Below are 135,881 nucleotides of genomic sequence, written 5' to 3'. Positions count from 1 at the left end.
CACTTCTGCCAACTCCCTGATTAACCACCACATTTCCAGCCCTTCCTCCCCAATTTATTCCTCCCAATCTTCTAATTATTCGGTGCTCCCTAATTTGACGACGTTCTAGGTAATACTTTGCCCAGGTTTGAAATGCAGGTGCAGAAGGGCTGGAAGAAGGGGGAGCCTGAACTCCCCACCCCAAGACACAAGGCCCAGGTAGCCCCAAGCTCATCAGCCTTTCCTCTTCCTTTGGCTGCCACGGATCATTTACAAGTCTGGGTGTGTTTCCCTGTTTTCCATCCCTGAGTCTCTTCACAGCTGAGGCTTTCAGCCCTCGTGGCTCTGAGCAGACACAAACAAGGTGCTACACATCCAGCCACACATCCAAGGCTCCCTGTTCCCTCCTGCTGCATCACCTGGACGTTGAGGGGGACAAAGGACACCAGGCTGTAGTCCTCAACCACCTCCACCAGCTTCTCGTTGAGGCGGCGGTAATTCCTGAAGAAGGGATCGGAGGCCAAATGATCAACCAGGTAAGAGAGATCCAGGACCTCGGTGTAATAATCCAGGTTGAAAGCTGCAGGGAAACAAGGCAATTTTTAAGTGGAAGAGCACAAGTTTCCCCACCATCACTGAGGTTTACACCAGTTTCCTCAGCCACTCCCATTCCCAAACAGACAATCTGCACCTGGTCAATCCACATCCCTCAAATTCCTGGAAGTGTCCAAGGCCAGGTTGGATGGAGCTCTGAGCAACCTGGTCTAGTGGAAGGTGTCCCTGACCATGGCTTTAAGGGTATGAGCTCTAAGGTCCCTTCCAACCCCAAACCATCCCGTGATTCCATGGAATTCTCTTACCCAGCTTCCCGTACTGCTCGATCAGGTCCATCTTGGAGAGGATGTTGACGTGGGGCAGCTCCACGTGCAGCATGGTGGAGAGGGAGGTGCAGAGCACAGAGATGAACTTCCCAGGGTCTGTGCAGTAGTGGGAATCCACCAGATGCACTGCAGCCAGCTGGGAAGCAAAGGCACAAAGGGGCACAAAGGTCAGACCCGTGACAAAACCATCCACTTGCTTTAGGGACGGTCAGGGAGTGGCAACAGGACAATCTGTTCAGACCTGACTGCACCACGTAGGGAAAGCTACCACCTACTTTCTACCTCCTGCACAGGAAAACCAGAATCAGAGAACCATGGAAGGGTTTGGGTTGGAAGGAACCTTAAAGCTCCTCTCATTCCAATGCAGGGACATCTTCCACCAGCCCAGGTTGCTCCAAGCCCCGTCCAAACTGGCCTTGGACATTTCCAGGGATGGGGCAGCCACAGTTTCTCTGGGCAACCATCTCCCTCACAGCCAAGAATTCCTCCCCAATATCCCATCTAACCCTGCCCTCTGGCACTGGGAAGTCATTCCCACTTTTCCTGTCACTCCAGGCCCTTGTCCGAAGTCCCTCTTCAGCTCTCCTGGAGCCCCTTTAGGCACTGGAAGGGGCTCCAAGGTCTCCCCAGAGCCTTCTCTTCTCCAGGCTGAACATATTCATAAATCCACATATATAAAAGTGTATATTGTCCCATTCCCACCCAAGGACCACCACGGATTCAGGACCCAGGGAAGGGTTGTCAGGAGGCTTTATGGGGTGCTGAGCTCCACCACCAACACCCAAACCTGCAGCTGCTTTCCCTTTCCCCAGGGTTTCTCTCTTTGCAGTTGAAGTTTCCCCACTTGCCTGAACTCTGCAGAATTTTTGGGGTAACAGCTGGGTTTAATTCTCCTACTGAACAGCACAACTGCCTCCAGATTTCCACCTTCCCCACAGGACTGCTCAGGCCATGGCACACTCAGGAGCAGTAACTGTAGCATGCCACGTTCTGCTGGGAGAGCCAACTGCGGTCTGCACTAATAATTAATAATTACACTAATGAACAGTTCGATTCCCTGTGTTTTGTGCTGCTGTAACAATGTGGTCCCAGACCTCTGGAAGTCACTCCAAGCCAGGGCTCTGAGGCTGAGCGTGGCTGAGTCACAGCAGAGCTTCTGCAGCAAAAACCAGGTGTGAGCACCCGGGAGAGCAGCAAAACAGCAGCACAAATGTCTTATTTTAGCAACCCCAATTTCACATCCATTTATTCCAATGAAAATAACCTCTAATGTGCAGATTCCCAGTGACATTCTCAGGCAAATGAACCTGCCCTTCTTGCTCTCACACTGCACAGGGTTTGCACATTCATGGTTTGGCCCCGATGCAAAGCAAACGCCGCGTCAGCAGGTTCCCTGGGCTGTGGGACTGTTCTCACCTGCACGGCCTCATCTGCATCTCCCATTGTGCAAGGAGGCCCAGAGCACGTCCCACGGGGTGCAGGCAGGGCAGGCAGGACCTGGGATGTCACCTGGGTTCCTCACAGGGCAGGGCAAAAAGGGTCCCAGCACACATCGACCTCCCTGCCTGGATAAAACACATACACTGTGGGGATGACCCTGGAGCACAGCAAGTGCTTGTCCCATCCCTGGAAGGGTCCAAGGCCAGGTTGGATGGGGCTTGGAGCAACCTGGGCTAGTGGAAGGTGTCCCTGCCCATGGCAGAGGGTGGAACTGGATGAGCTTTAAGGTCCCTTCCAACCCAAACCATTCTGTGATTCTGTAATAAGTGTGAGGAAAGAATCCATATTTCTGTCCATAATCCCACTGCATTAAAAGCCCTGACAAGCCACTGTTTTGCCAATCCTTTGGAGAATAAAATATGACAAAATTAGGACAAAATTCCCCTCCTTCCCTAATAAAGCCATTTCACAGGAAAGGCCAAAAAATTCCTGAAGAAAACAGCCATTAGTCCCCACGATGCCCATGGGATGTGAAGCCTCACATGGGCGCCAATCACCCACCCCAAACCCCCTGCAGAGCCCCGGAATTCCAAAAATACCCTGAAATTCCACTTGGTCAGGTGGGCGAAGACGTTCTTCAGGGAGTTGTGGTGCGTGTAGAGCTCCACCTGCCCGGGGCAGTCAAAGAGGACATAGTGTCCCTTGAGCCCTTCCAGCTTCTCCTGCAGCCAGTCCACGTTGGTCTCCAGGTACTCCATGCAGTAGAGGAGGCCCCCGTTGGGGCCCAGCCCGAGGCTGCCCATGACGTCGGGCAGGGTGATGAGCTGGCCGATGTCCAGCTCGCAGGGGCAGGGCAGCGCCTCGTTGGCAGGGTCCAGGTTCACCACGGACACCCTGCGCCCGATCTGCGTCAGGAATTCCCTCATGGCGTGGCAGTAGGTGGTTTTCCCGGAGCCTGGTGGCCCGATGACCACCTGGCCGAAGGCCACCGAGTGGCCCCTGCTGCCCTCAGACATGGTGGGTCATGTCCTTCTCCTGCTGCTGCTGCTGGCTGGGAGAGGGGAAAAAAATCCCATTTACTGCTTAATCTGCGTTTGTAGGGATGGGATCCGCTGGGATTCCCACCCAGGCAGAGGGTGGATGTTACAGCTGCCTTCTGTCACTTGCTCTGAGCCCCACACTGGGGTGGATGACACCCTGGTGCCCCCCACTCTGAAAACGACACTGGCCCTTTATCCCCACATCCCCCTTTATCCTCTTCACCCCCTGTGCCCCCGTGTTTCCCTTTCCCCCACGGGGCCCCTCTTCCCCCCTACGCCCCTCCCTCCCCTCACACCCCCTCTTCTCCCCCTCACCCCCGCTCCTTGCCCAGGCCCTTTCGCCCCTCATAACCCCTCCCCAACCCCGGTATCCCCCCCTCAATCCCGTTATTCCCTCCCCAACCCCGGTTTTTCCCGGTAGGCCGCTCACCGCCCGCCGGTGCCCCCCGCGCCGGGTCCGGGTGGCCGCGGCCCCAGAGCGCCGCGTTCCGGGTGCGGAGCGGCCGCCGCCCCCACAGCGCCCCCTGGCGGCCGGACGGACTCGAAGCCGGGACCCCGAATCGGGGTTTGGGGGTCGCGGGTTCGAGTCCCGGTCCCGGCAAAACCCCACCCCCGTGGTTTTTTTTTTCCCGAGAGAATCACAGAATCAGCTCGGTTGGAAAAGACCTCTGGGATCACCGAGTCAGACCTGTGACCAAACCTCACCATGGCACTAAGAGCCACGTCCAGTCTTTCCTTGAACACCTCCAGGGAATGGTGACTCCACCAGCTCCCTAAACAGCCCATTCCAAGATCTAATCACCCTTTCTGCAAGGAAATTCTTCTTAATGTCCAACCAAAACCTCCCCTGGTGCAGCTTAAGACTGCGTCCTCTCATCCTATCACTAGGTGCTGGGAGAAGAGGCCAACCCTCACCTGGCTACAACAGAAGGTAAAGGTGAAATTCCTCCCTGACACAGCAATATCCTTAAGGAAAGCACACGAGGCCTGGCCTTCACCCATTCCCACTTAACCCTGCAGCCCTGGGTCACTGTGCCGAAGGCTCTCCCCTCTCCAGAGTGCCTGTGTCAGGAAAACAGGGCAGAGCAGGTTGGGAAGCCGTGGAAGGAGCGCCCGCTACGCCCGCCCGGCCACGGGGGAAACGCCTCCCGCAGAATTCCTTGGAGGCTGCCAGGACAAGCCTTTCATCCCGGCGAGTTTCTCCCGGGAGTGTGGGATTGCCACGCCCAGGCAACGCGGAGCTGGGGCCAGCAGGGAGCTGTTGGCAGGACAGTTACGGTGCCACGGCCGGCCCTGCCTGTACTTGTCCTTCCCCGGGTCTCAGGCAGCCCTGGACTACGAGTTCTGGCTTTTTAGGCTCCCTGAGCACTCAGGTTTGCTTGATCTCAGCACTAATATCAGTTTTAAACCCCCACCCAGAAACGCAACCCCCGATTCCCACTGAACAAACAACACTATTTCCTCTCATCTGAACGGTTCAATTAGGAGGGAAGAAAAAACCCCTTGCTGAGGCAATTTTTATTACAAAATCTTTCTAAAATAAAACAAAAAATTTTCTAAAAATAAATTAAAAAAATATAAACACTCTGCTCCACCCCCGAGACCAGGAGCCAGCCTGGATTGGGGAGCAGATCCCAAGGCTGTGGCAGTCCCTGCTCAGTGGGACTGGGACCTGAGGCTGCCCAGGGCAGGGTGGCATGCCCGGACAAAGGCCATGTCCTGCCTGTACTTCATGGCAGTGGGGGGCTGGCGCCGGAGCAGCTGGTCCCCCATGTCCTGGGGCTCAGGGTCGTCGTAGATGGTGGAGATGAGGATGGGATTGTCCCTCCGGGGCTTCTTCCCCTTGAGGAAGGTTGGCAGCTTCTCCCCGTGGTACCTGGAGGGAAGCAGGAAAGGTTTGGTTGGGGGTTGGTGAGGCAGTCAGGCATCCCTGTGCTTCCCTGATCATTTCCTTCACATGATCATGGAATCAGGGAATGGTTTGGGTTGGAAGGGACATCTTCCACTAGACCAGGTTGCTCCAACCTGGTCTTGGACTCTTCCAGGGATGGGGCAGCCACAGCTTCTCTGAGCAACCTGTGACAGTGATGCAGGGAAGATATGGACCAATATGGATTCCTGTGCTATTCCTGGCTGCTCTAGAACAAGAGCCAGCCCTCATGGTCAAACACAGCACCCCACAAAGCCTCCAGAAACCCCACAGGGCAGGTAGGGGTGGGGACCCTCAATCCTTCCTCTGTGTCTCTGCTGCAGGACCCTGCACATGGTTCCAGTCCTGCTCTAACTCCACAGTCTCCACTAAGGAGCCCTGGACTGTCAGGAAGAGGAGTGTATTTAGCTCTGGAGAGCTGTGGCAGCCCCAGCTGTGCAGGGAAAGGCAGATTCCTGGGACAGCCTTCCAGTTCTGGTTCCCACTCTGCTCCAGCCACTCAGCTGGGAGTGCTGAGAGCCCAGGCAGAGCTCTGAGCACAGGCTGGCACTTGGGTACTTACCCCAGCCCCCTCTTGCATCTGGGGTTCTGACCCTCGTTATCCAGAGCTTCAGCCATCCCAGAGTTGCTGCTCCCCAGGCCCAGCCCCTCCGTCCAGCCCTGCTGCTCCAGCACCTTCCTGCCAAAGCCCTGGGAGGAGGGGAAAACATCACAGAGTTGCTGGACAAAGCCCAACCTCATCTTCCCAGAGCTTTCTGCCCCCTCCCCACATCCAAGGCCTCTCGTCCCCCTAATCCACATCCTCTGGGCACCATCACCACCCCAGCCCTTCCTGCCCTGCCCCTGAGCAGGTGTTCAGAGCTCACCTTGGTGTATCTCTCGAAGGTTCCAATCTGCTGCCCTGACACAGACCCCTCCTCCAACCCATCCCGGAGCCGCTGCTCCAGCCACATCTGCACCGAGTCCCGAGCATCCTTATCACCTCCATCTAGGGAGAAAGAAGCCAGAGTCAGGGCAGCACAGCTCAGGGGAGCTGTACAGCTCTGTCACTTCCCCCAGAGCACCAGGCAGAGGAGGCAGAACCTGTTCTTTTTGGCAACTCTCGCCGCCAGACCAGAAAAACACTGTTTCAAGTTCACTGACGTCTTGGACGCTTTCAAAGGATGACAGAGGCAAAGAGCTCCCCAGATTCTGCAGGGTCAGAATTTCCCAGCCTCCCTGGTCTCCCCAGGATGGGGGGGGGGAGGTTCAGCTCTGATACCTTTGTCATAGTAGATGCTCATGTCCACATCCCAGTCGTCCGCTGTCTGCTCGTCAAAGTCTGCCAAGAGAAGGAAAGCAGCAGTTTTGGTGAAGTCTGACACACAAGAGCTGTTTGCTGGTAGTCCAGCTCCCTATTTTCTCTAACAAAATGGGAAAGAATCACAGAATCATTAAGGTTGGAAAAGACCTCCAAAATCTTCAGGTCCACCCTGTGCCTAATTCCCACCTTGTCCCCCAGCCCAGAGCACTGAGTGCCATGTCCAGTCATTCCTTGGACACCTCCAGGGATGGGGATTCCACCACCTCCCTGGGCAGCCCCTTCCAATGTCTGACAGCCCTTTCAGTGAAGATATTTTCCCCAAAATCCAACATGAACCTCCCCTGGCACAACTGAAAGCCTTTTTCTCTCCTCCTGTCCCTCGTTCCCTGGGAGCAGAGCTTGACCCCCCCCCCCGGCTCCCCCCTCCTGTCAGGGAGTTGCAGAGCCAGAAGGTCCCCCCTGAGCCTCCTTTTCTCCAGGCTGAGCCTCCCCAGCTTCCTCAGCTGCTCCAGCCCCTTTTCCAGCTCCATTCCCTTCTCTGGACATTCTCCAGCCCTTCAATGTCTCTCTTGCAGTGAGGGCCCAGAACTGGGTGCAGCATTTGAGGTGGTGCCTCAGCAGTGCCCAGCACTGAAATGGCATTAGAGACTCCCCAAATCCCAGTGCCCACAGAAGAGGCAGAGAAAGCACCACTGGGGTCTCTGGTGACTGGATTGTGATCAAGTTGCCAGTTTTGTGACCAAGGGAAGATTAAAAAGTGATGGCAAGATGCCAGTGGCTGCAGCTGAGCCAGACTTTGCAGGGGGTTAAACCTGCTCCTGGGGGTTGGTGGGGGCTCATTGACACAAACACCAACATTACCTCCATTCTCCTCCTGCCAGAACTGGGCATCTGTGTAGAACACGAGGCCAGAGCCTCCTTTCTCCCACTTGAGCTCGATCTCCTCCTCGAAGAGCCGCTCCTCCACACGGCCCTGCTTGGTCACGTCCTCGTGCAGGGCCTCGTGCCGCTCCCACTCCTCACAGGTGTCATTGTCCTGCAGGGGAGGTGGCACAGGGTGGGTGACACCGGCACAGCCCCCTCCCTGCCCCCTGACCCCATCCCAACACCCTCCCTGCGGAACAGCCCCGCTGACAGAGCTGGTCCCAGCCTGCAGCTCTCAGGCCCCGACACGACGGGTGCGGATGAGCTCATTCCTTGACTAATGCCACTTCCAGAGTCAGCACTGAGAAATCCCACACCTCACACCCACTGCAGGGATGCCCATTTAAGGAGCAGGTGTGCTGGACCTGGAGTCAGCACTAAGCAACGAATTAATTCCACTCCAGTTGATTCCTAAGGAGATTGTGTGGGTTTCCCGGGAAGCAGCTCGCTGGCACAGGCACAGGGCAGGCTGACAGCTCCACTGCTGCCTGCCCAGCTCTGGGCACAGCCCTCCCAGGGCAGGAACAGCCAAAAGAACGGCTGGAGATCCAGGAAACAGCCTGTGAGAAACAGCTGGAGGAGTCTGTTTAGTCTGGAGAAGGAAAAGCTGAATAAAAGGAGGGAACAAAGCGCCCTCTGTGCCCGCTGTTGCCAGGAAAAACTAATGGGGTGGAACTGCAGCAAAGATTTGGCATCTGAGTTAGTTCTGGTGGAGGAGAGAACGGGAATGGCTTGCCTGGGGATCTGTAATGACAGAGGTTTGGGAGAACAGGCCAGACAGGCGTCTGCCAGGCAGGGATGGCTCCACAGAGCCTGCCCTGCCCAGGGCTCCAGGAGCCTTTGTCACAAAGGCCATTTTCCTCACAGTGACTAAACTTCAGTCCCAGGAGCATTCGAGGTCAGCCATTTGTGCAGCTCTGCATGTCCTTTTCCAGCACACAAACATGGCCCTGAGCCTCTGGTCACCTCATTTGTAGGCAAAGCAGAGCTGGGCCAATCTGCCAGGGTCTGCTCTGCAGCATCAGCTCCTTGGGCCAAACCCCTTGGGCTCAACCCCCACCAGAGCCTTTGGGATAAATCTTGACCAAACCCTTTATGCTCAACCCTTACAACCACCTTGCTCTGGACAAGCAGTTTTTGGGGGGTTCATGCCCCCACTGCCCATGCAGTGAACAATTCTATTTTAACATCATTTTTTTAGACATGTAACTTATACAATACAGTTAAAGATTAAAATTGAGCTCTACATGCCCTCCCAGCTCTGCTGGGCTTGGACGGTGCTGGAATATTCCACTTACATCATCTGAGTGAGACTCCTCTTCCTCCTGCTGCCTCTCCTCCTCCTCCTCGGGCCCGGCTGGGTGAGTCACCCCCGGGGTTGGCTCGGGCCCCTCTCCCTCGGTGATCTCATCCCCTGCAGCCGTGTAAACTCCTCCTTCCTCCACCACTGTCTCAGTGTCCTGGTATTCAAAGGGCACATTCCCATACCTCCGGGATGAGCCAGTCTTTGGGAAATCCAGCTGCAGCTTCTTGATAATCCGGGGAGGCAGCCGGCAGGCCCGGATCAGCTCCAGGAACACGCTCAGGGGGGTGCCCACGTTCCCAAAAGGCATGAAGGAGGGGGGGTTGAACTCGGGCAGGCGCTTCAGCTCCGCCTCTGTCACAGATTCCCCGGCAGCCGTCTGGTCCTGGCTGCTGGGAGACGCCTCTGAGCCTGGAAAAGAGAAGGAATGTTTGGGGGGAGGCCCACAAGCCACCTGAGAGGGGTAAAACAGGGCCCTCCCGAGCACTTGGGGGATAAGCAGGGCCCAAACGGGCTCTTCTCGCCTCATAGTAAATTTAAAGCACTAAGGAAGCTCCATAAGGGGTGTTAACCCTTCAAGCTTGGCTGCAGAGTGTCGGTCCGAGTCCCCCCCAGGCCCGCTACCGGCCCTCCCCGGTACCCGCCCGTACCTGTCGCGGGACTCAGGCGGACCCTGCGGATGAGGCAGCGGCCGGGCAGCGCGGCCCCGCCGGGCCCGACCCAGCGCTTCCCCGAGTACATGCGGACGAAGCGGCGGGCGCGGCCGGGCCTCACCGACACCAGGCACGAGCAAGTGCGCGGCGCCGCCGCCGCCGGCGGGCGCTCGGGACGGTGGCGGTAGTGGAAGCAGAGGAAGCCGCCGGCCTCCAGGAACTGACTGAAGTAGGCGCGGAGGTGCGCGGAGCGGAGCGCGGCGGGGATGCCGCTGACCAGGCAGTACCGGGCCGGGCCGCCATCGCCGCCGCTGTCGCTGGGCGCCGCCATCTTGGGGCGACGGCGCGGGCGCAGGGGGATGACGTCAGGGGTGGGGAGGGAGAGAGGGCGCCGCCTGGTGGACGGAGAGCGCGGTGCGGGCGGGGGGGCCGGGGGGGCCGGGGGGGGCGTCGCAGGTTCTGGGGACACAGAGAGACCCTGGGGGGGTCACAGGACATGGCGACAGAGAGAACCTGGCAGGGTTCTCAGCTCACAGGGGTCTCAGGGTGTCACAGGCCTTCAGGACACAAAGAGCCTGGGGTGGGTCACAGGCCCTGGGGGGGGGGCACAGACCCTGGGGACAGAGAGAACCCAGTGGGTGGGTGTCACAGGCCCTGGGGACAGAGAGACCCTGGGGGAGTCACAGGCCTTTGGGGTATCATGGGATCTGGGAACAGAAAGGCCCTGTGAGGGGTTCATGGGATCTGGAGAGAGAGAGAGAGAACCTGGGGGGGGTCACAGGCCCTGGGGAGGGACACAGGGCAGGGAGACAGAGAGACCCCAATGGGAGGGGGGAGTCACAGGCTCTGGGGACAGCCAGACCCCAGGGATGGCCAGACCCCAGTGCGTGTTGGGGGGTTGTTTACCAGGCCCAGGGGGTGGCAGGGGGTGGCCAGGCCCCAGGGTGGGTCACAAACCCCGGGGGTTTCAGGGCATGGGGGGCATCCAGCCCCCCATGCTGTGTAGCCCCTGAGGGGCTGGTGCCCCTGTCCCAGGGCTATTGGGTGTCCCGTGCTCAGTGACTCACCGGGACTCATCCCATGACTCACAGCCTCCCTCCCCACGGAAAAGGGCCGTCATGGGGCTGAGATCACCCCGGGAGCAGCGGTGGAGGTGGAGGCACAGGCTGACACTGCAGTTTTTCGGGCTGCTGGCGAAGATTCCAGCTGTTTCCGTGGCACAGGGAGGCTCCATGCAGCTCTACCTGACACCTCATCTGGGCCAGCCATGGAAAATGGGATAGGGTTTGTGCCTGTTGGCAGCAGAGGGGAGCGTCCAGGTGAGTCAGAGCATCCACCTCTGACACCACTGAGAGACCCTGGGAGAGGCTCAACACCTGGAGAAAGGTGCAGCTTTCCAGGGGGATTTGCCCCTGGAAATTTCTGTGTGCTGGAAGCACCGAGGGGTTTTACATCAAACAGCTCCCACTGACACCATTTGACCTGTATTTGCATTGCCAGGTGGATTTTTATGAAAAATCCTTTTCCTTCCACTGTCTTTCCATGCCAGGCCTGCAGCAGATTTTTCTTCCCCCCCCGCCCCCAAATTCAACACCACCTATAAAAAGTCACCACTGTTGTTCCAAAACGTCAAGCATTTTATTAAAAAAATAATTTATTGCATCTTATATACAAACCACATGAATGTTCACTTATAAAATACTGACACCTCACCTGTTGAAGGCAGGAGGAGCGAGTTTTCCAGGTGTGCACCTGGCTCTGACTCCAGGGAGGGATGTTTGGATCGACCACTAAACCAGCTCCGCTCGTTTCCACGGCGTTCCCAGCTCAGGGTTCACTTATCACACAAACAGGTAAGCCCAGAGCCCAAAATGAGGTGCAGCAGGTTTAGGTGCTCTTAGTCCTGTTGTATTTTGTGGAATTAGGGAGGAAAGATGTAATCTAAGGGAAAGAGGGTGAGTCTGGACGCCCTGTGGGATTTAACACTCTGGCTTTTCCCCCTGAAGGTATTCCCTGAGTGTTTCTAAGACTTCAAGCACAACAGGCAGACCCAGACCTAATTCCACAATGTTTGCACTGTGTAAGTGATCCCACTGAGGCCATCAAACAGCACGGGATCGAGCTGTCAGCTGAGGACAGCCCTCAGTCCTCGGAGTTAACAGCAAAATGCACAATGATTTCACAGGGGAAAAACTGGGATCAGGCTCTACCAGAGCTCACAGGCAGGGGGGAACAGGGAACAGGGAAGGAAACCCCTCACACTCCATGAAACCCCACACACTCCATGAAATGGAAGCCAGCAGGAGCCGCTGTAAACATCTGCTGAGCCGGAGCTGCTTCTGCACGGCTCCTCCAGCCTCAGCCCTAACGAAACACGCAGTTCCCAAAGAGTCCGGAGCGCTTCTCTCCCTAAATCCCCTCTCCTGGATCTGCTGTGGATCCTGGCAAGGTGTGGGGAGCATCCTGGTGTGCTCAGCAGGGCACACACAGCCCCGGAGCCTCGTAGAGCATCTCTACCAGCAGCTCCGCGATGTCGGCGTCGCCGATGACGGGCCGGAAGAACAGATCCGTGATGAGGGTGGGGGGGATGGATTTTAAGGAGGAGGCGACCAGTAAAATGTGGGAAAAGCGTCCCTGGTCGTCAGGGTGCAGCGGCTGCACGACCTCCTGGAGGGCTCGCTGGGCCTCCCGCTGCAGGCTCTCGATGTAGAGGGAAACCCTCAGCCCGGGGATGTCTGTGAGGGAGAGGAGGGGAAGGTGGGGATGAAGCAGGATGGAAAACAGCTCCAGGTTTCCCCCACTCCCACCCTTCCCTATTTCTCAGCAGGGCACACTAATGGGATGTACACAGCGCTGCTGAGATGTGGCTATTCCAGGGATGCTGTGTGAGGGAGGAAAAGCAGTTAACTGGGAAAATCAAGTAAAGGAACCTGGGTTTGCTGTCTGCAGGGCAGGCAAAGTCCTCTGGCTTTTACCACTACATTTGACATCCCTCCACCCTGCTTCCCAGTGCATTTGGGAATGACCAGAATTAGGAAGAAGGTGACCAGCCCTCTCTGCTCTGACACCTGCCCAGCTCTGAGCAGCTCCAAGCCAAGAGGTCTATGTTTGCCCAGGGAGCTAGTGGAGTCCCCATCCCTGGAGGTGTTCAGGGAGTGACTGGATGTGGCACTCAGTGCTCTGGTCTAGTTGACAAGGGGGTGATCACAGGTTGGACTCGATGATCTTGGAGGCCTTCTCCACCCTCAGTGATTCTGTGATTCAGTGTTCAGCTGCCAGTTCCAGCCAGCAGAGCCACGAGGGCCTGGCACTCACCTGGATTGAAGAGGATAGCTCCCTTCAGATAGGCGTATTCCTTGGGGCTCAGATCCAGGCTCCAGAAGGTGTTGAGGCAGCACTGCAGCCGCTGCACTGCAGCCAGTGTGGGCTGTGTCCTCTCAGGCTCCTGCCCTTTGCTTTGCCCGCTGAGGAGGATCTTCTTGAGCATGCTGGGGGCCGGCGCCTCCATCACCTCGAAGGTCACCATCTCCTGCACCAGCCCCAGCAGGAAGAGGGGCACCCAGCAGCTATCCAGCAGCAGGAGCTGGTCCTCCTTCGGCAGCAGGTAGAAGGAAGGGAGGTTTTTCATGAAGCTGATGGTTTTGACCAGCACGTCGGAGGCCGCCTGGCAGGTGACGTGTGGCGTGCGCAGCCGGACGGTGCGGCGCTGGTGGCACAGGCAGCGCTGCCGGGCCCGCCCGGGGTGCAGGTTCTGGCTGAGGAGGGTGTAGAGGATGGCAGTGTTCTTATCCTTGCTGTGGCACTGGCACCTCTCGCACTCCATGCCCACGCTGGTGCTCATAGCTGAGCCGGGTCCTCGGCGAAACTCCCGTAAAACCCCTCCTTAAATCTCCGTCCTCCCAGCTCTGCCAGCCCTGTGGCTGCTCCAGCCAGCTCTTATAAGGCTTGGTCACCACTGAAACACCCCTCCACAGCCTTGACCGCCCTGATTAAGCCGCCCTCATTAAAAAAAAACACCCAACCAGCCCCGCTGTCCCTGGGCTGATTGGCCGGGGGCAAATGAGTTCCCAGCGCTGCGTCAACAGCCGTTTTCTCAATGAATCGCCGGGGAGGGGGGGACGGCGGGTTGGGCCGTTATCAGGATTACCCAAACAGGATAAACAGAGTCATTACCCCAGGCTGTACCATGGCACCAAGGCCCCTGAGCTGTCGTGGGGCGGGTGTCGCTGCCAGGACCTCACAGACAAACAAAGGGCGCTCGTCTGGGCCCTGGAGTTCAATGGCCCGGCCTTGGCAGGAGCAACCTGGAAGTCGTGTTATCAGCGGCTGGTTTTGCCCGGCCTTGCTCGGGAGGCTCCTGTTGTGGTTGGGAGGAAGAGGAACCTGGTGAAGTGCCCAGGAAGGGCCACGGGTGTTGTCTCTTGGGCTGGAGAAGGGCAAATGCCCCCATTTGCAGCATGAGAGAAAAGGGAGGAAAAAAGGGCAGAATTCTTACATTCTCCCAGTGGAAAAGGACCTGGGGGAGCTGGTCAGCAGCGGCTGAACGTGAGCCCAGGTGGGCAAGAAGGCCAAGGGCACCTGGCTTGTACCAGCCATGGTGTGGCCACAGGACCAAAGCAGTGACTGTCCCTCTGTGCTGGGCACTGCTGAGGCACTTTCAGGGTGAGGATTCCTGCGGGGGACAGGGGGAACCTTTGAGGGAGGATGAGGAGGGAGAACCTCCCCCCTCAATTCTCTCGCCCAGGGATCATGTTGGACCCCAGCCCCGGCGGGACGCGGAGGAGAGGGGGGCGCACGGCGGGTGGCAGCGCTGGGGCCGCTCCCGTGACAGCAGCGGGTGCCGAAAGGTCCCGGGCCCTGCTGGGACCCCCCCGGGCACCGGGACCCCCGAGGGCCGCGGGAACCCGCCCGTCCCGTCGCCATAGCAACCGCGCCGCGCCTCGCGCCCCGCCTTCCCGGACAGCTGGACAGCTCCCTCAACCAATCCGCGAAAAGCACCGCGCGGATTGACAGTTCCCTTACCCAATCCAAGAAGAGAGCGGTGCGGCGGCGCGATGTGATTGGCGGTTTGAGAGCAGGCGCGCGCGTTTCCGCGGGCGCCGGTTCCGGTTCCGGCGGGGCCCGGTGTGGCGGCGGCGGCGGCAGGATGGGGCTGAGCGCGGAGGATGCGGCCGAGCAGGAGGATCGCTTCGACGGCATGCTGCTCGCCATGGCGCAGCAGCACCAGGGCGGCGTGCGCGAGGTAGCGCCGCCGGCACACCGGGAGAGCTGGAGGCGGGACGGCGGGGCAGGACCAGGAGGAACGGGGCGTGGGGGGGGGCGCGGCGCGGCCTTCTCAGATCCCGCCCCGGCACGTGGGGCACGGGAGGCACGTGCGGTGCTACGGGAGCGGAGATAACGGCCCTGGGCAGCCCCGCTAGTTAATTAATAGGATGTTAACGAGGGGGCCTTAAAACCCCGGCCCTGGCGCCTTCGGGATTCCCGGAGCTTTCCCGGAGGGTTCAGGATGCGCGGGCAGCGCCTGTGCCGGCTCACCACAGGGCAGGATGGAGCCCCTCAGTTGCTCTTTCACAGCACAACCACCGGCCCCGTGGGGCCTGACCGCGATCGTTCCTCCCCCTCCTCGTGCTCAGGGATCTGCTGACCCCCCTCGCGTATCCCACCGGGATCCCTCTGGCTGGGGGCTCCGCGATCCCGGGTGCTGCCCTGCAGCAGGGCTGGAGGGTGTGGGAACCTCCCACTCGCGTTCCACTCACAAATAGCTTAAAAAAACGCTCCTAAAACAGCCCCTCGTGCTGTAGTGAAACCTCAGACTGAAACACCCACAGCACAGAATTCCTGGAAAATGAAGATCAGCCAAGAATATGTGTTCCCACAGGGATTTGGGGATGCTGGTTGGTACCTGTTCACTCATCAGTGACCCCTGGCAGGCAGCTGGTGATTATTGTGTAAAAATAAAGAGTTTGCACACTTTTAGGCGTGCAAAAGAAGCAAAACGTGGTATATATGTATATGTATCCTTGCCCAAATTCCTGCCTTGGATAACAGCTTGGGGTACTGGAGCAGGACCTGAGGGTAAACTGCTGCCCTTTCTTCATGCAAAACACACAAATGCCTCTTCTGGAAGGTGGGAATCCAGGAACTGGATGTTTTGTCCAGGAAAACAGTCACAGGACTGATTCCAGGATGATTTTGACACAGCCACAGATGGAGAGGACAAAGGATAAGGGCTGATCCAGAGACAGGGGGTGGCTTGGAGTGACCTGGTCTCACTGATCCTTTTCTTTCCACCAGCTTGTGAACACCTTCTTCAGCTTCCTGAGGAGGAAGACGGATTTCTTCACTGGGGGAGAAGATGGAGTGGCAGAGAAGGTAAAAAGTAAACCCTTGAGCTTTTAACTTTTTAATTTACATCCCACCCGTGTCTGTGCCGGGCTAAGACTTCCCTGCCTGAACAACTCCCTGCATTTGGGTGCACTTGGGGCACTAGCAGCTCGTGGTGCTGCTGGAATCCATCACAGAAGGGAGGAAATAAGGAGCTGCTCCTCTCAGAGGGGAGGAAGGAAACAAGGAGCTGCCCCTCTCAGAGGTGAGGAACACACAATTGCCTGCTCAGATGTTACCAACGGTGCAGGTTTTTCTGCCAGACTCTGGCCAAAGGCTTGTTTGGAAAGCAAACCTGCCAGACACACTGACTTAACGGTGACACGCCAGGGTGCTGATAACCCCGGGTTACCTTGTTTGTTCACCTCAGAAAAAGCACAAAGTCCACGTCCCTGCACATGCAGCTGCACCTTTGGCTCAGGGCTGGATGGAGTGAGTGTTCTGGGGAGCCTCGGGCAGCCTGAGCATCACCTGTCCTGCCCTCACCCAGCTCCAAGGCTGAAAAACTAAGTTTCACCTTAAGGAAATATTTATTGAAACACAAAATGGCCAGGCTCCCTGAACATTTCCTTCTTATACTTACCAGTATACCAGCTGTTCCTCCTCCTGGACTGCTGGAACTCCACCAGTGGGATGTGTTAGGGCAGCTTTTAGGTGCTTGCACAGGGTGTGACATCCTCTGTCCAGTCCCTAAGGTGGTAAAGCTGAGGGAGGTAAGGGATGGGAAAGAGGATGTCCCATCCCTGGAAGTGTTCAAGGCCAGATTGGATGGAGCTCTGAGCAACCTGGTCTAGTGGAAGGAGTCCCTGCCCACGGCAGGGGGGTGGAACTGGGTGATTTGTAAGGTCCCTTCCAACCCAAATCATCCTGCGATTCTATCAAAGTAAGAAAGATAAACCCCACTGTCACTTATCTTAGATTAGAGAGCAAATCTCCCCAAATTCCTGGGGGCTCTGTGCTCCCAGGGAGTGAAACCCTGAGTGGCATTTCAGAGGGGAGCACTGGCTGTGCTTTGGCATGTCCTGGCCACTGTCCTTGTCAGATCTGTGCCTGTAGAAGAAAAGTGTTCATGTTCTCGGGTGGCACCTGTCAAAGTGCTTTACAACCTCCCGAGAAAGTGCTCTGCACAACAAAAATGGCAGAAGCTGCTCCCCCAGTCCTGCTCACCCTTTGGCATGGAAGAGAAAGAGGAGAGGGTGGGAAGGCCACTATGTTTTTTGGGTGCAGCCCTTGTGTGGAGTGAGGGGGATGTGGGTGACACCCACAAGCTCGGGCAGCGTAAACAGTTCCCTCACCATGGATCGTCGTGGGGTTGGGAACAGAGTCTGGGAGGCACACACACATCTTGGATCCTGTGTCCCAGGAGTCACTGGACTCGCACTGTGTAAATAAATCCTGCTTTCCTCTGTAGAACAAAGCAGAAAGACTCAGGGCTTGGTTACGAACCACGAGGCTTTTAACTGCGAGTTGCTCGAAAAAGGTGCTGAACCCCCCCAGAAGTTTCTGAAACATATATAAATCGATTTTTCCCCTCTAATTCCTTCCTCAGGCTCTGTCTGTGCTGTTTTCTGGGGCAGCCTTCGGCTCACATACGTGCTGCCCTGCACAGCACCCCTGGCTTTATCGAGGTGGGGCAATTGCTCTGGCTCCCTGCCTGTGTACTCAGCTTTCCCGCTGAGCACGTGGCCGTTGGCACCAGGGACCTTGAGATTTTGCCTCTCAATAGTCACAACAACCTTTTGGGGAGTTTGGAGGGAGGTTGAAAGAAAAGATTTATGGAGGAACTTGCCCCTCTAGTGTAAAACACGGGAGGTTTTCAAGCATTTCTCATCTCAGTCGTGGCAGCTCCGTCTGGGAGAAGCCCAGTCATAGGTAAGGTCAGAAGTAGGTAAAAAAACTTGGACCCTGTGTCCCTGTGCTTCCAGCTGGCCTAGATATGTGGAGTAGCTGTCAGGTGGCTGGGTTGGGCATCAGCTCGTCCTGCTGGAATAGCACAAAGGACAAAATACGTGGAGAATTTTTATTCCTATGTTATCTCCATGAAAATACACACCTTGTGTAGGGAAGAACTAGGAAGGGCTACATTTAAGTATTTTATAATTATTTAAATATTGAATATTTTATATTTTTTTCCCTCTTTTCTCTTTCTTCTCTCTTTTTCAATTGAAAAATCTCAGTATTTTCAGTCAAAACCCGAGTGAAAACAAAGGGAAGAGTCACAACACCCCGTGTGATTGAACGAATGAGCTCCTCACTAGACCAAGCTGGCTCCATTTGGGTTTGAAATGGGTGATTTATTTTAAAACCCTTGTATCTTTGTTCCTGTCTTTCAGCTGATCACAGATGCTTTCAACCACCACAACAAACTGGCTCAGAAGGAGCGGAAGGAGAAGAAGGCCCGTCAGGAGGCCGAGCGGCGCGAAAAGGCCGAACGTGCCGCCAAACTGGCCAAGGAAAAGCAGGAAGCCAACGAGCCAAGGATCAAGGAACTCACAGATGAGGAAGCAGAAAGGCTGCAGCTCGAAATCAACCAGGTGAGAGTGTTGTCGGGTGCTCCTGGAACGCATTAAAATGGCTCAGCCTTGTTCCTTTGCAGTCGTGGCAGTGTGAGGACAAAGGGAATCTTCCCCTTGGTAGTACCTCTTCCCTGTAATTCTTTTAAAGGATGAAAATTCCCTGTTTTCAAAGTCTTGGATGCAATTCCCAAGTCCTGCTCTTCAGCTTGAGCTGAAGAGGCTGAGGCCATCTAGTGCCTGGTCAGGAAGTGACACCAAGTGCCAGCGCTTGGCTGAGCTTATTTCCTTCTCTTTTTAAACAGAAGAAAGAGGCACAAGGACAGGTCAACAGTGTCCCAGTGAAACCCTCAGAAGATGAAGCTGAATCAGATTCTAACAAACAGGTAAAACTCACCTGGGGAATTTATTTTAGAATGACAGAGTGGTTTGGGTTAGAAGGAACCTTTGGAGCTCATCCACTTCCACCCCCTGCCACGGGCAGGGACACTTTCCACTAGACCAAGTTGCTGCAAGCCCTGTCCAGCCTGGCCTTAGGCTGAGAAATATATTTCTGGACAATCATGAGAACTCCTGTGAATGTGAGGGGATGTCCAGTCTGACTTTCTTTAAAAATACACACAGAGTTCCCAAAAATTTCAATAAAGTTTGGGTCTTTTTGGCTTTTTTTCCTGTAATCGTGTTGTAACAACAGCATCCCTTAATTTTTGGGCTAAGTTTATGTGGCTATCAAACACAAACACCTGACCTGAAATTCTTATAAACCTCAAGAACTGTTGTTACAAGTGAAAGATAAATGGAAACTTGAAAAGCTTTTTTCTTTACACCTGAATTTCTTAGGGAACAGATGATGAAGAGGAAGACGAGAAGGATAAAGGAAAACTTAAACCCAACTCTGGCAATGGAGCTGACCTTCCAAATTATAGGTGGACACAGACTCTTTCAGAATTGGATGTAAGTCCTGCTTTATTACCAGGATCTGAGGAACCTGAGATAGGGAATAAGAGCAGATGCTGGTCAGAGTGGTGGAGCTGATTCCCTGTGTCTCAGTGTCCTGTGGAAGTTTGTTAGTTGTACTTAACAGCAGCATTTCAATAGCTGGGGGAGAGCTTGGTAAACTGAATAAAATTCCCAGAAGCTGTAGTTTGCCACATTTTGGCCTTGTTTTAAAGGCCAGATTTTTTTATGTTTGAAATGAAAATCTGCTTCCCTTTGTATGGCCCCTTGTATCCTTTTACCTCCCACTTACTCAGCATCCGAAGGAAAATAGTTTGTGCTCTGTGAAACCAAGGCAGAAAGTCTTGGAACAGCAGCACAGGAGGGTAAGGAGAGAATTCACTGCCCAGCTTCTCAAAATCTGCTCTTTGTCTGCTCCAGCTGGCCATCCCTTTCAAGGTGAACTTCAGGTTGAAGGGGAAGGACGTGGTGGTCGATGTCCAGAGACGCCGCCTCAAAGTCGGCCTGAAGGGCCACTCTCCTGTCATTGATGGGGAGCTCTTCAATGAGGTGAAGGTGGAGGAGAGCTCCTGGCTCATTGAAGATGGTAAAACAGTCACTGTGCACCTGGAGAAGGTAAGGGAATGGCTTGGGGAGGATTCAGGCTTGGCTGCCTCTTCCCAGGTGGAATGAGAGTGACAGCCCTGGGCTTTATCAGGTGACCACTTGGTTATCCTTAGTGCAGTGTCATTGTTGCCATTGTAAGTGGGATATTGCAAATTCCCTGTCTTCAGCCTAAGTTCAGGCTAATCCAGGATATCCAGTGGATTTCTCAGCAGTTCAGAAAAAGCTGGAAGAAAATCAGGCATTTTAAAGTTGTTCCTTAGTGGAATAATGGCACGTTTTGACATCTGTTAGTGACATGAAAATCCAGGGACAGATCCTATTGTGTCCCTTTTTGTGTCCCTCCCTGCCTTCTTTCTGAGCCTCTCCAGGTGATTCGTTTTTAATCCCATTTATCTCATCCCAAACACAACGTGTGACGTTCTCCCAGATCTCCCAGTTGTGAAAATTCAGGCTACCCGAAATAGTTTGAAATAAAAGCAGTACCCTTTATCCCTCTTCAGATTTTACTAATATTTAGGAAACTGTCAAATAAAATTCGATTCCAGCAGCTTTTTCCTGTGACTGAAACTTAAAACTCCTAGAGCAAGTCCAAGAAAAATAAAATACTTTTGCTTCTTCGCCCTTCAGATCAACAAGATGGAATGGTGGAACAAACTGGTCTCCACAGACCCGGAGATCAACACCAAGAAAATTAATCCAGAGAACTCAAAGGTAAGAACTCCTTTGTTTTATGGAATGGAGCTTTGTCAGAAATGGGCTCACCTGAGCCAAGTGGTTCCAATTTTGATCTCGTTTTCAGTTGTCAGACCTGGACAGTGAAACTCGCAGCATGGTGGAGAAAATGATGTATGATCAACGACAGAAATCCATGGGCCTGCCCACATCTGATGAACAGAAGAAGCAAGACATTTTGAAAAAGTGGGTACACCTCATTAATCTGTGGGGTTTTGCCTTCCCAAGCCCTCCTCCTCTTCCTCTTTGGCACAAATATGTGAGGAGAAAGCAGGTTGGCCTTCAATCCCACCTGTGCTCTCATCTGCGTAGTCATTGAACTGTTGGCTGATCACTGGTGTCTATAAAAGCCTGTGGGGGTAAAAAGCCTAATGGGAAATTCTGGGAATAGCCTAGCTCTGGAATTGTCTTAATCTGCTGATTTCAAGTCCAGAAGGCATGTTTGGGACTGGAGGTGCCATCTCTGCTGAACTTTAACATGGTCTTGATTGCTGTCTAATCTCCCTTGGTAGCCCAGCTAATCACCCCTCCCTGCCACTTGCCACCAGGAGCTGTCCCTAAGACACTTTTATGGCTTTATTGCCCTGTTTGGCAGAAATGCAATTCTGGGGAAATGACTCCTGGGGCTCCCAAGGCCGTTCAGGAAGGGGTGGAGGCAATTCTGGGTCACTGAGCTTCTCCAGCAAGTGCAGATCCACATCTTATCTCTGGATGGAAGGAGCTGACCTGACTCCTTGTTTCCCTTGGCTTTATCTCTAATGCCAGAAGCTTCCCTGTGGGGTGTAACTAGAGCAGAGACCAGGCTTCCTTAGTGCCTGTTGAGTTAGTGGAATGGGAGGTAGCTCTGCTCCTGGGAAGTCCACATGCAGGGCACCTCATTGGCAAGGTCACTTGTCTGGGTGCTCTGGAAGTTTGGCTTCTCCAGAGATTGGCTGGCAGAGGATGGAGAGGAAGTTTAGACTTTGTTCAGGCCAAAGTAGACTCTGTGACACCCAGGTAGGTGCTGATATCTGCCAGTGGAGCTCTCCTGGCTGCCAAACAAGGACATTATCCTCACAGCACAGATTTCCCTGGAAATGGAAAGTGGAAATGCCGTGGTGGCATTTCAGGTGAAGCTCTGAGATGGGAACACAGAGGGGACCGAGGCCTGCCCTTACTTGCACTTTGTGTGTGGATCCTCCACGTGGGTGTGACGTGTTGTACCCCCTGGAGAACAGGTCACAGGAGGAACTGGGGAGCTTCTGCACGCACACATCACTCCTGAGCACTCCTAGGCACAGGGTGTTGGGCTCCAAACATTCTGATGTGGCAACCTAAGTCCAAACAGTCCCTGGAAGGTGTCCCTGCCCATCGCAGGAGGTTGGAACAAGATGATCTTTAAGGTCCCTCCCAGTCCAAACCATTCAGGTTGCACCTGGTATGAAACCAGATTCCTCTGGTCATGTCCTCCATGAGTTTTTACTGTCAGAGCACTGGAGATACTCCCCAGTAATGCTCAAGCTGACAAGGCTCAATCTTAAATCATAATCTGCCCTCACGATCTCCCCTCTGCCCCACAATCAGTGTTGTAGCTGCCACGTGTCTGAGAGGTAACAGTTAAAGGGTGTCTGATAATTAACTCCTGTGTGTCTGGACTTGCTGACCTGGTAGGATGGCAGGAATGCTGCTACCCCTGACCCGAGGAAGAGGTGTTTGTAGTCCAGGGAGTGTGTCCCAAGGAGCTCAGCAGAACATTCCCTGCTGTGGAGGGTGTTGGGGACAAAGCAAAAATCCTTCCCTCCCCAACCAAGGCTGTTCTGGCTCCTGCTGACTCACCCAAACTCTTGTCTTTGTTTTTCCTGCAGGTTCATGGAACAGCATCCAGAAATGGACTTTTCAAAGGCTAAATTCAACTGAACCCTCCCTTTCTCCCCCCCCTCCTTCAGTCAGCCCGTTGAGTGGGGCAGGATGTGTAGGGTTGGATAGTCCTCACCTTGGGCAAGTAAAACTTCCAGCATCCCCACCCGAGCCTGCTGTGGAGGCAGTTCCCTGGAGTCACCCCCAGTGTCCTGTGTGGAGCAGGAGGCAGGGCCACAGAGCAGCCACAGCAGCTCCAACCATCTGCCACAATTCCCAAAGGGCAGTGGGGAGAGGAGGAGGGGTTAGAGCCAAAAAAAAAAAGGGTGTTAGGGCTGAGAGAGCCAAACCTGAGAGGTTTTGGGGTATATTCTTGATGTACTGCTTTGCTTCCTCGGGCTCTTCAGAGCTGCTCATCCACTCCTTGCCAGTTCAGTTTGGCACAGGTACCTCCTGAGTTTTACTCCCTCCTGCTCTCCTGGGAAAACAAGGGTCAGTTGATTTTGTGAAATAATTCTCCTGCCTCCTTGGGAAAACAGCAGTTCAAACCCACAGCTATTGCAGCAGAGACAAACCCTGCTTCTCCTTGCTGCTGCTTCTGTTCTTGCCAGAAGTGGGACAGCTGGAGAGGTCAACCTGCTGTCCTACAGCAAGGAGAGGCTGGAGAGTCTGTGGTGTGGGCAGGAGAGGACACGTGGGGGCTCTGGGGGTGCTGTTCCTGCTGGGAGTGTGTCTCCTGCCTCTTTTCCAAGGGCCTCTCTCCCTGTTGAACGCTGACGGGCGTTGCTGCGCTCTGTGCCGAGCTCCTGCTGACGGGTGGCATCACTCTGCATGTTCATATCTGTTCAAACTGCAGTACAACATAAAGGAAAAAAAGTGGAATATTTCCAGGCAGAGTGTGTGGTTTCTCCTGCAGAAGGGATCCGGGATCCAGGCTGGGAGGAGCTGGGAGTGGGCAGTGCCTGGGTGCCAGGGGGGCTGCTGCCAGGGGCTGGGGTCGTGCTCTCTGCTGCCTGTAAATATGTCTTGGGTTCCCTGCTCTGGACTGGTGGTCTCTCCCTGCCTCAGGAAGAGGCAGTGGGAGCTGCATTTCTCTCAGGAGCGCTGCTGAACCCCATTCCCACCTTAAACCCTCGGGGCTGACCAAGGCTCATTGCTCCAGGCTCCACTCACCACTTGGCAGCACATGGCCACACCAGGAAGCCACCCTTGCCCCAGGTCTCCTTTATGCCAAGCTAAGGAGGAGAGTGTCATGAAATCCTGGGCTCTGTCAGTCCAGGCTATCCCAGATCCTGCTCCTGTGGTTCTTCCCTCTGCCTCCCTGAAACATTTCCACCTCCTACCTGAGGGGAGCAGGCACAAATCCTGCTTGGGCAAAGTCCAGCCTGGCACTGCACCTGGTGTGGTGGTGGTGGGTACTATTTTTTTGAGGAGTACAACACTTTGCCAGTTTTATAGGTTCTTGGGGTCAAAAAACAGCCCCCACCCAGCTGAGCGTGACCTTGAGGGTGAGCAAGGGCCTGGGTTGGAGCAGCTGCCTCTGGAGTTCTCCAGATCCTCCTGCCTGTTTATCTTACAAATCTCTCTACACACACCTGCCTGTCCATGGTTTGGCCCTGATAAAACAACAGGGTCTCCCCTTTCCATAAAAAAAAAGCCATCCCATGCTGGGTTTGAAGATTTTAGCCCCAGAATGAGCTCCCTGCCAGTGTCTGCACAGAACCCTGGGACGTGGGGCAGGTGAGCTGGAAGGGCTGAGCTGTCCTGGGGCGTGTGACGAGCTTCACCCCGCTCTCAGCTCCGTCAGGGCGCTGCTGCTGCTCCCTGGAGGTGCTGGAGATGGAGGAACAGGGCTGGGCTCTGCACCTGCAGCAGGATCCGCATCCAGCCGCCGGCCCCTCCTAAGGGACAAGCACAGGCAGGCACCAGGGCAGTCATAAACCAGCAGAGTCCACGGCACCACCCCCAGCCCAACCTGTAGCTTTGTTATTTCCCCGTTTCCTCCTCAGCCCTGTATCCAGCACCAGGAGCCTCAAGCCCGACCTTTTCCCGACGGTTGGCAGCTGCCTGGATCTGGCAGCACGGTGGGAGCAGCCTGTTCCAAGTCCAGAGCTCCCTCAGTGTTCCCAACCCCAAAATCCTGGGGCTGTTCTGTCCTCAGCCACTGCAGGGTTGGGAGTAACAACCGTGAAAATCCCAAATTTGCTGGTTCCAGGTGGCACTGGGATCTGGTGTCACTCGCAGGAGGCAGCTGAGAGAAGGCAAAGAGAAAAGGCAGCGACAGGAACCCCCCGGGAAGGGTTTTTTGGGGTGAAGGAGTGTCATTTGGCCTTTCAGGGAGATAAAAGGAGAAGGCAAACAGCCCTGGGAGAACGAGGCCATTGCTGCTGCTCTGAACCCCGCAGGGTGAATGGCCGGGGCCGTGTTTGTGAACCCAGCTGATCCCAGTGCTATCCCTGGACTTCAGCCCCTGGGGCCAGCGGAACAGAAGGTGTTTCTCCCGATGGCCTTGTCCTCTGCAAACACCCCGCTGCCACAGACTTCCCCCCTGGGCCAAGGTGAATCAGGAGCACCCTTTTGCTTCCAAAGGCAGTTCCCCCTGGAATAAACCAGGCTCTGACAATGCTCAACTGTCTTAAAGACTGCAAAGCCCCACCTCAGTCCGAGTTACTGGAGACCACGGAGCAGGGGAATGCTGAGCACCACGAGGGACACTGGGATCCAAACCCTACAAACACATCCTTGTCCTGGCTCCCCGCAGATGTTTCCCGAGGCTGGGAATGGCCCTGCTGGAGGCTGACAAGTGATAAAGGTCCCTTTGTCTTTCCACACCTGTGCCAGGTCACCTGGAGAAGCTGTTTTGGTGCTGCCACCCTCCGGAGCCGGAGCTGCTGGCACATCCCAAGCTCCTCACCCGCCTGCCCAGGGTCCCTCCCCTGTGCCCCTTCTCTAAAAGCAAAACCTTGCAGGCACACAAGCTCTGCAGAAGAGTTTTCCATAGGGTAGAAGTTTTCCCCAGCCTTTTTTCTTTTTTCTTTTCCAACAGCTGCTCTTGGCTCAGCTTCTATTAATGACTACTGCAGCTCAGACCATTTGGGAAATATCCCAAACTGCAGGGCTGCTTTGGGAAGAGTGATGGAACAGCAAAACCCCAAGGAGGGAAGCAGACACTATTTAATGTTACTGCTTAGTTTTAGGAGGAGCCTCAGCTCCACTGTTACTACAAGGAGCAGGCTGTGAGGAATTAGGGTCCATCCATCTGCTTTCCAAGGTCTAAGCCACACGGAAATAAATAATTCAGCAGTTCAGGGTGTGGGTGAGGAAAAGGAATTTCTTTAACACTCCTGCAGCCATTCCCTGCAGAGTTCCCAAGCTGCCTTAAGCCAATCCCAGGGAACCACTGTGGGCTGGTTTGGGCTGGGCAGTACATGGATCCCTCAGAGGGATCCATCTCCAGAAACCCTTCCCAGCTGAGAGAAGGCAGCACTTACCTGTTCATGGCTTTGAAATCCTTCCAGGAAACACATCTCTCGAGTTGGTCCTGTGCACCAGGGGGAGAACCCACCCACACCCCCCGTACTCTGCCCTGGGAGGGTGAGGGAAGGTCAGGGCGGGAGGGAATGAAGCTCTGCAGGTTATCCTGAGCTTTTGTAGTGAAATTGGGAAGCGCAGAACTGGTCCTTCAAGTCACAGGGTCGGAGGCTGAGCCAACCTCCCTCCCTGAGCTGATCCTGCCCAGACATCAGGGACAGCAGCAGCTCCCGAGCGATTCCTGCACTTCCTACCAAGGCCTGGTGACATCACAGGGACAAGATGGAAATTCTGGCCCCAGGCTCAGGTTTTCCAGAGCTCAGTTCCACCATCAACCCTCAGGGAAGGTCCAGGTTTCCCTGCATGCCAATGGGGATTTCCCCAGAGGCTCCTTCATTTGCAGCCAGGCACCACCCTGGCATTCAGCCCTCTGAACAATCCCCCTGGAGCTGCCAAATGGATGGAAAGATCTTTGTCTACCTGGCAAAGCAAGAATCAGCCACCCAGGATTCCCGAACTGATGCGAGCAGGAAGGTGAAGGACACAGCACGGGTAAAGAGCACGTCTTTTACTTTATAAAAAAGACCAAATCAGAACATTTAAGGCCAAGGAGTGCAAAAGAATCCCATAAGACACCACAGGTGAACCAGCTTCAGGAACCATCGAGTTGAAAATCTTCCTCTTAGTCAGTTTTTGGGGGGGGCTGGGGGGGAGAGGGGGTTGTTTTTTTGGCTTTTTTTGTAAGCTTAATCCCCACACATTCACTCTTCACACACAGACTATTTCACCTGCTCCAGCGGTCGCAGCTCGTTGCAAGTCCAGCTCACCCCTCGTCTCCAAAGCACAGCCCACAGAGCTGCTGTGTGTCAGCATGACCTGTGCTGAGCCCCAGTGCACAGGTTTGAGTAAACTTGTCCAAATAATAACGTCCAAATAATCCACTGGGAAGCAGAAACCAGGCGGGTCCATCCGTACGGGAGGAGGTGACCACACACGGCTCTTCTGGGAGTCCCAGCCTGGCCTTGCTTCAAGTCTTCTTGTATAAACTGGGCTTTTCACAAACCAACAGCTTTAAACACAAAGCAGGGAGGGGAAGCCAAATCTGAGGCTCAGTCTCTCCCCTCTTAAATAAGCCTGGCTGCTCAAGAGAGGAATTAAATCCTTCCCCTCTACCCAGCCTTCCAAAGAGTAATCACAGGCTGTGAAATAAAGGCACATTTCGATTCAACTAAGGCACATTTCAGTTCAATTAAGGCACCTTTCGGTCCAATTAAAGCGCATTCCAGTCAAACAAAGGCACAAAAACATGGTCCACACCAAAGCACAGGCCCTATTTTGGGTTCCCTCTCCCCCAAAACCAGTGGGTGCGTTCATTCTATGGCTGGTAAATTCAACCAAGTGTTTTCTATTCATGTCCAAGGACACCCAAAAGTAAAAACACGTCCCGTGGCTGCACGTGTTTACTTTCTGATAAACAACCAAGTGGCAACACCACAGATCCAGCTTCCTCCTGCTGCAGTGCTGCAGCCCTCAAGGTCACCTGGCACTGTGCCCTGGGGGTAGCAATGCCCCATCTCCTGCTTCCCACTGCCTGGTGGAGAGGAGCAAAGGGAAGGAGAAGGTGCTGAGGGGAAGGAAAGGACCAGCAGTGCCTCACAAACCCTCTGCAAGACTCTCAGGAGCCCTTCCTTTCAAAGCAAGCCACTTTTAAGGCATTTTCTAGCAAACACAAGAAGTTAGAGACAAACTATTTCCCTCACCTGCCACAGCCCTGGTTTCAGGCTTGCCCAGTGTGATGGGAAACGTGGAGGGTTTGGCAGAGGAGTGAGGAAGAGCTGTGACTGGCAGGGAAGTCACAGGTCAGTGTGTGCACCTGGGAACACCTCACAGCTTTAGTTCACATCAGGCTGGCAGAGCTGATGCCCATGGTCTGCTCGGGGGGGTGAAGGAAGCAGCTGAGCAGCCATCCCACCTCCCGTGTCTCAGGAGACACACCAAGAGGCCAAAAATTAAATTAACCCCTTTACCTGAACCTTCTCCTCCCAAGGCAGCAGGAGATGACACCAAGGGTCAGCAGGGAGAAGGCGGATCTGGCTATTGCAAACACCATGGGTGGAGCACACAGGTTTTTTGGGGACCAACCCAGCCACTTTAGACAGAGATCTGGGTCCCTAGAGAGGGATTTGGGTCTCTAGAGCCTCAGTATCAGCACCAACACAGAGACACCACTCAGTTATTCCCTACCCAAGTTAACTCAGGCAGTGCCAGGAAGCAAGAACTGTACAACAGATCCCCAAAGCAGGGAAAGGGCTGGGCCACTGAGGCTGTTGGAGCTCAACATGATTTACAGAAATCACGGAGGCACAAGTCATCTGATACTTCCTTGTCCATCTTCTCCTCCCTGGGCACACACTCCGCCTCCCAAGTTCATTAGCTCCACAGTTCTCCTCCTTGATGTTCTACATTGTCCAAAAAAACCCCAAAATATCCGGTGAAATTCAGGCAGCAGGAGGAATTTGGCTTCAATAAAGGATCAGGGTAGACTGAGGGGGGGGGGGGAAAAGTGGCCTAGCACATTCCATACGGAAAGAGGAGGAATGTGACTGCAGCAAAGCCCTGGAATGCCTGCCTGCTGCCTGGGTCCTTTAACAATACACCTGAAGCAGAGGTGCCCCAGACGAGTCAGTCTCTGTGTCTTGGAAAGAGGAATCTCTGCTTGTTGGAGAGCCTTGGAGAGAAGAGAGAAGAGATGGTGACATTAGCCAGGGTGAAGCACAGCAGTGGAGCACCTGGCAGGTGGGGAAGGAGCTGCCACAAAAGGCTTTGTGTATCATGAGGGAGGAGAAAGCCACAAAAAGCCCACGGGCAGGGAACAACCCTGCCTGTATTGTAGCCATCTCCTAGGACAGATCTGTTATTATGCAGGTGGAAACTTGTCCTTTAGCCCTGGGCTGCTTTTTGGGAGGATCAGAGCTCAGGGGGACAGCCCATCACTCTCCCCTGCTTCCCTTTTGCACAGTTCCTTTTGTTCCCAAGTCTCACCCAGCTGTGACCTTCGGCAGTCACACCCCAAAGACAGCCCCAAACTTTGTCAAGGCACACAGAGACTGAAAGCTCCCAGGACGAATACTGCGGAAGGACAGAGAATGCCCCATACTTGGATTTCAATCCTTTTCAGAAGGACCCACCAACCCAGGGAGTCTCCTGAGCTCCCGTCGCTCCCGAAGCCCAAGAGAACTCAGGGGAATCTAAAGGGCAGGGTCAGCTCGGCCTTTGTGGAGGGTGGAAACTGGAGGCACGTGAAATAGGGGAGGTTCAGGGCATCCCCCTCACTGCTGTGATGCCCCTGCAGCCCAGGCCCCCCTCCAGGTCCGTTACCTGCGCTGCTGTGCCGCCTCATATTCCGGGCCATCACATCTGCCGGCGTTTCTTCCGATATTTGCACGGCCAAATCTGGAACGAAAAACCAGGAGGGCCTGAGACAGGAAAGGATGACTCAGCAGCAAGGAGCCCTGTCAGGGAACACGGGGATCTCCACGAGGCACCACCCTCAGGGAACAGGAGAGGTTGAGTCTGGTTCTTCCCACTGCTTCCACCATTTCCTGGTAACCTGAGCTGTGCAGTCCTTAAACACCAGGAAGGAACAGCAGCCTCCCTCCTAACCTGGGAAGCACAACACACACTTGGTTTCCTCTGTGACTTCTGGATGTCTCCTTGCCCCCCACACCCAGCTTTCCAAGGTCTTTCTACAACAAACTCTCTTACAACCTGTCCTGGAGGTCGGGCACTTCAGGCTGCTCCAGTGAGCAGGAAGCAGCCCTGGCACAACCAGGAGGCACTGGCACTGTGGGACAGCCCTTCCCTTGTCTTTGCAGGGATATTTGCCATGTGGAGGAGGTCTCAGCTCGGAGGAGATGCTGTCACAGTAGTCTAAGGGTGGTATTAGACAGGTAGCACACGGGACAGAGCCAGCTGAGTAACTGGACATCCCCTGGCACAAGCAGCTCATCTGGTCATACCAGTTCAGTTTGACTCACGGTCTTTCTGCCTCGCTTAGAGGTGCAGAGGAAAGGCAGAATCACTGCAGCAGCAGCATAAGCCCTTCTATTGCTCAGCACAAACCTCACTGGCAGGGAAAGATATGCTCAAGAAAGGCACCACACAGCGAGGGTGAGAGGCAGAGGTCTCCATAAGGACCTCCATTCACACATCCCAGGAAAGCAAATTAACCCGTACATCTTAAGCCTTGCAAAATAATGAATTGAGAGCACAGCTGCTGCAGCAATGCAGGTACAGATGTACTTTATCAGAGGCACAGAAACCTGAAATATGTCCCATGGATCAAAATACATACACATACCTACACAGTTCTGTACTCATCTGTGCTGCTAAAGAAAATGAGCTAAAGCCTACCCTGAGGACAGACAACAGTAGCTCTCAACCCCGCTCCACAGCCACATCTCCGTGGCTTGGGTAAAACAACCCAGCAAAGCAGCAACACCCAGGGACCCCACATACCATCCTGGCTCATGACCATGGACTCCAGCATCGTCTCGTTGCCGCTGTCGGGCGCGTTGCCCCGGCTGGACTTCTCCTCGTGGCTCTGGCTGGCTGGGATGGAAATGTGGGGCCGGACCCTGCTTTTGCGGGTGCTGATGCGGATGATGCCTCGGACCAGCCTGCACTCAGCATCCTGCTCGTCCAGGTTGTAGTCCTGAGTTATGCTGTTGATGAGGTCCGAGATCTTGTTGGTCTTCTCCAGGAAGACGGTGTCCGAGGTGCACTTGGCCAGCTCGTCGATCTGGTGGACGCTGAAGAGCTCCGTCAGCTTCTTGAAGATCAGGACATCGATCTGCCTGCTGGACATGGAGCCATTCAGCTCACTGATGTCCACATCAGACTCGTGGAAGGAATAATACTCCTCCGAGCTCCGGTGGCTGCTGGGGAGCGGCGGCTTTTCTATGCTGTTCCTGAAGGGCTTCTCCAGCAGCTCCTTGCAGCAGGAATCCGATTCCAGCTGGTGGCTGGGGCTCCTGTTTTGGTAGACAGGAATGCCCTTCAGCTTCACATCCGGGTAACTGAAACTGCTGCCCACGCTGGACTTTTTTATCTGGTTCCCGTTCTTCTCAGCGGGAGAGACGTTGGTGGGGCTGTTTGGCAGCCGCCCGTTATAGTCTCCATCGTCAGTGGAGGTCTCGGTGGGCCCCGGGTAGGGGACACAGACACTGCAGTCCTGGAAGCAGCCCCCACAGGTCACTATACAACAGAAAACAGCCTTGTACGTGTTCCAGGCCTGAGACAGAGAGGAACAGCAAAAGCTCTGGTTTGGGGGAGCCTCTGCTGTGCCAGAGATAAAGGTAATTGTCTCTGCCTCTCTGCCGTTGGAGTCTTTGAGCTCAGCTTTGCGCCCTTTCCTGTCCCGCATCTGCTGGGCTCGGCTGCGGCTGGGCTTGATCTCCGGCGTGGAGCCACTGAACACCTCCAAGCTGACATCTGTGTCCTTGGCCGCCCGGGTCCGCAGGGGCACGGCCTCCTGGCAGGACTGGTTCAGCTGGCGGTGGCTGTTCAGGTCCTGGGGGAGTCGTGTTTTCCGGCCCAGCATGGCTCAGCACTCGGGCACCTGCGGAACAGGGAGGGCTCAAGTCACAGCTTTCGTCACCAGCCCCACCTCAGCGAGCTGCCCATCAGCACAGAGGGGCCTGACAGTCAAACTCAGTGACTCTCAGATTCAACATTTCAGTTTTCACAGGGATGTCTCTCCCGCTGTTCCCACTTGTGGCACAGAGGGGGAATCCAGCCCCTGTTTCGGGGCTCTCCGACTACTCAAGCTTTGCTTCCTTTTGGTAGACGCTCAAACCAGAAGATATGTACTTTAAAAGGACTATTTGAAGACATCAAAATCCTTGTAACCTTCAGAAAAGGTTTCCTCGAAGCAGCTGGGAGTCAGGCTCCGGAGCAATAAACTCACAGCACAGCTGGAGGTGGAGCTTGGAGCTGACAGGCTCCAAAGGGAAAGTATCTTTTTTTAAACAACTCCCCTTTGTCTCGCATTCCTTAGGATTAGGCTGGGCCCTGACAGCACTTATCCATTTCAAAACACATGTGTGCCCAGGAGGAGATGACAAGCAATCCATCATTATGCAAGCTGCCAATTCAGACTCCACATTATTTGGTGCTATTTAAATTCAGGGGATTTAGCAATGCTGGCATTACTAACACTAATGATTTTTGCCAGTCATGCTAAGGTTGGGTCGTGTCAAACACTTCCCTGTGAAAACCCGATGTCTTCATCTGGATCAAGGAAAAGGTCTTGTCAACAAGTTGGTCTCAAATCACTCCTCAAGGGAGCAAAACCTTTACAAGCCCTACCACAGAGATCCCACATCAGACTCTGCTCAACTGTTTCCCTTGTTACCAACACGACTGCTCCAGGTCTGCACGCAGGAGTAAACTGCTTTTACAGCATCCACTGTCACAGTTTATCTCCACAGAGCCAACAATCAGAGCTTGGCATGTTAATTCTCCCTGTTATTAATCTTTTTATTATTAAAGCTCGGCACTGGGCGATGCTGAGTCAGGTCAAGGCTGTCACTCTCCACTTCTATTGCTGCTGCCTTTATCCCAGGCTGTGGTGGGCCCCTAAATTCTCCATGGTTTCCAAGCTTCTTGGCTAACACTGCTTTCACCCCCAAGAGATCCTTTTAAACACTAATTAGGGTAATTAATAAGCAATGAGAGCCCAGCCATAGCTTAAACGTTTTAATACTGTCCTTGTTGCTCTGCTATAGACTTTCTATAGGGCACCTCAAGCATGAATAAATAAATCTGTCTGACCTTGTTAGAGCATTGCCTCTTTATCCCCTGTTTTTTTAAACAAATAGAAACATTTTCTCCACAAAGGAACAGGCCCAGACTGAAAGCCAGGCAGTTACAGCACATCGCTGCTTTCCAGGAATATTTTGGCTCTGTTACCTTATAAAAATTCATCCCAGGAGCTTCCTCTGCACATTCCTGGGCAATATGTTAAATAAAAAGCCCCAGATGCTGCAACTTCAGTGCTGAGCAGGCAGAGCTCCCTCACCTCAGCATCAGTGCAGAGTTTTGATTGCTTTCTCTTCAGAACAACAAAGTGTTTTTCCTCAGCTTCATCATTTGTTCAAAATTTAAAAACAGGCCAAAAACATTTGAGCTGCACTGAGGACAGAGCGGATTACTGGGAAGTTTCTCTTCATCCTGAGGCCTCAGGAAGAGATCCAACATCTGCACTGCTCACTTGTATCACAGCAACACAACACTCTGTGTTCTCTGTGCCAACAGCAACACTCACTTATATAACAATACACGATGTTCTGAAATTTCAGAGCATCTTGGACACAAGGAAGAGTATGAAAAAGAGCTGCAGAGACACGTGTCAGAGACAGGGACCTGTCAGAGTCCTGGGCTCGCCCCTTCCCATCACAGGTCATGTTTCTGCAACCACTGGATCACACGGAAAAGTCCCCTGGGAGCATGGACAAGACACAGCTCCTCAATCCAGCAGCTTCTCTAGCACAGGCAACAGGCTGGCCTGAAACCCACAGCCATAAACAAGAGCTCAGACCAAAATCCACATCCAAGTGATACTCACAGGGTCGTGACTCTCTCGTTGCTTCCTCTGCCGTCACGCAGGCGCCGTGTGAGACTGGAGAAGGTCCCTCCAAAGAGCCTCAGCATCTGCTCCAGAGCAGCAAGGAAGGATTCAAAAAGGGTTTGCACCTCTAAGAGTTAGCCCGGGTCTAAGATCTTCATTGTTCACAGGACAGGATTTCTTTGTGAAGTTCTAAAAAAAAAAAAAAAAAAAAGCTAAATTAAGTTGTGAACCTCCTTAATTTACACATGGGTTTGACAATAACAGTATTGCTGGTGTTGCTGGAAGCCAGGGAATGTCTCCCGAGTTCAGGAGACAGGGTTTACACAGAGATACAACTTGTCTTAACTCTGTGGAATTTTCTAAGCAGCTTTGCCAGGAGCTGAAAGCCACCCTGTAAAGCTCCTGTTCTGTCTGCTGACACCAGGCAGTGATGGAGATCCTGGCCCAGAGTAACGTGGATCCAGCATCTTCCCTGTGCTGCTGGATCCTCCCTCTCAACTATTTGGGATCTAAACAGCCCAGCTGAGGAACTGCCTCTCACCAAATGCCTCCCTGTGCCCCTGGCCCAAAACCAGCTGACAGCCAAGACTCCACCACGCCACAGGGAAACAAAATTTGGCCCTTCTTTCTCCCAGTTGAAGGAGAAGGAAGGGGGAGACCTGCCTGGGCACTAAACAGAGCTCCCTCTGCCTACCCTGGGCCACCCGACGTCCTCCAAACAGGGGATTTTTGGGGAGAGGAGAAGCTGGCAGCAGGGACAGCCCCATCCCAGCCCGGCCTGCCCTGCCCTGCGCAGGGTCCTGCCCCACTTCCCACTGAAGTTTTCCATCCCTGGAAAGCAAAGCCGACCCCAGCAGGGACCAGGGAGACCCCAAAAACCCGCGGGGAGAGCTCCCACCACCAGCAGCCCCCCGGGAGAGCCCCGACACCGTCCCCCGCGGCCAGGGCGGGGAAGGTCCGGGAGCAGCGGGAAGCGAAAGGCGAGGGAGTGCCAGGGAGAGCCGGGGGCAATGGGGGGGGATGTCCCCAAACCTTGCGGTGGGGGAACCGGGGGTCCCTGTGCCGGGGGAGCCCGGGGCGCACGGGGAGGGCGAAGCCGCCCTGGCGGGGGGACGGAGCCGAGGGGCGCGGGGGGCTCGGCGGGGTGGGTGTGTGACGGGATCCCCGGGGCGGGGGTGGGATATCCCGCTGTCCCTCCCTCCCTCCCTCCGTGCCGGTCGCGGCCTGCGCTGCCCCCGGGCCGGGAGGCGCCGGGCGGTGCCGCCGGGGTGGGCGGCGGGGCCGGGGCTGATGCCGGGGCCGGGGGTGGGGTCGGGGCCGGGGGTCGGGGCCGGGCCGGGGCCGGGCCGGGTCCCTCCGCCCGGCGTTACCTGCGAGCCGGGAGCGCCGTCCGGCCCCGCCTCACCTGCGCCAGGTGAGACACGTGACGCGGACGGGCCGCGCCGAGGGACAGCAGAGCGCGCCGGGCGAAGCGGCTCCATCCCGCCGGGAATGCCGCTCCATCCCGCCGGGAATGCCGCTCCCCCGGGGAACATCCCCCCGGCCCCCCGGGGGCCTGCGTCAAAGCAGCCGAGCAGCCTCATCCCCAGCGGGCCGCGTCCCGAAGTAGCGCTGGCTCCCCGGGGATCGGCTCCCCCGAGGGTCCCCGTCCCCACCCTTAAGGTCTCCATCCCCGAGGATCCCTGTCTTGAAGGATCCCTAACCCAGTGTATCCTCATCCTCAAGGATCCCTGTCTCGAAAGATCCCTGCCTCAATGTATCCTAATCTCCAAGGATCCCTGCCCTGAAGGATCCCCATTCCAATGTATCCTCAACCCCAAGGATCCCTGTCGTAAAGGATCCCTATTCCAATGGATCCTAATTCCCAAGGCTCCCTGACCTGAAGTGTCCCTATCCCAGTGTATCCTTATCCCCAAGAATCCATGCTCCAAGGGATTCCTATCCCAATGTCTCTGCATCTCTGAGGATCCTTGCCCTGAAGGATCCTTATCCCAAAGGATCTCTGTCCTGAAGGATCCCTATCCCAATGTATCCTCATCCCCAAGGATGCCTGTCCTGAAGGATCCCTATCCCAAAGAGTTGGGGGGTTTGGATCCTTTCCTGAAGGTTTGGAAAAAAGGATGGAAACCCATTGGGAAGGTGGCAGCAGGGCAACAGCTGTGCACTGAGGCTGCTGCCAGTTTCCAGGAGGAAAGAGAAGAGAGAAATCAGTTTAAAGGATGATGCCAAGAGTCTCCTTCCTTCTCTAAAGGGCAGAAAGACAGTGTTTATTTATTCAAGCCTCTGGCACTGAAGCCCAGCCGATGTCGTTTCCCCGTCTGGGATTTCATTTGTGGATAACTCACAGCACTGCTTGGAAATGTGTCCTCTCCTCTGCCAGCTGCCTTGAGCACAGATCCCAGCCATGAAACCTCTCCTGTCACTGTCCCATGCAGCCTGGCACTTCCAGGACGAGCTGAGCAGCACAGTGTGACCCCCTGAACCAACAACCACTCAGCTCCTGAATTTTTCCCTGTGTCCCATCACAGTATCCCACCCCTGTCCCAAACTGCTGATGCTGGGTCCGGGGTGGTGGGACAGGGAACTGGGTCAACCCAGGAGTCCTGGGGTTTAAACCCAAAATCCTGATGCAGGATTCCTTCCCTTAAACTGTGTCAAGATGAGAGACCAGCGCCTGGGCCCCCCTGTCCTGGTAACTGGGACACCTGGGGACAAACTTGCAGAGAGGCTGGGAGATATGGCAGCAACATTAATTATTTACTGCCTGTAACAAGGCTTTGTTTTTCTGGAGCACATCCCAGTGCGGGAATTTAAAGAGGCTGGAGACGAGGCCAGTGCACATCCCGTGGCTGTGTCCTCCTGCTGCCTGCATCCCTGCGGGAATACCGGGGACTGGGCTGGCGGTGGGATGCAGGGTGGGGTCCCATCCTGGTGTCCCATCCCGGTGGTTGGTGCCTTGGCAGAGGGGCGCTGCCAGGGGAGGGAGAACAAAGCTCCCACCGGGCTTTTGCATCACCGAGGTTTATTCTGAGCGCTGCTAATTGCAGCCTCCTCTGCTAAATCATTAATAGCTCGTCAGCCCGGGCAGAGATCCTGCAGTGCCAGAGGGTTCTGGGGACTCAGTCACTAACTTACTTCAGGGCAGGGGCAGTTCTTTTATTTTCCTACTGTTTGCCTTTTCCAGCTGCTGTCTGCTCACCACTGGGACGTGCTGGGACAGCCTGGGGACATGGTCACCTTCAGCCTCACTGCCCAACAAACCCAGCCCCCCTTTCCCCCCTGCTCCCTGTTTCCATGTCCTTTTCTCACCCTGGAGCAGGGCCTGGAGCTGGGAAGGTGACAAGCAGCGCAGGCGTGGGAGGTGATCCAAAAAAAGCAATTATTTTCTGAGCAGGTGACGACAAAACAGGCACCTCCTGAGATCACTCCAACCTCTGCAATTCAGAGGTTTCACTTTTGGGGGATGGGGGGAGCTCAGAGCACGGCAGATCCGAGCCCTTTTTCCCTTCAGGAGGTACCCTTGGGGATCCAAGTTCCAAGGAAGCAGAGAGAAAACGAGAGAGGAGGATGTTCTGTTAAATTCCTGCCTGTCCCCACAGATTTTTAGGCACGGGGAGCAAGGGCAGAGCTTTGATCCCACGATGGAGCAGCCCCCCTCAAATCCCACACCCCGTTTTAGAGCAGCATTTGTATCAGATACACGAAGACTTCAGCTTTCCCACAGCCTGGGATGCAGCCTGCAGGGCTTGAGGAAGTGCCGTGGCCGTGTCCCCGACCCCGGGCGGTGGGGGTGCGGTGTCTACCGGGGACGAGCCGGCAGCGGGGGCTGGAGCAGTGACGCAGCGGCCGCTGACGCCGCTCCGGTGCCTGGCAGACGTGTGGCAGCCTGGCAGGAGCAGGAATGTGATGCAAAGCACAAGAGATGGGGTTTTATTTTTCCTCCTAAGGTAAGGGAAGCAAAAATGTCACCAGCTTCGTGGGCGACATCCACTGCAGGCCTGGATGTGGCTCTGCTCGGAACAGATTTAGGCTGGGTTTTTGTTTTTAGCTTAGGCTTTTGCTCCGGTTTGGGGGTGGGATGAGAGCTCGGCACCTGGTTTCTGTCATCCCTTTTATCCTCTCTGCTGCTGCGATGTGAAACACGAGCAGGTTTTACCCCACGCACCCACATGAAGATGCAGCTACTGAGGATGGCATTCCGGCAGGAGGAACCCCAAAAACCAGGCCCTGTGGGGGAGCAAGGTGGCAGCGGCACCTCCCTCTCCAGCCTCCTCCCCGTGCCATCCCACCCCCAGGTCTATTAACACCGTACAAATGATAATGACGTTGGCAGCGATGTTGCCGTGACAGCCCTGCGACCACGGACACGCGGTCGTGGTGTCACATTCCCTGCACCCCAGGATGGGACACCCCAGCCCCAGCCCCGGTGGGCGTTGGGGGGAGAGGGGCTGCCCCCTGCTCTTCTCCTTGCCCCAGGCAGAGGCACCGGCATCCCTCAAACAGCACCAAGACCTTCTCAACTGCTTCTCTCAGGAGCTGCAGACTCAAACCAGCCGTTCCAGTAACCCCTCACAGTCCAGTCTCCCCCACTGATCCATCCCGGTAAATCTCCCCAGGAAACCTTTTCCGGTCCAGCCTTTCCCAGTGACCCCTCAGTAACCGTCTCAGCGTTTCCCAGTGATACCAGCCCTCCCCAGCTCCCTATTACCCACCGGCGTCCCCCGAGGGCACCACAAACTGGTAACGCCACCGGGACAGTGCCCTACCGGGCCATGCCGATCCCGGTGTCCTGTCAGTGCTGGCACCGAGCCCGTATCGATGCCGTCCTGGGCCATACCGAGCCCGGGGCCGGTGTTGGACAGAGGCAGGTGCCAGTACCGGGTCTGTACAGGGCCATACCGAGCCATGCCCAGCCCGGTGTCGTACCAAGGCTGAGGTCGTGCCAGTGTCGATACTGGTAATGTGCCCTACCGGGCTATGCCGAATCCCGGGCCAGTGCAGAACCAAGCCCGTACCGGTGCCGTGCCGGTCCGTACCGACCCCCGGGCTGCACCGCACCGCTCCGGGGTCGCGCGTCCCTCCCCTACCCCTCCATCCCCTTTTTGCCGGTGCGGAGCCGCTGCCGGAGCCGCCCCCGCCGGGGCCGAGCCACCCGCCGCCAGCACCGCCCCCGGGCTATATATCCCCGCCGCATCCCTCCTCTCCCGCTCCCGCTCCCCATGGCTGCATCACCGGCGGCACCGGCATCCCGGAGCCCCGCCCGCGGCGACGCGCAGCGCCCGTCCCGCGGCGGCCCCGGCGGCCCCGAGGCGGGCACGGAGAGCGGCGGCGGCGGCAGCAGCCCCGGCGCGGTGGAGCTGGCGGCGGCCCGGCGGCGGCTGGTGGCGGCGGAGGGGCGGCGGCGGGCGGCGGCGGAGCTGGAGGGGCGCGTGTGGCAAGTGCACTGCGCCCTGCGGCACGCAGAGCTCCGCCTGGCCGCCCGGGCAGAGACCCTGGGCCGGCTCGGGGCCGGCGTGGCACAGGCACAGCTGGCGCTGGCGGCCCAGAGCCAGCGGCTGCAGAAGGGGCTCCGCCGCCGCCCGCGCCCCCGGCCCGCCGCGCTCCTCGCCGCCGCCCGCGCCCTCCGCAGCTGCGTGCCCTGGGCACCGTCCCGGGCACGGGGGGCGGCCGCGGGGACCCCCGTTCGCCGGCTGCCGGCGGCGCCCCGCGGGTCCGCGTAGGGAGGGAGGGGGACGGGGAGGGGGCTGGGGTGCTTAAGGGGGTTTGATCGGGGGGGGTTTCTGAAAGTTCTTTGGTGGGTCTGGGGACCCTGCAGGATCTGGGAGGACCCAGTGCTCCGAGGAGCCCTGGGGAGTCTGATCGGTGAGGATCCGGTGGGGGGTTTGGGGAGCTGGAGGGGTTTGGGGTCCTTGAGGGGGTTTGATCGGGTGGGTTCTGGAAGTGGGGGGTGCCGTGATGGGTCTGGGGACCCTGTGGGATCTGGGGGGATCCAGTCCTTCGAGGAGTGTGATCGATGAGGATCCGGGGGCTTTGGGGGTTCTGAAAGTGGGGGACAGTTTGATGGGCCTGGGGGACTCTGCAGGATCTGGGGGACCCCGCGGCATGGGGGGATCCTCCTCCTGAGAAGTCTGACTGGTGAGGACCCAGGGGGCTTTGGGGTCTGGGGGGGGGGTCTGGGGAGCTGGAGGGGTCTGGGGTCCAGGGGGGACTGATCGGTGGGACACGGGGGTTCTGAAAGTGGGGGGTACTTTGATGGGTCTGGAGAACCCTGCAGGATCTGGGGGACCACATGGTGTGGGGGTGACCCAGCGGGGTCTTGGGTCCTTTAGAGGGTTTAGGGCAGTCTGGTGGGTTGGGAAGCAGTGCGTTTGCGGGTCCTGATTGGATTCTGCAGGGTGGGAGGGGTCTGGGGGACACTATATGGTGGGGGGATCCAGCAGGATCTGGGGAATCTGATGGGCTGGGACCCAATGGATTTGGGGGTCCCGGAGGGATCCTGCAAGGTGGGGGAGGTCTGGGGGACCCAGTGGGGTCTGGGAACCTTGGGGGTGGCCTGAGGGGTCCAATGGACTGGGAGGGCTTAAGCATCCCTGGGGGTCCCAGAGAGATCCTGCAGGGTCTAGGGGACTCTCTGGGGTGAGGGTACCCAGCAGGATCTGGGGACCCCAGCAGTGGCCTGAGGGGTCTGATGGGGGAAGACCCTGTGGGGTCTGAGTTGTTTGGGGTTCTGTAGGGGACCCTCTGGTATTGGAGAACTCCTCAGCAGGGTCTGGGGACCTTGGGGTGCTCTGAGGAATTTTTTGGCAGGGAGGGGGTGGTCCCTGGGTGTTTGGAGTGCTTGAAGGATCCTGCAGGGTCAGGGTCCAGGGTGTGCAGTGAGCTGGCAGATTGCGGGGGGCAGTGAGGTTGGGGGGCCCAGCAGGGTCTGGGAACCCCCCTGGGGTTGGGAGACCCTCCAGGGTCTGGGATCCCTGGAGGATCTTGCCAGGTTTGGGGGTGTTTATCGGGGAATCTACTGCCAGCACCTCCATTTCAGTCTGGAGTCACCTCCCTCTCTAAGGCAGCAGGTTCAGGGCAGCCACTCTGGGGCAGGGCCCCTTCCCTGTCCGAGCCCCACAGACCCCCAGGAGGGGTCCCAGAGCCCTTGGGCCAGCAGGACACTGATGGGACTGGGACTGATCCTGGGCCTCTGTGCAAGCCTCAGAGGGGAATCGAGTGGGCTCAGGGCCACCCCACTTCCACCAGCCCTGGCCAGCGATTTCAGCCCCAGTAGGGGCAGAGAGCGGGAGAGGACTGGAATTCATGAGGGCTGGAACTCGTGATGGCACCGGCACCGTTCGCCTCCCATGGAGCTGGAATTTTGGGACTGCTCTGATGACTGACCAAGCGGGTGACACTTGAAACCTCCCAGTGCTTCCAGCAAACGTCCTTGGGGACATCCAATGTCACCTGGCAGCAGAGCCTGTCGCTGCAGGCTGGCGAGAAGGCACGAGGAGGCGGAAGAGGGCTCGGGATGAAGGATCCCTCCCCGGGCAGAAGGCTCGTGCAGGGCCCTGGTGCTGCTGTCCCCATCACTGTCCCCATCGCTGCCCCACCAGCCCTGAGCCGGCCTCAGGGCGGAGGGCTCGGACCTGATGGGATCACCCCTTTGGATGGAGGACTCAGACGTGATGGGATCACCCTTTCCCCGCCGGGAATTGCAGTGGCTCAGCTGGCAAAGCCCCCCCCGTGATCCTGCTCCTCCGCCGGACACAGCGCTCGCCGCCCCCGGGATAACAGAGCCCCTCACCTGAGCCACCAGCTCTCGCTTCGCTGTGCCAAGCTTCTGCAGTGGCTTTCCCCCAGAGGCTGCATGAATCCCACTGGAAAAAATGTTATTTATTTATTTGACTCAAAAAAAAAACCACCCCCACTTGGTTTTGGGCTGGGGCGGGGGGTGGGATTTCACTGACGTATGAATGTGCCGCGACTACCTTGGTGTGACAGCAGGTCTGTTGTGTAACCCTGGCTGCTGCTGCTGCCCTCACCGTGCTCTGGAATAAACTTTGATATATATTTTATTCATTACATGCAGTGTCCTGAGGTGCTGGTTGACATATAACCGAGAGGGTGATTAGAATGGGGATTAGCAAATAAGCCCCGGTAATGGCGTGTAATTAATACCAGGGTGGATTTCTCTGATTATCGACCTCTTCCCTCCTCCAGGGGTGTGGGGACATGGAAAATGTGCTCAGAATTCCTGCAGCAGAATGTCACTGTGGGTGGCTGGGGTCTCCGGCACCACATATGTAAGTATATATTTATATATATATATATATATATACACAAAAATACAGACATAGTCTTTCCTGAAAAACTCATATAAGGTGACAAATAAGGTACAACTTGCACATAAATATGTGCAGAAAAGAGGTGGCAGAGAAATATTTAAGCTACCACCCTGCCTTTATGGTCCTGCACTGGGACACCTATGCCTTATTCCCATTAATCCCAGTTTTCAAACAATTCTCGGGTTTGTGCTGCCCTAAGTGGAGCTCTGAGTGCTCTGATACTCCTTGGTGCTCCCTAATTTCTGCCCTTTCACTAAATCAGTCCCTGGGGGAGGTTTTCCCCTCAGTGCACAGCTGTAATCCCAGCCAGGAGGTGATTCCTGGAGCCGGGTGGGGAATTTGCTGTTAATAGCAGCTTATGGGTCTCAACCAGGAGAAGGGACACATTATCTCTCTCAGGCTTTCAATTAATGGTATGAAATGCACAGCTTGGGCTTAAATCCCTCGATTTTTTTCCCCCCTTTCTCTGGTGATTATTTGCAAATCAGCTTTTGACCCGATTAGAGCAGAACCGACTCAGAGGAAACGCAGGGAAAGACCTTAAAATTGTGATAAATCAACTCCATTAAACCAGTCAGACCAAAATAATTCAAAATCCTTCGATGCAATGGTTCATGCACACCTTTTGGTCTCAGTAAGGTTATGGTCTCATCCCACTTTGTATTCCTGGAGTATCTTCAGCTGGAACATGACATCCATCACAATTCACTCTTACTCCCATTTTCCTCAGGGATGTGGTCAGCGAGGACAGGAGGAGTGTGGAAGGGCAAGAAGGAGACCCCAGGCCTCCTCACCACCCTGCAAATAGATGAAATAAAGATACCTGTCTGCTCCAGGTGCCCAGGGAACACCATGCCCAGGATTTCAAAGGATGGGGAAAGGCAGTAGGGGTCCCCTCTGTCTGCTGGGACAGGGGGACATCCCCTCATTCAGCAGTTAAACTGCACTGGGGAGGTTGGGATGGGCAGTTGTGTCCTGGTTTTTGGAGTGGAGGAATAACAGCAGCTCCCCAGGCTGATACTGGAGTGAGAAGTGATCCCTGTTTCAGGAAAAATAATTAGAAGGGAATAAAAGCTAGTCTCAGAGTCCCATTACACAGCGGCTGCTCATGGGAGCAGCATCACCTCCTGCACCTCCACAAGTCCCAGGAAGCTCCAGCTGCCACTGCCACTGCTGGAGGGTCCTGGGCCTGTTTGGGGCACAGATTAGGAGGTGGGAATCCCACAGCACCTCCAGCCAGAGGCCAGAGCAGGAGCCAGACCCCCCGGTGCCTTTGGGATCACCCCCTGCCCCAGGAGCACAGGGCTTTACATAACCCCGCTGCCTTCCTGCCCTCCTGCCAGCAATGCTGTTACATAAACAGCACCGACACTTGTTGGGTTTATGGGATTATTTTGTTACAGACTTTCTGGGAAAAATAAAATTAATGTGGCCTGTTAATACCTAAGCCTGGCTTCTCTCCTTTCCGCTGCTAATTCCTTCGGGCTAGTCCTGGTGGAGTGTGTGGGTGTGAGGGGGGTTGGCAGGGCCACAGGCACCCACGGGCAGGGGTGCCCAGAGCTGAAATGCCTCTGAGGGGCTGGTGTGAGAGCGAGGGGGGAAAGGCAGGGGCTGTGGGAAGGTGGTGGAGGGAGACAGGGACAGTGAGAGTGATGGAGAGGGGGACGAGGATAGTGGGAGGGTGATGGGGAGGGAGAGGGGATGGTACAAGAGTGATGGAGGGGTACAGAGACCAGGTGAGAGTGATGGAGGGGAGCACAGGGACAGTGGGAGGGTGATAGAAGGACGACAGGGATGGTACGAGAGTGATGGAGAGGGGACAGGGTGGGTGCAAAGTGATGAAGGGAGGTAAAGGGACGGGGCGAGGGCGATGGAGAGGGTCGGAAAGGGACGGTCCCGGAGCGATGGGGAGAAGGGGACAGGGCTACCGTCCCGAAGGTCCCAGGGACCGGGAGGCCACCGAGGCGGCCCGGAGCCTCCTGGTTCGGTCACCAGAGGGCACTGCGGGAGCCGCTGCCGCAGCCGCCGAGGCGGAGCAGCCCCGGGGCGGCGGGGACCGGGCGGGCGGGTCCGGCTCTCCCCTCCAGCCCCGGCACCGGCGAGGTGTCCCCCCACGCAGGGGTCCCCAGACAAGGCTGGGGGACAAGCCTTACCCTCACAGAGTCCCCTCACTCCCCCCCCGCAAGATTCCCCCAGCTCTCCCCTTTCCATCCCCCAAGTTTCCCTCTCCATCCCCCCAGCTCCCCCCTGTCCTCCCCTGAGCTTCTCCTCTCTCCACCCTCCCAGCTCCCTCTCCCCACAGCCCAGCATGTCCCTGCACAAACCTCTGTGTGAGCACTTAAAGAACATTCCCCCTGCTCGCCCTTAACTCCTTCCCGTTGGGCCCCCCAGTGTCCATTCCACGCCCTCTCCCTGCTCCGGTGTTTTCTTTAAGAGGTGGTTACAGCCCCAAGTAGTCGCAGGGAGTGGGAATTGCCCCCCTGGTCCTGATTTACCCCTTCCAGCATCTGAGCCCAGCCTGGGCTCCCCCAGAGCTTTTATGGGGGGGTGCAAGTCATCTTCCCCCACTCCCTCAGCCCCGGGGGGGGGTAACCCTGTGCTTCATCCCAGTTCAGATGTGCTGAGAAGTGCCCATAAGTCCCCTGTTTTCAGTTCTGTCCCCCCACTCCTGGCCAGACCCCCTCACTGACAGCCTGCACCTTTCCCCTCCCCGACCCAAGGGCCAGTGGGTCGGTGTGGGACTTGCAGCCACCCCATCCCTGGGCTGAGGAGAGCTGGAGATGGGGGGTGCTGCCTGGGGCCTGGAGGTGGGCACCCCTTGTCCCCACCACCCCATGACCCCCTGCCCCAGCGCCCCCAGGGGTATTTCCCTGGCTCTGGTGAGCTTCCAGGTCTCGGAAGCCCATTCTTGTGGCAGCTGGCTGTCCTGCACTCTCCTTACTGTGCCAAGCTCCTCTTGGTCCACTTCTCTCTTCCCCGCTAAAGCTCTTTAAGTCACTGATCTTTTTAAACCTCGGCAATCGGGTTGTTTTGCCCTGTAAGTTAATGTGCCTAATTCCTGCCCTGCTTACTCCTGATTCCCAGCCCCAGAGTCCCACGCTGGGACTCTGCCCCTGCTCCTATCCTGGGTGATTTTGACCATGGCAGCCCCACGGGGAGTACTTTTGTGCGAAAAACAGCAGGAAGTGGCTTGTTCAGCCTCCTCACAGCCCTTTTCCAAGTGTTTGGGTGTTCAGAACAGTTTTCTCCAGGCATTTGAGTCCTTTTTCAAATGAATCATGTAAGGGAAATTGGGTAATTATTGCTGCTACGTGTGGGCTTAGAGAGGTGGTTTCTCAAGGCCCTTCTCCTTCCGGGAAGGCCAGGCTGGAGCTGGGCACAGCCAGGAGCGTCCAAGCCATGATTTTCCAGGGGTCAAGTATCCCTGCCTCTCACCTCCCCTCCGGGGTTGTCTGGATCACCCTGCGAGTCTCCCCTCACGGAGCAGCGTCTCTATTTTCAGCCCTGGCTGCCCTAATCGGATCACACGCTCTGCCCGCAGCCGGCTCCTTCCCGGAGCCCACAGGTGCTCCAGGTTACAGGCTCGGGCAGGAGCCGCCGTTTCCTCCCAGGGCTGAGTCTTCAGCAGAGGGGAATTAACCTCCCGCTCCTCCCCGGGGCTGATCCCGAGCGTCCCAGGACTCGCACCGACCCCTCCCCTGAAGAACTAGGGTTTCCCTCCACCCGCAGCAGCCAAATCTGTGGATTGGCAAGCCCCGGGAAGGGTGATGGAATGAGGAATGCGCCCCCAAAATAGCTCCATGACGTGCACAGCAAAGGGCAAGGTGCTGCTCAGTGGTTTTGCCTTGCTCGCTGTCCCGTCCCGTGCACGGCAGGGGGAGGTGGGAAGAAACCCCCCCCTGCAACCCCAATATATATAGAACTATAATAAATACATAAAATTTAACATCTAGATGTTGAATCCAACCCCCCAGCCTGCAGCAGGGATGCCCAGAGCAGACACTAAGGGAGTCACCCCCTCCCCTGGCTGCTTCACTCCCTGTCCCTGCTAATCCCCGGCAATCCGACATGACGGGAGTCCTGTAACCTGATCACGGTTCATTAAGGGGTTTAACGAGATTATTTGCCAAAAGCACCAGTTACTGCCCGCAGCCCCTCCCTGGGGAGGATCCGGAGATCCCTGGGCTCTGCACGCTGGGATGTCAGCGAGGATCTCCCAAAACTCCAGCGGTGTAATCTCCAGAATTAGCAAATTTGGAGGGTTTGGGGTTCTCATTCCAGGGGTGGGGGTGCAGAGGCAGCTCCGGGTTTTCACATGTCCCAGTTCCACCGTGTGGTGTTTATCCCTCCGTGGGTGACACCCCGCCCTCAACATCCCCAAACCAGGGTTTGCACACTGCCATAACTCCAGGAGGTGGGGATTTAAGGAATAATAATAATAATAAAAAAAATCCCCAAACTTTTCCAGCCTTCTGTTGTTTGTGGGTGTGTTTGTTCAACCAGCAAATCTCGTTTGGCAGAGCTAAAAACACGATGGTTTTGGGAGGTTTGAGTGATCCCAGTGGTGCCGATCCTGCTGTGAGCTCTTGTGAGGTGCTTTGCCTTGGAAGGGAAGGAGGGAAGGAAGGAAAAAAAGGAAAGAAGGGAGGAAGGGAAGAAGAGCGTGAGGGAGGAAGGAAGGGAAACAGAGGAAAGAAAATCCACACACATCCCTTCTTTCTCTTCCCCCTCCTGCACCTGTGGGTCCGCAGCGAGCTCATCCCTGTGCCATGGGATGGGTGACACCAGGACCCCCCCCCTCAGCCTTTTTGGCTGGAAATAACCCCGGGGTAGGGCCCTGTGCCCACCACCCCACGCGGGACCCCCGGGCACCACGAGGCATCGAGCCCCAGCGATGCCCCCGGGGCACATCAGCCCGGCCCCGGCACCGCTGACGCGCGGCAGGGTTGACGCTGGGACTATATCGGTCGGTGACAGGCAGGAAAGGAATCCGTGGAGCAAAGCCAGGCACAGGCTCCTCTCGGCTCTCCCCGTCGCCTCGCCTCTTATGGAGAGGAGCAGGAGGGAAGAGGGGCCGGGAGCAGCTCCCGTTATGGAGAAGCCCTGGGGAAACCCTGGCTCACCCGGACACCAGGCAGGGCCCCAGCAGCCCCAAAGTCCCCAGCGTGCTTGGGACATGCCATAATCCGCGGGGACAGCCCAGAGACACGGCTTCGAGCCGTCCTGCCAAGGGGGTCCTGCCCTCTCCGTGGTCAGGAGAGGTGGGATTCCCTGGGAGGTGAAATAATTGCCTCCAGGTTTTAGGCAACTGCCAGACCTCTCCGTGCACAGGCAGAGGGACCTGTTGCACTGAAGAACACAGGGATACAGGGATTTAAATCCCAATGGGACCACAGGCAGGGCTGACACCTTTACCTTAGAGCTGAAGCCTCCTGGAGAAGAAGAGGAGGAGGAGGAAGAGCTCATATTGGTACCCTGGTGGGAGCAGCCAGGCCATTAACTCGGCCTCACCCCAGGGCTTTCCATGCCTCTAATTCCCAATTAGTGCTGACTCTCGATGCTCCAGGGTCAGCCACTGTCTGCCAAGGCGTGAGCAGAAGGACCTGGGGGGTGGGCAGGGGGTGCTGGGTGCCCCTGGGTGCCCCAGGGATGGTGCCTTTTGCACGGCCTCATTCCTTGATTCCTACACCATTTCCAAGCAGACTGAGTGGATGGGGAATGTGCCGCTCCCAGAGCTGGAGCTGGGAGATGGCTGAGGTGAGGGAGCAGTGTCAGGCACGTGTCCCTGCCCTGGTGGTGTCAGGGCAGGAGGGATCTTCGGTGCAGGATGGCCTTGCTTTAAAAAGCAATAAAAAGTGATGCTTTAAGCTACCATGGACATAGGGAAAAGCTTCAGGATGTGAATCCTGGAGAAATTAAATGACAGATGAGACTTTCCCCCCCCAAGCACAGCGTTGTCACTGTGGGGGTGAGGGGCTGGGGGTCGTTTGGGGGGATGATGGCACCAGTGAGGGAGGGTGTCCAGCACCCCATATGTGATGCCCCACTCCAACACCTCGGGGCTGCCACTGCACAGTGCTGCTCCCCTTCATACACAGCAGGATTTGGGGGTAGATTGGGGATCTCTGGGGACCACAGGAGCTTTGAGGATACTCAGCACAGGCCTCAGAGCAGAGCCAGGCATGCTACAGCTCCACCTCCCCCTGAACACCCCTTCCCTGGTGCCCAGTGGGTTTTTCCAGGGCCATCCAAGAGTGATTCCCCTTTTCTGGGTTGCAAATTAAAACCCATTTTGTGCAAACCTGCAGAGCATGAAGAGGCTCAAAACCCAGGCAGCTCAGCATGGTGACAGGTCAGGGCACAGCTGAACCCCCACGGCCCGAGCCTGCCTCCCCAGGAACTTCCCTCTGGAGCCAGGGAAGCAAATTCTCCTGCTCTTTCCCACGTGTTATTGTGCTGGACAAATATTTGCTTTGGAAAGCGCTGCCTTGCCTGAGCCCTGCAGCCAAGGCCGGCCCTGGCACCAAGGCTGCTCGCACCAGGCACTGGGGATGGATCCTGCTCCAACCCAAATCCGTGCCCTTTACTGAAGGGACACAACCACACTGGAGCTGGACTCTCACCGGAATGTTCTGTGGGGACTTGGGACCTTCCTCAGAGTGGGAATGTTACAGTCTGGGAAGGCTGTGGGCTCTGACAAGGGGAGCTCCCTCCTTGGCCACTTCCACAGAAAGGAAATCACCTGGAAAACAGGGCAGCAGGGTTGGAGGGAAGGTCAGCACCCCATCTTGGAGCACCCCGGGATACAGGGAGTGCAGGAGAGGCATGTGGGGTGCTCAGGGCTATTGGGTGTCCATGCTGGGCTTGGAGCCCCCCAGAATCCTAGGAGATAGGCTGGGGATACACCTGCAGAGGGAAAAGCCCTGGGAAGCTGCTCGAAAGCCTCAGAGGGAAATCCCAGCCTTTCTGTGCTGTTTTACAACCCCCCTTTGCTCCTAGAAATGCACTTTTGGCTGTGGGGAGCAGGAGAGGGGGTTGTGGTGGGAGCCGGGCGTGGCTGGGGGGGTCTCTAGGGCAGGAATTTGGGGCAGGATCCCCCGCGGCGGCGGCATTCCTGGCTCTGCCAGCGCTCCCCAGCCCTGGCCTCCGCACCGCCGGGAGCGCGACCAGCCCTCGGCGCTGGGACACTGCCCTTTGTTTCGGAGAATAAAGTTAGCGCTGTTACTCAGCCTGTCGCTATTCCAGCAATTCCTGCCTCCACTTTCGCTCGGCAGCAGCGGGAAACATTCCTGCCTGGGGGCTGCCAAGAAAAATACGCACCGGAGGGACACGCAGGGACGGGGACTGGCAGGACCGCGGTGACAGGGATGGCTGTGGGAACGCGGCTGCCCGGGATGGGCATCACACCCCGGCTGTGGGATGCTGCCTGTTTTGCATCCTATGGGACCCCATTCCCATCTGGAACACCAATAACCTGCTGCTATGGGTGGCTTTGGTCCCTTGAGTGCCCAAAACAGCAACCAGAGGATGGGGGGACAAGGTGTGTCACCTCTGTGTGTCCCAGAGGTGAAGATTTATCTCTGAGTGCCACTGAATTCCACGGAAAGTTTTGCTGATGCCAGCGGGGCTGCCACGGCCGCAGCCACATGGATCCATGGGGTTTTTTTCCCTGCTTGTTTTCTGCTCTTTGCCTTGTGATAGGCAAAGCCAACAGCCTGTCCTCGAGGTCCCTGTGCCCCCAGGAACCTCTCGTGTCCTTGTGCTGCTCCGGTGTTATCATCCCGAGTGGAAAAAGGCGGCTGCTCTGATAACCCTGCTCTGAGGGATAAAACAGCTGCCTCGAGGAAAAGCTGGGGCCTCTGCCAGATCCCACACACCAGCACCCTCCTCCTGCACACATCCCTTCCCCTGCATGGTTTGGGAGCCCTGATTTAGGTGCTTCCAACTCCCATCCTGGCCAGCACCTCCTGCCCACGCCGGGCTGGGGCTGTAGGACACGTGAAGCCTTGTGAGGGCCAAGAGAGGATCCTCCTCCATCCTTTTTCAGGGGATGGTGCTCTCCCCTCCCCTCCCTGTTACCCCAGGAAGGTGCTGGCACTGCATCCTCTGTGAAACCCTGGAGAACAGCCCCCCTGTCATGTGCATAGTCCTGAAACCCCCCGAAAACCCGTGTGGGCACCAAACCCCAACAGCTTTAATCCGACCGCCCGGGGCAGCTCACCCACGGCTGGGGCTCCGTGCTACAGTGCCCAACTCCAGGAACAAAGGCAGGACAGGAGGGAGGCCAGGAACGTCCTTTCCCAGCCCCGGGGACATTAAACAAACCCCAAGAGATCATTCTCCCTTTGTCAGCCCCGCAGGTCACCCGAGGTTTGATCTACAGCCCAGCACAGTAGATGGAAAAATTCCCGGTGAGGGTTTTGGATCAGGTCCTGAGGTTTCCCTTTGACCAGGGAGTTGCTGCTGAAGCTGCCTGGATGCTGCTTGCAGTGGTGTGAACCCCAAAAAGCCCCTCTCATCCTTTCAAAGCCCTCTGAAGCGGATCACGGGGATATATATTTTCCCCACTTCCCTTCTTCCCGAAAGCTTTTAAATCCTTCCTATGTCTGGGAGTAAAAGTTTGAAGGCTGAGCCATAGATGTGCTCAGCAGCTTGGAAACATCCTAAATTTAAGCCCCAGCTGCACCGTGGGCTCCCAGGAGCACAACCCTCCGAGCCTCCATGACCTGCTCTGCTTTCAGCCCAGGATTTTAACCCAAATCCCCACTTTGTGCCAGAATTTCAGCCAAGATGAAGCTGCATTTCCACTCGAGAAGAGCTGCTGAGGGCTTTGGGGAGAAAGGGGACAAGGGGCAATGGTTTTAAACTGAAAGAGTAGGTTTAGATTAGATTTTAGGGAGAAATTCCTCCCTGTGAAGGTGAGGAGGCCCTGGCACAGGTTGCCCAGAGAAGCTGTGGCTGCCCCATCCCTGGAAGTGTCCAAGGCCAGGTTGGACAGGGCTTGGGGCAACCTGGGCTAGTGGAAGGTGTCCCTGCCCATGGTAGGGGGGTGAAATGGTGCAGGTGATGCTGCACTGCTGGGCTGGGGCTCAGGATGAAGGGAAGGGGATTTTTTGGGCTCGCTTCATCTCACTGTGCTTTGTGGGATGGAGCTGGTACTGGCAGCAGGGTCACCAGCACTGGGGACAGGAATCATGGATGGTGTGAGGCAGGATCTGACCTCTCCACGAGCCCTGGCACCAGGCTGTGCCAGCTGTGCCACGATGGACACCCAGGATGTGACAGTCAGGACCCACATCTCCTCCCTGTCCCCTGCAGCCACTGGGCTCACATGGTCCCGGAGCAGGACACAGCCCACACGTCCATCCTGTGTCCCAGGAGCACCACGGAGCTTTGATGCAGCTGGAAAACTCATCTGCCATCCCGGGAGGGGAAAGGCTGGATTAGACCCTCCGGGCTGGGGCTGAGAGAGTAGGCTGGAGCCCAGCACAGGGCACAGGGACATCAGTGTCCTTATCTTGGCTGTCCTTATCACGGCTGGGCACACGTGTCGAGTGCCGCGCTCTGGGAAGGGAACACGGCTCCGGCGGCTCCGGCGGCTCCGGCGGCTCCGGCGGCTCCGGCAGCTCCGGCCCCAGCAGCATTGGCTGGAGCACAGGAGTCGGGCAGATGGGTATCACAAAGCACCCAGTGCCTCATCACCTCCTTTTTCCAGCCCATGTCCTACGAGGGGACAATTAAAAGGTCTTCCCAGGGTGTGACACGTGGCGTGGGGACTCCCGAAGCCGCCCTGTCCGGTTCCCCCAACACCCCACTCCAGGCTGTCCTGCTGCATGGGTGGCCCTGGTCCTGCCCTGGCTGTGACAGCAGGCTGGGGGCAGCTGTGTCCCCTGTCCCCTCTGGCCCTGGCAGTGTGGCTGAGAAGGCAATTCCCACTGGGATGATGCAAGCTCCAGGTGCAGGAGGACGAGGAGAGGGCGGCATCTCTGTCCAGATGGAGCCAGGAGTGCTGCTGGTGCGCAGCCCTGAGGGTGTGCTGGGCTCAGACAGGCTCCCTGTACCTTCCCCATGCCCAAAATCTTGTGCTGGTATTTAGGCTCTGCCATACAGCATCTCCTGACACCCCTTTATGCCAGGAAACATCCCCTAAGCTCCAGCATGACCTAGAACCACAGCCCAGGGCAGACCTGTGTGCTCCCACCTGCTAAATCCATCAATATTCCAGCTCAAAATACTTATCCAAACTGCTCCTGTCTCAACTGACCTCTTCATCCTTCCTGTTGAATATACACCCAACATATTTACATGGCCCAAGTGAGGGCATGGCTGTGTTGGGGGAGATCCAGGTGCGTGTCCCGCTGTGCTGGGAGAAATCACCCCGCTGGCCTCTCCCGTCTCCTCATCCCACAGCCAAGTCCCCCTGGAAATGGCCCCGGGAGCACTGGCCTGGCCCAGGCATGCACAGCTTAATGAGCTGGCCCAGCTCCCAGGTCCCAGCCAGGATCAGGGAGGAGCAGGCTCTGCTCCATGCAGGAAGGGCCCCCCCTGCCTGTGCACCCCACACCCAATTCCCCCCCAGCCCGATGCTCTCCCGAGCGCGGGTGCTCTCTCTGCACTGGCAGGGTCACACTGCAGCACCTCCTCTCACCCTGTTGATCCACTGGGATGCACCAAGTCAGTGGGATTTCATGCTGCCTGAGTTCCTCAGCTGCCTCAGCATCCTCATCTTCCTCAGGGGTGGCGATGGAGCCATCCCAGCCGGGGGAGCATCCCTGAGAGGTGATGTTTGCCTGATGTGGTGGGAGCTGGGACGGACCCTGGTGTGGGGCTGGGCTGGGGGGCAGAGCAATGGGGCTCTGTGGTACCCCCTGCCTGAGATGCAGGGCAGGAGGAAGGTCAGGATTCCGGGAGAGCCCAGCATGGTTTTCCTCTTAAGCAGATGTGCCACATCTGGAACTCTCTGGCAGAGCTGGATTTGGGTCTGAGTCCTGTTACAGGTGTCCCTGGACCTTGGGTAGCTGATGCTGACGGATATCCCAGCCCGGGATGTTTGTAGGGACAGGTTCAGCAGTGACCACACTCCATCCCAAAGGCTGCAGGGAGCACAGGCTCCTGCTGGCAGCTCCACCAAGGAGAAAACCTGGTGCAGAAAATTAAGCTTTACCCACAGCAGTCAGGAGGCAGCACCGACCTGCAGTGAGAGCAGAGAGGGGAAAAAAACATCCCAACCCTTTTGATGCCACAGCTCTTGGTGGCACGAGCTGGGGGCTGGGAGCAGCCCTGTGGCCACCCCCACAACTTGCTGAGTCCCAACCTCTGGGGTGTCTTTTGGGGGATTCAGGGGATGGGGAGCAGTGGGGACCCCCCACCCTGAGAAGAAAGGAGGAAAGGGAACGAGGCAGCAGCAACCGATGGGGCTAATGAGAGGGTGGATTTCCTCAATTATAGGATAATGCCAGTAATCCCAGCTTTCGAAGGTTTAGGCAAGAGACGACTGCTGTGGGATGAGCCTTCCTCCCACCCACGTGATGGTGAGGAGCCCGGTGCCTCCACTGTGAACTGGGGAGCAGAGCAGCTCCCAGCCTGCCCACAGACACAAACCCCAGCAACCCAAACCCTCTGAGCACCCTCCCCTAAAACTCACCAACTGCCCTGGGGGAGATGAACCCTCTTTAGTCCAGATCACTCCACCCACCAGCATCTGCCATCACCTGTCCTGGAGGCAGGAACCAGCTCTTCCCAGCTGCCAGTGGGTTTTGCACTTACCTAGGGCTGTGGGAGCTGCCAGGGCTGCCAGGGGACCCTCACAGGGAAGAGTTTATCCCCAGTATCCCATCTACCCCTGCCCTCTGGCAGTGGGAATCCATTCTCTTGTCCTGTCACTCCATCCCTTGTCCCAAGTCCTTCCCCAGCTCTCCTGGAGCCCCTTTAGGCACTGGAAGAGGCTCTCAAGTCTCCCCGGAGCCTTCTCCTCTCCAGGTGAACACCTCCAGCTCTCCCAGCCTGGCTCCAGAGCAGAGGAGCTCCAGCCTTTGGAGCATCTCTGTGGCCTCCACTGGATTCTCTCCAGCAGCTCCAGGTCCTCCTGGTGTTGGGGTCCCAGAGCTGGAGGCAGCACTGCAGGTGGGGTCTCACCTGAGTGAGGCAGAGGGGCAGAACCCCCTCACACCTGCTTCCCACGCTGTGGGACGAGCTCAGGACACGGTTGGATTTCTGGGCTGCAAACACACATTTCCAGGTCTTGTTGAGCTTCTCATCCACCAACACCCCCCAAGTCCTTCTCCCCAGGGCTGGTCTCCCTCCCCTCCCTGCCCAGCCTGCATTTGTGCCCATCCCTGTGGTCTCTCCTGGCTCACCTGCACACCCGGGGTGGCCTCGGGGCGGATGGGCTGAGGTCGGAGGTAACACGGCCTGCCTGGATAAAACAAATCATCGGCTGAATAACTACCAGGCAATTACTGCCATTAGCAATGCTGACCTTCTCCAGCTCCCTGGGCACTCGGGGGGGGGGTGGGGTGGGGTGTGGAGGGCACCTGGCCCCTCCCAGGGTTGGCTCACCCGTGACGTGGGGTGGTGGGGAGGATGCGCTTCCTCACGTCCCCGCGCCCTCCGTCACGGGCAGCGCACGAGCCAGAGCAGCAGCACCCAACCCCTAATGAGCAGGTTGGCTTCAAAGGCTCCCTTCTTCTTCGGAAAGACACGTTCCCAAACCCCAGAGCTGCCTGTGGTGGGAGCAACCCCGGCGCTGCGGAGGAGGCGACACGTGCTCCGCAGTCACCGTAGGGGAGGGCTGTGTCCCTCCTGCCGTCCCACCATCCTCAGTCTGGGGTTTTATAGCCTCCTGATCTCAGGTAAAACACCCCCCAGGCACACAGGTACCCTTTGAGGGGCTGATTTCCCCCTGAGCCCTGCTACAAAACCCCTCTGCAAAGGGGGATTACACCCTGGATGATCAACCTTTGTCGGGACTATCAAGGGCTGCGGGGAAGGAGGAGCAGAGGAAGGAACTGGCTAAACTCGTTACGCTGGTGACATTTGAAGAGGGTGGTTAGTAAGTTGCATGTTAACATTATGTCCAGTCTTTAAGGAATGCATCCAGGATTCAGGGGAGCAGTTGTTAGGTGAGTCACGCTGCGGACATGCGGATTTAACTGGGATTTCAAGCCCAAGCGACCTGTAATTGCACATTAGCAGAGGGATGCTTAAAGTAATCAGCTGTTCCAGCCACGCCGACTACGGGGGGGAAGGGAGGAGGGCTGGAGGGGTGTCCTGCACCCAGCCCCTCCTTGGATTACAAGGCAAAAATATAGGCCACACAAACAGCCTGGGGGACACGCTGCGCGGTGGTGGCTTTTCCTTTGAAGGCAGGGTGACACTGCTCCTGCTGAACCCTTGATAGTGGCAAGATAAGGAGGGTAAATACACCGTGGTGGTGGAGAGGGCAATGATCAACCGCCCCGGCCAGTCGGCCCCATGCAGGGCTTCATCCTCATCCATCACCAAAGGGAAACCTCCCGGTCGAGAGGGAGAGGTGGGAATGGCTACGGCACTCGGAAAGAACGACGAGAGCTGCTGGGAGGGGAAATGCGTGTTCTCGCTTGTACGGGAGGGAGAGATAACACATCACACGCCGCCCTGCGCCGCCCCGGGCGCCGCTCCAGCCTCCCGCCTGTCTCCAGAGCCACCGTCCCACCCAGAGTCCCTCGTTTCTCCTGGGAATGTCGTTATTTCCCCTTGGCATCGCTGGCGGGATGTGCAATGGGTCCGGGCAGGGGGGTGCAAGGACACCCCGTCCTTGGTTCGTGTCACAGCTCGGTTGTGCAACACCTCGAGGCTGCAGCGAGAAGACAATTGACTTCTTTTCCTCCTTCCTTAAGGAAACGCCTCTGTGACGGTTGTCAATCATTCCCCTGAATACCTCGGGATGCCAGCAGAGGATTTTAATCAAATTTGTCAGAGCCATCATGATTCTACAAGCTGAAATGGGTGTCCAGGCTCGGGGATCCACCCAGGTGAGGGAGCAGCAGCAGCTCGGCACACAGGGCTCACTCCTTCCAAAAGGAGCAGGGAAGAGCAGGCACAGGGCACACTGGGATTTTAGGGAAAGCTGGAATGCTGTGGAGCAGGCGAGAGGCTTTGCACGAGCTGATCCCTCCTTGTGATGGCTCAGGAGGGAAGGAAACGCCTGAGCTGCACATTCCAGGCTGGATGCAAGAAGTCAGAGGTGGGAGAAGGTGGTTGAGTCAGGGAAATCATGGAGCCAACAGCCAAAAGGTCTGTGGCAACCTGTGTTTGGAGCTGAACAGTGCAAATACTGCATGCACAGAGGGAAAAAAAGCCTTTTAAATGCTCCTCCATCTCCACACACAAAAGGTTCTTCACCCAGAGGGTGGTTGGGCACTGGAACAGGTTTCCCAGGGAAGTGGTCACAGCACCAAGTCTGCCAGAGGTCAGGAAGCGCTTGGAGACAAGGCTGGGGTTGTCCGTGATGATCCATGTGGTTCCCTTCCAACTCAGGGTATTCCATGTTTCCAACACGAGCCGAAATCCTATTTGGAGTAGAAAAGCCCTCCAGCAGCAGCGCCAGGAGGTGAGATTGGAGGGTTCAGTGACAGAGCATCACACGCTTCTCACCATCCACCTTCACCCACCCAAGGCTCAGGACCAGGCAGGGTGGGCTGTGCCATCCCCCCAGGGCTCAGGATCAGGCAGGGTGGGCTGTGCCATCCCCCCAGGGCTCAGGATCAGGCAGGGTGGGCTGTGCCATCCCCCCAGGGCTCAGGACCAGGCAGGGTGGGCTGTGCCATCCCCCAGGGCTCAGGACCAGGCAGGGTGGGCTGTGCCATCCTCCGGCAGCTCAGCCCCGTCCCAGGAGCAAACTGCCCTCCCAGAACGTCCAATATCAATGGAGCATTTGTCTCGTGCTTGGCACCAGGCTCTGGAGCACAAGGGCCCGTGTGCTGGATCGCCCAAACACAGCTATAAATGGCAAGAGGAGCTGCACAGACAGACTGTTCTCTCATGCTGCAGGAGCTCGAATGGCACAGTTAACACCCGCGCTGCCCGAGCCGCTCCCGAGGAGGAGGAGGAGGAGGAGAAGGGCAGCCGGGGAGAAACACTGGCACACTGCAAGGGAGGACAAAAAAAAAAAAAAAAGCAAGCTAAATAGAGAGATTAAAATAAAATTTAAATGCCATGCTGGGTCTAGCAACCCGCCTGCACAGAGCTGGTGCCACCCTCGGCACCGGGCCAGCGGATTAAGGATGGCTGGGAGCAGGGAGGCTGGAGCAAGATGCTTCTTGCATTCTGGAGTCAAGACAAATTCCTGCCGTTTCAGTGATTCTGGAGCGCGGCCAGATGTCCTTCCAGGAGAAAAAGCTGCAGATGTGGAACCCGCATCGCCAGCCCTGGGAGTGATCTCGCTGCTACAGCGCCGAGTATTTTTGGATGCGTCTCCAGGCATTGATGGCACAGCAGCCCTTTGCAGAGGTGCTGTGGGCACGTGCTGTACTGTACCACGGGCTGTGGCGTGGGCTCCTCCGCTCCTGACTCTGGTTATCCGAGCTGGGCACTGCCCAGACCACTGGGCTAAATATAGGGAGCTATATTTATAGACAGTTACTATAAAGGAGCAGCCACCCCAGCACATGTCTGTCCTCAGAGCAAAGCTCCTGAGCCAAGTGTCACTTAGAGCCCAAATCTCACCCACCAGAGCCCTCAGGCACACCCTGACTTATCCATCGCCCTCTGCCTCAAAGAGGGAAATAATGACAGACTACAGGCTGTGAGAAAATATATAGGTTTTTTTTTTTATTTGACAATTAACAAAAGAGGGATCCGAATCTCGGCTGTAAACATTGATAGCTCCTTTCTGATCACAACTAGTACTTTCCACCAACATCCTTTTGTATGGCCTGATCCGCTCCAACAATGCTGAGCCGACTCTGTCAGGGCTTTTGCTGCTCTGCTCAGGGTCACAAATCCAGAGGCAGCTTATTCACCACAGCATCAACAGCAGGACCAACCACCCACACTGAAGACAGCTGATGGACTAAGACACTTTAGAGCTGCTTCCATACACGAGAGAGGCTCAGGGAAGGCAGGAGGCCGTGCTGGGTTTGTGCCAGAGAGAGGGAAACATCTCTAAACCCAGCAGGTTTGGAGAGAAACCAGCTCTGCAGAGGCAGAGCCCTACTCGAGCAGGCAACAGGGACTCACACAGTGCCAGCCCAGCCAGAACATCCCAGCCCTGCTGTCAGAGGGAAGCTTTGGCCCCGGACTGTAAAAATTTGGAGATGCAGAGCCAGCAAGTCTGTCCCAAAGAGGGACTGGCACCTCGTCAGCTCCATTGTTGCAGTGGAACCAGAACCGCCTGTAGCTTGACAAGGGGAAGTGAAACTTCATCTTGGGCTGGAGGGCAGCCAGAGCTGGAGGAGCTGGCACCCAGCTGCCAGCCATCCCACGGGAATCTGGCCTGAACATCAGCAGAACTGAGCTTTTTTAGGGAGATAAGCCTTCCAGAGCCTCTCACCCTCCCCTTTTCCAAGAGGAACCACTCTGCAGGTGGGTCAGCTACACACAGTATCCAAGCCTTAACTACTCAAACCACCTTTTGCTGTTCACAACCACCAGCAGGGAATGAAGCCGTGGAAAACCAGCAGGGAGAGTCTCCCAGTGCCATTCCCACAGCAGGGACCTCAGATCACCACCTCGGGCCACCCTCCCCCCTCCAGCAACATGAGGAGAACCAGGAAAAGGGAAGATGCACAACACTAAAGAACAGTGTTATAAATAGAAACCTCCCTCAGCTGTAGGAGCGACCTGCCAACAGCTACACAATTCCTGGGATTTGTAGCTGCTTCGGAGAGAGGGATGGAGCAGCCTGAGGTACAAGGAGCATCTGGGCAGATCCAGGACCAGGATCTCAGCTCACTCCTTCTGAGGTCACCCGCTGGTTCTGAGCCTGGTTTTTGGTGGGAGCAGAGTCACCTCATCACCACAACTCCCCCGATTGGACAAGCAAATAAAAATAACCCAACAGATTTGAATACACTGTATTTATTCGTAACAGATTCTAAAGAATCTAGTGAGTCTATGTCAAGCCCATTGCATGACAAGTGATACAGGTGTAGGAAAAAAAAAAAAGACATTTAAAACAAAACAAAAAAAAAATATCAAGTGCCATTCAAGCTACTGGAATCTTCCAATTGCCCCCTCACAAGAGGCAGCACAGTATCACTGCAAGGTCTAGAAAAAGTCAGATTCAACCCATTCACAAGAGTCCCACCACACACACTCTGTATATCAAAAGTGCAATCTCAATGGGAAGTCGCCCTGCCGAGCTGTTGGCTGTAGGGAATCTTTTTGGGCATCTCAGAGGGAAGGAGGGAATCTCAATTTAGTGCGTCTACGTGTCTGTGGGCAGGAGCAGCCTGTAGAAAACATGCTACATGGCATCTACGTTCATCTGAAGTTCAAAATGAAAGGAAAAAAGTATCATCTGCTCCCACAGGCAGCCCTTAAAGCAGTTTTAACTTGCACTGGAAAATCTCAAGCTCCCACCACTGAGGCTCTGGGGAGTTATGGGGCTGCAGCAGAGCCGACACAACAGCCTTGGCCACGAAGGCAGAGCTGTTCTGCAGGGAGGCAGCTAAAAACCTACACTGTTAGTGACACTTCTTCAGCTCTGTCTGGAGAGGGAGCAAAGCTGGACCAGTTTCAACTGGGTTAGTTCATGTTAAGCGCAAGAGCCACCCCCCCACCCCCTTACTCCCAACTCCACATCGCCCCTACCCCAAAAAAGGTACCAATCTGGCTATGCACATTCCAAGGATCTAGTCTTTATTAAGAGCGTTCAATCTGCCCAGCTATTACAGTTTTGTCACAAAAAAAAAAAAAAATCCCAAAACAAAACAAAAGAAAAAAAAAAAAAGTTAGTAAAGATACTTGGAGTACCTCAGCCTCGGAGGAAGCACCACTGAAGCCGTGGTGTTCCTGGAGCAGCATCCCTAGGGAATGCCTGCTGCCTGCCCGCCTCTCCCTCCGTGCATAGTTAAATCTGAGATGCTCCACGGGCACAGCAATCCAGGCACCTCCATGAAAAACTTTTGTGCTCCAGACACCCAAAAACTTCAAAGCCACGTTGGACTGAGAGAGCCAAACCCTCACAACACAAGAGGGTCTGTTTAGAAGACTTTTTTTTTCTCTTTTTTTTTTTTTTTCTTTCCTAAGGCCAACTAACTTCACCCCCACCCCCCCCCAAGCTCCATTTCTAGCTAGAGAATGAATTTCAAATGCTGATGGAATCACATAGCTGGGAACAGGCTGCTTTGGAAGATAGGACCTGCCCAAGGGAAGATCTCCAGACTGGAAGAGCTCTGCCCATCTCCTCAGAGGACACAGGCTCCAGCAACAGCTGGAAATAACTGACTCGTGAACTGAGTGGTTTGTGCTTCAAAAGGACAAGCCTCATCTTCCCCGATAACCCAGCTGGCCTCTGGCTTTGTGCATTAAAACCACACTGCATGCCAAAAAAAAAACCAACAACAAAACAATTAAAAAAACCCTAGGAAGAGCAGCATTTCAAATTCCCCTAGAAAATACAGGATTAGGTCCAGCAGCCTGGGGCAGGCTCCTGGACAGATCATCTGCCTCATCATCTAGGAACACGACCGTATTTTGGCACTGCAGACTTGGGAGCTTGAAGAAATTCATATGCAAGTCCCTGCTGCCTTTTTTTCCAGAAAGCTCTGCACAGCATTTTCCACCATGCACTCCCCCCCTTCCCCAGTGTTCCCCGTTTCAGGCATTTACACGTAGCCATTCCAATACCTCCCTGGTTTATGCAGCCCCACTTTGACAGCTCTTTGCTCCAGCTGGTCCTTTCACAGGCAGCAAGTCATGCCAAAAAAAAACACAACAAACAAACACAACCTCAGCGACACGGAACCTCAGCCAGGTTACTAGAAATGATCTTACGACCCTCCCCACCCCACAACAGAAACATTTTCCTCTTCAGACAATCCCCACTCAAGCTCTTGGGACATCAGCCCCTGCAAAAATAATAAAGGTTTACAGTACAGTTGTGTTTATATTGTTACAGGCACTTAAACAGGATTCTTTGGTCCTTCAAAGGAATTTAGCCACTCGGGCTTCTGTTGGCAGAAACCACAAGTTTGCACACCCATAACACCTCCTGCACTAAAAAAAAAACAAACAACAAAACAAAACAAAACACAACACAATTCAGATCCATTTCAGGGCAGTGCAGCTCTACCTTAGCGTAATTCTACAGTCTCCCCTCACACACCCCCCCACCCCATTGCCTCCCAGAATTCCATAAGCGAGTCTTCCCATGAACGTCCGAGTCATCTCATTTCTATAACACTGCACTTCCCATCACAGTGTACAGCAGACAGGTCTTGTTCCAACAACCCCAAGGAACAAGACACTCAAGCAGGAGTCCAGGAAGTTTCCTTTTGTTGCAGTTCTAGGAAGGTTGGTTGGTTTTTTTGTGTGGTTTTTTTTGGGTTTTTTTTTTGTTTTTGTTTTTGTGTTTTTTTTTTACCCCCCCCCGTCCCACCCTCCCGACCCGCCAAGGCAAGGAAATACCTTGGAGGACAGACCCTGACGTTTGTCCTGGCTCAGTTACAGGGAAGCCACGTTGGGTAGGACTGATTGCAAGGCAGGAAGGGCTGCACGTGGGTGACATAGTAGTTGAAGTTTATTTCGCTGACATAAGGGGCTGGCTGGTAGTAGCAGGTAACGTTTGTGACGGTGGGGATGATGTTCTGCTCAGCCAGGACCCTCACAGCCAGCATGGCAATGAGGTTCAGGGTCTGCCTCCTCTCGTGTCCCATGAGGCAGACTGTGCTCTCATTGACCACCCTGTGGAGGGTCATTAAATAGTCATATCTGTTGCTCTCCATCCCAACAAAGTGGCTCTGGAGGTAACATTCCAGCTTCCTCAGCTGCTCACCGATGTCAGAGAAGTCTATGAAAAACCTGGAGCACATGTACCTCTGTAGTGCCTTCATATCCACTTCCGATTTGGGCTTAAACCCCCTCACCAAGAGGTTGCAGTACTTCAGGAGCCCCCCACCTCGGATCTCCTCCGGGTTCCTGGTGGCGATGACCCTGTTCCGCAGGTGGTCCATGGCCTCCTCAAAGTCCCCGTACATGCTCTCCCCGGTGACCGTGGGGTGGAAGTTCTCAGCCATGGGGTTCTCCGAGCACTCCCCGAACAGCAGGAGCGAGTCCAGGATGATCTGGAAGGAGTCCACGCTGAACTCGAACTGCCGCCGGAGAGAGTCCACGAATTTGAGCTCCACGTTCTTCCCGCTGTTGTTGGAGAGCGAGATGAGGCTCCAGCGGTCGGTCTCGTTGCACACCTTCACCAGCTTCTGCACGTAGGCCTCCTTCAGAGTCATGGGGGTGATCTTGTCCTTGTTGACGCCTTCGGGGAGGAAGTCAAGCAGGCAATCCATGACCACGTCTTTGACGAGCTGGAAAACATCTTCTGTCTTCAGGTCCACGCCGAAAATGAGGTCCAGGTCTTTGTACCCCAAGCCACTGTCTTGATGCAGAACGTGACTGGCTGCTGAGCCATTCAACCTGACATTATGGACTGTGATTCCTTTCTTCTCCAGGCGGCTACGGACAACCTGAGACACAAAGAGAGTCAGTGAGAGGCAAGTAGGAATTTTTGGAGCAGCCTGGTGACAGCAGGATCCACTCCCTGGGCTTATATGGGTCACTCCAGTGCAAGACAGTGAAATAAAAAGCTAATCCATTAGAAATAGGTCACTTTGGAAAGCATCCCGAGTCCTGCCAGCAGCTAGGGGTGGCTCTCCTTTACTTATTCCCTGGCATTAGAGGGATCTGACTGCACATGATGAGCTGTTCTGCTTCCAGTGCAGTGTCTGCTCTCCCCTGCCTTCCCCACGCTGAAGGGGAGAGGTTCCCTGACCCCATTTTTTGGGGTGGTCCCTGCCCCCTTCATCCCCTCACAGTTCCAGCCAGCGAGCCAAGACCAGTCGACCCCAAAGTGACCCCAAACAGGGAGGCAGCAGCACAGTCTGCAGCAGTCCCAGGGGATTTAATCAGGGTGGCTCGCTCCTTTTAGCCATCCCCTTCGGCCTGTCAAGATTCATTAAAGGCAAATCAAGATGCCAGAACTGCTCAAAAGCCCCAGCCAGGCGTATGCAAGTTCATGTCCCAACTAGTAAGTGTATCCTAACAATTTCCAGTGTGTCAGAGCTTCGTGCTGAGCTTGGCATGCTATCAAGCACAAGAGGCAGCTTTCATCTTACGGGTGTTACTCCGGTGATTTTAATGCTGCCTGCTCAGTCCTGGCACACCCACCAGTCCCTCCAAAGCTTTGTTCATTTAGAGAGAAGCTGAATCACCTGCCTGATTACTTAACAAGCAGGAGGCTAAAATAACCCCCAAGACCATAAAATAAACTCTCTGGACACCAGCTTATAATTTGAGTTTAACTCAGCTCAAAGATCCCAGGAAGATTAAGTCCGCATCTTCCACCAGAAGCTCTTCCCACCTCTCATCCTGCTTTCATGTTCCTCTCCAGCAATTACCCATTTTCCTGGGACTCCCAGCTAACCAGCCTGAAGCGAGGCTATGGCTTGAAAGAGCCAAAGCTTGGGACACAAACGGACAAATTGTATCACCAAGAGCCAGTCCAACCAGGCCCTTCAGCTCTGCGAGGCTGCCCTAGTTTGAGAGGCCCCACAAATTCTGATTTTCGGCCTCCCAGAATCCCAATTTTAATTCAAAACTTTATCAGAAGGGGCAAACCCTCTTGCTGGTTGAGCAGACAGTGCTGGGGGAGACCAGAGCGCTGCAGCTCCGGCCTCAGCAGCCGTAAAACTGCCCCTCCACGAGTTTTGTTTAGAAAGAAGAACACACAAAAAGTGAAGAACTGCAGCGTGAAACCCTCACCGTGTCACAGACCCCTTGGTGACCCAGCTAAGGGCTGCCAGCAAGTTCTGCTGCCTCTGCAAAAAAAAAAAACCCAAAACATCTCAGAACAACCCCATGGATGTTTTTGCACTTAGAGGTTGTTCAGGCTCACGATGCAGCTTCCCTGCTGGTGTTTCCCCTTTCTCCCTGACACGAGCCATCCCTGCTCAGGCTAGAAACATGCCCGGGCTCCTTGCCAAGCCCATGGTGACAGTCACATGTCAGGCAACAGTTAACCAGGGAGCTATTCACCATCAGAAGTCTCAGGTCCCCACCAGCACATCCAATCCAGCCAGTGAAAAAAGTTGTTTTCCAAGGCAGATAGTTTGAAAAAAAAAAAAATAAATTAAGTTTACTTCTGGAAGAGACACGGGGTTAATCCCCCAAATTGAACAAACATCATGCAGGGGAGCTCCTGGTCTGCATCTGCTGCCAACTGGAGTCACTCACCCGGGGCACGGCTCCAGCACTACTCGTGGAGTTAAGAGTTTTGTGCTATTAGGCTTAGAGAGACAAGATATAGGTCACAAAAGTGTTAGATGCAGAGCCAGGCCCAGTGCTTGGAGAAGATCTCATTCCAGATTAATTTCCTAACCCCAGAGAACATCTGCTTAACCCCTTTCTGAGCAAAGCTCAGGACCTGCAGTGTTTCAGACCCATAAGCTCCAGGCTTACTTGAGCTCCCCAGGTCTGTCTGTGTGAGATGTACTCAGAAAACAGGGAAAAAACCCAACGGCTCAAGTCAGCTTTGTCCCAAATCACCCCAGAAAGCTCCAACCCTGCCGAGCACCTTGCCATTCCCTGGGAGCTTCCACCTGGGAGCTCAGCTCCCCAGCTGCAGGCAGTGGGTTCAGGGATGCATTTTTTTCCCCAGAGGGTTGGATATTTCTAGGGTTAGGCAGCTGCTGACCTGCTTCCCAAAACAGCAGCTCACCTTCCGTGTGGTTGGGATAATTGACTCTGACAGCCAGGCAGGAGCAAATCCTGCTGCGTCCTGACCTGCCGCTTCCCACCTCCCACAACAACAACAACAGGATAACTAACTGCCTTTTGGGTTACTTGTTCCAGCTTAGTCAGCCCTAAACACAGGGTCTGCCAGCACGGCCGGGCACAATTACAGCCCTCAGTTATTCCATGTTTGAAGTTGCTACTGGCAACATCCTTTTCGGCAGCTCCGACACCGAATCGCCGCAGTTTTTGTGGAACCAGAGAGGAATAACTGGTGGAACATTTGATGCTGCACAGTGCTGTGGTCTTGCCCGAGCCAAGGGCAGCGTCCTGCCTGCAAATCTCATCTGTCATTCAGCTTCAAGATCGAGCGGCCAAAATTTAGCGCTTCTGCCCCCAACAGATGCGGCAGGAACTCGAGGAATTTAAAACCAGCCGAGCCTTTCAAATGTCACCCTCCCATCTTCCAGGCTTAACTCGAACTATTTCTCAAGCAGCTGAGGCTCTGAAATCCCGGCGATTAGGTTATTGTGAAAGCCAGTTGGGTTTTAGCACCGTGAATAGGCTTTTTAATTAGAAGCCAACATGCCCGATTTTACATTTGATGAGTCATTACTGAGGAATGAAGTCGCCTCCCAAACATGAATATGCATCAGCTCATTCGAACTACATTGTTAGTTTAATATTAAACACGGTTATTACTTGATAGTTAAACTAACAGGAGCTCGTGAAGTCTCGGGCAGGCTCTGGAGGATACATCAGTGTCCCGAGAAAACAAAGGCCACGGACATTTGATCCGGCATTTGAATTAATAAATGCCTCTTCCAACACAAGCCCAACATGTCCACCAGCACGAAGCCATTTCGTGGAAAAAGCTCCAAAAAAAAAAAAAAAAAAAAAAGCCACTTTTACCTTGGCCACACACATTTCACAGCTCTTAGGGCACCAAATTAACTCGAAAAGAGGAGGAACAACACAAGATGGGAGGAAGCTGAGCATTCTAAAGGCATGCAAGTTTTCCAGGAGGGTCCTTCCAGCTTTAGACATCGCTGCAGTGCAATGAATTCCTGCCAGCCCTACCGAGACCCTCAGGATTGGGAAGTGGGGCCAGCTGAGTGCGCAGCACCCCCCGGATGATGGGGGCCGGTCCTCCCATGCAGCTTTTAACCCCTGTGGAGCATCCAGGCCAGGCTGGACAGAGCTTGGAGCAACCTGGTCTAGTGGAAGGTGTTGGAATAGGGGTAGGGGCTTGGAATGAGATGGTCTTCCCGAATCCCAGGCGTGCCAGAGGCCAAGCAGCGTCTTGACAACGCTCTGAGACACAGGGTGGGATTCCTGGGGTTTGTGCCGGGCAGAGCCGGGGGCTGGGATGGATGATCCTCGCGGGTCCCTTCCAGCGGAGAGTATTCACGGTATTTAAGGTACTTCGCAACCCAAAGCGTTCTACGATCCCCGCGCCAGGAGCTCTGCCCTGGGCCCGGCGGGGGGGAGGCCGAGGGTGCCCGGGCGGGTTGGCTCGGGGCCCGACGGGGACGATTAATGTCGCCTCAGCACTTTTTATTTTCTCCCTGACCCCCGCTGGAACGGGGGCAGAGTCCAACGGGGCGACAGCGAGCGGCCCGTGTCCCCCCGCACCCCACAACCCACCCGAACGGCCCCTCCGGCCCCTCGGCGCTCACCTGGACGATGGTGCGGGGCCGCACGGACAGCGTGGGGAAGTTGCCCCGGCCGTGGATGGGCACGGCCTCCCCCAGGATCTGGTCCAGCCGCTGCACCTGCTCCCACGTCAGGACGCTGAAGCGGCTCCCGCGCTCCTCCGAACCGCCCGGGGCGGCCCCCGCCGGCACCGCCGCCACCTCCAGCATCTCTCGCAGACCGCCCCCCCTCCCCCCGAAAAAAAAGAAACAAACCGCCGCCCGAAAAAACGAGCCGCTCACCCGGAAACAGCCCGGAAACCGGCCGGAAGTGGCGGGCGGGGAGGGGAAACGGGGGGGGAAGATTTAAAATGAGGGGGAAAAGGTAAAAAGGAATCCCCCGAGAGGCGCCGGGGAGAGGGGTGGGCGCGCGGGGCGCGGCGGGAGGCGCGGTCGGTGCCCGCAGGGACTCGCAGCGAACCGGCCCGTCCGCCCCCCGCCCGCCACCGGCTCCGCCGAGCGCTGCGCCCGCCCGCCCCCCCGCCGCGCCTTATATAGCTCCCGCCCGCGCCCCATTGGCCCGGCCCACCGCCAATCCCGGCCCGAGCGCGGGCACGGGGGGAGGAGAGCGGCCGGGCCCGGAGCCAATTGGAGGAGAGGGGAGGGGGGAAGGGGAGGGACGATGGAGGGGGCGGGGCGAAGGCGGTGGAGCTCCGCCCCTCCGGCGCGCGGGAATCCCGGCGGCGATTGGTCGGGACGGGGCGCGCGCTGAAGGGACACCCCATTGATGGGCTTTGATTCCCCATTGATGGGCTTTGATACCCCACTGATGGGCTTTGATACCCCACTGATGCCTCTTTGATGCCTCTTTGATTCCCTTTGATACCCTTTGATTCCAATTCATGCCCATCGATGCCCCACTGATGCCTCACTGATGCCCCTTTGATGTCCCTTTTATGCCCTTATTGATGTTCTTTGCTTTCCATTGCTCTTCATTGATGCCCATTGATGCCCCAGTGATGCCCAACAGGCTGGTACCCCATTGATTCTCCATGGACTGATGCCCCATTGATGCCCCGTGATCTGATGCCCCACTGATGCCCCACTGCTGTCCATGCCCTAGTGCCCTGCTGATGCCTCATGATCTGACACCCCATTAATACCCTGTGCCCTGGTGCCCCATTGATGCCCTGTGATGTGATGCCTCATTAATGCCATTGATGCCCCATGCTCTGGTACCCCATTGATTCTCCACGGACTGATGCCCCACAACCCATTGCCCGCAACTCCCCCAGGCCAACAGTGTCCCCAGGGAGCTCTGGCACCCAGGAGACACAGGGTCACACCGCGGGGTGACACCCCAGGGTGACAGAGCTCTCCCAGCCCCGGGAGCTCAACCCCAGCCCCTAAATCCCATCGCGTGACCTCACTGCCAGCCAAGCCACCGCCTCCTCCCGGGGCCAGACGTGTCCCCAGCCTCTGGCAGCCCATTTCCTTTCATCCCAACAATTCCCATCCCTTTAAAGAGCTCATTTCTCCGCAACATCTCCCCCTGCAGACATTCCCAGCAGGCGCCTCCCCGCCGAGCTGGTGCCCGATGCCTCGCGGACCCGTGGATGGATGGGCACGACTCCAGGCTCTGCATCTGCAGCTGCTGCTCCCTTTCCCCAGTTCCTGCTTGGAGCTGGGATCCATTCTTAAAAGCTACAAACCCCGTTGGAAGACGAGCCCAATTTTATTTTTACACCCTCACAGGGTTTTATTGCGAGAGCTCCCCTGAAAACCCCCACCTGCCCACCCCGGGGCTTTGCAGAGCTCTTCCAAGCTGCAAAGTCTGTCAATGAAACCAAGGTCTCTCCCATATCCCAGGGGTTTGCTGCTGGAAGCTGGAGTTGGCAGCGGAAAGAGCAACTGAGTGCTGAGGGATCTGAGGGGAAATGGGGTGTTTAGGAGCATCCACAGCTGAGGCTGGAGGGGAAAGGGGGCACCGGGTGTCCCAAGCACTGTCACCTCCAAAATCCTCCCCGTTCCCTGATGGGGAGTCTCAGCTGTCTCCATGGGGGCTGGAGTCCCCTCTGCTGGGGTCCCCATGAGGGCTGGAGTCCCCTCTGCCAGGGTCCCCACTTGGGATTCTCCTCATGCTGAGGTGTTTTGCTCTCTGGCTTCCGCCTGTGTCATCCCATGACTCCACCAGGCATCTCCATCGGGATTAAAAGCTGCTCCTGGTTACTCCCCACGAGTCTCTGAAACGGGGCACAGGAGGAGAGGAGCCCTGCTGGAAAGTGATTTTTCCAAGGAACTTGATAAAATCAGGCAGCTGCCTCCAATTGCAAAACTCTTTTTATTCTGTCAGCAGCAAAGCTGGATCGGGAAGTGTTTCCCAAGGTTCTGAGAAGGGCCAAATAGTGTTAGGGATTGGGGTCCATCCAGCTGGGAGGACCCAGCAGGAGGAAGGGCTGACTGGGGGCTGAGCACCCCTCGGGTTTGGGGGACCCCACGGGCCACAACACCTCTGGGTGGTGGGGCAGGATGTGCCATGGAGCTGGTGGGATGGACAGGGCACTGCAGGTCCTTGGGGGACGGAGCCGGTGGCCTGGCAATGAGCTGGGACATCCGCGGGCCGGGAGGGACAGGCTGCTGCCAGCTCCGGAGAAAACATCGGCCCATTAAAAAGAGCTGACGCGCTCCGGCCGGACTGGCTGAGCTGCTCGTTAACATCCATCACCAAACGATTATCCCAGAGAGCCGCCGGCAGCGAACCCAGCGCTGGGAATGGCACCCAGGCCGTTTCCTTCCAGCTCAGCAAGAGCCAGCCCGGGCTTTATTCGTTTGTTTTGTTGGCAATTAAGGAATAATCATCGTCTCGGGGTGAAACGCGGGCGGATCCTGCCTCCCGGGTGGTGGCACGAGGGTGGCAAAGCCCCTTTGGGGATGTGAGGGTGGGACAGGGGCTGTGCAGGAAGACGGGGGCTCGGGGTGCCACGGTCCCATTCGTCCCACGGATCTGGGGTCGGCAGCATCCCGGTGCTGCCCAGGGGACACCGGGAAATCATCCGGGGTGGAGCCGGAACGTGCCCCGGCGTGTGCACGGGGAGGAGCGGGGGTCTTCCTGGATTCCAAGCATTTCCAGGGGTACGGAAAGGGGCAGAGGCTGCCAGGAGGGCGGATGGGGACAAAGGTGGAACGTCCCCACCTGAGCTGAGCCCCGCGGGGCGTTGGGAACCTTTGGCAGCCCCGTGTGGCGTGGCGAGCTGGTCAGTGGGGGAACTGTGGGGAAAAGGGCTGGAAGCGCCGGGGGAGCGGGGCAGGGGGTGAAAGCCCAGCCTGGAGGTGAAGAGACCTCGGGGACGCCCCTGAGCCGCGTGGGACCGGCTCCGTCCCACTCGGCATTACGCAGGGTGTGTGCCAACTCCCTGAGCACGCAGGAGGGACCAAGCCCTTCTCCCGGAGCCACCAACGTCACCCGGTGTCGCCCCGGGGGAGCAGCAGTGCTCGTGTCGGGGTGGGGGCATTCCTCCTGCCCCGCTCCCACGGCAGCCGCCCTGGCACCGCTCACGTCAGCCGTGTCCCGGGCTGTCCCCGTGAACACGCGGGCTGTCCCCGAGCCCACGGCAGCTCTCACCGGGCACGCACGGGCTCTCCTGTGCAGGGCTGCCCCGTGCACACGCACAGCTGTCCCCACGGCGGCACAAACTGTCCCCATGCGGACACGAGCTGTCCCCGCACACACAAACTGTCCCCATGCACGCACACAGCTGTCCCCACGCAGATGCCAGCTGTCCCCAGGCAGGCACCAGCCGTCCCTATGCATTTCCCTGCCATCCCCATGCACGCACTTGCCACCATCTCCACACAAACGCCCGCTGTCCCATGCACACCTGCTGCTGTCCCCACACACTTGTCACCGTCCCCACGCCCACACTGCCATCCCCACTCACGCCAGGCTCCACGTGCCTGCTGTGGGTTTAGGAGGTGGAACCCTCCTCTGTGGCCTTGTCCAGACCCTCCCTGGGCAAACACAGCTCCTGGACACCTCCCAGTCACTCGGGTTCACTGTCCAGCTCCTCTCCCTCCCACACAGCCCATCCCAGAGGTGCCACTGCTGCTCGCTGTCCCCAGACCCTCACTGATGGGGAACCCGTGTCCCTGGGGCTGTGCCACCAGCTGCTGTGGTGGCCCCGAGTGGCCACAGTTGCCCAGAGAGGTGGTTTTCCCACGCTGGCCATGGCAGGGTTGGATTTGGCACAGGTGCACAGTGAGCACTTGTGTTCACTGCATGGCATGAGGGGTGTCACTCTCTGCTCTCAGCCCGGGGTCCCCGTGTCACCATCCAGGACCCCCAGACTCGGCCCCATCCCCAGCTGCCTCCTGGAATGGATGATGAGTGATGCCTCCGGGATGCCCTCGCCCTGGAGAGGGGCCACCAGGGAGGCCCCGAGATGAAAGGGAGCACAGGGTGTTATTACTGCAGGTGACACAGAGCTGGGGAATGGCTCCTGTCACCTCCCCTGGCTGCTGCAAAATGCTGCCCGGGGAGTGTGGGGGGGACATGGCACCCCCGGGGCTCAGGGACAAGGACACAGCACCGACACGGAGCACCAACCTGGCCCCAGAGTGGGCAGGGACTGAGATGCCCTCTTGCAGCTTCCCTGGGGTGTCACCAGCTGGGGAGGTCCCCGTCCCCTGGCAGCATGAACAGTGACCTGTGTGTCCCCAGGCTCAGTGGCTTCCTGGTGACACCACATGCTGTTTTTCTTGGCATGACTTGTGCCTTTAAAGCCGTGGCAGGGGATGACCCATCTCAGTGCCACTAATTTGAGCCTGGCAGAGAGCGCAGCCGCTCCCTCCGCTTTGGGTTCTTGGGCCCCGGGTGGCACCTGAGCACGGCTGAGGGTGGTGGCAGCTCCAGGACACCTTGTCCCATTGCCGTGCTGGCCTCTCCTCCTGGGAAATTTGGGGAGCCAGCCAGGAGCTCTGCCTTGTTGGGCTGCTCAGCCTGGAGCCAGTGATTTGAGGAGTGATTTCATGGCCTTTCCCAAGTCCCCTCAGTCCTCGCTGGGGCTGTGGGAATGTTCGCTCTCCTCCTGCCACCCACTGCCCCCCAGGCTTCATGTCAGACCACAGAGGGAAACAAGAGAGTCCATCTCCTGGCTGGGGCAGTTTCCTGCAGCTCTTTAACCCCCATGGATGGGGGTTATGGGGAAGGGGGATAAACACCCTGGCACGTGTGTGTGTGTGTGACAAGGTCGTCCCGCTCAGGAACTCCCTGTTCAGGAAGAACTTGATGTGTCCTTGGTGCCACCACCATGGCCCAAATACACTTTGGGAGGGAAAGGGGGGATACAGGGCTGGAGGGAGCCATAGATAGGGAAAAGGCATCACCACCAGGACTGTGGATAGGGCTGGGGGGACACACCAGGGCCCATCCACCCCTGGCCTCGGCACTTCGTGTGCTTTGGCAGTTGCTCAGCGGTGACAGCCCATCCCTGGGGGGGGGATCATTAGTCCTCCCTCATTAAAAAAAGTTACTCACCCTTTAAGACAGAAACAAGAATATCCTGGAAATGCCTGGGTTTGGGGAGCTCTCACATTAAAGCTATGACTGAAGCCAAGAGGACGGCTGCACGTGACGCTCACTGGCACGTGGGCAGGTGAGATTCCCGGGCACTGCCCGGGGCTGCCGTGCTCCTGCTGCTCCCTCCGTGCCCTGGGCTGTATCCAGCACCTCTAGTTCTCCTACCCCTTGAGCTGGGCTGGCAAAACCGCTGCTTTCCTCCAGCAAGGATGAAGCCATGGCCTGGCTGTGCCTGTTCCTGCCAAACCCTCCCGCTTTGGCACTGCTGCCCCCGGGGATGAGCCACCCTGACCCTTGTGTGGGGTGCAAGGATGGCACTCACCAAACTGGCACCTCCATGGGGCATATGTCATTGCCCACCCCGTGGGCTCCATGGCATCATCTGCCCCATGGCATTGCCCATCCCATGGGCCCAACAGCATCACCCACCTCATGGGCCCCATGGCATTGTCTGTCCCCTGTCATTGCCTGCCCCATGGGCCCCACAGCATCACCTGCCCCACGGCATCCCCTGTCCCACATCCCTGGCCACCTCATCCCGCCCAGGCCCCCTTCGGCAAGGAGGGAACCCCTGGGGCAGGGTGACCTGGCCAAATCCCAGCCCGGGGCCACGGGGGACCCTGGGGTTCAGGTATTTTAAGCAGGTGAGCAAGGCCGGTGCTGACGCGCTGCTGGAGGGCGGGGGCTGAGTCACGGCCGCCTGGTGGCTCAGGGCTTTAATTTGCAGCCATGAAACACATTCCCATTGCAGTTGCCCCAGGGCGAGGGGCTCCGGCTGCCCCGGGCTCTGGGAGGGGTCTTGGTGGGGAGGGGGGAGAAGGTGCAAGCTCTGCTGGAGCTGGGGAGGAGGATCCTGGGGGATTTTTGGGTTGCCCTCACCCAGGCAACCCAGGCAGCCTTGAGACTCTTCCCTCTCTGCAAACGCTCCTCTCTGAGGGCTCAGCTCCAACTCCTGGGGAAATCCAGGAAAAAAATCACAGGGCTCAGATGTCCTCGAGCCCCCTTCCCTAGGGATGGAACCTTTAGCCCCCCAAAAAACCCTGCTGCACTGCCAGGACAAGGCAGGTGCTGCCCCTTCCTGCCTGGGGACAACATCCCAAGCTTGGGATGGGCAGAGCTGTGCTGGCACATCTAGCTGGCACCCCAGGGCTGTGCCAGGGTGATCCATCCCCCTCCAAAAGCACCTTCATCCCGTGAGATCACCAGCCCTTTCCCTCCCAACACACCCTTACATCGGTGTGGCTCTGGGAGGGATGTGGGAGCCCAGGATCTGTTGATCCCATCTTTGCCAAAACTGGGAATGGCTTAAAAAGCCCCCCCTGGGATGAGGTTCCAGTTCTCCCCAGGCCACAGCAGGAGGGCGAGGGGCAAACCCTCCATCCCAGCACTGGGGATGAAGCCTCACACCCACCTTGTTCCTCTGGGGCAGCCGGGACCGTGTGGCAGAGGGTAGGAGCCCGAACAGCTGGAAAATACCCCCACTAAAAATTAACATTAATTTATTAGAATATTTATGATAAAAACCAAGAATCTCTCTTTACATATGGGTTTGGTTTTTTCCTTTTTTTTTTTTTTTTCCTTTTTATACAAGAGAATTTCCATTGCTTTTTGTTGTTGGTTTGTTTTTTTTCCCCTCCTGGAGGCAGAGCAGGGCAGCAGGCAGGCGCAGGCAGCGACGTGGGTGCTCACCCCGGCACACGCCGGACCCCCGGGGGTCCCAGCGGGATGTGGAGCGGGGTGGGCACGGGGGGCAGGTGCCCACCAAGGCAGCGGGGCAGAGGCGACGCGTGGCAAGGCACGGCACGGGGAGGGGGGAAGCGGCTGGGGGGGCTCCCCAGGGAGGGGAGGCACATGGCATCCACGTGGTGGGAGCTGGGTGGCACGTGGGGGACGAGGTGATGTGCTCAGACAGGATGCAGGACACCCCTGGGCCCGGGGAGGGCTGTAAATCACCAAAACACTCGGTGATCCCTCCAGCCAAGCTTTGGGGGAAAGACGGGTCCTTCCAAACCCAGGACCCCTGGCACCCCCTGACATCCCCCTCCTGCCAACTTCCCGACCCTAATGTGTCCCCATGCTGTTCCTCAGCTCTCCCCCAGCTCCTCTTGGTTGCAGGAGAGATAAATAATCCCTCCAAGTAGGAGATGCTCCCCTGGCACACCCCAGACCCCGTCTTTGGTTAAGGAGCAGCCGCTGCCGCGCTGGCACAGGGCGAGGGGCCAAGGCTGGTGGAGAGTCCCCACAGGGACAGGTGACAGTGGTTCCAGGAGGGATGGAGAGGCTGCTCAAAGAAAGGGGATCCTGGCTCCCCCCTTGCATGGCTCTAAGATATTTATTTGACAAGACCTGGCATGAAATGTGGGGCCAGGGGGGAGGATCCTGGGCACGGCTGGCCCTGGGGGGAAGTGGCCGGGGCAGGGAGCAGAGGCACCATCCCGAGGTCCCTGGGAGGGTCCTGGGGGGAGTGTGTGTGTGCCGGCCCCGCACAGAGCCTGGCTCCTGTCGTCCCATCCCTCTGCTCCAGAGCAAGGCAAGGGGGCAGATAAAGCACAACTGGGGAGAGGGGAAGCTGTGCCATGGGGGAGCTGTTATGGACACCCCCAGTCAGAGCCCCCTGTGCCGGCCGCAGCCCCCCCAGGGAGCCACTCGCAGGTCCTGAGTGGGTGGGCACCTCTAGGAGAGCCCCGTGGGGGCTGTGAGGCACCTGCAAATCCCAGTAAATCGTCCGTCACCCCCAGGCCACGGCGCCCGAGGAGCCCGGGGCATCCCGGGGCTCCTTCCCTGCTCATCGGGGCCAGCCCAGGGCAGAGCTGTCCTGGCAATTCCCAGTCCATCCAGGACAGTCTCCCCTTCCCAAACCTGGTGTGTAGTGACAGGAAACCAAAAAAGGAGAGCAAAGAACGAACGAATGAAGAGAGAGAGTAACGATAACGAGGCTTCGTGCCAGCAGCTACTGCCCCTTGGGGATGAAGGGCTCCCCCTCCTCCGGCTCCGGCCGGGGCCCCGGGTCGCTCAGGCACCGCAGCATCCGCTGGTTGCTGGGGCTGTCGCCGGTCCCCGGGGTGAAGACATCGTCAGTCCCCGGGGAGGAGGGCTCCTTCACCCGCATCACCAGCCCCTCCTCATCCTCCTCGGGCGAGGGCGGGAGGCCGCTGCAGCCCTTGGGCTCCTCGTTCATCAGGTCCACGGACTCGGGGGACTGCGGCGAGGCCGGGTCGATGGTGATGATGGGCAGGTTCTCTGAGTCCGCCTTGGGTTCGTAGGCCAGCGGGTCTGGCGGGGCAGAGAGGGGTCAGGAAGGGAAGGGGGGGTCTCAGGGACACCCAGGTGATGCACCCCAGATATTATGGCTGGGGTGTTTGGGGCTGGAGGGCCTGGGTTGTCTCTCTGCTTTCCAATTCTGCTGTGTAATTCCTTTTCCCGATTTCCACAGCCCGGCTCAATTTGGAAGGACAAAGCTGCCCTCTGCTGATGGACCGCAGCCTCTGCAGCCCCGTCACACCCAGTCACACTGTCACCGTGTCACCAGAGCAGGAAGGGACACACAGGACAGGAGGAACTGAGGATTGCAAAGCACATGCGTGACAGAGGAGCTGGGAGTCCAGACCAACAGGTCTTGGGGCTGAGTGCTCCTGGTCTCCTCCCATGTGGAGGGCAGGGAAAGGCATGGACACAGACATGGCTGCATGGATGGAGTAATCTGAGCTCTGGAGAAACTGGCCAACCTGACTTCCCAGTGGGAATTGTGCTGAGAAGCAAACTAGGTGCTTCTGCTCAGAACAGCAAACCCCTGGGGCTTGGCTGGATGGGTGTGGGATGGGGATGGTCGGGGCTGGAGAGCCATAGGGAGCCGAGGAGGTGCAGGACAGCACACCCTCCGAGTGTTTTGGGTGCCAGCAGTGACACTCCTGACACAGCTCCATCCCACCTACCTGAGCCTATGCGAGCCCGGGACATGGTGGGCGAATCCAGCCTGTGAGCCGGCACCGTCAGGTAGTTGTTCATCTGGAATGGGAGCACAGGGACTGTCTCAGGGGAATGGCCAAGGTACACGGGGAAGGGGAGGCAGGGAACTGACCCCAGGCCGCAGGGATGAGCAAGGAGCAGCAGCGGGATGCACAGCACATGTGCACATCCTCCCAGCCACGCTGCAGGGAATTGCTCAGAGCCTGGGGCAATCAGAGACCCCCAAGGTTTGGGGTCACCCACTGTCATCTGAACCTCAGCTCCCTCCCTGTGCTGGACACTCATGTGCTTCCCAGGCTGGGAAGCCACCCTGTCTCCCCCATCCTCCCCAGCCTGTGGCAGCATCCCAGTTCCAGCATTCCCCTGACACCTTCTGTTCCAGCTGCCGGGCCTTCTGCCTCCGCAGGAGCATCTGGTTCCAGGCCTCCTCGTAGGGGTCGGCCACGAGCGTGTGCCGGTTGTAGGATCGCAACTGGGAAGAGACCCCAAGGAAAGGAGGCGTTAAAATCCCACAAGGAAAGGGAAGGAAGGTCACAGCCCTGTTTTCCCTGGAGATTGATGAAACAGCCACCAGTGGGCAGAGCAGCTCCAGGCAAGCTGGTGGCTCATCTCTTGTGTGCCACTGTGGGATGCCTGATCCTGACCCACCTTGGCCCAGTGAGGGTTTAAAGGCTGGGCTCACCCCATCCTTCCCCTCAGATTATTCCAGTGCCATCTCAGGAGGAAAAGCCTCCTGGGGATGGAGAGCCAGGCCAGGAACACAAAGGGTAGCAGGGTAGGGACAGTGGGAGTGAAGGGCCCAGCTGAGGGCTTCTGGTGGGCAGTGGTCCTGGACACCCCCAGCGAGGCAAAGGGGACACACACGGTGCCAGGGGACACCTCACCCTCTGCCTGGTTTTCTGCAGGTTGTTGCGGAGGATTTTCCGGATCTCCTCCTCCTTGTCCTTGGACAGGGCCGGAAGGATGCGCTCCACAGGGAGGGACTTGGGGTTGATATTCCTGCGTGGACAGACAGGATTCAGAGCGACACCACGATGGCCACGCAGGACCCAAGGGCTGCTTGCCCTGTGGCCACTAGCAGGGAGCACTCAGGGTCCCATGGGAGGTGCCAGGACTGGGAACTCACTGGATGGAGACGGTGGAGACAGCAGAGGGGATCTTGCCTATGCCCCCACTCTCCACCAGCTCGATGGCCTGCTTCATCTCCATCTTGTGGTAGAAGGCGATGAGCTGGGGCTCCTTGGAGCGCTCCCCTGCGATCAGGCACTTCTTCACATACTTCTTGTTGAAGCGGTTCAGCCTTCCCGAGGACACGGGGAAAGAAGGAGCAGCAACATGTCAGACCTCCCCCTGCCCTGCCACCCACTCCCTGCTCCCCATCCCTGGCCCAGGATAGCCCATTCAGTGGTGGGCTCAGTTCCCACCAGCGCAGGTTAGGCCAAGCTTCTCTGAATCCCTCCTGAGCCACACAGACTCCAAAACACCCAGAAGCTGCTCACACCCACTATGGACAGTCCTGAGCTCCTGCAGGGACCAGCCACCAGCAGCTCCCACCCTGCTGTGGTGAAGGGGCACAGCCCTGCAGCCCCGCTTGGACCCAACCCAGGGCCATAATTCACCGCAGGGAGAGTGCGTGTGGATGTTACAGCCTAGGGAAAAACCCAGCACGGGGCTGAGAAACCTTCTGGGTGGTGATTCAAACCCTTCCCCAGCCACCAAACCTCCACACTCACTTGTCCTTCCAGTGGTGATGCCCGTAGTGACCACAGATATCCTCAATCCCCGTCAGAAGGTGATCCAAGAACTGGAAGAGACACTCCGAGGCGTCAGCAGCTCAGAGGGCTGTTGCCCACCCTCTCCCCACCCCGACACCCAGGCTGACACAGAAGGCACTCAGGGGGTGCAAAATCAGGGCTGTGGGTCCAGGATGGGCCTCGGGAGGGCAGGACAGACCTACACAACCAGGCTGCGGCTCTACCAGGCACAGGGGAGAGCTGGGTCGGAGCAGGCACTGGACGACACAGACGGGGGAGAGCCCTCGCTCTGTCCCCCCTTACCTTGGGCACTGATTTAGGGGCAGGTCCTGCTCTGTGAACCTGCCTGGTTACAGCGGTGGAGGTGGCAGAAGCAGAGAGAGCAGAGGGCTAAGGCGGCGACGAGAAGCGCGCGGGGAGGGCCGGCCGGAGCAGCGCGTTACCTGCGTGTGGATCTCTTCGTTGATGGAGCGTTTTGTCTCTTGCTTCTTCTTCACGGCCAGCAGATCCACCAAGGGCCGGATGGTCATGCCCTAGGGAAGGGGGAGAGGGGGTTAGATCTCTCCCCAAGGCACACTGGTGGGAGCAGGGGGGTGTTCAGCACAGCCAAGTCACTGTTGGTGTCACCAGGCAACCTCAAGAGCTTTTGGGGGGACAGTGACAGGGTCAGGGAGGGAGGGTGGGGTTGTGCTCCTCACTCTCCACACACACACACAGAGCCATTAAATAACCCCTTTCCCTCTGAAACCACAACCTGAGCACCACCGACCTGCACAAAAACTGTGAAGAAGATGACAGTGATGATGGCTGTGAGGAACATGTCCCTCATGCCGAAATGTTTGTAGTCCAGGAGGTACCCGAGGGAGAAGGCGATGGCTCCCCGCAGGCCCCCGTAGGCGATGATGAACTGGTCCTTCGGCGTCAGCTTCACAATTCGGAACTTGTTGATGAACCAGGTGAGGACCAGGACACCTGGGGGAGCAGGGCAGGGTCTTGTGTGACCACACGGTGAAGGATCCCCTCCAGACCCAAAGAGACCTCCTGGCAGCCCAGCCTGCAGTGCAGTGTCACCCTCCCCAGGGTTGTGGGTGCGGGTGGGTGCTGTCCTGCTGCTCATCCCAACATCCCTCACTAGCTCCAATCCCACACCTGGGACAAACATGGCCTTTACTCCACCTCCCAAAGCCAGCCACCTGCAAGGGTGATGCCCATGGTGGAGCAGTGCCACCCAGTCAACTCCAGTCTCCCCAGCAAGGCAAACCTGGGTATCAGGGTCCTGAGAGTTGCCCATGACCCAACACCAGGGTGGCCACTCAAGGCCACATTGGACTGGAGCAACCTGGGCTAGTGGAAGGTGTCCCTGCCCATGGCAGGGGGGAACTAGATGGTGTTTAAGGTCCCTTCCAACCCAAGCCACTCCATGATTCTGTGACCATCCCCAAGGACTTTGCTACCACACTGACACCTCACCTAACACCCTGGCGATGAGGCAGAAGAGCAGCGTGCTGATGACGAAGGTCCAGTTCCAGTAGTGGTGACCAGCCACGGTGGAGACACCCAGGAAGATGAAGATGAGGGTCTCGCTCACGCTGCTCCACATCTTGAGGAAATACTTGATGGTGGTGTGGGACTTGTGGGAGATGTTGGCTTCCACATAGGGCCTCATGACCACGCCGGAGGCAATGAGCCTGGGGGCAAGGTTGGGACACTCAGCAGTCATGGGGACATGGGGACAGTGCCAAACCCTGGCCCTGCAGCAGTGTTTTGGGGGACAGCCCCAAACCCTGGCCCTGCAGCAGCGTTTTGTGAGTGAGCATTGGAGCCAGGCCCTGCCTGCTCCTGTGTACCCAGGAGAATGGGAAACGGGCTGTCAGCACCCTGGGATCTGTCAACTGGGATCTGGAACAACTCAAGAGAGTCACTTCCCTCATCTGCCTCCCTGCTTATACCACCCCAAACACACCTCTGGCCCTCACTGGGCAGTTACTAGCCATGCTGGGTCAGTGGTTACACCACAGTAAATCCTCCAAACGGTCCTGGGGACAGGAGGGCGGCTCATCCCCCCCATTCCCAACTCACGCCATGATGCCGGAGAGGTGGAAGAGCTCTGCAGAGAGATAGGCCATGTAGCTGTAGAGGAAGACGAAGAGGGGCTCGATGACTCGGATGTGGGAGGTGAAGCGGGACGTGAAGGCGGCGATCACCCCGTAAATGACGCCCACCAAGACACCGCCCAGCGACACCACGAAGAAGCTGAGGAAGCCGAGGATGATGTCGAGGATGGTCACCTGCTCGAAGTTGGCAAACTCCTCAAAGAGGTGGTAGAGGACCTGGGAGGGAGAAAGGAGACGGGTTCAAACTGTCCTGCTGGCAAGAGACAACCCCACCTCGGAGGAGACCTGCACGGGGACCTTCCCTGGAGCCGGGCAGGGCCCCAGTGTGGCACACCTGAGCTGAGGTGTGTCAGTGCTTGGTGACCCCAGGCTGGGTCCTGTGCTTGACCAAGCCTCACGCCAAAAAAGGCTGGTGGTGCTTTGCTACACAGACCCATAGGGACCGACCAGCTCCTCGTCTCCTGTGGCTCGGAGGGACACTGGGCCATCAGAGATGTGTCTGGGACAGCTCTGCTCTCCAACTGTCCCAGGAAGGGCTTTGGTCATGGTCTAAACCAGCCAGAGACCATTCCTGTTTCCCAATGGAACAGTCAGGACGGATCCAGGCTGGGAGACCCTTGACAGATGCACAGAGAGAAAAGCCACCATCTGCTCTGCTCAGCCGGAGAGGAGCCCAAACCCTTGAGACAGCTTTGGAACTGAGGGAAACCTCACAGAAGGAGCCCACCCCAGGCTGCGTCACGTTCTCCCACCTCCAGACACTGGAGAGATGTTAAGGCAGCGTGTCAGGATGGGAAAAGGGATTTAGGGCATCCTGCAGGAACAGCAGCACTTGCAAGCAGGCAGAGGGCGAGGTGCCAGCTCCTGCCTGCCAGGGCTGGGCCCTGGGACATGGGCAGGGACAGATGTGGCAGCAGAAGGCAAAAGAATTCCCCAGGGATGGGAGCAGGGACACAGATCCTGCAGGCAGCCCCTCTGGTCAAAAATGGGGGAGAAGTGCCTGGGAGGAGCCCTGTGGTGGGTCAGCATGTTCCAGGAACCTCGTCAGCAGCACAGCAGCACGCTGAGCAGCCAGCTCCAAAACGGACAGCTGGGACATGGGAGAGGAGCCAGGAAAAAGCAGTGGGTTAGAAGTAAATTTAGAGGTCGGCTCTGCAGAGAGGAGGAGGCCACACTGATGGCTGAGCCAGCACCTGGACACTGATGTCCTTTGGAAATGGAGCAGGCCTGGCTCCACCTCCCAAAGGTCCCTGCAAAGCTGCTGCTCAAAATGGGGCCGAGGGTGGTCTGGTGGGATGCCAGCCTGGCTGCAGCCCCCCAGCTCCCCTCTTGCCATGGCTAGTGATGTCCTGCCCTCCCACCTCCTCACAGCTGCATCTGGAGGACAGCAAGGGTGACCATATGAGAGGAGACAGAGGGAGCAGCAGCTACATGGCCGTGCTGCCTGACCCAGCACCAGCCCCTCTTGCTTTCCCTGGCAGGACAGGCATGGGCACGGCAGCAATTCCACCCTGGAGAGCTGATTCCCAGCAAACCAAGGCACCAGGCACAGTCCCTGCTCTTCACCAAGAGGCAGCAGCTGGCTGGACACGTGCCCTTGGCCTCCCCAAACCATCAAGTAAACTGCTTCACCCTAACTCACCTCCGCAGTGTTTTAAGCCGCTATATTTAGCTTCGAGCTGGACAAGGTTCGGAGCGTTCGGAGCTGCTGCAGCTGAGCAGCTTGGAATGGCCCTGACACGAGCTGCCAGTCCCGCTGTCCTGGTGCCACCACTCCGAGATGCTCCCCCAAACCCAACCCCACCCCCTCGGCCGAGCCCCTCCGCGCACTCACCACCGTGACGGCGTCGTTGAGCAGGGACTCCCCGAAGACCAGGATGTGGAGCAGCTCGTTGATGTGGATCTCCTCAAACACGGCCAGCACGGCCACAGGGTCCACGGCAGAGATGATGCTGCCAAAAAGCAGGTTGGCCAGGAGGCCGATGTGGTTGAGGCCGGGGCCACCCAGCTGGCACACGGCGTACATCAGCCCCCCCAGGAAGAAGGCGTTCCAGAGCGTCCCCACCACGGCGAAGATGAGGATGGTGCCCAGGTTCTCGGTGAACTGGCGCAAGGGGAGGAAGTAGCCGGCGTCCAGGATGATGGGTGGGAGGAGGAAGAGGAAGAAGATGTCCGATTTGAGGATGGGGGGCTTCTCGCCCACCCCTTTGATGAGCCCCCCGACCAGAAGGCCCACCACGATGAGCAGGCAGCTCTCGGGAACGATGCTGGACACTGAAGGGATCACGTGGAAGCCTGGAGAGGAGGAGGAGAGAGGAAGACACATGTTGGCTTACAAATGGAAGGTGTTGTCTGCAGGACACCCCTGCTGGGGTCAGGCAGCAGTTCCCAGCCCTCCCTGCACTCTTCAGCATCCACTATCTTTGTGTGCCTCAGTTTCCTCTCCTGTCCCAAGAGGAAAAACCTTGACACTCTGTCAAGTGGAAACCAGACCCACACACCCTGACACTGCTGATCTCAAGCCGGAACATAACAGTAAATCCCAGTTCAACAGCACCCTTGGGACACCCCAGGGTCTCTCTGCAGACCCCCAGGCCCACGACAGCCGCCTGTGGCAGAGACAGTTCTCCCCACACAAGCTGTCGCTGGCTCCAGCTCTTCCCATTGCAGCTAATCCTGAGCACACATAGGCACTGGCATTTCCCTCCTGTCAGACAGCACCCTGCCCACCCAGTGCCATTATTCCTGGCGTGCCAGGTGCTGGCAGCAGCATGCTGCCCATCCCTAGCAATCCCTGATGCAGGGGACAGGCTGGTGCCTGGTGGGTTTCAGGATGCAATTCGCCTTCCTGCAGCTTCAGGAGCCAGCAGGGAGGTTTCACACGCCTGGTTGCAGCAGGGACAGGATGAATCCTTGAGGTGCAAGGTAACAGGGAACATGTTTTCCCCTTTTCTAATCACAGCATGACCCCAAATGCTGGTCTCTGAGCCAGCCATGACCTGCTGGGATGATATTCCCCCACCAAACACGCCCCAGCCAGGCATCTGGCCAACACACCCATACCCACAGAAGGATTTTGGGTTCCCTGGATCTTCTCCCAGGCTTTATAATTATTATTTTGAAGCGAGGCATATTTGTTCCCTGGCAAGGGAAGCAGCTTAAAATAAGGAACCCTGCCTTGGCATCCCGTGTTCCTCCGTTCCTTCCGGCCGGGCGGCTGTGCCATCTGCACATCGTTTCACAACACATTAAATCCCATCCCATACAAGTCACGATCCCGCTGACGATCCAGAGCCCCCCCCGAGCCCCCTCCCTGAGCCTGCAGGGACCACATCTGCGCCACGGTGCCGGCTCATCCCTCCTCCACCTGCGCAGCCGGCGGGGGAAGGCGCCGCATCAATCCGGCTCCGATGGGAAAAGGTGTCACTTCCACAATCCCTCCCTAAGGACGGGCAGTGAATCAGCTCCCAGCCACAGCCACGGGGGCAGGATTAGATCCCAGATTGCCACCTGAGCTGCAGGCACAGGGTGGGTGAGCCCAGAGGATTCATCAGGCCCATGGTTCCGTGCAGGTCTGGCCGCACCATTCCGGCTGCTCCAATGGGTCCCTGGTGCCGGAGCGATGTGGGAAGGAGCCTGGTTTCTACCTTGGCTTTGCCACAGCAGCACCAGCAAATGCTCAGTGGCTTCAGGTTCAGGTATGAGGGGAGGCCAGGAGGAGATGGGAACACCCAGACTTTCTCCCAGAGCTCTCCCAAAATCCAGCCACCCGCGTTCAGGGACTTCTCAGCTTGGATGCAGCTCCTGATTCGCCCCCACAGGGTTTTCCTCTGTCTCGGATCCCCTGGAGCCCACACAAGCACTGAGCACCCCAAGGCAGCCCTGGCAGGGTGCTCCCCATGGGAGGGGAGGCAATAATCCCTTCTCCATGCACAGCTCATGCAAACACCAGGAACAACTGACCCTTCCAGCATGCCAGGCAATTGCTGGCTGGAATAAGGCTCAAAGCCACACAAGCAGTGAGAAGCCCACAGCAAATCAGTTTTTGCTTGGTAAGTATGTTCAATCATGAATAAAACACAAACACTGACAATTAAGCATCTCTCACTTCTTCCCCACAGGCCCCAGGATTCCATTAAACTGGAACATTCGTGTGCTGATGGGAATTCAATGGTTTAGAGCCTTTTTGTAGGGTCCTAAAAATACACTCACACGGGCTGCATTTTAATTATGCCTTTGATTTCACTGAATCTCAGCCATTTTTTGCTCCCTGCTTTCTCTGCTTTAGTATTTTTAGAGCGCTCCAGAGCTCATCTGGACCAATCTGTTGGTGGGATCCTGCTGGGATCCTGCTCCGAGTGTTCCAGCATCCTGCTTTGGGGTGGGAGTGACTAGTGGGAAGAAAACCCCTCGCTGTGGGGATGATGCCAGGCAGGGGTGAACTGGTTTGATCCCAGCTCTGTGCCTGAATTTCCCTCCTGGAGGATGAGGAAGGCTGTGGCAGGATGAGGAAGGCTGCAGCAGGATGCTGGGTGATGAGGATGGCCAGCCATGGGCATATCCAGGGGCAGCAGGAAGGGGAATAAGCCTTGGTAATAACTAGAATAATAATAACTAGAATAACAATAACAATAATAATGCTTAATGCCCTTCAGGCTCCTGTTTCTGGCTGATTTGGTAAAGATTAGTTGCTGTTCATCTGCACCTACTGGTGCCACCCTCCTGTTCCCAAATGTGGTGCCCCTGCTGCAAACTGGGATTTCTGCTGCAGTGGGGTCTGTAAATCCTCCACCACGGGGCAGGAGGGCACAGCCAGACCCCACTGCTCCTTCAGGTTCCTTTGTGTAAGCAGCAAGTGGTTCTTTCCACAGAAGGGCAGGAACTGGCATCTGAGAGGTCCCCCCAGCTGGCAGGGCTGTGTGGGATGTGCTTCCCTAAGGATTGAGGAGCAGGAATGGGGAGGCAGTGCCCGCACCAGGCGTACGAGACTCCTGGCACGCTGCTGCCAGCACAGCCTGAATAAACAAGTGGTGGGGAGCTGAGGGGATGAGGCAGCTGGTCCCTGGCACATCCACATTTGGAGGATGAACAGGGATGCACAGGCGAGCACACGGAGCAGCTTCACCCGTGAAGAAGCACCCACTGTATTTCAAGTAGTTTTCCTGAATCCTACCAGCAGGGAATTCCCCTTGAGACCTCATTTCCCTGAGAGCAACACCTGACCCCCAAATCCCCAGCTTGGGGCACGCACAGTCACTCAAGTTTCTTCCTCTGGAAAACAAACTCCATGGAAGCAGCTCCCCTGTGGACAGCATCAAACAGCACCGAAACCATTAAAAGAGAGACCAGTTGAGTCAACACCAACCCTGAGAGCTTGAGCAAACAAGGAAAAGGAAATCCAGGAGTTAATAGATCCTATTAAAACAGCTCCTTGCCCACATCACGCACCCTGGCTTCCACGTGCCCAGCAAGGGAACACAGGGATTGCTGGTGGTCAGCAATTCCTTGGGTTAGGGCAGAAAGGAGATGGGACTGGAATTCCACTTTTAACCACAGTCTAAACACTTGAAGGACTGGAGGAAACACCCATCCTTCAAATGAAAGAGATTTTGGGGCAAGGAAAGCTGTCGCAAGGCAGTGCTGGCGCTGCAGCTCCTGAACGTTTCCTGTCTTTATGTTGGGATCAGCAGATTCACACGGGGCCATTCCTGCCCAAGGAATCGATGGCAACATCAGGAATTTGCCCCCACTAACTTCTCCAACACGAGGGCTCCCATTTCAGCTGCTAAAAGTTCATCCCCATCCCTCCAAGGGGGAGCTGGGCTGCTTTTCCCAAGGCTCCGGCTGCTGGCGGATGCAGTGCCACGTAAATATTTACTCCTGAACAACCAGCCAGGGAGATACTCTGCCCCACGAGTAGTTTTTTTCCTTCCTGGGCTGTATCTGGGTTACTGCAGCCCTGGCAGGGGCCGGATGCTGTGCCTGGGGTTATATAAGCTCCATCCAGCAGCGTCTGCTCCCTCTCTGCCTAATGACTCCAAACCCACCCTGATCTGATCTGCTTCCATCCTCAGCCCGGGCAGGAAGAGCCCAGGGAGGGATGTGGAGGGAAGGGATAGGGAGGGAAGGGTGATGGCACCCAACCCAGACCCAGCATTCCCACCCTGGGGATGTCAGAACCAGCCAGGTCCCACACGCTTCTCGCCCTGCAGCTGAAGCTGAGGTGACCTCCACGCCCTGAGCTGCTCACAGACATTTGGGAACCCTCTCCCAAGGCCAGAAGGGAACGATTTGCAGCTTCCCAGCACCCTGGCCGCTGCAGTACAACTCCATATGGCACAGGATCCAAGGTCAGGCTTAGTCAGAGCTCTGGCAGCGCTCCCTCCCCTGATTTTAAAGACCTCCCTCAAAGCAGTGCGGAAAGAACATTAGAAGAACACTTTAATCAAACACTTTTCATGCAGGAAAGGAGGTAAAGCCTTCACGCACTTCCCTGATCCAGGCCAGGTCAGGGAGATGTTGACATCTCCCATTCCAGCTCCCACCATGGGGACATTCCTAGAGTCGGAGCTGGAAGAGGCTCTGCAATTCCCATGGCCCTGAAAAATGCTGCTGTTCAGAGGCAATAAAAAAAAAGAAAATAAAAAAAAAAATATATGCCTGCCTGCACCAGGAGACACTGTGCCAGCCCTGGGGACAAGGGGGTTGTCCCCGTGAGCCAGTCCCTGCAGTTGGGGTTGGCATGAGCCACCACATCCTCCTGCAGGTTGAATTAGGGTGGGATTAACGTCCCCTCCTTTCACAGGAGGAAAAGAAATATGAAGGAGGAGAGAGGGAAGAAAACACACTTGGCTGGTGTTTCAAGTTGGAGCCGGGTACAGAGGGGGAGAAGGAGGGAAGGGAGCACATGGAGTGGCTGGAAGGGCTTCGGCACGTTCACGGTTAAGCCGGATGCTCCCGTGGCTTCATCCCGGCTTCCCAAGCACCCACGCATGGGAAGATTGTTTCAGAAAGCCAGGATGCTTCCAGGATGATGCCTGTTAGCTAAGAAGAGGCACAAAAATGAGAATGGTTACAAAAACACCCTGTCCTCCCAGGCCTCCCAAGTTTACTGGAGCAGCTGCGGGCTCCAGCAGACAAGAGGAATTACACAATCATTAACCAGGGTTAGGCAGCTCTCCCACCCCCCTGGATGATTTTTCTCTGGAAGGAGGCAGATGAGGGGTCAGTCTGGGTGAGGGGGTGGTGAAGACCCCCGGGTGAGGCTTGCTGGGGACCCATGGGTAATTTTTTGGGGTGCAGGGTGGGAGTGAGTGGCTGTGGAGCTGGAAAAGCCCTGGGAGAAGGCACAGGGTCTGGGAAGGAGGGGGAGCAGGCATGCTCAGAAGGGCTGCCCTTCTGAAGGACACTGCAGAGAGCAGGGCTGGAGGAGACACACGTGTCTGAGCAGACCAGGGCCACTCCAAAGGCCACTTTAACCCTTTAGGACACTGGGCTGGGTGGGCCCTACAGAGAGGCAGCAGCCCTGGGTCAATCAGCAATCCCAGTGGGGAGGGATGCAGGCAGGTGTGGACACCATCCCAGATTCCTGTGTCACATGGGGACCATGAAGAGCCCCCAGATGTGGATACTTTGCTGGCTGAACCCCAAAATCACTGATGTGTCCCCAGCCATGGGGACTCTTCATCCACAAAGCCATTACTCAAGAACATCCCCTTCTTTCTCCAGGTAGAAGAAGCAGCAGGGTAGGAAGGAGAGATGGCTGGTTTTGGGTGGTGGAGGGGCAAGGATGTGGGAATAAGCCCCCAGCAGGGCTAAAGCCCTGTGAGGATAGTAATGAAAGAACAGAGCATTTTGCAACTGGCTCCCAGGGGAAGACCCATCTCAGGCTCCCAGAGTTTGGCTGCAGCTTCTTCCCATTTATCCGTTTTCCTCACGTAAAAAACATGCTGGATTTCTCTCTTCCCTTGCCTGACCATCAATTGCCCAAAGATCAGCCAGGCTTTGCTGATGGCTGGTGGCCTCCAGCACAGCCCTCATGGGATGTGTCACTGGGAGTGTTTCAGCCCCGCTGTGCATCTCCCTTGGAAAACGGAGCTGGATCCAGTGACTCCCTGCAAAGACAGGGAGTGAGGAGCCTGGGAAGGGCACGGAGAGGGCCGTGTGCTCCCAGCACCAGCAGCAGACGTAGCAGGGAAGCCTCGAGGGAAGGGGATGAAAATTGAACTTGCTCGAAAGGAATTAAATAGCTGCTGATTTACACCTATAAATAGAGCGAGGCCACGGCTCGTGTCACCCTGCAAGGGGAGGTGGTAAAACCACGATACTTAAATTACACCCACTGCGTCTCACAACGTCACCACACGCCCTGAACTTCCAGCCCCACGGAGCTCCAGCGTGGATCACTCCAGGAGCTGTCCCGCTGGGACGGCACGTGCGGGGCCGTGACGCACCTTCGGCTTTGCCAAACCCTCTTCTGCCTCACCAGGGAGCAGGCAGGGGTTCAATGCAGGTCCACATCCCCCCACTGCTTTCCTGCAGCTCTTTTTGGGCTGGTTTCAGCAATTTGGGTTGGTTTGGGCAATCTGTAAGAGAAGCACCCAGTGGCTTCAATGTTCAGAACGGAAAAGCGTTGATTTTCCACCCCAAAATGACATTTCCTGGTGAGAAGTTGACTTCTTGTTTTTTGTTTAAAGATATAGGTACAGAAAGTGCTTCTAAGCAAAACAATTTCCTCCAGAACAAACCAAATGTTTCATTCAAGCCTCATTATTTTCTTGTCGCTAATTACAAAGAAAAGCCAAGAACCAGGAAGGTAATTAATTTATGCTGCTTTTTGTGACTCACTGAGTTAATGCAGATACCACACAGGGGCCACAGAGCCATTCTCCCCCCCAAACCTCTCTGTGGGCTCAGCTTGCAAAGCAAGCACAGGGAGAGAAGGGAAAAGCAAAACATCCGGCCCTAATTTCGGGGATCACTCCTGCCACGGGTGGGCAGGGGCTGTAACCAGGATTGGGGTTAAAATCCTCAAGCATCCAGCACTGCCCTGCAGCCTCCAGGCATTTCCAGCTGTGAGGATGGACTACATCCACATGGGATGCAGGTGGGGAGGCGGGTGAAGTCCTGGGTTTCGCCTGGGCTGGGTCCCCGCAGGGTTTGCCCACCCAAGGTGCCCAGCACAGCCTGGCTGTGATCCCAACCACCTCCCAGAGCTGGATTGCACACAACACCCCCAAAAGTCATGTTGTCACAGTCAATAACCATTAGGACCCGTTGCTAGTGACGAAGGGACTGTTTTATTTTCTCTTGGTGTGACATTACCACCCCCTTACCTACAGACCTTGCTCAAACAGCTGGGCCCCACCTCAAAGCCACTGAACTGCCCCTTGTTTTCCCTCTCTTTCCCCATAATGCAAACACCCCAGGGGCAAATGGAAAGAGTTTCCCATGATAGGAGCCCAAGAGCTGCCTGGTACAGCCTGCAGCTCCCTCGATCCCGCGTATCCAGCCCCAACGCCTACGTGTGGGAGAAGGTGACCTGGCTGCACCCTGCCTGCTTTGCACAAGATAAGAACAGCGTTGATAGCATCGGGCCAGCCCTGGAGTGACTCAAAAGCCACAGAACAAAAAGCAGACACTGACAGGTACCAGCCTTGCTGCAGCTCAGCCAGGCAGCCACAACCCAGAACCCGTACCTCGCAGACCTTGCGAGGACTCGTGACAAAGGGTTTAGGTTGGATATTAGGAAAAGGTTCTGCACCCAGAGGGTGTTCCAGTGCTGGGCACTGGAACAGGGTCCTCAGGGCAGCAGTCACAGCACCAACCCTGACAGAGCTCAAGGAGTGTTTGGGCACATGGTGTGACTCTTTGGGATGGTCCCGTGCAGGGCCAAGAGCTGGACTCAGTGATCCCTGTGGGTCCCTTCCAGCTCAGCATACTCCATGATTCTGTGACTGTCTTGTCAGGAGGGGCTGGCAGGGGATGCAGCAGGGCTCTGATGTCTGACAGCTTCCCGGTGCCACCATCCTCCTGCAGCAGCAGCTCACAGGCAGTTCCCACTGGCAGGCCCCGAATAAATCCTCCAATGGAAGGGGAGACAAGTGTAGCCACCCTGCATCCCAAGGCAGCTGGAGGGAGCAGCCGTGCCTTTCCCAAATCTCACTGTCCCCTGGGGACCTCTGGGGAGCAAAGCCCACACCCCTTAACAGGATAAACACAGAAAAAGCTGCAGCCAGAGCCTTCCTCCTGGGTGCTGAGAGCTTCCCATGCTCCCTGCACACATGGGATGGATGCCAGGGCACCAGCAGGAGCGATGCTGGTGTGGCTCCCTGCAAGGTCAACGTGCCAAGTACAGTTCAGAGCTGGTCCAGGGGACAAGGATGGGCTGTCTCATGCCTGGAGCCTTTTGGAGAGCAGCTCTTTGGAGCCATTTCATGCATTTTAGCTGCGAGGCCGTGGGGAATGGTGATCATGGGGATGGGTCTGGTGTGCTGGTTTAACAGCCAGTATGGCAGGGCACAGAGGGAAGGGTGAGCAGGGGGTGCTGATCCCTCTCCCCTGCACCAGTCATTGGCACAGCACAGCTGGGTACACAGAGGGCGAGGAGCTGAGCCCTGGCACAGGCAGCAACAGCCAGGCAGGGCAAGGGCAAAGCCTCTTCTGGTAACTCAGTGCCTGCAGCAACACCACGTAGGAATGTGCCTCTAATCCCATACCAGCCCCAGCAGGCACTGCCAGATTCCAGAGGGATGCAGGGAGTGCCAAACTTCACATCCTGTGGAAGCAGCCCCCTCCCAGCCATGGGAATACCCAGGGATGGTGATGGCACTACCAAGAAGCTGGGAGGTTGTGGGTTTTGTGTAGGGCTTGATCCAGAGATGCAGAAAGGTCCCCAAAAAGATGAGCAGCCTGGGGAACACAACCAAAGGCGTCACTGCATCCTGCAGCAGCCGGAGTCAGGAGCCGCATGCAGATGAGCCTGGCTCCCTACCTGCCCTGACACCCTCCCAGGAGCAACACGCTCCTCTTGGAAAGGCAAACCTCATTTTTCCCACCCACAGCACCCCTGGAAGGTCGCAGGGGAGGGGAGGAGGGTGCTGCACCACAGCCAAGTGGGACGCAGGTGTGGTGGGACCCCGCCGGCAGCGCTGCAGTGCTGCAGAGCGGGAGGGGGATGCAGCGATCCCGGAGAGCTGTGAATCATCCGCAGGCACCCTGGATATCAGCCTGCCAGGATGGGCGGCCCCCCTGCCAGAGCCCGCTGTGTACACTTAGGAATAAGCTGTTTACACAGAGAATTCAATGATAACACAGAGATCTCTCCCTTGGCCACGATCCAGGCTCGGCACCCACTCGCCCCTCCGGCACAAAGCTCCTTCATTTGCTTTTCCCACTTGCCTACTTCCCGTTCAAAGGGGCTATGCCGACCTCTCCTCCCAAACATCCTGGGACAGCTGAGGGAAGCCCACCAAGCCCTTTGCATGACCTAAGGACCAGGCCTTCCCTGCAAACCAGACAGCAAACCTCCGTGTGCTGAGCCTGCAGCTTCACAGACAAGCGCCAAAGAGCCGGCGGCGATTCCTCCCAATTAAACCTCATCGCCCTGACCCAGAAGGTCTGGTCAGCCAGGCGAGCCACAGACAGCCTGAGTGCTCCTAATTCTCCCCCTTCTGACTCTAAAAGATACACTAATTAATTAAGATCAACCCAAACCAACCAGTTGGCTCCACTGTGCTGTGTGGCGCAGCTTGCAGCAAACTCTAATTGCAGCACTGGCGTCTATTAGTGGGAAAGGGACTCATCCTGCTTTGTCTGCACTGCTCCAACTTGGGCTTTCACTTCCTTTAGGCTTAGGTTAGGGTTAGGCTTAGTTTTAGGAATAGTTCCAGGCCAGTCAGCACCTCCCCACAGAGAGGGGGGCATCCACTGCAAGAGCCACATTCGGGGGAGACCCATGTCCAGAAAAACTGCCTAAAACAGGCCGAGAAGTGCCTGGTTGTCACTGCCCTTGCAGGCAGGGCAGGAGTGATCCTGCTTCCCTGACTCATCCATACCTGATTCAGGTAAGCCCTAAAAGCCCATTTTTCCCACCACCTCCTTCTCACCAGGTCAATTGTGTGGCTCCCTGCTGCAGCACAGCAGGCATTCCCTGGAATCTCACAGGGAGCATCCACGCAGGGCAATGTCCCCAAGGGCTCAGGGTGCCAGCAGTGATCATCACAACGCCAAAATTTTGGGACGGATATCCCCTCTGACCAGGCTGGGATGGATCACAGCCTGTTGCTTGCCCAATGGCACCTTGGCTGGGATAAGAATGTGCTGGTGAACATTCCAGGGAGGACAGGGAAGGCAGCACCAGCCTCCTGGGAGGAAAAGGTGTCCATACACAACCATAACAGCAATCCATGGACAGAGGCCTTCAGGAGAAACACTTTAACATATTTATTTTTGAGAGCAGGGAGAACCGAGCGTGTCACCCTCATTTTATCTCCTAAGCACTCACAAGAAATTAACAGATCAATTGGGAGTCTTTTACAGGGCTGGTATTAATTTCCTCCCAGCTGTAAAAAGGAAATGAGAGACAAAGGGCATTAAATGGACTTGCCCAAGTCCCCAAGTGAATGGTGTGAGAGCTGGCATGAGAACCCAGCAGTTCCCAATTTCCAGCCCTGTGTTTAGATAATGCTTCTCCTTCACACCAGAAGGAAAGCCAAGGACACTCTGCAAGAAAAGCAGATATTAAGAAAGACCTAATTGCTGGTAAAGACTGAGAGGCTCAGGGTGCCTTGGACTGTCACCCCATGCCTACAGCACTTCAAGCAGGGAGAGAAACACGGAGTCAGCTGGAGATGCTGCTGGAGCAGCGATGGCTTGGGAGGCTTCAAAGCTCTCCTCCACCTCTCTGCAGCTCCAGGGCTGTCCCATGACAAGATGCTGTCAAACCCAACGTTCTCCTCTGAGCTTTGAGAAACAAGTCAGGGTTTGGCACTACGTGTCCAAACCTCCAGTGACTCTGGGTGCTCCGGTAACCCCGATCCCTCCTGACTACATTCCTCTAACGGGCACGTTACGGAGCCACTCCCAAACCACAGCCTGAGATCACCAAACCTGTTCAGAGCCTCCAGGCAAGCTGCACACACAGCTTTTCTAGGGTGGAACCGCATGAATCTTTACCAACACATGGCACTCACCCAGCAGGAGCCGGGCACGCAGGCACAGAGGCACACAGGGACAAACTGCTGCTGCTCCAAGACTCATTTTGACTTTTTCTCACCAACCCTGGATGGGTGAATCCCACAGCCAAGCCTGCAAGGCTGGAATCTTCCTGGCACAGCTCATTTACCCTGGAAAACTGAGTCTTCTTTAGGGCAACAGCATGCTCATCCAGGTTCATATCCTTCAAAACTATCAGAACAGTGACAGCAGCTGGACTTGAGCATTTTGGGGAGGTTTAAGGTCTAGAAAAACTTCTCCAGCCCCAGGGAAAGGGACCAGCAGCTAAACATAACTCACCCTCACCAGCCACGCTCCTCTCAGATTCCCTCAGCTGCCGCAAGGCGCTGGATGCCGCGAATAGCTGGGTTAGGAGGGGTCAGTGCCGGGGGATTTCTAGAACAAAATCCTCCCAGTCAACATCTGCATGGTGCAAAGGGAACCTTCACGCTGTTTGATGCAGGTGGTGAATGCTCTGGAGCAGAAGGGACTCAAGCTGATGTGGAGAGACAGCACCTGGTCACCCAAAATAAGGCTCCAGTTGCTCTCCCAGCTCCTTGCCCTCAACCACATGGCACAGCTTTTAACTCCCAGTTCCTGCTGGCCCTCGAAGCCTTGGGGAGAGTTAAAACTGAGCCAGCACGAGGTGACCATGGACAAACTCCCCAGGTAGAGTGATGCCAATCAGCCTTTCCCAGGAAGGGCAGATTTCCTACCAGGAACACGGGCAGGAAAGACAAACAAAAGCTTTGCAGGAAACAACCTGTTGGTCTCCACTCGGACAGGAGGGAGGAGGTAATTGCAATTAGCACTGATTACTACCGGGCTTTGCAAGCCCAGACAAAGTGACACCACTCTCAGCACACGCCAGTGGTGACTCCAGAGCCAACTGAGCACTCGGCCACCATCACCTCTTCCCCAGCCTTCGTCATAGCTGCCAGCACACAGAGATCCCACCCTGGTGAGAGACCCCAGGGGCTGGAGAGCCTTCCCTGTCAGACACCATTCCAGCCTTCCAGCACTGCTCCCAGCCAGGATGCTATTTCACACCCAGCCAAGCTCCTGGGAGCAGATGCTCTCCCCACCACACAGCAATTCAGACAGGAGAGGAGCTGTACCCTGCAAAACACACCCCCAGGGACCAAGGCTGCTGTGGGAAAAGCATTCCCAAGAGAAACTGAGGCACTCACGGGGCTAGATGCACCAGCTCTTCTCTTTAAATGCCTCTGTGTGCTTAAATTTGTGCTTAAATCTGGCATGTCTGCTGTTAAATCTCCAGCAGTGGGGTGGGAAACTGCCTTGTCTCCAAATCCGTCATTAGGATTTAGCATGTCGTGACTCCAGAATGCAGAATAATTCCAGGCACTGGAAAAAAAACCGCTGCCAAAGAGTGTCTGCCTCTGCAAATGTGTGTCTTGCAGGCCTGATGAAGAGAGGGGAATTATTTCCCCAGCAGCACCCTCTGTTAAGTGTAATTTAAGTGGTGTCCCTCGAGGTCGATTGTACTGTGACTTTCTGGAGACAAAGCCCATGGATGGTGTGATGTTTCTGAGTCACTCCTGGGAAACCCAAGGAAACACACGTGTTCTCCTCTGATTACAAAAAGTACTTTGTATTCTCCGACTTTCCGCTCACAACATCACCCCAACTTCAAAGGAGCCTTTGGTCAGTCCTGCCCTAATCACACAGCTCTCCTGGGAAGGAACCCGAAGCCATGGGGTGACGTGCCACCAAATTTTTGCACCACAAAAAGGTGACACATCACCAGATTTATTCCCGCTGCTCCACTCCAAGCAAGGCTCAATCTTTGATCTTGCCTTTTCTGACAAACGCACAGCAACAAGTGTGTGCACGCCCGTCTGCAGAGCTTTTAATTTCATTTCTTCCTTCCCAAGCAGGAACACACGTGTTCTTCTGCCCGAGGAAAGAGCAGAGGAAGAAAACGTGACAAGATAGCCATCCCTCAATTAACACGCAGCTGGAAGGTGTTGGAAAATCAGAGAGATAAGTGAGATCTCAAGCACCATGCAGAATAGGTGGTGGTGGCACACTTGCCTAAGGAGGTGCATCAACCAGCACCGTGAAGTGAGAGGATTAACCACCAATACTTGGTTCAACTCAAACCATCCCCTGCTCCACTGCTGTTCCCTTTGAAGTCACCTGGCCCTAATTTCAAAACACTGAGGATGTTATCGAGCCTACACCAGCAGCTTTGAGCCCCAAACAGGGGAGAAGGAACTGCTGATGAGCCAGGCAGCCCAGCAAAGCCAGAGTGGGGATGAGGTGTTACCCAGCTCCGGCTCTGCTCCACAAGGCTGTGTTTTCACAGAGTATTCCATGAGGATTTCGGTTTTTATTTGAACAAATTAGGCCTTGGGGATGCAAAAGAGAAGAAAAAAATAAAAGAAATCAAATGTTTACAAGGCAGCTGCAGTAATTCATCCTCATTACTGCTTTTCCTCTGTTGGTACCCACAGCTCCAATGATGCTCCACCAAAGGATCAACTCCTGCACGACCCTGGGACAAGGCTCTACAGTCCCCATCACCTCTGCAGTCTACAGCCAAAGTCCAAGACTTGCAGGAGGGAAGAGGGAAAGGATCATGTTAATGAAGTATTTATTTGCAAGCCTAATGAGTGTCTGGTTTATACAAGTGCTACAGAGATGTCTGTCTCTATTCTGCAGAAGAGGGGCTGCAGTCTCTTGGTGCCACAGGATTATTGTCACCCAAAGAAGGACCCTCTGCCCTCCACCACCACCTGGTTTCCCCTTCCCCCATGTGTAATTCTCAAACCTCAAAGGACTCTAATTAGCTACATTAATTGCAGACAAAAGACTTGTTCTTCACCACACTAATTCCCAAGGGAACTCCAGCACCTCTGGGTATTGTGGCTGGGTGCCTGGACAATTTGGGAGAGAGGACAGGAATCAAACAGGCCAAATATTGGCACGTTCTGTTCTTACCCCACAAACCACCCCAGGTCTCCTGGAGGTCTCAGGGGAAGGGGAACTTCATGGTATCTCCCTGAAAGCCGGGCCAGCACCAATCTGGGCTCTGGCTGCCACAGGACTCTCAAGGCGACACCCAGATCCCAAATTCCACCTCCAGCCTGTGTGGGAAGCCAGCCCATCCCTGACCCCTGGCATCAGGTCTCCAATAAGATAAATGGGATGAAACAAAAGCTTCAGTTCCTGAGGGCCTCGAGGTCCAGAAGCTGCCACAGGCAACAGAGTCCCTGCAGGGAGCAAAGCCATGGCTGCAAACGGAGTGTAATCCTGCCTTAATGGACATTAGGGCTCACCAGGGAGGAATGGGCTGTGATTACAGACCTGTTCTGCTTTTCCCACTCCATCACCATCCCTGTATTTCACAGCAGGAACCTTTCAGTCTTCCAGCCCTAATTAAACTAATGTTTTTCTCAGATCCATGAAGGGAACAGTTTGGATGTTTTTTAGCTCAAACACCAGCAATGGGCAGAGCAGGGAGGAAAAAATAAATGCCATGGCTGTTCTTTGTGAGATGGCAAAGCAGGGAGAAAGGGAGCCAGAGCATGTGTTTGGATCATTCCCCAATAAGGAAGTAGGAATGCAACAAGTCTGCATTGGAAGAGACTGTTTAAATTCATTATCATGACAATTTACACTTCTGTGGCACCAGCTGCATCAGTATTTCAAAATCCTTTCCGAACAGTTATTCACCAAGCCTCAATTCCCCTGGAACAGCCACCAGCTCCCCAAGACAAGCAGGGAAGCATCTGAGGTGATCCCAGCCCACACACCACCACAGTATCTGCAGACAATACATGTGATAAGACAGGTTATAAGACAAACATTTCCCTCCAGCCCAGCGAGGGAATCCGCATCAACCAGTCCCAGGATCCAGCTGGAACAGCCCTTCCCACCAGCCCTGCTTTGCCAATGGCCATCCCAGCAAAGCCAGCCCAGCACAGCCCTGCCTGGCTCCCAGGAGAAGCCAACCCTGGGGCGGCAGAAGGGTGACACAGATAACCCCTGTCATGCTCATCCCACGTCACACACACACACGTATTTCCATCACGGGGCAAAGCACTTCTTGGAATGTTGCTTTGCTGTCCCCTTTCCCAGCCTTGCAGGTGGCACCAACAGCGATGTCCCCATGCTGGCGGCTTTGCTCCGGGGTGTTTCTGCTGTGTCTGGCCTCAAGATCCGGTTCCTACATCCTGTGCCACCACCACAACAGGTTTCCTACCCTGCTTATCATCCCTCACCCAAAAAAACCCCTCAAGTTCCTCAACTGTAAGACCTCAGGGTGGCCCCTCCAAAAGCCCTGGTTTCAGAGGACGGGTGTGGGCCACTAAAAACATTTTGAAAAGCACCCAAGTTTTTTAGCACCCAAGTGTTTTAGCACCCAGATGCTACTGCCAGCCAGCAGCTGCCAGCTTCCAAAAACATTTTTCTGGCAATTTAAAAGCTGTCCCTTCTCCTCCATGCGCAGGAGCCACCCCACCACAGCTTGAGCTTTCATGAGGCTCCACCACCCCACTTGCACCCATCGTGTTCTGCTCTTCTTTCCCCAGCTCCTATCACCCGCCTGCAGGCACCGGGAACTTCCTTAATCTTGTTCCTCCCCAGACACCAGCAGCGACGGGGGGCAGCTGGAACTGGCCAAAGGCGACTGGTGCCACTGGACTGAGCACCAGAGCTGTGCTGGTACAGCGGGCCGAGATGTGACACCAAGTCACCCCCAGAGCAGCAGCGTGTCCCCGCGTGCCCACGGCTCTGGGCTGAGCACCGACTCCGTCCCCGGCTCGCTTTACACCAGCCCTACAATCACACACTGGGGACGTTTCTGGTTGGTGCTGGCAGCTGTCAGACGATCTGGAGGGAGAGGGAACACCCCAGACACACACGGCAGAGCCGAGTGCTGCGAAGGGGGAAGAAGAGAGAGAGCAATGACTCAGTGATTGCTACAGGCTCCAAACCCAACCGGCAGCGCGCGCGTCTGGCGCGTCAGCGAGCCGGGGAGCTCAGCTGTGAAGTCGTGCCCTGCAGGGACCCTCCGCCACAGTCACCGGCGTGGACACGCAGGAAATCGAGTCCCCATGTGCTGGCTCTGGCTGAGCTGGAGTTCATTTTGCCCTCACAGTGGCTGGAAGGGGGTTTATAACACCCCGGTGTTTTGGCTACTGCTCAGCAGGGCTCGCAGCATCAAGGATACCTTCGACATTCCCCCCTCACCAGGAGGCCGGTGGTGGGCATGATCCTGGGAGGGACTGCCAGGACAGCTGCCCCAAACTGACCAAAGGGATACTCCATACCACATAAAAGCCCAGAGAAAGGAGGAAGTGGGGTGGATATTTGTTATTATGACATTTGCCTTCCGGAGCAGCCACTATGCGTGTACTGAAGCCCTCCTTCCTGGGAAGCGGCTGGACATCGCCTGCTGATGGGAAGTAGAGAATAAATCTTTTGTTTCCCTTTGTTTCTGCACATGACCTTTGCTTTTGCTTTATTAAACTGCCTTTATCTTGACCCATGAGGGTTTTTTCCATCCTAGGGTCTCCCATCCCATCCTGCTGAGGAGGGGAGTGAGAGAGTGGTTTGGTGGGCACCCGGGGTCACAGAATCCCAGAATGGTTTGGGTTGGAAGGGACCTTCAAAGACCATCCAGTCCCACCCCTGCCATGGGCAGGGACACCTTCCAGTAGTCCAGGTTGCTCCAAGCCCTGTCCAACCTGGCCTTGGACACTTCCAGGGATGGGGCAGCCACAGCTTCTCTGGGCAACCTGTGCCAGGGCCTCACCACCCTCCAAGTAAATTATTTCTTTCTTATATTTAATCTAAACCTTCCCTTTTTCTAGTTTAAAACCACTGCCCCTCGTCCTGTCACTAAAGGCCCCAGACTGAAGTTTCTCTCCATCTTGCAGTCAGAAAGATGGACTCCCAGAGAAAAGAAGTAGAGGCACCACCCAACTTTCAAACTTTGGTCTCAAGATGTAAATTTTAGGTGACTTTCCAGCCAAGCTCAGCCCATCACACCCCTTGATGCTCCCAAGGAGGCTGGGAAGTCATTTGGTGCAGACAGACAGCCCTGCAGACAGAAAACAGGACTGGATGGAAGGCAGCTCCTAATGGAATATGACTGCTGTGCTTTCTGGCTTTAGAAGGAAGGGCCTGAGATGTGCTTTGGAGACACAGTAGCCCCAACTCTTCTCCAAGGTGGGTAAGAGCTGGTGGCCCACCACAAAGCTCTGCCCGCTGGGCCCCAGCACATCCAGCAAAGGGACTGCTGCCCACAATCTGTTATTTACACTCCTGACTCACTCCTTCCCTTTCCCCTGAAACAGAAAAGTATTTACAGTCAAACTTGAATTCCCCTGAATGTCTCCAGGAGCCACGTGAGCTGAAAGGTCAATCCTCAGAGTCAGGAAACCAGGTCCTCGTGCTAAGAACCCCTCAGCCCTTCCCAACTACTCCTCGGGCATGGGGTGAAGGAACCCGTAAAATATCCCTGCAAAACCTTGGATACAGGGCAGAGGGCTTCTGCTTCGGATGTTTTAGGGAGGTCTGACCTGCAGCAATGCAACAGGTTGAGACAACAAGCCTTAGCCACAAAGGTTTCTCCTGGCAAAGTCAAGTCACCACCAGATGTGGTCTGCACATGGTTGTAGCTGCACCTCACCCCCTCTTCTCCTACACAGTCTTAAAATACCACATGATTATTAAGTAAAGCAGCCAGCACCAGCCTTCCCCTTCTCCACTGGGATTAACAAAGCAGGAACAGCCCATGCCTGCAGGACATGCTGGGGTGACAAGTCCCTCCATCCCCTGTCCGGTGGGGAACCCTCCAGGAACCAACATCCTCTGAGGCACTTTACAAAAATGACATGAAGAGGGGAAGGGCTCAAACTCACACCTTGGATTCCTCGAACAAACCTAAAGTTTGGGCTGCTGGAGAGAGGATATATCACCTGGAAGGGACAACACCTGGATGCATTTAAGCCTTAATATGTGTCTAAAGTGTCAAGAGGAATGAGGGGGAACTGAGCAACAGGACAAGGGTCAGGTTGCATCTCCTGGCCCAGGGAAGAGCCCTGTAAGCACTTCTGAGCTCCTTAACATGGTCACCCTGCACTATGCCAGGGGATAACACCCCAAAGCCATTCAGAGCACTGAAGACTCTCAATTTTGTAGCAACACATGGCTCAATCACCAGTTCCAACCCAGCACAGAGGCCCCAAGAGCTGGGGAAGGGAAGTCAGGAGGTGCCCAGCTGTCACTCACAGCCCACACTGCATTCCTAAGAAGGAATTCCCCTTCTCAGAACAAAGATGTTTGTCCCTGGCACCTCAGAATTTTGCAGGGTCACCCTGATGCACCAATAAACTCACACTGGCAGGATGGGGGGAAGGAGGAAGCACTGAAAATTCCTGCTCTGCTTATCTCCCCCCTCCTCCTCTACATGGAAACTGGATGCTCCAAACCCTGTCCTGTTTAGGGGAGCCTGGAGATGTGTGTGGCTCATCCTGCCATCCCAGTTTGTACTACACAGCAGTGCAGGTTGTGTAAGAGCTATTCCTGTGTGGAAAAAAGCCTGTTTTGCTGCTCCTGAACAACATCCTGTGATCCAAGGCGGGACAGACAAGGCTGGGATTTGGACATGGAGCAGCAGCTCACGAGTGGAGGGAGCTGTACCAGCAACTTGGGAACTACATGCCAAGACAACATGAACAAGCAATGCTATCCCCATCAAAACCACGGAGAGGAGGCCAAGGAAAAGGACGTCCCAGGACTGCACTGCTGCCACAGCCCCTATCAGAGGTTAAGGTAAGCTAAGGTGTGGATTTTGGCATAATCGGCATCCCTGGAGCTCTGCAGAGCACCTTCCATCCCCAAGGACCCCTGCCAGACCTTCAGCCTCTCCTAAAATACACCCCTTAAACACGCACAGTTGCATAATATTCGTAACACCTAAGAACTCCCCGACAGAAATAACTTTTCCTGCAGCACAAACCAGCCCCAACTCCAGGCAAGGACGGCAGGAACAGCTTCCCCCGGGGCCGATGATGACGGAGGGTGCCCGTGGGAGGATGTCCCCGTGTCCCCCACCACGGACGCCCCCCCGGGAGCCGCTTCCCGATGCCCATTCTGGTGTTTTCCAGCGGCGGTTTCCCAACGCACACCCCGAGCAGGCAGGGCCGCAGGCCATTAGCCCCTCCTTTCTCCACCAGCTTCCGCACACAGATACTCCTGATTTCATCACTCTTTGCTCTCCGAGGCAGGAGGACTGAAAGCGCAGTGCAACAGCCCCGCACAGCTCGCTTAACACGCGCTGGGAGAGCCCTGGGAAAGAGGTTTCACGGCTGCGATCCCCCCATGGAGAGGCACCTTCCAGCTGAACGTGCCTGAAAATCATTCTGGGCAAAGCCAGGAAGGGATAAACCTCCATGGATCCAACCCCCTGCCCCGACTTCTTGTCTCCCAGACAAGCCTCCGGGTCTGAAGTGTTTGCACTCCTGCGCCTACACGAAAATAAAACACCCAGGAGGGGTTGTGAAAACGGGGATTTACCTGCCTACTCACGCTCACACCAAGCTGGGAAAGGGATGGGATATTTTTAGGAATACGGATCTGACCTCCTGGGGGTCTCTTGGACCCCTCCAGACCAGGACAGCGCACAGTTTACAACAGGCATCAGCTTAAAAAAGTTCCCAAAGCAAGATTTCCCTTAGCAAGCTGGAGTGCTCCGTAAGCACAAGAGCTGCCCTGAGTGTTATTGAACCACTAATGGTAATCGAGGAGCAAAATTTAAAAAAAAAAAAAAAAACAAAAAAAAACCAACAAAACCAAACCAAATCACCCTCCTCACCAGCTCCAGGCAAACATTTCGCCTGCCCTCTTGGCTTTATCAGCACGGACAGGACCGGGGCCAGCTCAACCCCTGCACTGCCAGGAGTGCGGAGCAGTTACATCACATCGCTGGTTTGGGGTAATTCGGTTGGCATGGATCCAGCTCCAGAAGTTTGGAAAACACTTTGTCAACAACACCCCCGCCCCGGCAGGCTGATGCTTTCCCAAGAGCAGGTGACTTTTCCAGCCCTGCTGCCCGTTATCCTTAATGCGGGAATCCTCCGGACGCTTTGCAGCAGAGGCAGCTGCCCACCCCGGTTCGCTGCAGAGGGGGAGGAAGGGGAGGCTGAAGCACCGGGAGATCTTTTTAAGTGACTTCTCCAAGGTTACAAAAGGCATCTGTGGCTGAGAGAGGAAGAGAACAACCCGGACGCTTCTGCCCTGAGTGTCAAAGCAAACCTGGTCCAAGCAGGGGATGGTCGGGGGTCACGGAGCATCTTCAGCCCCGCTCCCGGGCAGGGAGATGAGCGAGTCTGGGGGAGCAGAGGGGCTGAGGTGCTGCTGCCTGCCAGGCCCGGGACAGAGACCCAAGGTCGTGGGCAGAGGGGTGCCCACCCCAGCCCAGCAGGCCTGGAGGGGGTGTACAGGACGTTTAGGAGAATTTACCCTGGGATGTTTGCGGTAGTCATACCCCGAGATGCTCAAGAGGGTCTCTCCTTGGGATGCTCACAGGGGTCACTCCTTAGGATGCTCAGAGATGTCTGTCCTGTTCAGCTGGGAGGTCCTACCCTGGAATGCTTGAGGGGCCATCCCTGGGATGCTCAGGGGGTCTCTCTCCTTGGGATGCTCAGGGGGTCACTCCTTGGGATGCTCAGGGGGTCACTCCTTGGGATGCTTGGGGATGTCTGTCCCATTTGGCTGGGGGGTCCCACCCTGGGATGCTCAGGGGGTCCCTCCTTGGGATACCTGGGGCGTGACTGTTCCATTTGGCTGGGGGTCCCGCTCTGTGATGCTCGGGGGGGGGGGGGCGGTCCCTCCTTCAGACACTCGAGGCCCTGCTCCATGACACCGGGGGCCCCTCCCCAGCCGCCTTCCCCGTGACCCCCCCCCACGCCGCCGCCCACCTACCCAGCTTCATGAGGCAGGCCAGGAGGATCCATAGGGAGATCTCGAAGGGGATGCGGACGTGCGTGTAGTCGATGCCCAGCACGGGGAAGGCTTTGCGGGGCTTGTGGTGCCCCTCTCCCGAGCCGTTGGCCGGCTGCTCCTTGAGGGGGTGGATCACCTCGGGGGCCGCGGGGGGCGCGGGGGGGAAGCCCCCGATCTCTCCGGCGGGCAGCGGGGCGGGCTGGCCCGGCGAGGGCTCGGAGGTCACCATGGGGTTGGCCTGCAAGCCCTGCCTGGGCAGCAGCGGCCCCAGCAGCAGCAGCGCCCAGGGCAGGGCGCGCAGGGCCGCGGCGCCCATGGCGGCGGGCTCGGGGGGCTCTGAGGGGCTCTGGGGGGGCGGCCGCGCCGGCGGCTCGGGGCTGGGGCCGCCCGGGGCTGGGGCCGCCCCGCCGGTACCGGAGCGCAGCTCGGGGCGGCCGCGGCGCCGGGGCTCGGCCCAGCGAGCGGGGCGGGAGGGGCGGGCGGGAGGCGGCGCCGGCGGCGGAGGGAGGGAGGGAGGGAGGGGAAGGGGGGACGGGGAGAGCGGTGAGGGGGGTAACGGAGGGAGGGAGGGAGAGAGGGAGGGGAAGGGAAATGGCGGAGCACGGGGAGGGGGTGGGAGGTGGGGTGCAGGGGGGGACACGAATGGGGAGAGGGGATGATGGGCGTGTCAGGGGGAGAGGGAGGGGAAGGGAAGGGGAAAAGGAAAGGGCAGAAGATGGGGTGCAGGGGAAAGGGGGTACAGGACTGGGGAGAGGGAGAGTTGGGGGTGTCAGGGGGAGAGGGGGAGTTGGGGGTGTTGGGGGGAGAGGGAGTGAAAGGCAAAGGGAAAAGGAAGGGGGAGAAGATGGGGTGCAGGGGGGCAGGAACGGGGAGAGGAGGAGTTGAGAGTGTCGGTGGGAGAGGGAGAGGAAGGGAAATGGGGGAGCAAGGGGGGTAGGAGATGGAAAAGAGGATGTGGGGGTCAGGAATGGGGAGAGGGGGATTTGGGGGTGTCAGTGGGAGAGGGAGGGGAAAGGAAAGGAAAAGGGGTTCGTGGACGGGGGTGCAAAGGGAGGATCACGGGGAGTGGGAAGTGGGGTACAGGGGAGAGGGGGTGTGAGGGAGCAGGAATGGGGAGAGGGGAACTGGGGTGCTGATGGGAGAGCGAACGAAAGGGAGAAGGGGTGCACGGAGGGGGGTGCAAAGGGGAGGGCAGGGGGGAGTGTGGGCGCCTGGAGGTGAGGGGTGCAAAGCGGGGAGCAGAGAAATGGGAGGGAGCTAAGGCAAGGCTGGCACCGGGAGAGGAAAGGCAAGAAGGGATGCAGAGAGACTATGGGGGTGCAGGAATCAAAGGCACCCCAATGCAAGGGTGGGGAGGTGCCAAAGGAAAGAAGGAAAACGGGATCTGCGAGCAGGTGCCTGCTGCTGGAAGGGAGCAGAGAGGTGACACAGCACTGCACCGTGCCCAGCAGTGTGTGGGTGGCAGGGAGATGGAGGGCTGCACAGCCCAGGCACCCTGTGGGGAGTCAGACGGGGTTTGTGGGGCTGGCAGAGCACCTTGGCTTGTCAGGAAGAGCCCGGCAGCCACCTCTGTGTTTGCTCCTTGAAGAGGCACAGCCGTGGTCTGCGTATCACTGGGAGCAGGAGAGCTGCGGGGCGGTGGGGTTTGTGGGACACGGAGGGGTCTGATGGGCATTGGCTGCTATTCTGGCCCAGCCTGGAGCTGTAACCCCATCTGTGCTCGCTGGAACAGCCATGCCCTTCGCCCCGGTCACCAGCGGAGTCTGAGTCACCAGGAAATCTGATAAGGCTCCAATAAAACCACTGGAGTAGTGTTGAGGGGGGGTTGCTTGGCACTGTGTGGCCGGGCTCAGCCGCCCTGATTTCTTGGCTCTGCTCCCGACATCCTGAGTGTCATATGTGTGTGTGATTAGAACAGTCCAGACCAGTGGGAGTTTTGACCTGGTTTAGCTAAACTTCAGAAGCTAAGGGGCCTTTTGGTAAAGATGCAGTCCCTAGTCCTTGGGGGGGGCAATGTGTGGGGAAGGCACGGGCTCTTTTTCCATGACATGTGGCAGCTAAACCTCGAGCTTTGAAGGTTACGCCTGTTGGTTTGCATCGGTTACATTCTTAATTTAAGACGGCATCAGTTCCCAGAGCGCTGGTGCTTGGAAGGCTGCAGGGAATGCAGGCCTTCCCGGCAGGCAGGAGGGGAGCCCAGCAGCCCCTGCTGCAGCTCCTCGGTGGAAATCACCCCCAAACAGTGACCCATCAATTAAAGCGAATCATCAGCCCCAGCAGGAACCAGCTAGGTGTGTCAATTCCTCTCTTCCGCTTGGTTATGTGCTGGATATTCAAATTAATCTGTTTTAGCAATTAGGCAAGAAATCCTGAAGCGTTTCTCTTTTTGAAAGGGCTTAGTCATAACTGGGTGAGAAGCCTGAGCTGAGGCGATGCGGTTGGTACACTTTGGGTTGAGGCAGGACTGTGCACTGGCAGCGAGAGACTCGCTGAGGCGAAAACACGGGGGCTGGTTTGCTTTCAGAAACAGTTCCTGGAAGCTAAAACAGGTACAATGTTCCCATGAAATAACTGGGTCAGGTTTTTTCTACCTCCTCGTGCCTGGATCAGTTGGCAGCCAGGGTGGGTAGGGCTGGATCTTTCGGTACGTGGCTGTTGTGCGTTTGCCAGAGGGGGATGAAGCGTCAAAGGAAGTCCTTGCTGCTTTGGTAGCAGGTTCCCAACTGGCTGGAGACTGTTGAACTCTGCAAAAAAATCTGGTTGGTGCAGATTCTTGACAAGGAGGAAGAATTTCCATCCCTGGAGGTGTCCAAGGCCAGGTTGGACGGGGCCTGGAACAAGCTGGTCTAGTGGAAGGTGTCCCTGGATAGTCTTTACAGACCATCCAGCCCAAACCATTCAGTGATTCTGATTCTATATTCCTGCTTCCTTCGGATCAGGAGATGAAAACCTGGAGATACCCAGTTAAACCTGTGTTGCCAAGTTAATCCATCAGCACTGCAGCGCTCTGACAGTGGCAGATACCCCCATCAGAGCCTTGGGGCTGGACCTGCCTTGGGGCTTCATCAGTTCTTTGTGTCTTCTTTGTGTTAGGAGAGGACTCCAGTTACCTCCAGCTTGTCCTGGCCCAGCTGAGGTGCTCAGAGTGACTCCTGGAACACTATCCTTGCACTGGGAGAGAATGTAATTAGAATTAAGCTCCTTAGCCTGGGAAGGGCACAGGGTGTAAAAATTGAACTTTATGTGCATGTTGTGGGTTTTTTACACTGAATTTTCTTTTTTTTTTTCCCCTGCGTGTTGCATAGATTGAGGATAGAAAAGGAGACAGATTTATTGAAAGTGTTAAAAATGCCTTCTGAATTAAATTGTTTTCCTTCAAACATTGTAAAAAGGGGCAAGGCCAGCTCTCAGGCAGTTTTATTCCTTGCTCCCTGTAAATGTCCTTAAAACCCACGCCCTGTTTCATGAGGATACTTCCCCAGGTGCAGGAGCTGAAGTGCTGGGAGAACACCTTGTTTCCATTCCCCAACTTCGAAACTGCAGCAGGAAGCTTCAGTTCTGACATCCAGAACCAGCAAGTCCTCCTTGTCTCCAGCCCTGTTATTCCTGTCTGTCACCAGCTTGAAAAAAAATCAGGCTCCCGCGCCCCAATTTTCTCTCCATCAGCAAGAAAAACTTTCATGTCAAGGGCATCCAAAGCCTGCCTGATTTTCTCTGTGGAGCTTTAGATGCCCATGGGGATGGTATCTGAGAAGGGAAGATAAAACCCTTTTGTAAGGATGGTGGTGATGGATCCCAATTATTATTTGTTTAATTAAAAGACTCCGGACCGATGCAGAGGCAACAATTAACAATTATCTTCTGTAAAGAACTTTGACAACAGCTGAATAAGTTAATGCATTATGAGATGGAGACAAATCATTGCAGTCATTTACGAGGGTGGAGGTGTAAGGGAGAGTCCTCAGGCTTCCACATACTGTCTGATTTAAGGGGCTTTTCCTCCTTCTGTTGGAATAAGCAAGTAGCAATTTTCTTCTGTTGTGCAGCTGGGATTATCTGGGAGCCAGGGAATTAAGATCTAAATGAAAATTTATACTATTCATTACACTTTATTAATAGACCTTGGGGATGTTTAATTGTGGAAATAAATTATAGAGGGATGAATTGGTAAGTTTTGATTCGTTTTACGCACACCCCCTTTTTGGGAGGGTTCGTTGAGATAATTGGGACTAGAGGGGATACCAGCTTTGCCTTCATCCCAGGCCCGTCCCCACAGTCCGCAGGGCCAGCGAAGGACAAGGCAAAGGGAAGGGTTTTGCAAACACTGCCACCCCCTGGCTCTTCCCACGGAGTTTTATTTTCCAGAAAACCCCGAGCTTTGTGCTGCCTGGGCGAGCTGCTTCTCGCACACTTCCCTTCGACAAGTCGTGCTGGAAAGAGCAAACGCTGGGATGGGTTTTTCCACAGGGGCTTGGTCACAACTCGCTTCCCGTGGAGAGGTCAGAGAATCACAGAGTATCCTGAGGAGGCCACTGAGATGATCAGAGGGATGGAGCAGCTCTGCTGTGAGGAAAGGCTGAGGGAATTGGGATTGTTCAGCCTGGAGAAGACTACAGGGTGACCTAATTGTGGCCCTTCAGTACCTGAAGGGAGCTGACAGGAGAGATGGAGAGAAACTATTGACAAGGGACTGGAGTGACAGAACAAGGGAGAATGGCCTCAAACTAAAAGAGTAGGTTTAGATTAGATTTTAGGAAAAAATTCCTCCCTGTGAGGGTGTGAAGGCCCTGGCACAGGTTGCCCAGAGAAGCTGTGGCTGCCCCTGGATCCCTGGAAGTGCCCAAGGCCAGGTTGGACGGGGCTTGGAGCAACCTGGGGTAGTGGAAGGTGTCCCTGCCCACAGCAAGGGTGGAATTGTATATTCTTTAACATCCCTTCCAACCTGAACTGCTTTGGGATTGTATGATTCTCCTGACCTGAAAGGGACCCACAAGGATCACCCAAGTCCAACTCCAGGCCCTGCACAGACACCCCAACAATCCCACCCTGTCCAAACCCTCCTGGAGCTCTGGCAGCCTTGGGGCTGTGCCCACTGCCCTGGGGAGCCTGTTCAGTGCCCAACCACCCTCTGGGGGAAGAACGTTTCCCTGAGATCCAACCCGACCCTGCCCTGACACAGCTCCAGCCGTTCCCTGGGTCCTGTCCCTGCTCACACAGAGCAGAGATCGGAGCTGCCCCTCAGGAGGAATAGAACCATGGAATGGTTTGGGCTGGAAGGACCCTTAAAGCTCACCTCATTCTACCCCCTGCTATGGGCAGGGACACCTTCCACTAGCCCAGGTTGCTCCGAGCCCCGTCCAAGCTGGCCTTGGACACTTCCAGGGATGGGGAAGCTGCAGACCCCAATGAGGTTTCCCTTCAGCCTCCTGGACAAACCGAGTGATCTCAGCCTATGGCTTGCCCTCGAGACTCTTCACCATCCTCGCAGCCGAGTCCACACCTCGAGCTGCCCGTGATGCTGAGAGAGCCCAGACACAGTGAGAGCTTCTAACCCGCCCAGGCTTGGGGAACGGGAGGGGGAGTTATGGCCGCCATCACTCCCCGACTACAACTCCCAGCAGCCCCTTCGCGCCGCCACGCTCCCGCCCCCTCACACCATTGGTGCATCCCTCAGGAAGCGCTCTCTCCCTCCCCATTGGCTCAGCGAGCTGTCAATCTCGGCTCGGCGGCGCACAGCAAACGGTGCGCTATTCACGAACAGCACTTACGCCATTTGCGCAGCGGCCGGGGCGTGGCGCCGCGTGGGGGGCGGTTGCGCAGTTGGCGTGGCGCATGCGCGGTGCGCGGCGGCGGGGTTGGGGGGGGCGCAGCGGAGCCCCGGACAGCTGGCAGGGGTAAACAGGGCCGGGGGCGGGGGGCACGGCCGGGGGGCCCTCGGGCACCCCCTGCGCTCCGTCCCGTCCCGTCCCGCTCGGGCCCGCATGGATGGAGCCTCGCCGCTGCCCGCTGCCCGCCGCGTTCGCGCCCGGGAGGCCTGACAGGTAACGGCCCCTCCTGCCCCCCTCCCGCGGGCCGGAGGGGCCTCCTCGCCCTGTCAGCCGCCCCTTCCTGTATCCCCTTCCCTGTCAACCGCCCCCTCTCTGTGCCACCTTCCTTGTCGTCTGTCCCCGCTATGCCCTCTTCCCTCTGAGCTACAGCCCTCATAGCCCCTTCCTTGTCAGTCGCCCCCCCTCCGTGCCCCCTTCCCTGTCATCTGTCCCTGCCGTATCCCCTTCCCTCTGAGCTACACCCCCCATAGCCCCTTCCTTGTCAGCCACACCCCTGTGCCCTCTTCCCTCTAAGCTACAGCCTCCATACCCCCTTCCCTGTCAGCAGCCCCCCCTGCCCTGTCAGCCCTGTACCTCCTTTTCTCTGAGCTACACCCCCCCATACCCCTTCCCTGTCAGCTGTACCCCCTTCCCTGTCAGCTACACCCCCCGTGCCCCCTGCCCTGTCAGTGGCACCCCTTCCCACTGCTCCCTGCGCCCTCTTCTACCCACCCTGTACCCTCTTCCCTTGAGCTATCACCCCCTTCCCTGTCTGCCACACCCCCTGTGTCCCCTTATCTATCAGCTTTCCCTCCTCTCCCTTTCCTGACATTTTCCCCCCCCCACCCCTGTCTTTCCCATCCGTTACCCCACCCCAGGCTCTGGCAAGTGCCCCCCTATCTCCCCCCAGGTGTTACCTCCCTTCTCTTTGCCAGGAGCAAACCAGTCCCAATTTTCTCCAGCCCCTCATCCCCATTTTCCCTAGACCCTCTTCCTGCCCTCTCCTCCCCATTCCTGCATCCTCTGGCAGGTACCCAGCCCCTGCCAGGTGCAGCCCCTGCTTTTTCGCTTCCCTTTCCACCTCCTACACCTGGCACTGCCCTGTCCTCACCTTCCTCTCCCCTTTCCTAACTGTGACCCTGCCCTGCTCCCTCCTCTGCTCACCATCCCCTCTCTAAACCCTTCACAGAACCTTTCCCTACCCGTGGTGGGGGTCTTGCAGCCCCTTTCCCTGGAAGGGGGATCAGCCTTTCCTCCTCTGCCAGCTGAACTCCTTCCTGGAGCTACTGGGCCGTGTGGGTCTGGGCATTGGGATGTTGCTTGTGTTGGGTGAGGTGTTGTCTGGCATCTTTCTGTTATCCCAGTGGATGTGCGAGCTGGGGGACGAAGGGGAGAGGTAGGATTCCAGTTGGAGGGCTGAGCTGGAAGCACTGTATGGCTCTGGGCTATCTGAGTTTCCCTGACAGTCCCCTTGTGCTGTGTCTGTCAGGGCTCAGATCCCACTTCTCCTCACTCTCTCCATGTTCCATGTCCATCTGTCCTGGGGACCTCCTGGCAACTCCTTCAGCTGGAGCAAAACCTTCTTTTAGCAAGATATTTGCTGCTAACCAGCTCATTCCCTCTTGGTTTTCCAGGTTTCTTAAAAAAAACCCAAACACATAAATGTACCTATCTCCATGTATTTTAATTTGATCCGTGACCTCTTGGGAAGTCAAGGTAAAGAGGGCAGGGAAATAAGTTGTGAGGATAAAGAAACTGCATGAGTTGTGTCCTGACTGGTGTTTGGATGGGTGAAATAATTTGTAGATGCTGAAGGGAAGGGTCTTGGGAATGTTCCTTGGGGATGAGCCGTGTATCTGCAGGGCTCGTGGTGTGCAGAGTGCTGCTTATTCCCAGTGACCTTGAGAAACTTGGGCACATCCACACAGTTAGGAATTGGATTGCTTGCGTAAAGCTGCTGATTTCAGGGGTCCTGCTGCTTTGTGGAGTTTCTTGGGGTGGATGGAGCTTTTCCAAAGGGTGCTGGTGCCCAGGCTGGGGCTCTGGCCCCCTCCTCTGCAGGGCAGGTCTGTGTCAGGATGTCGCTGTGGGGGTGAGGGAGGTGGGGGCTGTTCAGGTGCTTCCATGAGAGGGAAATACAATCCAGCAAAGGGGCAATCCCCCAAATCCGACCTGCGTTGGGATAACTTGGTATTAAATCAATGGAATTATTTGTGTTGTCACTGTCAAGGTTTTGTTTCCAGACTTCGAGCGAGTGTTTTGGGAAAATTGGAATCCCTTTACTCCCCTTCCTCCCCATGCCCTGGAGCACCCTCTGGAAGTGTACTTTCCCAGGAGCTTAAGGGGCTTTTAAACTGCTGTCAGTGTAAACACAGCCTGCCAGGTTTGGAGCCCACAGCCTGCAGAAATCTGTGGCTTGTTAATTTTTGACTGCGAATTTAAAGGCCAAGTGTTGCGAAAGTGCTTTTCGTGCCTTTGGAGTTCAGTGTTGCAGGAGCAGGAGAGTCCAGGAGGGAACTGCAGGTGGGCTGGTGCTCTGTGTGCTCCAGGTGGAGTTTAAGAAGAGGCTGTTGCCATGGGTGAGGTGACAGCTGTAACTAGATCCCAAGTTTTTAGTCCTGTCTGCGGCGTCGCGGGGCAGGTTTGGAGCACTGAGGGATGAGGGAAGGTTGTCCTTGCTTGGAATTGAAGTGTGATGGAGAAACTCGCTCCAGTGTCATCTAATAAATGACCCAGCAAGGTCACAATCACAGAATCATGGAATGGTTTGAGTTGGAAGGGACCTTAAAGATCATCCTGTTCCAATGGCAGGGACACCTTCCACTGTCCCGGGCACCTCCAAGCCCTGTCCAGCCTGGCCTTGGGCACTTCCAGGGATGGGAAGGGATGGGATCATCTCTAACGTGTAGCCAAAATGAAGCTGCTTGTGGAGTCATCCCTGGTAGCACTAGTGCAGACTCATCCTACAGTGTCCTTGTCTCTGGGACTTAATCCTCTCATTCCACCACGATCTGGTTGTGCAGGGTTAGTGAAAAGCCAGAGAAGCGCAAGGATGGGATAGAACAGAATCTGCACAGTGGTTTTGCCAGAAGAGGAACATCCTTTACTGATTTCCATGCCTTTGGTGGTGACAAAGACTCTCTGAAGGGGCTTCATGTTTGGAAGCCTTTATGTGGCTAAGAAATTGGGAGACAGGGTTTATTTTTGGCTAATTATTTATTATATATATTTTTCAGGGGACCTACAAATCTTGGGGGATTCTGTGTTTTATTCCAGGGTCAGTTTGTAACTGGAGAGTGGATCTGCCTGTACAGTGGTGGGGTCAGTAGTCTTTAGTGTTAACAGCACTTAATATTTGTTTAATTAAGTTATGTATTTAGTTAGTTAATAGTCAAGAATGAGGTAACTGTTATATTCATGGTGAATGTGAGTCTGGGATTGTGACCAATTGTGGCTAATGCTCAAAATCTGACCCAGAATCAGAATTTGGGACCTTTTAATTCTTTGTCTGTGATCCCACGATAATTTAAAGGTTGCCTAAGCTTTTGTAGCTGTGGAATACCTGTTGAGCAACAAAAAAAAAATAGCAATATGAAAGCAAGAGAGGCTCTTGGAGTCTTCTTGGCCAAGCATAGACACGTGTTCTGGGAGACCTTTGAGCATTTTACAACACCCAGTTGCCAAACCAAGCCCTTTCTAGGAAAGAGAGACACCTCAGGCTCCTGCATTCCTGTTTGACTGTGGGTTTTTTCCTCAGCCTGTCACCAGAAGGGCTGATTTCACTGATAATTTTCCTGACCTGTATCTTTTAAGGAATAAAGTTGTGTTGATCTCCTGAGACCTGAGGAACAACGTTCTGTTGGGGACACCTCTGAGTGACAGTGACCTGTCCAGAGAGTTGGGAAGCTCCACAACACATCTTTAATCCTAAAAACACTCCCAGAAATAGCCAACTCCTGTGTATTGTGTCCCCTGGCCAGTGTGGGTGTCAGAGTTCCAGAAGGGAGAAAATGCTGGGACAAAGGAGACTGTTGAAAACCAAGGCAATTTGAGTCTCTCTTATATAGACTGGCAGGTTTTGGGGGATTTGAATCTTCCTTCTCTCCGTTCATACAGTGGATTTATAGTGTATTAATGGTTTTGCATTGATTTATTTAGCTCTAAACTGGCTTCTTGGTGTGGGTTATTTCAGTCTGTATAGGGGAGATCTGGATCTTTCCGTGGACGTGCATTTTTCCACGTGTGTCCTTGAGGTTGTTTGGTGCTGTTTGAATGAAAAGGAGCTGATTGGAAATTAGCCATAATTGGGCATAGAAAATGTGACAGGTTTTTTTTGTAGGGCTCTTAAGAGAGCAGTGGGGTTTTTTGTCCTTTGGGAGGTGAGAGCAGCCTGCCTGGCCCTGGCATGGTGTGGGTCCTTTTGGGGTTCTAAGCTCAAAATTAAACTGCTCTCAAAGAGGGAGACAAGAAATCTGCCTGTCAGGGAAGAAGAGGAAAAACCTGGGTGCTGCTTGGAGAGAGGAGACCGTAGACAGAATCTGGGAATGTTGTAGGGAAGCACTTGGAAGAGTGGAAAGCTGCAGACAAGACTGAGGCCCTGAGATCTGCTGGAATATTGTCCCTCCTGTCTCTTGAGGATAATGGATCATTTGTTTCCATGGAAAAAGTTGTTTAGCTGCCATCAGTGACTGGTCACAGGTTCCTGTGGAGAAGGGTTGGGTGAGGGCGGGTGGCTGGTGTGGTTAAAATTCCCTGTGAGGAGGAGAAGGAGTGGAGCACTGGGATATAAATCTTAGAGGTAAGATCATCTTGGGTTTTGTCCAGTGAGCAGCAGCCCCTCACCTGAGGGGTGAACTGCTGAGTTGTCACAGAATGATGGTCTCTGCCCTGTTGCAGCTCTGGCTGGAGAAACTTGCTGTATCCTGGAGGATTTGTTTAAGGAGGCCAATCCATGGGGATCCAGCCCGGGAGAAAGGCAGGTGGAGGCTTGCTAGCTGGAAAAGGTGTCTGGAGAAGCTGGAGGAGAGGGATGGCAGATACCATCGATCCTGCACGTGTGGTGTGTCCAAACCTGGAGCTGCTTTTTGAGGCAGCAGTGCTCCCTCTCCCTGCAGAGCTCAGCACACGGGGCTGTCTGGAAACCCCATCCTCTGGGATGTCTCCAGCAATGGGGCTTATTTAGCCCAGTTGGCAGCTTTGTGTGGATCTGGCCTTGGACACGAGTAGTGAGGGGTCTGTCCTGGCTCCCTGTGTTTCACAGAGTCATTGAGGTTACCTCTTGCTGAGGTAGTTGGGTGTTCAGTTGACCAACCATCACCTGATGGTTGGCTGTTGTGATTTCTAGGAATGTTTGTACCCTTTTGGTTGTTCTAATTTGGTTTTGCTGATAATTAAATGTAGTAAAAAAAGAGAGAAGAGGTGGCCAAAACCATCGATACTGTGTTTATTCACAATATGAGTCTTGTTGATTGTAGAGCTTGGGAAACATGACATTGGACATGAGTGGACATGGAATGGTGGGAGGGGAAGCTGTGGGACAGGACGCTGCCCAGGGTCTTTGCTGGCATAGAAACATGGATTTTCTAGACTTGTTTAGCCCTGGAATTCTGCTCATTGTGAATTCCTCCACAGACTGGGGATGGCCTCAAGTCGGGCATTGTTCCTTCCTAGAGTTTTTTCAGGAGCCTCTATACCCAACTTTTCCGTTCTCACCCACTGCTGTGTTTGGAAAATAAAGCTTGACATTGTCTGAATGGCCTAATATGGTGTGTGCCTGCCTGTGTCCCCTCCCTGTGCTGTCCTGCAGGTAACTGAATGCCCCCAGCGTGGATCTTGGCTCGGTTGGAATGCTTGGATGCACAGCAGCTCTTCCCATAGCTTCTTTTCGTCTGCCCCATTACAAGAAGATGGCAAAAGCCAACATTACCAGAGACATCATCCACAGACAGATCAAGGTATGTGTTGGGTGGAGGGAGATGGAGAATCAGCGTTTGTGCTGGATTGGGAAATACTTGTGGTGGTGCCTTTACTTTGGAAAAGATCTCTTGTTGATAAGCTCCATGAGAAGCTTAAGAGAACAAACACATAGGACCTATCACTGTCCTTAATGAGGAGCTGGGGTGAAGTGTGGCATGGCAGGAATACAGTTCCTCTCCCTGTGCTAGTTTGCCATCAGCAGGTCTGTTCCTTTTGAGGAAAATACATCTGCTTGTGTTTGGGCACCACAAAGGCCCCTTAGCCAGCTTCTCTCTCTCCTCTCTGTGTTCTCCCTGTGTGATCTTGCCATCAGAGGCATTTCTGACTGTAGTAGAGCTAATGATCTCTGTCACAGCCTCTCTCTGTCTCCTCTTCTTTAGAGAGTGGTGTGTTGCTTCCTTTGTGTAGGGGAAAAAGCTGCTGCAGTGGTTGGATCAGTCATCTGATGGCTGCATTTGTGGAATATCAACGTGAAAGGACTGGCTGCAGCAGACACAATAGGCAATTATTGCTTGGACTCAGAAGCCTGAAATCATTTGCAGCTCTGCTGGTAATCAGCATTCAGGAAAAGGGTCTGTGAGTAGCCAGAATAAGGAATTGGAAGTGCTCACTTTGCAGTTTGGTACCAAACTTTGTGTTATGAGCTTGTAATTTAATCCATGTGCAAAGATTTGTTTTGCTGCCCTAACAAGGAGAGGCTGGTTCTGTGGTTAGAGCCTTAGCCTGGGACTGTCTCATGCTGTCTGCTCTGTCAGACTTCGATCTGTGACCTTGGAAAGGTTGCTAAGTCTGACAGTTCCTTGTAGGGAAAGCAAAATCCTACTCCACAGCCCTCACAAAGCCACTGAGGCTGCAGCAGCACAGGAATTACACCTGCAGCACCTTGCAGTGGGCCCAGCAGGGCCTTAGGAATGCTCTCCACAAAAATACATCAGGGGGTTTGAAGTTTGTCATGGAAGCTCCTACAAAAAGCCTGGTTTGTTTTCCCTCCAGCGCTTTCATGTCTGTCTCCATTTTGTTTTCAAATAGCTTTTGGAGTGTGTGGAGTTCATTACTGAACGTTGGGCTGGGAAGGGAATTCAGCAGTTCTGTGTCTGCTCTGGGACTGCTGACATGTTCCAAACCCCATCAGTGTGATTTTTTTTTTAACCCCATCAGTGTGATTTTTTTTTTTTGAGCCCCATCAGTGTAATTTTGACATTGTTGTTCCCATCCCTAAATGCTGATAGTGAAGGAATAAGTTACAATTTTTGACATTGGTGTTCCCATCTTTAAATGCTGATTAAAAAGGCTTGAGTTGAGCGTGGTATGGGATGGGACCAAGGCTGGGTGAGGTCCTAGGAAGGAACCTCCTTGGCTGTTCCACCCAAAATGTGACTTGCATTCCCTTGCCTTCATCCCTGCCTCTGCAGTTGGCCTTTTTTCATCGAAGCCATCTGCTGATGCATCTGTGAGCCCTGTGAGATCACAGGGGAAACAACTGTCCTGCTTTTCTTCACCTTCATTTGTACTGACGCAGTTCTGTGGCAGCTGTTCCCTCTAGAACAGCCTGTGCTGTGGTGCTGCAGCTCCAAGGTCCTGCTCCATGGCTGAGGAAATAACCCATCCCAAAGGAAGCTGTCCAGTCACATTCCCTGGGACTTTGCCCGTGCTGGTGCCTCAGGACAGGCTCTGTAATGGCAGAGTTCTCCTGAGCAGCTCTGGTCCAGAACTGCTGTCCTCAGGATTGAGTTCCTGCTGAAGTCATCACCAGGGGATAATAATAGGCATTCCCAAGCTCTTCTGTTTCAGGCCCAAAGTAGGCAACTTACTCTGCCTTAGTGGGGGCCTGATCTTGGCTCCCCAGCTGAGCCTGACGCTGAGCCGAACATCATTTTAAACCAAATCAGTGGCAAAAATTATGCCTGAAGATGTTCAAATGATGGCTTAGAAGGCTGGAGAGGGAATTGTCAAAAAGGCATGGAGTGATAGGACAAGGGGGAATGGTCTCAGCTGAAAGAGGCCAGGGTTAGCTGGGATATTGGGAAGAAATTCTTCCCTTTGAGGGTGGGGAGGCCCTGGCACAGGTTGCTCAGAGAAGCTGTGGCTGCCCCACCCCGGGAAGTGTTCAAGGCCAGGTTGGATGGGGCTTGGAGCAACCTGGGCTAGTGGAAGGTGCCCCTGCCCATGAAGAGGGTGGAACTGCATCATCTTTAAGGTCCCTTCCATGCCAAACCATTCAGTGATCCTCTGATTCTGTGCCTCCTTACTTAGAGCACAGCTCCCTCGCGCTATGGACACCCCAATACCCGGCAAAGCACCTGCTTGATTTTTAAACTTTTAAGAATCTTCTCTTAAAAGGGGAAATAGGAAATGTTTTGTTTGCTGTAGTCAGTGTGGTGCTTGTTTGCCCCGTGCAGGAGAGGGGAGCGCTGGGCTTTGAGCGGCACTACCACGTCACTGACCCCTTCATCCGCCGCCTGGGCCTGGAGGCAGAACTGCAGGTGAGTGGGCAGTGCCCAAAGAGCAAACCAGCTGCTTCCTCACTGCAGGAAGGGTATGAAATTCTCTCTTTTCTGGGGTAGATGCTGATTTCTTATCCCCCAAGCTGCGTTAGAGCCAGGAATAGCTCAGTGAGAGTTTGTGTGAGCTTTCCGCACTTACCCGATGCACCTACAGGAGAGCCAGTGGTCAACTCTTCAGCACACTCAGCTCTAATGCTTAATGTGTTCCCTAAAGAACAGGTTGTTTTGCACTCTGACACAGCTTATTGTGTCACATCTTAATATTGTCTTGGTTTGGGGGAGGAAAGGGTCCTTTTGCCCCCCTTTTCAGTCGCATCTCCCAAATCAAACGCTATCAGTGCTCCCCCACTTCTCGCTGCAGCTGTTGGTTAATTTGGATGAAGATGGATGATGGAGTCACCCAGCAGCAAGGTGCTTCTAACAGAGCTATCAAAAGTGCCTTTTCCCTGTGTTCCCAGAGAACCTGCACATGTAATTTGTCAGCCTTGCCAAGGGCTTTGGAAGCAAAGTCACCTTTCCCTGTGTACAGCAGGATTTCAGCTGTAGCCTCTGAGACTAAAACTGCCATTTTATTCAACACTACCTTTTTTTTTTTTATTTGTTTCACTTTGCCTTTTTTACCCCGACTGCTATAGCGTGTCTTTCTTTTCTGGAGGTGCTTATTTGCCATGTGGGTGGGTTTTTTGGTTTTTTTTACAGGGTTGGAATAAAAACATAAAAAAACCTGCTTGTATTGGAACAAGTTGTTATTTGTGGGGAGCTCGCTGTGTCCTTGCCTTAGAACAACTCTGCTTGATAAATCTGAAGTTTGTGTAATACCATCTTCCTTTTTTTTTTTTTTTTTTAATTCCCTCAGGGTCACTCTGGGTGTGTCAACTGTCTAGAGTGGAATGAAAAAGGAGAGTAAGTATGTGGCTTGGTTTGGGAGCAACAAACCCATAACCCCAGGTTCTCCTAAGAGTAGGATGTAGGTCATCTTATCACAAGCAGCTGCTTCCCATTTCTAGTAAAGTGGAGCTCAAGCTCAAAGTTTTAGCTGTAGTAGAGCTCACGCTTCAAAAAGAAGCTTTATTTTGTTAAATATATCTGGATATTATTAGAAATGCCCCTTTAGTCAGTTCAGAAGGGAAATGGTCAGACTAAGAAGTGGAGATTGAAGGCTGCTTCTCTTCTCTTAAGTGGTATTATGGATTATAATGGATCTTTAGGATTTGCCCAGCTGGTGGTGACATTTCCCAACCCCCTTCACCATGCTGTTAAAAGCTGCTGCAGGGGGACAAATATCTAAGGGAAGGAGGTGGAGAATTTACCCCTCTGCAATTTTAGAGAGAAACTAAAGGGCATTTCCATTAACCAAGTGGAATAAAGACTTTCTGCCTGAGAAATGAGTGGATGGAAGGAAGAGCATGTATTTCTGGACACGCCTCTTAGAACATCCAAGGTCTGCTTCTCAGAATGATTTACCAGAAAAATTTCATGTGCTTGAAAGAGATTTGGCTACAAGGAAATAAGTTTAAAACAGCTGAGAGTTGCAGATGTCCAGTTCTTTTGGGCTCAGATGCAGAGGGATGTGCGAGGTCAACAGCACCTTGCAATGACTTTATGCTTTTAAAGCGGTTTGTGGTTCACTCCATGAGCCCTGGGACTGCTTGGGCACATCCAGAGCCTGGGAATAAATGCCTTGGCTTGGCTTCAGGGATGATGGGGAGCACTTAACACAGCCAGGATAATAAGGAAAATGGAGGCCCTGCATTTTGTTGTTGACCAAATACCTCTGTTTTCCCCTGTGCCATCGGAATCCGTTCAATGAGCCGAACCAACGAAAACCACTCACTTTATTTTCCGTGGGGCTGCTGTTTGGCTGGTTTAGCTCCTTGACCTGGCTGAATGGATGAGTGCATGGGGAACACAGAGCTGAGGAAAGAGAGAGGAAATGGGCCGCTTAGGGCTGAATTAACTTAATGGATGTCTGTGGTCAAACCGCTCTGTGAAATTGGTCACGGCTTAGAACAGAACAATACTTGGTGCATATTTCTCTTCTCCTTCATTCAGCTTGTTGGCCTCTGGCTCTGATGACCAGCACACCATTGTCTGGGATCCTCTGCACCACAAGAAACTCCTTTCTATGCACACAGGACATACTGCGAACATCTTTTCTGTCAAGGTATGTGGTTAGAAGGAATGAACAGCCAACAAGCTAAGCAGCAAGAGAATAAATCCTTGCTGGGAAACATTTTCCTGCAAGCAGTTTGCCTCCCAAATAATTTAATATTTCTAATGATAAAAAAATGAATTAAATCCAGTACTGCACTTAGTTTATGCAGATCCCAGGCTTATTCTCTCTGTGAGTTCAAAGGAAATGGTTGTAGCAAATTGGGATTTGTGACGAAGAGGCAAATTGAAATGTGTGTGTCCTGCTGTAGCTGGTGACTCCTGGGTGTGCACACTGACATGTGTGTAATGTAGGCAATGACATGGGTTATCCCATGTTCCTGAAGCAGTTACTGCTCCATGACTGCCCAGACAGCCCAGTGATGTCCACGTGAGCAGCCTCAGCCTGAAGGTCAGATCTCTCTCCCGCAGTTCTTGCCGCATTCGGGGGATCGGATCCTCATCACGGGAGCTGCGGATTCCAAGGTGCACGTCCATGACTTGACTGTCAAGGAGACAGTCCACATGTTTGGAGACCACACCAACAGAGTGAAGCGGATTGCCACGGCTCCCATGTGGCCAAACACCTTCTGGAGTGCAGCAGAAGACGGGTTGATCAGGTACAGAATTCCAGCTGGTTTGGTTTTAGGATCCCTCGCAGTACGTGCTGTGCAGGCATCTGGAGGGAGGCTGTCTCTGTACTACAGAGCTTAAGCTCATCTCTCCCTTTCTTAAAACTGGAAAAATTTATCTCATAAAATCTGATAAATACCCTCCTCATCTCCTCCATTTTGCTCCCCTGAAGAGGGAGGCCAGGAAAGGAACAGCCATGTCAGAGGCAAGGGAGATATAACACTGCATAACATTTCCCTCCAGAGTCATTGAGACTCTGAAATGAGTATTTTTACTATGAGGCTCTGTTTCACTTTTCCTGTGAGCTACTGTTTGTGAGGTCATGACTTGGAGTTTAATTTGGAACTTGAATAAATCTGTGCACGTTATAGAGCTGGTTTTAATGATTATCCTGATACTGAGGCCTAGTGTGTATTGAACTGAGATGCTTCCAGTAACCTGTGGCACAAATTACTGTTGTTAACATGTCCTTGGTGTCATCTCATCATGGATAATGAAGTGTAGGTCACTGCTGAGCAGTGTCAGTGTGCTGCTTTGAGTGGTCTTCAGTTTGGTCACCAAGGAAAACTTAACAAAATGTTCTTCCCCCAGAGGGTGCTTGGGCACTGAACAGGCTCCCCAGGGCAGTGGGCACAGCCCCAAGGCTGCCAGAGCTCCAGGAGGGTTTGGACAACGCTCTCAGGGACAGGGTGGGATTGTTGGGGTGTCCTGTGCAGGGCCAGGAGTTGGACTGGATGATCCTTGTGGGTCCCTCCCAACTCAGGGTGTTCCATGATTCTCTGTTACTGCTTCTGCTCTCCATGACACGAGTGCCTGACTCCCTCCCTTTGCAGACAGTACGACCTGCGAGAGAACAGCAAACGCTCCGAGGTCCTCATAGACCTGACTGAGTACTGTGGGCAGCTGGTGGAGGCCAAATGCCTGACAGTGAACCCCCAGGACAACAACTACCTGGCAGTGGGGGCCAGCGGGCCCTTCGTGCGGCTCTACGACATCCGCATGATCCACAACCACAGGTAACAGCACCTGGCTTTGCTGGGCACGTGTGAGCTACAGAAATCTGGTCAAGGCTCTGGGGGGAAGGGGGACTTGCAGGGATCCATCATCTGTGAAGTTTTACTTTTTTTTTTTTTTTTCTATCACCCAAAGCCTTTTTGATTTCTGAATACACTGGGGTGATGTGAGGCTGGTGACCCATAGCTGAGTGGGCCTTGTCCTCGTGGGTGAACATAAAGTGTTAGCTTGAATCAGGCTTCCAGCAGTTGAATGCTATGATTATAATAAGGCTGTTCTGGCTAGAAAAAGCATGAAGCAGAGCCCTTCAGCTGGAGTACACACGTTCTGTGACCGACAGAAGCCCCTCCCGGACGGCGCGGCGCAGTACTACGTGGCAGGTATGGACACCTGTACTGGGGAGACACTGGGAGAGACTGGTGGGACTTTAATGCCTGAAGAAGCAGAGTTGTACTCCTCACACAAGGAACCACTGCTTGGAGGAGTTCTTCCATGGGATATTCCCTGGAATTGCAGTTTATTTCACTTCTGTGCTGTGGATTCTTGCTCAGTTCCCTGATCTGGCAGTGCTGTGGGGTGGTGAGCTGGCCTTGCTGCTTCTTGTCCAGCATAAATGTCTTTTTGTCACTTTTGTTGGAAAGTCAAGAATTGGATAACCTGGGCTCTTTATGCTTTCCTGGAACTGGTCCCAGCAAAGCTACTGTTCAAAATCTTTTTGGCACAGGAGAGAAATGACTTGTCCTCATCCTGCAGATGAAGAATCAGTGATGCAGTGTCTGAGCAATCTATATGACATTCTTCTCCAGTGCTTGTTATTTTCTATCCTTTTCCCCAAAATGTTCGGGTTTTTTCCAATATCTCAGACCAGCACGTTCAGCAGACCAGTTCTGACAGTCCTGCTTCTGATGAGTCCCACTGGAGGATTCCTCAGGTCCCCTGAATTGGTCATGCAACACATCTGCTGTCTGAGCAACAGAACCTGTGTGTGAGCTGAATATTTAGGAGCTTTGGTTTGGTTGTGCTGAGGGCTTTATTAAGGAAACCTGATTAGGGGGTTGAAGATGGAGGTATTTGCAGATGGCACAAATCGCAGAAGTCAAATCCTGGTGAATCCCTAAAACTGAGATTTGCTGGGTTCTGCAGGCTCCTTTTTAACAAGGCAATTACAATCCTCATCTTCATGTGGAGATGGCCTTGCAGAATTAAAATCATTGAATGCTTTGGGTAGGAAGGGACTTTAAAGCCCATTTCATTCCACCTCTTGCTATGGGCAGGGACATCTTCCACTAGAGTGGTTGCTCAGAGCCTTGGACTCTTCCAGGGATGGGGCATTGATACTTAGAAGCTGTGAAAAAGCCCCCTGTGTGTTTTGGTGGCTGATGGAAGGATCCAATAAACAGCAGGAAATGGGTGCTCCATGGCTTTGCCCTTGTAAAAGGGAGCAGCTGGGGTAGGACAAAGACAGCACTTACTGGTTAAGCCAATAATTACAAACTTCTCCTCTCCACAGGGCACCTTCCAGTGAAGCTTCCAGACTACAACAACAGGCTGAGGGTTCTGGTGGCCACATATGTCACCTTCAGTCCTGATGGCACTGAGCTCTTGGTCAACATGGGAGGGGAGCAGGTAAGGAGACAGCTGAAGTTTGGCAGAAAGCTTCAGATGCAGTTGTTGAGTCACTGCACATTGTTGTGTGCTCTTGAAAACAGGTACAGCAACTTCTCTGTGGGTAATCTGATTGATTTTAAACTGCTTTCTGATTAATTCAGACTAAGCGCTTGGGATTAGGGGTTTATTTGTTATGCTGTCACTGATCAAACTTGAAGCACATTCTGTTCTGGTTTTCCAATTCACAGTTCACTCTCTGGAAGAGGAAAATAAACTAAACAAGTTCTGGAACTGACCTTTGCTGACCTAGAAAAGATTTCATAACTCATTCTTGAAGCATCAAACTGCTCCTGTGATAGGGCATAGTGACTAAAGGACTTGGAGAAGTAAAGGCCTTCACCTGGAATATTGATTGCTTTAATTTTAAACTCTGGGTGATATTCATGGATCTTCTGTAAAGCCTATCAATGAAATGAGAAAATCCTCCTGACAGCATTAATCAGCATGGATTAAGCAGGAACTTTGCTAGTGGGCAGGTTGCACTGTGGTTGTCCCCTGCAGGTCTTTCTCACCTGTGCTCTCGTTCTCTTTAAGAGAAGGTGCTGAGAAGGTGAAGTGTAGGGCTGATCTGGGCTGTCCATTCCTGTCCCAATACAACTGTAAAATAGAATTTCACAGGGCTGCCTTTGGAGTTTCTCGGGAAATCTTATAGAAATCTTGAATCTCAATATATCCTTCTCAGTTTCTCAGGTTTCATCTTGAAGAGATTCTTCTCTCAGTTCAGTGTACCACCTCTTTTCTGTCAATAAATGTTTGGTTCCTTCATGATCACTGTGTTAATTAAAGTATCTTACTGGAGTTGAAGCTTTCTGAGCAGGTTGGTCAGTGGTCAGGCCATCTTTTAAGTTCTGTAGGTATGGGGAGGGCTGTCTTAGCTCTGGGATAAGACCAGGCTGCTGTTTCTCAGCATTATTCCTTCTGAACCCAGTGCTGGAATGGAGCACACCACTAGTACTGCTGCCATCCCCATCTATAAACAAGATTCCCAGTTAGAAAATTGGAAACAGCAAACACAAACACGAAACCATACACCCATCTGGCCCTGTTTTATTTTGGTGACTTGAGCATCTATATTTTGCTGATTTTTTTTTTTTTCTTTTTCTTTTTTTTTTTGGTCTCATTCTCTCTTTTTCCTTTCCTTAGGTCTATTTGTTTGATCTGACATACAAACAGCGACCGTACACTTTCCTCCTCCCGAAGAAGTGCCACACTTCAGGGGGTAAGTGTGATGCTGTCACTAAAGGGAGTGGAAGGCAGAGTGAAGTCAGGGTGCAGCAGGAAAATGAAGCTGTTGCTGGGCTGTTTTCTGCAGTGCAGTTCATACCCTGAGTTCTAAAACCCTTCTGCAGAGGGCCAAAACGTGTGTCTGGAGGGGAGAAGTGACCTATGGGGAGCTGGATGTGTGTGTCTTAATTAAGGAGAATGCTTAAAGCTGTGCACAAGGATTAAGTAGACTTTGTAAGTGGTTGAGGTCCTGGTATCCTGTCTTCAACTAAGGGGGAAGCTTTGTGGACAGGCATGGAAGAGATATATTGTTTGATTTTTTTTTTTCCTTTTAATTATTAGTAAAATATAGGATACTGTTGTTTCCTTATACACTCAATACAAGGAAACAGAGCAATCTTCCCTAGTCTAACAATCTGACCTGGCACTAATAGCCCTCCTACAATCAAAAAGTCATTTATTTGACCAGGAAGTTTGTCCAAAAGCCCTTTCATTCCTTGCTCTGTACACAGATACCACAGGCAGCAGGCAGTGAGTGGCTGCAGTGATGCTCCTGACTCTTGGCAGGGAGTGTTCCCTGTGTGACCTGTGTCCACACCTTAGGCCTTAATCTAAAAATCACCTCCTGGTAGCAGGGAGGTGCACCAAACACTCCCTGCTGGGCACAGAAAGTTCAGGGAAAGGCTGGGAAAAGGTGTTATCAGGTCAAAGTCCTGTGCCTGCATGTCTCTGCATGCTGAGATCTCTGAGCAGCCCAGCAGGCTGGTTAGGCAGTGTCCCCAGTTCCCCAGTCTGAAGTGGCTGCAGGAGCACTCCCAGCTGCAGCATAAATGCAGTTTGTAAAGTTTAACCTGAATGTTTTCTGGTGAAATGGCAGCTGATGTGGCTGCATGATCTGCAGAGGATTGGTTCAGCCTGTAACAGCTCCTTGAGCAGTAGGGTAAGAAAAGAACTAAAGGAAGAAAGAAAGCAAGCAAGCATCTGGAATTCATCTACTGGATTCCTTCAGTGGTTCTACTCATCCTCCTTGTTCTATTAAGTATTCAACAGCTTAGTTGTATGTTCATTTGTCTGAAATACAGAGCTATACTAATGTCACTAAATACTTGTGCAGTTTTGGGATTTTTCACAAAGGCATATAGTGACAGGACAATGGGGAATGGCCTTAAACTGAAGGAGAGCAGGGCTAGATGGGATATTGGGAAGAAATTCTTCCCTGTGAGGGTGGGGAGGTAGAGGTTGCCCAGAGAAGCTGTGGCTGCCCCATCCCTGGAAGTGTCCAAGGCCAGGTTGGATGGGGCTTGGAGCAACCTGGGCTAGTGGAAGGTGTCCCTGCCCACAGAAGGGGTTGGAACTGGATTATCTTTAAGGTCCCTTCCAACCCAAACCATTCTGGGATTCTGTGATGCTCCAGCTATGGCCTAGGCTCAGTCAAAGGCAGGTCCCTTCAAGATGCCCTCTCTGTGTGTGTGAGTACTTAGTTCTGTGTGTATCTGGTTTTCTATTCAAGAGTACCATTGCAAAGGACACTGCAGAGGTTTGGTACTAAATAGAAGAAGGCAAATCAAATGTGGGTGGCTGGAGGAGGTGGGACGTGCGATATCCCAGAAGTGATGTGGTGTGGCTTTGGCTTGGCTCTGCTGTACAAAAACCCCTGAAGCTGCAGATATGAGTTTGTATAATCTACACTGATGCTTAGCATGGCTTTATATATATTTTTTTTTTTCTAACCTTCAGAAGTGCAGAATGGAAAAACCTCTACCAACGGAGTGTCGAATGGCATCCACCTCCACAGCAACGGCTTCCGCCTGTCCGAGGGGAGGGCACACGTGAGGTAAGGGCACAGCTGCACCTCCACAGGGCTCCTGGGCCTCTCTCCTTGTCCTCTTCCTCTTGCCAGGGTGAGGTACTGCCAAAAAAGTGTGAAGTAGAAATCCACTTGGTGTGTTCGACTTGATTGTCAAGTGGCCTCTGTCCCAGGAGCTGTATCGGCTTCTGGCGCCTGGGCTGTGAACAAGAGCATCAGGAAGAAATTATCCATGAAGATTTTTCCTCTCTTATGATCAATTAGGGTGGACAAAACTAAGAAATGACTTTTCAGGCCTGGAAGCAAAGCGTCCTGGGTGGTTGTTTCTTCCTGGCTTGCAGGAGCAGTGTGTTGGGAATGGGAGAGGCTGCCAGGTGAAAGAGCCTTGCTTCCCTTTGCCATTTTTTGGGCACCTGCCTTCTGGAAATTGAAGGAAGCAGCCAAAATTTCTTTAGGACAGTGACACTGGAGTCACTACTCCTGCAGTCTGCATGGGAGGTGGGAATGGATGGAGAACCTCTTCTTATTGTCCCTGGTCCTTTCATTCCTTAAGAGCAAAATGCAGTTGGGGTGAAGCAGCAGCAGCACATCTTGGTGGCTGTTTTTCCTGAGACATGGTTCAAAGTCAAGACACTTATTTAATACCATATATGGGTAGTCTGGGTTCCACCAAAGTCGCTTTGTGGAATGTTTCAGCTCATTTCCTCTAGATGGCCCCTCCACCACGGCAGCGGGAATGGGGCTGGAATTTTGGGTTGCAGAGCATGGGCCTGGTGAACTCGGATGCTTCTGGATTTGCATTGTTATGCATTGCTAAAAGGGGGTTGGAAATGTTGTTTTTGCAGTCGAAACAAAGATGTGTTGGTGAAGTGTGGTGTTTAAAATACCCACTGCTCAATTTGGAGTGTCCCTGTGTATAAAGGAGAAATGGAAACGGTCAAATGATGGTCGAACTGATGCAGTCAGACTGACAGAGCAGGTTTAGATTGGATATTAGGAAGAAATTCTTGACTTTAGGAAGAAATTCTTCCCTGTGAGGGTGGGGAGGCCCTGGCACAGGTTGCCCAGAGAAGCTGTGGCTGCCCCTGGATCCCTGGAAGTGTCCAAGGCCAGGTTGGATGGGGCTTGGAGCAACCTGGGCTAGTGGAAGCTGTCCCTGCCCATGGCAGGGAGCTGGTCCCTTCCAACCCAAATCATTCTGTGATTCTTTGGTCAAAAAGAAACCTTCCTCCTAAATTCAGGTTATTCAGATCCAGGGTCTCTTCTGCCTTTTCCTGAATCCTTTGGTATTAGCTAATGCTCGCTGGGACTCGCTAAGCTCGAACTAAACACCACAAACATTTACCTGGAGTTAAGGCTGTCCAACTTACCTGTGCTCCTCCCTTCTTTCCCATCAGCCCCCAAGTGGAGTTACCTCCTTACCTGGAGAGGATCAAGCAGCAAGCCAACGAGGCCTTTGCCTGCCAGCTGTGGACTCAGGCCATCCAGCTCTACAGCAAAGCAGTGCAGAAAGCCCCCAACAATGCCATGCTCTATGGGAACAGGGCTGCTGCCTACATGAAGCGCAAGTGGTAAGGAGCCAGAGTGTCAGAGTTCAGTGTCACAGGTGCCTGACTTCCAAGGACCATGGATATCTTGTTGGAGGACCTGGTTTTCCTGTGGGGTTGGGGTTATTGGGTTGAGTCATAAGTGGGCACCTCTGGCACAGCAGTGTGTGTTGGAGAAATTATGGTCAGCTGATAAAGCTCATCATCTCACCTGCTGACATGCTGAGTGAAGTTTTGATCCTTCCCTTTTTAAAAAGAAACTCAAAATCCACTTCTGAGTCACAGGGTTTCTCCAAGGGTGTTTGCATTTCTCTGGATGGTTCTGATCTGCATTAGAGTAGGGCTCTAAGGCTGCTGTCAGCAGATGAGGTAATGGTGACTGTGCTTTATAACATCTCATGGTAGAAGGTTGGTTTAGGGCTGCCTGGGGTGGCTTTGTTTGCTGCTTTATCCAAGTACCTCATACTGGAGATATTCAGACCTGGTGGTTCCTGTGTTACCCCAGTTAACCCACACTCCCCTTGACTGGAAACCTCTCAGAGGGATCTGGAGAAGTGGCAACTGGTGCCTTGGAATGTGAAGGGGATTCTGTCCTAATGGTTGCAAAACACCCTACCAGCCTCTGCAGTAGGTAATGTCTCTCTGACCAGTGGCCAGAGCTGCATCTGCAAGATGCAGCTGAGTTATTTTAGTGTCTGTCCCCTTGAGCAGAGTAAGACTGAGTAGCATGACTTGCCATTAACATATTTAAAATAGCTGTGGTCCTTCATCTCCATTTGCTTTGTGAGGATATCCTTCTCCTCTCCCTGCTGAAATCCCCAGTATGAATTCTCCTCTCCTCTTGCCAAGATAAAGAGCAGCCAGCAGTTGTTGTGACTGTTGGTAACTGGCCTACTGGCTGTTTTGCAATAGCAGAGATTTGGGAGCTGCCTCAAAAAGGCCTCAGTGTTCAGAGGGAGAGGAACAATAGGTTGGGATTAAGGAATGGAAGACAGAAGCTGAGTGCTGATCTCATGAATGACATTTTTCATATAGGAATCGTTTTTCCCGAAGGGTATTGGCAGATCTGAACCTTTCAGTGTGTCAGCTACTGCCTTGCCACAGTTTTTGGTAGCAGGAGGATGTGAAAAACATGCACACAATGGGTTTCTGTGGCATGCAGTGGGTAGAATTTAAATAGTACTGAGCTGATCTCTTCCAGGTGCAGAAAAGGGACATTTTTCTGCTATAGAAACAGCTTCTGGTGTATGGAGAAGGTGGCTGGGATGTCACTGAGCAGGAGGCAGAGGCAGGCAGTGACCCACACTGAACCACAGCGTGTCTCTGAGGTGTTCTTGATGTTTGGAGCAGGAACAGGTATAGGCCACCCTCAGAACCCTGCAGGTCCTGCTTTGGCCTTGTTCTCTGAATAACAGAGAGATCAAGAAAAAAGGAAGGTCTGTATTTCCTAACCTCCCCTTGCTCATCTCCCTTAAGATGCTGCTCATACTCTACAGCACTTCAAGGCTGTTCTTTGATATTTTGCTCCTAAAAGCCAACTGCATCACCCTCTGGATTGCTTTTAGCAGTCCATGTTGACAGTACTGAGCTGATTTCCAGTTTTGCACAGGCTGAGTCAAAGCTGTAACAAAGGGAGAAGTCAGTGCCTGCTTTACATCTCACTGTGTACATTTTCACACCAGTCTGTTGGGCTGACACTGGTAAGTTGAGGCTGAAGGATGTTTGAGAGTGGGAAAGCAGCTCGTAACCCAGTCAGGTCTGAAAATGTGACACACTAGTCTGTCATCCTAACAAATAACTTGCATCCCCTCTTCCTCTGATTAAAAGTGGCCTGTTGCTGTGTCCAGCTTCCTGAATTAACACAGACAGTGCTGCAAAGACAGCCCTGAAGAGCAACGTTCCTGCTACCCTTCTGCAGATCTCATGGACAAGGCATTCCACCTTCTGACTGTGCTGGCCAGTGGCCAATATCCACCTAGATAGGAGGGAGCTGGAGGGTCAATGGTTTGCAGAATATGTTTTGTTACACTGCTCCTTAGAGTGTAACCCAGAGAGCTGGAGCTCCTCTAGATGAGTCCAGGCACTGGAACACCTCTCCCCTGTTCCACTTGAACATGAGGAGCAGCTTCTTTACTGTGAGGGTGACAGAGCACTGGGACAGGCTGCCCAGAGACGTTGTGGAGTCTCCCTCACTGGAGATGTTCCAAAGCTGTCTGGACACAGTCCTGAGGAACATGCTGTAGAGAACCCTGTTTGGGCAGGGAGGGTGTCCTACGTGACCTCCAGTGATCCCTTCCAACCTGAGTCATTTTGGGATTCTGTGATTCCGTGACAAAGGCTCCATATGATCTAAAACTGTTACCCTGTAGAAGGCACAGGGCAGTTCATCATCTTCCCTTTGGGACTGTTTCAGACAGTGCATGGAACCACAGACTCCTGGAATGGTTTGGGTGGGAAGGAACCTTAAAGATCATCCAGTTCCACCCCCTGCCATGGGCAGGGACACCTTCCACTAGCCCAGGTTGCCCCAAACTCCATCCACCCTGGCGTTGAACACTTCCAAGGAATGGGGCATATAGGTTACAGGGATGAAACATCATTATTATTCTTATTATTAACCATCACATGGTACTCTCTCAGGACAGCTTGTGGTGCCTGTGAGCAGTTCAGGCTCGATGCTGGTGCACCAGGTGTGTCAGCCCTGTCAGTCTGAGCTGAGCACCACACAAGGCTCAACAAATCCCTCCCGCTCCCAGAGCACGAGCGGGGACACCCTTATTCCCACAGCCAGAGCGCAGGGAAATCAAGCATAGTACTTTAAACAGAACATCAATATCCATTACCATACCAGTCTGCTGTAACACTCATTTCTAAAACTCAAAGTTTTTTCCTGTAAAGGTGAAAAAAAGACTCCTGCTTGAGCTGTTTGTCCATCAGGGCTCTGAGGTGGGTCGGGTGGTTCTGCAGCTCCTGGCTGAGGGCTCTGAGTGTCCGTGGGCAGGAGCTGTGCCGTGTGTCCACACAGGGGCACGAGTGAGCTGCCGTGTGAGGAGCCTGTTTGCCTGGCACGGGAGGCCTGTGCTGCCTGGCCAGAGGGCTGCTGCATCCTCCATCTTCAAAGGACTTCCCGAAATGTGTTACAGCAGGGAGCTCTGCTCTCCCGGATTTAAAATGGCAGGTCAGGGCTCGCAGGGCATCCCTGTGTGGTCACATCCCAGGGCTGCCTGTGGGCGTTGGGGAAGCTGGGCTGGGTCAGGTGGTGGCCCCGAGACACAGCAAATGCTGTTAGTGAGCTTTGTGGGGTGCCTGCTGCGTGGAAAGAGCTGGAAACAACAAGCTGTGGTGTGAAATGAGGGCTGGGAAACAGCAGTGGAAAATGTTTGCTGTTGCTGCTCGGGCTGTGTGATGCACTGCTCCCTTTTCCTCAGGGACGGGGACCATTACGATGCTCTGAGAGACTGCTTGAAGGCCATATCCTTAAATCCATGCCACCTGAAGGCCCATTTCCGCCTCGCCCGCTGTCTCTTTGAACTCAAGTATGTGGCAGAAGCACTGGAGTGTCTGGATGACTTTAAAGGGAAGTTTCCAGAACAAGCACACAGCAGTGCCTGCGATGCATTGGACAGGGACATCAATGCAGCCCTTTTCTCCAAGAGTGATAATGGTGAGTGCCACTGCTCCGTGTGCTCCTTCAAGGTTACACTGAAATCTAATGATCAGACAAGGATTTTCCTCCTTAAACTGCCCCTCAGAAGTAAAGCTCCAACTTCTGAGAGAGATTGATTGTTACCGTGCACAAAAACCGGCCTGAGCCTGTTCTTTCCTTGCGCCTGGTCCTGGTTTGCTCTTGAGTGAGAGTGTGATAAAAGGAGTCTGATGTAGCCAGGAGATAATCTGGAAGGAAGCTGGTGCTCTAAGCCCTGCTCCCTGCTGGAATCATCCTTAACTCTTCCCTAAAGCTGTTGGGGTCTCTTGGAGTGCTGTTTGCTTAGAACGTGTTCCTCCCCCAATGGTGTCGAGGGAAAAAATCTGTTGTCCTTCCAGCTGAAGACAAGAAAGGGGGAGGCCCCATCCGGCTCCGAGCCACAGGCCGCAAGGATTCCATCTCTGAGGACGAGATGGTGCTGAGGGAGCGCAGCTACGACTACAAATTCCGATACTGTGGCCACTGCAACACCACTACAGACATCAAAGAGGCCAATTTCTTTGGCAGGTATGTTGGCAGAGTGTGGCAGGGGTGCAGGACAGGGGTGTGGGCAGCAGCAGGATACTCTCTTCCGTCGGATAAAGCCTCATGTGTTTATAAAACGACACAGGCACTGGTTTGGAGGGTTAAAACATGACAGGAACCCTCCTCCTGTGTGGCTGCACGAGTAGCTGATCAGTAGCAGATCCACAGAGGGACCTGGTTGGGGTAGTGTTTCAGAAATCCATTTGGGATCGAAAACAGGACTCCTGGGGATAGAGGGACCAGCACAGGAGCTTTATCTGGATCTGTCAGCATGAGGGGTGTCAGCCTGTGAATTATAGATGATTCTCCTGTCTGCTAGAGACTGTCTCTGAGCTGTGACCTCCAGCCTGTGCTCCTCTCGCCCTAGCAATGCACAGTACATAGTCAGCGGGTCGGACGACGGCTCCTTCTTCATCTGGGAGAAGGAAACCACCAACCTGGTCCGAGTGCTGCAGGGAGACGAGTCCATTGTGAACTGTCTCCAGCCTCATCCCAGCTACTGCTTCCTGGCTACCAGCGGCATCGACCCGGTCGTGCGACTGTGGAACCCCAGGCCAGAGGTAAGAGCTGCAGTCAAAGACTCCTCTCGTCAGGAGGTGGAACGTGGTCTTTCCTACTGTTTTCTCCCCGCTGGCATCTCTAGTGAGAGCAGCAGTAACAGCCCCTGAGCTCTCTCCCTTGGTGCCTTGCAGAGTGAAACGCTCAACGGCCGCGTGGTGGTGGACATGGAAGGTGCTTCCCAGGCCAACCAGAGGCGGATGAACGCGGACCCTCTGGAGGTGATGTTGCTCAACATGGGGTACCGGATCACAGGACTGACCAGTGGTGGGGCTGGAGGCTCAGATGATGAAGACAGCTCAGAGGGGCAAGTCCAGTGCCGGCCCAGCTAAAATAGAACTGCCTCTCCTTCCTCTAATTGTTTGGCTGAAAGGGAACCTAGTTTCCTTGGTCCTGGACTCTCTCTGATGAATGACTGCACTGTTTCGCACTATGCACAGAGTAGGACAAGCTGGCAGGGGCAGGAGCGGCCGTCTCTGTAAACCATCACCTCCTCCTCCTCCTCCTCCTCCACAGCATGGCAGTGCAGTCCGGGGTTTGCCTTTAGTGGAATTTAGTCCCAACAGGGGTCTTTGAGTTGTCTGTAAGCAGTGTAACTGGTGATTATTTTTCCAGAGCTGCTGTATGATGTGGTACAGGGTGATGTTGCCTGCATTGCAGAGGGGATGTTAAATTCCTGAATAAAATACAAACCTAGGGCAGGGGTTATGGAATGAATTTACTGCAGTGATTCTGAAAGCTTGACTCTGTGCTACCAGCCTGTCTAGAGGCCCCCAGTTTAGGGTTGTTGGCCATGAAACACCTGTTTTATCCCATAACATCTTTCTTCTGGCTTCCATCTCAGACACGTTGTCAGCAGATGTGGCTGTGCTGTATTGAGGACTGGAGATTGCCTGTCTTGTCCCCCTGTCTTAGCTGAAGGATTGTTGAAGGCACTGGATATGTGCAGCTCAACGGGGCAGGATGTGCTTGCCCAGTTCTGGTACTTTCTCCTGTGGTCCATGAACCCATGGAGGGAGGTGACAGCAGTGGGGACAGGTTGGGTCAGAGCCTTAGGACTCGTGTAGCTGAAGCTGCTGAGGAAAGGGGCAGGTCACAGCCTCTCTCTCTGTTGCCCAGTGTGTGTAGCTGTGTTCACCTTCTCCTCTCCATGTCACCTGTGTGGGAGCTGAGAACATTGTCACCATGTGTATGTTACAACTACAGTTTGGAGCTGTTAGAAGCAGCATTTCTGGGCAGCCAGCTGCTCTGTCTTGGCCGAGGTGGGCCTTTTCTGCCTCGTTGTTGGTGTGACATTGGATGGATTCATGATCCTCTCAGGAAACCTCCTTCCTCTTCCCGCTCTCCACACACTGACTGGCTGCAGAGCCAGGAGCACACCAAGAAACGCAGCACTGGTACTTCCATTCCTTCCCCTCTCATGTAGCACACAGCCCTGTTTTTCCCTCTTGCAGTTGCCAAACACTAAATACCCAACAGATCTTACACAGCTGTGCTACAACCGAACCCGCAGAGGTTGTTTTTTTCTAGGACTATCAACTAAGACCAAAGAGCCCCTGGAGATCTGAACCGCCCTGCGCTGTCTCGTAGCTCTTCCTGCTGAAGGTCTGAACATGCCAGCCTTGGTCCCAGGGGTGTGAGGTGTGTGTCTGGGAGTGTGTGCGCATGTGTGTGTGCTGTTCTTCCATGTGGTGCAATCCCTGGTCTTCCTGTTGCTGCTGTGGAAAGAGGAGAGGCCTCCTTTTCCTCCTCTGGCTGTTTCTGGCTGCCAGGCGTTGCCGAGCGAGGCTGCGCAGTGCTGGCTGAGCAAGGGCTGCCTCTCCCTTCCAGAACAGTCTTTGAGATGAGGAGGGAGAGAGGTCATGGAGTCTGGCAGCATCTCTCCAAGGACACCGTTCCCTGCAGGGAGAGAGAACTGGGATCTCATCCCTGCCCCCCAGACAGACGTCACCTGCTCTGTCTCGGAGTGAAGCCGAGTCCGCCCCGGTTTAGTGAGAGCCCCTTGAAACAACCACCTCCCCTCAAGCTCTGGGATGGCAGAGTCCTCTCCACCTTCTCCCACTGAGGCAGAGCTCACCTGGGACAGGTCACTCTGCTCCTGAGGGCAGCTTTGCTTGTTTTCACGCAGAACCCACGACTGTTCAGTTCACCTGTTTGCTGGGGTACAGGCTCCCCCACCCCGGGTGTACCTGCTCTTCAAGACCCAGAGGCAGCAGAAAATTCTCCTCACTTGGGTGGCTTTCTGACACGCTCTGCCCTTTTCTTTTTTTGCTTAAGGCTTCGTACTAGATGCATCCTTTTTTTTTTTTTTCCCCTCTTCTCCTCCCACTCAAACTTTTTTTTCAGCTTTCAGTAGACAACGTCTGCAGACTTTGATTTTTAAACTGAGAGACTGAGATGGAAAGCTCTGAAGAGAACAGACCTCTCCCTCCCTGTTCACCTTTTGCTGTGGCAGCTATTTTTTGGGGTTTTTTTACACTCGTGAGACAGTGCAGCTCTTTTACCTGCCAGTTGCAGTGTGAAAGCAAACAGATTCCCTGCCTCTGCAGTGGGTTGCTGTTTTTAATGGCTGCTTTGGTTAAAAAAAAAAAAAAGATAAATAATAATAGGAGTGAAAAATCTTTCTGCCTCCAGCCCCTTTCCCCCTTGTTGTGGGCAGATTACCTGCTTGTCACTTGTTAATGAGGAATTTGTATTTATTGGTGAAGGGAAAAAACATGCTGGGGAAGTCGGGAGAAGATGTTGCTTTATTGACCTCTGCTGTTTACTTCAACCCCCTCTTTGGGAAAGCTTCTTCCTGCTCTTTCTGGTTAACTCTTTCTAGCCTGGGATATGCAGGGATGCCTCCTTTATTTTTGTATTCTAGCAATGGGCTCTCCGTTAGGAGACTCTAGGATTCTCTTAGTGTTGCAGTGACCATTGCTTCTCGCTTTTTTCGAGTACTAAAGATGATCATCTCGTAAACTTTGCCCCTGCAGTTGTAGAGGTAACACACGAGCCTTACTGCCCTCATTAGTAGGAGCAGAAAACTTGTTTCTCTGGTCCCTGGAAGAGAAAGGGTTAAGCGATTAAATAATTCTTTGTTCTAGTCCTTTCTTGGTGTCATTTTGTTTGGGGGATTGTTCTGGCTTTGTTCTACCTTCCTCCTCTGTGGGTGGGTGGAGGGTGGCCTGGTTGGGGCTGGGTGTTGTCTGTGCTTCGTGGAGAACAGAGACTCCAAAAACTCGAGTGGAAAGGGGGCTGGGGAGCCCAAAATGTGGTTTATAAGCTGTGGTTGCCACTGAGTTAGTGCTGAGTTAGTTTATCCAGGTTTGGGAACTCATCTGTCAGTGGACTGAGGGTCCGACATCGTTTAGACCCAGAGATGATCCTTTGCCAAAGGATCTCACAAACTCACTTTCTCCTCTGGGCTCCTGCTGCAAAACCTCCCAAATACTTCCCTGCCCTCCAAGCTGCAGCCCTTAAGGAAGAGTTGGAAAACCAGTCTGCTGTTTTGAGAATCCATTTGAACTCTTTAAAAAATTCCCGTTGGACACCTTTCAGCTGAAGGCCCTTTGAGGCCTCTTCATTTCAAATCCTGTCTGATATAAATTATTGCTTGAAAAGGCAGCTCTGCTCTAACAAAGC

At 54.9% G+C, this 135,881-nt stretch overlaps 9 protein-coding genes across 12 annotated transcripts in view; 3 read left to right on the top strand and 6 right to left on the bottom strand.

The window, feature by feature from the left end:
* The window catches only part of GPN2 (GPN-loop GTPase 2), a 4,982-nt gene extending 1,454 nt beyond the window's left edge, over positions 1-3,528 (bottom strand). The window contains exons 1-3 of the mRNA XM_027740270.2: positions 2,900-3,528; positions 840-996; positions 399-559 (exon numbers count right to left, since the gene is read on the bottom strand). Coding sequence (XP_027596071.1) covers positions 399-559; positions 840-996; positions 2,900-3,316 — 735 coding nt within the window. The 5' untranslated portion in view covers positions 3,317-3,528. The remainder of the gene's footprint in view (positions 1-398; positions 560-839; positions 997-2,899) is intronic.
* A 1,323-nt stretch (positions 3,529-4,851) lies between these two features.
* Positions 4,852-9,784, bottom strand: GPATCH3 (G-patch domain containing 3). Its single transcript, XM_039381273.1, has 7 exons — positions 9,451-9,784; positions 8,796-9,211; positions 7,435-7,609; positions 6,532-6,591; positions 6,137-6,258; positions 5,833-5,960; positions 4,852-5,216 (listed from the first exon to the last, which is right to left on the bottom strand). Exons 1-7 carry the CDS (start codon positions 9,782-9,784, stop codon positions 4,997-4,999), a joined length of 1,455 nt encoding a protein of 484 aa, XP_039237207.1. The 3' UTR covers positions 4,852-4,996.
* A 1,288-nt stretch (positions 9,785-11,072) lies between these two features.
* Positions 11,073-14,327, bottom strand: NR0B2 (nuclear receptor subfamily 0 group B member 2). The gene is made up of 2 exons (XM_027740275.2): positions 12,769-14,327; positions 11,073-12,188 (listed from the first exon to the last, which is right to left on the bottom strand). The coding sequence occupies exons 1-2, from the start codon at positions 13,292-13,294 to the stop codon at positions 11,926-11,928; spliced, it is 789 nt and encodes a 262-aa protein (XP_027596076.1). The 5' UTR covers positions 13,295-14,327; the 3' UTR covers positions 11,073-11,925.
* A 232-nt stretch (positions 14,328-14,559) lies between these two features.
* On the top strand, positions 14,560-23,368 carry NUDC (nuclear distribution C, dynein complex regulator). Of its 2 annotated transcripts, XM_027740273.2 has the most exons (9): positions 14,560-14,695; positions 15,748-15,825; positions 18,171-18,371; positions 18,656-18,736; positions 19,191-19,304; positions 19,728-19,922; positions 20,541-20,624; positions 20,713-20,831; positions 22,490-23,368. In XM_027740273.2, exons 1-9 carry the CDS (start codon positions 14,600-14,602, stop codon positions 22,539-22,541), a joined length of 1,020 nt encoding a protein of 339 aa, XP_027596074.1. In that variant the 5' UTR covers positions 14,560-14,599; the 3' UTR covers positions 22,542-23,368. The 2 variants fall into 2 exon arrangements, with proteins under 2 accessions (XP_027596074.1, XP_027596073.1); XM_027740272.2 differs by lacking the exon at positions 22,490-23,368 and having other exon boundaries at positions 20,713-21,026.
* Positions 23,369-26,560: 3,192 nt separating this feature from the next.
* KDF1 (keratinocyte differentiation factor 1) lies at positions 26,561-35,087 on the bottom strand. Of its 2 annotated transcripts, none has more exons than XM_027740359.2 (5): positions 35,013-35,087; positions 33,640-33,831; positions 30,531-31,632; positions 29,391-29,465; positions 26,561-28,740 (listed from the first exon to the last, which is right to left on the bottom strand). In XM_027740359.2, the coding sequence occupies exons 3-5, from the start codon at positions 31,612-31,614 to the stop codon at positions 28,658-28,660; spliced, it is 1,242 nt and encodes a 413-aa protein (XP_027596160.2). In that variant the 5' UTR covers positions 31,615-31,632; positions 33,640-33,831; positions 35,013-35,087; the 3' UTR covers positions 26,561-28,657. The 2 variants fall into 2 exon arrangements, with proteins under 2 accessions (XP_027596160.2, XP_039237187.1); XM_039381253.1 differs by lacking the exon at positions 35,013-35,087 and adding an exon at positions 34,337-34,705.
* A 3,673-nt stretch (positions 35,088-38,760) lies between these two features.
* TRNP1 (TMF1 regulated nuclear protein 1) lies at positions 38,761-39,370 on the top strand. The gene has a single exon (XM_039381268.1). The coding sequence runs from the start codon at positions 38,862-38,864 to the stop codon at positions 39,360-39,362; it is 501 nt and encodes a 166-aa protein (XP_039237202.1). The 5' UTR covers positions 38,761-38,861; the 3' UTR covers positions 39,363-39,370.
* A 20,422-nt stretch (positions 39,371-59,792) lies between these two features.
* On the bottom strand, positions 59,793-67,038 carry TENT5B (terminal nucleotidyltransferase 5B). The gene is made up of 3 exons (XM_039381261.1): positions 66,578-67,038; positions 61,584-62,635; positions 59,793-60,853 (listed from the first exon to the last, which is right to left on the bottom strand). Exons 1-2 carry the CDS (start codon positions 66,761-66,763, stop codon positions 61,616-61,618), a joined length of 1,206 nt encoding a protein of 401 aa, XP_039237195.1. The 5' UTR covers positions 66,764-67,038; the 3' UTR covers positions 59,793-60,853; positions 61,584-61,615.
* A 7,978-nt stretch (positions 67,039-75,016) lies between these two features.
* Positions 75,017-103,467, bottom strand: SLC9A1 (solute carrier family 9 member A1). Its single transcript, XM_027740282.2, has 12 exons — positions 103,114-103,467; positions 81,776-82,236; positions 79,907-80,157; positions 79,298-79,515; positions 78,597-78,799; positions 78,271-78,360; positions 77,807-77,877; positions 77,200-77,373; positions 76,958-77,072; positions 76,444-76,545; positions 76,040-76,112; positions 75,017-75,380 (listed from the first exon to the last, which is right to left on the bottom strand). Exons 1-12 carry the CDS (start codon positions 103,448-103,450, stop codon positions 75,058-75,060), a joined length of 2,418 nt encoding a protein of 805 aa, XP_027596083.2. The 5' UTR covers positions 103,451-103,467; the 3' UTR covers positions 75,017-75,057.
* Positions 103,468-109,040: 5,573 nt separating this feature from the next.
* WDTC1 (WD and tetratricopeptide repeats 1) lies at positions 109,041-135,342 on the top strand. Of its 2 annotated transcripts, none has more exons than XM_027740283.2 (16): positions 109,041-109,175; positions 114,748-114,895; positions 117,317-117,400; positions 118,278-118,324; positions 119,474-119,585; positions 120,005-120,192; positions 121,039-121,221; positions 121,505-121,599; positions 122,730-122,845; positions 124,031-124,106; positions 125,849-125,945; positions 127,316-127,489; positions 130,894-131,129; positions 131,510-131,678; positions 132,064-132,256; positions 132,389-135,342. In XM_027740283.2, exons 2-16 carry the CDS (start codon positions 114,788-114,790, stop codon positions 132,584-132,586), a joined length of 2,076 nt encoding a protein of 691 aa, XP_027596084.1. In that variant the 5' UTR covers positions 109,041-109,175; positions 114,748-114,787; the 3' UTR covers positions 132,587-135,342. The 2 variants fall into 2 exon arrangements, with proteins under 2 accessions (XP_027596084.1, XP_027596085.1); XM_027740284.2 differs by lacking the exon at positions 109,041-109,175 and adding an exon at positions 109,292-110,236.
* The last annotated feature ends 539 nt before the right edge of the window (positions 135,343-135,881 follow it).

This window comes from Pipra filicauda, unplaced genomic scaffold (genome assembly GCF_003945595.2).
Source record: "Pipra filicauda isolate LSUMZ 115617 unplaced genomic scaffold, ASM394559v2 scaffold219_size1829416_pilon, whole genome shotgun sequence".
NCBI lineage: Eukaryota > Metazoa > Chordata > Aves > Passeriformes > Pipridae > Pipra > Pipra filicauda.
Note: the sequence above shows the minus strand (reverse complement) of the source record. Positions and strands in the feature narration are given on the sequence as shown.

Bases quoted from the DNA above. Each gene is read 5' to 3' on its own strand.
- KDF1 (XM_027740359.2), bottom strand. From the start codon at position 31,614: ATGCTGGGCCGGAAAACACGACTCCCCCAGGACCTGAACAGCCACCGC. The intron at 29,466-30,530 runs GTATGTGGGGTC...TTTTCGTTCCAG, and splicing joins CATGGTCATGAGCCAGGATG to ATTTGGCCGTGCAAATATCG. The intron at 28,741-29,390 runs GTAACGGACCTG...CTTCTCTCCAAG, and splicing joins GAGGCGGCACAGCAGCGCAG to GCTCTCCAACAAGCAGAGAT.
- SLC9A1 (XM_027740282.2), bottom strand. From the start codon at position 103,450: ATGGGCGCCGCGGCCCTGCGCGCCCTGCCCTGGGCGCTGCTGCTGCTG. The intron at 76,546-76,957 runs GTGAGGTGTCCC...GTCTCTTCCCAG, and splicing joins TGCAGAAAACCAGGCAGAGG to TTGCGATCCTACAACCGGCA. The intron at 76,113-76,443 runs GTGTCAGGGGAA...CTCCCATTCCAG, and splicing joins CCCGGCAGCTGGAACAGAAG to ATGAACAACTACCTGACGGT.
- TRNP1 (XM_039381268.1), top strand. From the start codon at position 38,862: ATGGCTGCATCACCGGCGGCACCGGCATCCCGGAGCCCCGCCCGCGGC.
- NR0B2 (XM_027740275.2), bottom strand. From the start codon at position 13,294: ATGAGCACCAGCGTGGGCATGGAGTGCGAGAGGTGCCAGTGCCACAGC. The intron at 12,189-12,768 runs GTGAGTGCCAGG...TCTCCCTCACAG, and splicing joins AGCTATCCTCTTCAATCCAG to ACATCCCCGGGCTGAGGGTT.
- TENT5B (XM_039381261.1), bottom strand. From the start codon at position 66,763: ATGCTGGAGGTGGCGGCGGTGCCGGCGGGGGCCGCCCCGGGCGGTTCG. The intron at 62,636-66,577 runs GTGAGCGCCGAG...TTTGTGTCTCAG, and splicing joins GGCCCCGCACCATCGTCCAG to GTTGTCCGTAGCCGCCTGGA.
- WDTC1 (XM_027740283.2), top strand. From the start codon at position 114,788: ATGCTTGGATGCACAGCAGCTCTTCCCATAGCTTCTTTTCGTCTGCCC. The intron at 114,896-117,316 runs GTATGTGTTGGG...TGCCCCGTGCAG, and splicing joins TCATCCACAGACAGATCAAG to GAGAGGGGAGCGCTGGGCTT. The intron at 122,846-124,030 runs GTAAGGAGACAG...TCCTTTCCTTAG, and splicing joins TCAACATGGGAGGGGAGCAG to GTCTATTTGTTTGATCTGAC.
- NUDC (XM_027740272.2), top strand. From the start codon at position 14,600: ATGGGGCTGAGCGCGGAGGATGCGGCCGAGCAGGAGGATCGCTTCGAC. The intron at 14,696-15,747 runs GTAGCGCCGCCG...TCTTTCCACCAG, and splicing joins ACCAGGGCGGCGTGCGCGAG to CTTGTGAACACCTTCTTCAG. The intron at 15,826-18,170 runs GTAAAAAGTAAA...CCTGTCTTTCAG, and splicing joins AAGATGGAGTGGCAGAGAAG to CTGATCACAGATGCTTTCAA.
- GPATCH3 (XM_039381273.1), bottom strand. From the start codon at position 9,784: ATGGCGGCGCCCAGCGACAGCGGCGGCGATGGCGGCCCGGCCCGGTAC. The intron at 9,212-9,450 runs GTACGGGCGGGT...TCTCTTTTCCAG, and splicing joins CCGCCTGAGTCCCGCGACAG to GCTCAGAGGCGTCTCCCAGC. The intron at 5,217-5,832 runs GTAAGTACCCAA...GCTTCCCTCCAG, and splicing joins AGATGCAAGAGGGGGCTGGG to GTACCACGGGGAGAAGCTGC.